Below are 121896 nucleotides of genomic sequence, written 5' to 3'. Positions count from 1 at the left end.
TCATGAATAAATTAATAAAATCTTTTAAAAAAATCTTTACATTTGTGTTATTTCACTTAAACAGCCCTCTCTCAGTTGTATGATATTCAGAACACAGAAAATTGGATCTACCTCTTTTTGTGTGACTCCAGAGAGCAAACCAGGACTTAAGATAGAAATGGAAGCTAGGGATCCCTGGGTGGCGCAGCGGTTTGGCGCCTGCCTTCGATCCTGGAGACCCGGGATCAAATCCCATGTTGGGCTGCCTGCATGGAGCCTGCTTCTCCCTCCACCTGTGTCTCTGCCTCTCTCTGTGTGTGACTGTCATAAATGAATTTTTAAGAAAATTAAAAAAAAAGAAATGGAAATTAGAGTGAAGATGTTCTGTTAAAACTGCCAGTTATTTCACTGGCAAACATTTGGGAAAACAAGCAATTATGGCAAAACCATAGGCAAGTTCAGAAAACAAAGGAGAGGATGGCTCTTTTATAGAGTGGGAAGTTGAGACAGCTGCTGTAGACCAAAGGTCCTTTGACATAAACTGGGTGTTCCAAGTGTAGGGGCTTTTCACCGATTGCGTTGTGACGGTCTCTTGTTGGCTGGGGAGGAGAAAAACCATTCTACTTCCTACTGGGATAATAATGTAGTAGCTAAACCAGTATCCACTTGCAAGGTACATCTTTTCCTGTTGGGTCTCAGTGGAGCAGTGTGAGAGCTCCCCCTGCTGGCCTCTCCCCTCCATTCTAAACAGTTTCCTCTTGTAAAACCTCTCAGCTCAATAATGGAAAATCTTTCCATGGGCTAGGACTCTTCCACCAAAAAGTGGGTTATTAAAAAAAAAAGTGGGTTTTTGTGGTAGGCACCCTCTGTAGTCTACCCATAGCCACTCTTCCTTGCAACACTCCCCTTTTCCTGCTAATAAAACTTGGATTTGTTCAAGAAGTTAATGGAGGGCCCACATTGGAGAGCAGGCTTTTCCCCAAACCACAAGAGTGAATTAGGATTGGTGTAAAGAAGTCATGGTGTTCTCTTACCCTATGGTCGCTAAGTGGTCTAAATCTGGGCTGGTAATCTAGTTTTGACTAATGACACAGGGGATGGTGAGGCTTTATTCCCTGAGTGAAAAGACAAGGCTTCAGGAAGGCCTTTCCCCCTTTCCCTTTCATTCAGAAAACTCAGAATTGTTGGAGGGACTGCAGCCCTTATGTGGCCAGTAGGCTAGAAGCATAAAAACCAGACTCAACATGCTAAGGATGGCAGAACACGAAGAGTAAACGTGTTTAGGGTCCTTAGAGCATTGTTGAAACAACACTAGGCAGTTACTTACCTCTAGATTACTTGTGTGAAAAACATTAAACTCCATATTTAAGTACAGTTAACTGTATTGTCTATCACTGACAACCAAATGCATTTTTACTTAATTTGGTTGTGTTCAAGGAGAGAGACTTCTCTGTCTTTGGTGGGAGCTAGGGGACCAATTTGCCACAAAATAAGGATGTTGAAGAGAACATTTTTGTCTTGGGGACAAATTTGGGAAGGGGACAAATTGTTATTAGGAACAATCTTACATAGGGGCGCCCAGGTGGCTCAGTGGTTGAACATTGATCCTGGGGTTCTGGGGCCGAATCCTGAGTCAGGCTCCCTGCTCAGTGGGGAGCCTACTTCTCCCTCTCCCTCTGCCCCTGCCCGGCTTGTGTGCTCTCTCATTCCCTCTCTCTCTCTCAACTAAATAAATAAAATCTCAAAAAAAAAAAAAAAAAAAGACTAGTTTTCAAACTGGGGTAATTAGCCCCCTGTGGGTACACATGAAGGTTTTCCAAAAAGTACATAGTCCAGACAGCATTTTTTAAAAAAAAATTTTTATTCAAAAATTTGAAACCTGTACATAAAATAGTTCAACGTACCTATGTACTCAGCTTCAAACTGGCCCTTTTTTTGTTTCATCTTTATATCCATGGCTTCCCACCCTCCTATATCAACATTGCTTTTTTATTGAGACAAGGATACAGAGATGACTCTCAACAACTCCTCCCATCCCTGTACTCCTATGCTGCTTCTCCCATGAGGCGAAATAAAATGTCCTACAATTAGATTGTAATGATGGTTGCGCAGCTTTGTGAATATACTAAATGCCACCGAAGTGTGCACTTTAAATGGGTCACTTGTTTTATATGTGACATACATATCTCAATGAAGTTTTTTTTAAAAAGTAGAGAAAGAAAATTTATCTAAAAGAAAAAAAAAAAGTGGGATCTTATTCCCAACCCAGTTGAATGGGCAACAGAAGTGACACTATGTGACTTCTGGGCATTTCCCTTAATAGGCTTCAGGGCCTGAGCCACCCCAACTACCCTGCTGGAGAAAGAGGGCCAGGCAGAACCCAGCTGTTCATTTCAGCCTCCCCAGGTGAGATGAATGAAGCCATTTTGGTAACTCCAGCTCCTGTTGGGCTGCGCTAGCCAACGCCACGGGGTGCAGAGACCAGCTGTCCCTGCCAAGCCCAACTATCAAGTCTTGGGGTGGTGGAGGACAGACAGTGCCAAATCTCCAGTAGAGGCGGACTATTTGCTTCTTCTCATCTCCGCCAGCAGGGCCTTCATGGACCTCCCAGTGACTCAGACCTTGAGGCAGGCACACAAGGCCCTTCACCTCACAGCTCTTTGCTCCCTGGCTTGGCATCTTCCACGGCTGTATTTATTTACTCTAGGCATGCTGGCTTTCCTTGACAGACCAAACACCCATTCAACGGGGCCTTCGGGGTTAACCTCTGCTCTTCCCCCAGGAGTCCACAGAACCACTCCTTCACCTCCTTTCCATCTGCACTCAAAGGTCACCTGCTTAGGGACACCTTCCTCCTTACCTAGCTAGTCTATCAAAAATGACCACTTCCTTATTCCCCCTGCCTCCGGCTTTGATTTTCCTGTGTCGTTTAGCACTGCCTAACGTAGTCTTTAATTTTACTAATGTACCTCACTTATTTTGTCTTTTCTGCAAGCACTTAAGCTACACGAGGCATTTTTTATTTTTTATTTATTTTTTTAAATTTATTTATTTTATTTATTTATTTTATTTATTTTTTATTTTTTTTACACGAGGCATTTAAAAAAAAAAAACATTTTATTTACTTGAGCGAAAGAAAGAGAGAGCAGAAGCAGGGGGGGGAGGGTGGAGGCAGAGGGAGAAGCCGACTCCGCTGAGCAGGGAGCCCGGGGCGGGGCCCATCCCAGGACCCCGGGATCGTGACCTGAGCCGAGCCGAAGGCTGGGCCACCGGGGTTCCCCGTGCATGAGGGATTTTTGTGTGACTTGATTACCTGCTCTAGCTCCAGGGTCTAGAAAACAGCTTGGCCCATGTTAGGCAATTTCACAAATTATCCGTACAAAGAACGGTCCCCTAGTCGCAGTGGATTTCCTTGACCACGCTGTGTTAAGCAGAAATCTATTCCCTGTTCCCTGCCTTTTCTTCAAGATACACCACTACTTGGTATGTACTTGCTACCGTCCTTCCCCCCACTGCAAGGAAAGGTCCTCTAACAACCGGGTAGCAGGGATTTGTTGAAAGAATTCATTTCTGGAACGAATGGATGGACGCTGGGCTCGGAAGGCGCTGAGCCGCCTCCGGGCGGGGCGCGTCTCGGGCTTCGGGCGGGCGTGCACCCCCTTCCGAGGAGGAGCCGGAGAGCGCGGGCTGGATTTCGGCGGCGCCCCTTTAAACCAGCCCGGGACGCGGGCCTGCAGCGCTGGTCGCCGCTTCTGCGGGGCCTGGCATCGCCGGTTTAAGGCGCGTCTCGCTCGGCCGGGCGATTTCCGGGGCGGTGTCATTGCCCAGTTAAGAGCGGAGCGCCCCGCCTCCCGGGGGCGGAGCCTGGAGGGAGCTTTAAGGGGCGGGCCGGCGGCCGGCCGGGGTCCTTGGGAGGATTAGCGCCGGGTGGGCGTGCGCCTCAGGCCGCCATTTCTCGGCGTCCGCCGAGGAGCCGCCCCCTCCCCGGGCTCGCCCGCGACCCGAGCGCCCGCGCCGCCGGCTCTCCGCGCTTCGGTCGCCAGCCCAGGTGAGCGCGAGGCCCAGCGGCCCCGGCTGCACTGCCCACACCGGGTCGGCCCACGCCCCGTTTCGCCTCAGCGCCCCGGGGACCCGTCCTGGTTCGCGCCGGGGCTCGGCTCTCGCGGCCTCGCTCCGGGCGCCGCGGCCCCCGCCGGCCAAATATTAAACCTGCCGGGAGGGGAGGGGCGGCGGCGGCCAATGGGGCCGGGCGGCTGAGCTTCGGGCGGTCCCGGCGGCGCGGCGGGAGCGGGGGCGGGGGCGGGGGCCGGGGCCGAGGCGGGTTAATGTGTGCCGGCCCGACCCCGACCCCGACCCCGGCCCCGGCCCCGACCCGACCCCGGCCCCGGCCCCTGCCCAGTCGCGGCGCTGGCTGCCTCCGGGGCGGCCGAGGGTCGCCCTTCTCAACAGGTCTCGCCTTAGAGCGGCTGGCGACGGGCATGTGGTGGCTCAAGGGGAAAAGCCCACCGTGACTTGGTGTCAGCGTCTTAGAAACGCGGAGGGGCCCCGGGGCTCGGTTCGCGCGGGACCGGGACCTGAGCGGCTTGGACGCTGTGGGAGGCAGGTGTGTTCCCAGCCGTGGCGGGACCCCAGGACCTCCCCGCCCCTCCCCCGCCCCCTCCCCCTCCCCCGCGGCGCCGGCGTGTTAGGGTGGGTGCTCGGGTGGGTGACAGTCATCGTGCCCGTCTCTGGCTTTGTGGGGCAGAGTCTCTTGAATTTTAGCTAAGGGCGAGAAGACCCAAGGCTTTGAAACTGTTTGACAACATTTTATTATTTATTTATTTATTTATTTATTAAAAAGATTTTATTTATTTATTCATGAGAGACACAGAGAGAGAGAGGCAGAGACACAGGCAGAGGGAGAAGCAGGCTCCATGTGGAGAGCCTGACATGGGACTCGATCCCGGGATGCCAGGATCATGCCCTGGGCTGAAGGCAGTGCTAAACCGCTGAGCCACCCGGACTGCCCAACCCTGGCTATCTTAAGTCTTAAATGACAGTATCTTTTTTAAAATTTAGATTTCCTTTGTTATTGTCGATGTCAAACATTTTTTTATACATATTTCATTGCATATCATCTTTTAGAACTTGTTTCTTCATACCTTGCCCATTGTTTTCTGTTGCATTACTTAATGGTGATAGTTCTTTATTAAACTACATATTAGTCCTTTAAAAAATTTTAAAAGCTCTTCACCCTAATATATTGTTTCCTTCTAGTACTTTATCATTTCTTTAATTTTAAATTCTTAGTCCATCTGAAATTTATTTTCATGTAAGTTGCTTTTATATTTTGTAAAAAGTTGTTTCTGGCATTGGGTTCAAAATACATAGTTCCGCATCTTAAAAGAAGCTTTATTTTTCCTTAGCAGGTTAATTCTACTTGCATGATGAATTTTTATTTTCAAGGTGTAAGATAAGGTGAGAGTCAGAAAACTTGTTTTATAGTTCATTTGCTTCCTAGGACTCACACGGTTGTAGTGCATTTTGAGTGTTTTTTTTTTTTTTTTTTTTCTTAGAAAAACTTTTATTTTGGAAAGATTCAACTTAGAAGTAGTCAGAAGAGTATAATGAATCCCCATGTACCCATCATGTCCAACAGTGGCCAGTTATCTGGGCAATTTGTTTAGTTTCTATTCCCACTAAACTCTCTCTTTTGTATTACTTTGGTGCAAATACTAGATACTGCATCATTTATCTATAAATATTTTAGTGCGTATCTTTAAAAAAATAAGGATTTTTTGGAAACATATCTTTAATACTACTATTATATCTAAAAGAAAAATGGCAGTAATTCCTTGATTATCATAAACAATCCAGTCAGTGTTCAAATGTGTGCTTGTATGTCCTTAGGAAGTTCAAATGACAATTGTCATGGCTTTGCTAGTTTACCTGATTACATAGGGATATGCATACTTGTAAATATAGCAACTGAATTTTTCATATGTTGGTATTATTCCTGTATTTCAGCTTTTATTTTCATGTTTATAAATGCATCTAGTTTACATTTTATCTTTTTGTTTTGTTTTGTTTTGTTTTGAGAGGAAGAGAGAGAGACAGAGATAGAACATGAGTTGGGGGCAGCCTGGGTGGCTCAGCGGTTTAGTGCCACCTTCAGCCCAGGGCCTGATCCTGGAGACCCCGGATCAAGTCGCACATTGGGCTCCCTGCATGGAGCCTTCTTCTCCCTCTGCCTGTGTCTCTGCCTCTCTCTCTCTGTGTCTCTCATGAATAAATAGATAAAATCTTTAAAAAAAAAACAACAAAAACATGAGTGGGGTGAGAGAGGGAGAGAGAGACTCCTAGGCAGGTTCCATGCCCACAGAGCAGATGTGGGGCTGGATCTCACAATCTCTAGATCATGACCTGAGCCAAAATCAAGAGTGGGAAGCTTAACCGACTGAGACACTTAGGTACCTCACAAATGCATTTAAAATATCAACTGGCATCAAATGCCTTAATGAAAGTGATGAGCATGGATTTGACAACTGTTTACGAAAAGATATGACCTTGGAATCTGATTGTGATGAACAGCTACTTATTACTGTGGCATTTAATCAGCCTGTTAAGCTTTATTCAATGAAATTTCAAGGGCCTAATAATGGTCAGGGTCCTAAATATGTAAAAATTTTTATCAATCTACCCCGAACTATGGATTTTGAAGAAGCAGAAAGAAGTGAACCAACTCAAGCTCTGGAACTAACAGAGGATGATATTAAAGAAGATGGCATTGTCCCACTTCGTTATGTTAAGTTTCAGAATGTTAACAGTGTAACTATATTTGTTCAGTCCAATCAAGGTGAAGAAGAAACAACAAGAATTTCATATTTTACTTTTATTGGTACTCCAGTCCAGGCAACCAATATGAATGACTTCAAACGAGTAGTTGGCAAAAAATGAGAAAGCCACTAAGGTACAAAAGACACTGGAAGACCATAATGCAATCAGATCTACAGCTCCTGGATAATTGCTTGATTCTCATCAGAGACTGTCAATATTCCATTCATTGCCATTACCAATAAATCATTGCTTTTGTTCGGGGAAAAAAAAAAGACTTATACATTATATGTGCAACAACAAATGTGTGACTTTAAAAGTATATATATTTCTTTATTTTAGAGAGAGAGAGAGAGAGAGACAGCATGAATAAGAGGACAGAGGGAGAGAGAGGGAAGGAGAGAATCCCAAGCAGACTCTGAGTGAGTGCAGAGCCTGAAGCAGGGCTTGATCCCAGGACCTCAAGATCATGACCCGAGCTGAAACCAATAAGTTGGGCTGAAACCAATAAGTTGGCTGCTCAACCAGCTGCACCACCCAGATGTCCTTACAAATGTGTGATTTTAAAATTTTTATATTTTGAAATAGTTTTGGACTTTTGTGGGAAGTTACAATACTAGAGTTCCCATATACCTTGCACCTAGTTTCCCCCAATGATAACATCAACCACCTTAAAAAAAAGTTTATTTGAATTAGGATCTAAGGTAGGTGCGTTGTGATTGATGGATATGTATTTTAAGTCTGTTTTATTTTTTAAAATTTTGAAAAAGATTTTATTTATTCATGAGAGGCACAGAGAGAGGCAGAGACCTTGGCAGAGGGAGAAGCAGGCTCTTTATGGGGAGCGTGATGCGGGACTTGATCCCAGAACCCTGCAAGCATGACCTGAGCCAAAGGTAGATGCTCAGCCTCTAGGCCACCCAGATCCCCCTTAAAGTCCTTTAATCTGTAGTTTTCTTTGCATCTTTTTTCCCCTTGCAGTTTGTTGAATAAGCTGAAGTAAGTTTTAAAAAAATAAATTCATCGTGTATGTTTTGTGCTAGTATTTTCATTCAGACTCTTTTTAGCTGTGATCTTTGGTAATTTCTTATCTCTCAAGTACAGGTTTTACATTAATGGTTCTGTGACGTAGAGGGACCAAGATTTGTAATCAGAAAAATCAGAGTTTGAGCCCCTGTCTTCGTTATTTACTACATAATGGACTTGGCCAATGGTTTCATTTATTGAATCCTTAAGTTTACTCATTAAAATAAGAATATTTTGGGGAGGTTTTCTGAGGAGCAAGTAAGATTATTTCCTAATCATTTGTTGTACTTGAGGATGAACTGTTCTGGGTGTCTGGCTGGCTATTCAAAAAAGGAATTGTATCTTCAGGAGCTTACGATAAATGAGAAAGACATGTAAATAAATAAAAATTTTTAAAAAAGATTTTATGTATTTATTCATGAGAGAGAGGGGCAGAAACATAGGCAGAGGGAGAAGGAGGCTCCTTGCAGGGAGCCCGATGCAGGACTCCATCCCCGGACCTGGGATCACGCCCTGAGCCAAAGGCAGACGCTTGCCTGCCGAGCCACCCAGGTGTTCCTAAATAAATAAATTCTGATTAGTTAAATAGTAAAAGATTTTCAGGTTTCAGTGGAAGTGTGATGATGGGAGCGACTAACTCTTTGGGTTATCAGAGAACATTTCTTGGGGGAGATATAGGTAGAGTTGAGTTAAAAATAGGGAGTCTCTGACACATGTTTCCACATGTGGGATAACAAGTACCTCTCTTAGGCAGCTGAAATGAAAATAGGTAGCAAAGTACAAATTAAGTAATGTTTAAAGGGAAACTTGAAGAGAAAGAGACTGCAGCCAGATGTTATATATGAGTGCTTTGTAAACTGAAAAGCTATCTAAAATTGTATTTTCTTGGGATTTAGGTAGATGAACATAAATGACAGGTCTCATGACTTTGCCAATTTACTCAATTTTATAGGAATATCCATACTTGTAATATCCACATGTGTGATATGTATATGATAATCTTCAATTTATAAGCACTTATTTTTTAATGTGCTGGTGTTTATTTTTATTTATTTATATTTATTTTTAAATTAGCTTTTATTTTAATCAGGTTTATAAATCTGTCTAGTCGAGTCATCTAATCTGAAGACTTTTTGAAAAATAGCACATTACTAAGTTCTGTTCTCTGAAGACACTTTCACATTTTAAGTAACATGCTTTTATTGTCACTTCTTAATTTTTGGTTTCGGGAATTAGTTGAATTCCAACAAGATTTTTATTTATTTATTCATGACAGAGAGAGAGCGAGAGAGGCAGAGACACAGGCAGAGGGAGAAGCAGGCTCCATGTAGGGAGTCTGACGTGGGACTCGATCCCGGGTCTCCAGGATCACACCCGGGGCTGAAGGCTGCACTAAACCACTGGGCCACTGGGGCTGCCCTATATACCTCCTTTTATAGTTACTTTATAATTATGCTTAAAGTATTTAGTTTTATAGTATTATGAATATTTAATTAGCTAAGTCATGTAGTATACTGTGATTACTTTCCCTTTTCTGCTCAACTATTTGTTTTCTCTGGAATTAATAACTGTCTTTAATTTTTCTCACTTATTTGCATAAATTAAACTTTTTATGGTGTTACCATTTTGTGTTTGCTATATTTTTAAAATTACTAAACCTGTTTTAATTATTTTGCTTAACCATAACATTCTTAATAAAGACAAAAGAAGTGGCTTTAAAATAATTTAATGTTATAAAGAATTGATTCTATTAAATAGCAATTTAAAATCATTAAGTAATAGAATATTTGATAAAAACGTAATAGTTGAATTGTATTTTAGCTGAAATAGGTGATTATTTATTTATTTTTTAAGATTTTATTTTTAAGTAATCTCTACACCCAATGTGAGGCTTGAACTACAATGCTGAGATCAAGAGTCGCATGCTTTACCCACTGAACCAGCCAGGCACCCCTGGTTTTGAATTTTTTTATGATTGCTCAGAAAAGAAATAGAACTTCTTAAGATTGTTATGATCATCAAAGGAAATATTAGTGTGTGGATTGTTTCCTAACATTTGGAGAGATAATATAGCAATTGTACATACAATTCATTGACCTAGAAGACCTAATAAGCTTCATAAATGTTCTTTGTCTCCTATCAGCTGCTGCTGCTGCCTTTTTTTTTTTTTAAAGATTTTATTTATTTATCCATGAAAGACAGAGAGAGGCAGAGACACAGGCAGAGGGAGACCATGCAGGGAGCCCAATGACCTGGGTCTCCAGGACCACGCCCCGGGCTGAAGGCGGCGCTAAACCGCTGAGCCACCCAGGTTGCCCTCCTATCAGCTTCCTAATAAGATAGACCAGTAGGTATAGAAATGCTGTAAGTCATAGCTCTATCTTATATAAAAGTCTTCAAAAACTTTGAATTAAAGTAGCTAGTTTTAATTTTTTCAAATTTCCTTGATCAGGAAATTTTTTAATAGTATGTCCATAACGCCCATAGGATTTTACTAAATCCTATTTTGTCTGCACATTGTGGGGAGTCTGCTGATACTCTTTTCTCTGTTTTACAGTGAGAAAAATGCTGAGCTTCTTCCGTAGAACACTTGGGCGTCGGTCAATGCGTAAACATGCTGAGAAGGAACGACTCCGAGAAGCTCAACGAGCTGCCACACACATTCCTGCAGCTGGAGACTCTAAGTCTATCATCACATGTCGGGTTTCTCTTTTGGATGGTACTGATGTTAGTGTGGACTTGCCGGTATGTAGGTCCTGCTGACCTTTTGCAGATTTTATGTGAGACCGCTTTCATTTGAACTTTCTACTGGTAACTTCTGGGAAAATTAGGTAATACGGGTTAGTATGGATCAGGCACCTTAGTTGAGGTACATGGATCAGGTAACCTTAGATACCCAATAGGATTGTATTTCTCTGGGATTAGTGGAAGTTACCTAAAATATTTAGATGATAGGGCAGTGTGTTCTTATGATCACAATATGTAGGGTACTCTACTGGATTTCTTTTTTTTTTTATTATTTATGCATAGAGACACAGATAGAGAGAGAGAGAGAGGCAGAGACACAGGCAGAGGGAGAAGCAGGCTCCACGCAACAAGCCTGATGTGGGACTCGATCCCAGGTCTCCAGGATCACACCCTGGGCTGCAGGCGGCGCTAAACCGCTGCGCCACCGGGGCTGCCCTCTACTGGATTTCTCACAATCCTTGTTGAGCAGTTATTAAAGCAATAAGAATCTTTGGGAATGATAATGATATATGTATACTACAAGACTTTTAATTCTGCTTTTTTGTAATTTTCAAAACACTTCTCACTTTCTTCAAAACAAATACTTCTTCAACAGTTTACTGTGCTTGCAGAAAATTTATTAAAATGAAGTAAAAAGGACTTCATACTCCTCAGCTCTGTTTATCCCTTTGCTCCTAAAGTAGCTTCCAGGGGTAGTTTTTTATACATGGTAATCTTTATATCAAGACAGGATGTTGTGATTTTATTAAAATTTTTGGTGGTCTCTTTTTGCAGTTATGAATGTATAATTCTAGCTAACAATGTGAAACAATCTGATATATTTGAAAGGAGTTAACTTACGACTTTTTGAGGGGCAAGGAAGGTAGCTATATGGTTTGTGGGAGTTGCATTTCTTTCTTAGTTCTTTACTAATACCAAATGGCTTTGTTCTGCATCAAAAAATATATGTAATGGGGCATCTGGGTAGTTCAGTTGGTTAAGCCTCTGACCCTTGGTTTCCTCTCAGGTCATGATCCTCTGGGTTGTGGAATCTAGCTCTGCATTGTGCTTAGTGCAGGGGATCTGCTTGAGATTTTGTCCCCCTTCCTTTCCCTTCCCCTCTACTCCTCTCCCTGAGCATACAGTCAAGTGCGCGCAAGCTCGCTCTCTCTCTCAAATAAATAAAATCTTTTTTAAAAAAAGATTTATGAGGATCCCTGGGTGGCGCAGCAGTTTGGCGCCTGCTTCTGACCCAGGGCACGATCCTGGAGACCTGGGATCGAATCCCATGTCGGGCTCCCGGTGCATGGAGCCTGCTTCTCCCTCTGCCTATGTCTCTGCCTCTCTCTCTCTCTCTCTGTGTGACTATCATAAATTAAAAAAAAAAAAAAAAAAAAGATTTATGTAACTAATCTATAAAATGTGTGATTTGATGTGTCATTGGATGTTCACAGTCTTCCCTCCCTACACATTCTTTTTAATATATACCTACATACCCAAATTGCAGTAAGAAAGGTCTTTGTGCAAGGTGGTAGCCTAAATGCTACTATAGTATACAGTTGAATAAACTCTGGAAACCTTTAAGTCACAGAGTGAGAGATTAAGGAATTAGATCGTTTATTTAAATGAATATTCTGATTAATTGAATAATTTAGAAGGTACTAGATGTGTACCTTACACATTTTAAAAATAATGGAATGTGATAAAATTAAACGTAGGATTTCGTGAAGTATTTTGAAGTCATCATCATGGGTATGTATTTATCATCTTTTAAAGATTTTATTTATTCACAAAAGACACAGAGAGGGAACAGAAACATAGGCAGAGGCAGAAGCAGGCTTCATGTAGGGAGCCTGATGTGGGACTTAATCCCGAAACTCCAGGATGACACCCTGGGCCGAAGGCAGACGCTCAACTGCTGAGTCACCCAGGTGTCCCCCAATATATGGTACTTTTTATGGAGTTTTCATATTCATTTCTTTCCTGATAAATATCTTAAGAGTTTTGTGTACTATTCCATTAAAATATCATTAGATAAGTGATAAAAAGCTTGAGATTGCTGTGTAAGAGACTGGAAAGAAGTTTCTTATTACCTAATGTTTAAAGTATGAAGTCTCGAGGTTGTTGATGGAGAGGCTGATACTAGGAAAGTAGAGTTGGTAAAGGAACTTTTTAAAAAGGCAGTGTAGTGTGGAGGAGAAATAGCACGAGGTTTTAAAGTAGTGGAACAAATGGCTAGTGACTAGTATAGAATGGTTTCCTGTGCTTGGTAGGCTCTGTAGGGTGGAGTTGATTCTCATATAGACAATTGCAGTGAAAAAGCCAAGAGGTTTAAATTTGACTCTTTGTGGAACTAGAACAATTGCCTTTTCAGCTCTGCAGGTGAAATCCTAGAGTTAGTAAACTAATTCTAGATGCTCACATGGATATAAAATGGGCATTGGCCTGCCAGCTAAACTGTTTACTAGAAGAAAAAAATAGATCAGAGGAATATTAATTTCTAAAAAGAAAGTTCTCTTTTTTTGATGTAGCTTCTCAACCACTCTGGTATGATTCCAAAAGAGGATTTAGAATTGATTTTGGAAATTGGATGAAGCACATACTCATTTCCCAGTAGGATTAAGGTCATTAGTGATCATAGCAAGCCATTGTGGAACTGAGATGATTTTCTCAGACAATATTTAAGTGATTATCAGTGATTAAATAGAGTAATTTAAATCTCTGGACTTCAAATTAAAATATACCAGTAGTAACGGTCATTTTCTTCTTTCTGACTTTCTTTCAAACTGGGGAAGTGGTGTAAGTACCTTCTACTTGTGGCCCCCCACCCCCTTTTAAAAAAACTAAATACAGTGAGAATGCCTAATGCCTTTCAGTGAATGATAAAAGCATCAGGTAGAAATTTCTAACTATCTCATTTTTAATTTTCTCTTTGGAAATGTCACAGTAAAGTTCTTTGGTTTTTGAGCTTAGTATTGTTTAGTAAATACTAAATCTGGTGTCTTTTATTATTTTTCTATCTCCCAAGTTTTACGTTAATAAAAAGTGTTTGATTAATCAATTGGTGTTAATTTTAAAAATCTGCTTTGCTGATGTAGACACTGAAGGCTCTAAATTATATAGTCCATGTGTAGTTATACTTTTAGATAAATAACATTTATAGCTATCCTGTGTTTATGAAGACTTAACATTGTTAAGTTGGCAGGGCAGCCCTAGGGGCACCTGGGTGGCTCAGTGGTTGAGCGTCTGTCTTCAGCTCAGGTCATGATTCCAGGGTCCTGGGATCAAGTCCCGCATTGGGCTCCCTGCAGAGGAGCCTGCTTCTCCCTCTGCCTATGTCTCTAATGAATAAATAAATAAAATCTTAAAAAGGATGACAGGATACCCCAAATCAACCTATAGATTCAGCATAATCCCCACTAGAATACCAGTTGATTTAGTTTTAGAAATTGACAAGCTAATTTTAAAATTCATATGGAATTACAAGGGACTCAAAATAGCCAAAACAATACTGAAAAGGAGCAAAGTAGTAGGATTCACATTTCCTAGTGTCTTTTTTTTTAAATAATTTTAAGTTTTTTCCATTCTTTTTTTTTTTTTTTTAAAGATTTTATTTATTTATTCAGGAGAGAGACACACACACACAGAGATTGTCAGAGACACAGGCAGAGGGAGAAGCAGGCCCCATGCAGGGAGCCTAACGTTGGACTTGATCCCGGGACTCCAGGATCACACCCTGGGCCAAAGGCAGCACTAAACCACTGAGCCATCCAAGGATTCCCCCAACTTTATTCCATTATTTAAGGCCTTTCTGATTTAAAAATTTTTTAAATTATTTTTATTTTATTTAATTAATTTATTTTTAAAAAATATTTTATTTATTTATTCGTGAGAGACACAGAGAGAGGCAGAGACACACAGAAGGAGAAGCAGGCTCCATGCAGGGAGCCCAGTATGGTCGATCCCAGGTCTCCAGGATGCTGCCCTGAGCTGAAGGTGGTGCTAAACCGCTGAGCCTCCTAGGCTGCCCTCTGATTTTTTTTAAAGATTTTATTTTTCTGTTTGACAGAGAGTGCTCACACAAGCAGGAGGAGTAGCAGGCAGATGGAGAGGGAGAAGCAGGCCCCTCATAGAGCAGGGAGCCCAATATGGAGTCCGATCCCGGAACCCTGGGATCATGACCTGAGGCAAAGACAGACGGTTAACCAACTGCGCCACTCTGGCACCCCAGAAAATTAACCTTTTTATTTTTTTTTTTAATTAACCATTTTAAAATGCACCTGGCTGGTTTGAGGAGTGTGTGACTGTTGATCTCAGGGTCATGAGTTTGAGACCCTTGTTGGGTGTAGAGATTACTTAAATAAATAAAACTTTTTAAAAAGTGCATTGGTGTTTTGCACAACACAATCACTGTATTGTGCAATCATCACCTCTATTTAGTTTTAAGATATTTTTGGCATCCTAAATGGAAACTCTAACTCCCATCAGACACTGGTAACTGCTAGTTGGCTTTCTTTCTCTATGAATTTGCCTGTTTTGAATGCTTTATATAAATGGAGTATTATCCAATCTGTGACCTTTCTTTCACTTAGCCTAATGTTTTTGGGGTTCATCCATACTATGACATTTATCAATACTTCATTCCTTTTTATGTTGAATAATGTTCCATTGTGTGATAATTCATAATTTGTTTATCCACTCACCAGTTGATGGACATTTGGGTTATGTCCACCTGTTAGCATCTGTGGATAGTGCTGCTATGAATATTCATTTACAAGTGTTTTTTGGAATACAGGTTTTTAATTCTTTGGGGTATGATACCTAGGAGTGGAATTGCTGGGTCATATGATAATTCTATGTTTAATTTTTTGTGGAACTGGCAAACTGTTTTTTTTATTTATTTATTTATTTATTTATTTATTTATTTATTTATTTATTTATTTTCCTTTTTTAAAATTGTAGTTGTCCTAGTGGGTGTGAAGTGATACCTCATTTGTAGTTTTGATTTGTAGTTTCCTAATGATTACCGATGAGCATCTTTTTATATGTATACTTGCCATTTGCACATCTTTGGGAAAATGTCTATTCAGTACTTACTAATTTTGTTTTTTAAGATTTATTTATTTATTCATTCATTCATTCATTCATGAGAGTCACAGAGAGAGAGAGGCAGAGACACAGGCAGAGGGAGAAGCAGGCTCCATGCAGGGAGCCTGACGTGGGACTCGATCCCGGGTCTTCAGGATCACACCCTGGGCTAAAGGCGGTGCTAAACCGCTGAGCCACCGAGGCTGTCCTTGCTAACTAATTTTAATTTAAAAAAAAAAATGTAGTGTTCTTATCTGATTTTATTTTATTTTTATTTTTTAAATTTTTGTTTATTTATGATAGTCACCCAGAGAGAGAGAGAGAGGCAGAGACATAGGCAGAGGGAAAGCAGGCTTCATGCAGCGAGCCTGACATGGGATTCGACCCCGGGTCTCCAGGATCGCGCCCTGGGCCAAAGGCAGGCGCCAAACCACTGCGCCACCCAGGGATCCCTCTTATCTGGTTTAAAATTTTTTTTTTAATTTTAAAATTTTAATTGAAGTATACTTGACATACAGTATTAGTTTAGGTGTACAACACAATGATTGGACAATTACATATACATTATGAAATGCTCACCATGATAAATAGTTAACCATTTGACCAAAGTTATTATAATATTATTGATCATAATCCCTATGCTGTACTTTTCATCACTGTGACTTATTTATTTTATAATTGGAAGTTTGTACCTCTTAATCCCCTTCATCTATTTGGCCCATCTTCCCACCTCCCTCCCCTCTGGCAATTATCAGTTTATTCTCTGTATTCATGAATCTGTTTGTTTTTTTTGTATATTTTCATTTGTTCGATTCTGATATAAGTGAAATCACATGGTATTTTTCTTTCTCTGACTGCTTTTACTTAGTTTAACACCTTTTAGATCTATCCATGTTGTTGCAGATGGCAAGATTTCATTCTTCTTTTTATGACTGAGTAATATTCCATTGTATATATACCCCATTTTCTATATTGATTCATCTGTCGGTGGGCCCTTATGTTTTCATATTTTGGCTATTGTAAACAATGCTGCAATAAACGGGCACATGTATCTTTTTGAATTAGTGTTTTGTTTTCCTTGTGTAAATAGCAGTGAAATTATTGGATCATATCATACTTCTGTTTTTAATTTTTTGGGGAACCTTCCTATTGTTTTCCATAGTGACTGCATCGATTTAAATTTCTGCCAACAGTCCATGAAGGTTCCCTTTTCTCCACATCCTCAGTAGAACTTATTTCTTTTTTTTTTTTTTTTTTTTTTTTTTTTTTTAATTTAATTTTTTAAAATTTTTTAAAGGCAGGCGCTAAACCGCTGCGCCACCCAGGGATCCCTAGAACTTATTTCTTGTCTTTTTGATCCTAGCCATTCTGATTGGTGTGAGGTGATACCTCACTGTGGTTTTTGGTTTACGTTTCCCCGGTGATGAGTAATGTTGAGCATCTTTTTACATGTTGTTGGCCATCTGTATGTCTTTTTTGTTAAAAATGTATAGTCAGGTCCTCTCCCCATTTTTTAATCAAATGATTTAAATTATTTGTTTTTAGAGTATTTAGTTGTATGAGTTCTTTATTTTGGATTTTAACCTCTTATTGGATATATCATTGTAAATACTTTTTCCCATTCAGTTGATTGCTCTTCATTTTGTTCATGATTTCCTTCATTGTGTAAAAGCTTTTTAGTTTGATGTAGTTCTAATAGTTTATTTTTGCTTTGTTTCCCTTGCCTGAGGAGACTTATCTGGAAAAGTATTGCTAGGGCCAGGGTCCTTGAGATTACTGCTTGTATTTTCCTTTGGGAGACTTATCTGGAAAAGTATTGCTAGGGCCAGGGTCCTTGAGATTACTGCTTGTATTTTCCTTTGGGAGTTTTACAGTTTTAGGTCTTAGAGTAAGGTTTTTAATCCACGTTGAGTTGACTTTTGTATATGGTGCAAGATACTGGCCCAGTTTCATTTTTTTGTATGTAGCTGTCCAGTTTTCCAATGTCATTTATTGAAGAGACTGTCTTTTCCCTGGTGTATACTTTTGCTTCCTTTATTGTAGATTAATTGGCCATGTAAGGAGTGAATTTGTTTCTGTGCCCTCTATCCTGTGCCATTGATCTGTGTGTCTGTTTTTGTGCCAGTACTATGCTGTTTTTATTAACATAGCTTTGTAGTATAGTTTGAAATCTGGGATTGTGAGATCTCCAGCTTTGTTCTTCCTCAAGAAGCTTTGGTTATGGTAAATTGATTTGTGACAAGGGTGGCGGAGCCATTCAGTGGGGGGGAAATAGGCTTTTCCACAAGTAGTGCTAGGACAAGTGGATAGCCATATTCAAAAGAATGAGTAGGAACTTTAGCTCATGCCATGTACAAAAATTAACTCAAAATGGATCAAAGACCTAAACATGAGAGCTAGAAGTATAAAACTCTTTGAACAGAAAATAGAGATAAATCTTTATGACCTTGGATTTGGCACAGTTTTTAGATATGATACCAAAAACGTGAATAACAAAATAAGAAAAAATAAATTGGACTTTTATCAAAATTAAAAACTTTTGTGTCTCAAAGGCCATTATCAAGAAAGTGAGAATGTTCTCACACATAATGGGAAAGACTATTTGCATATTATGTATTTGATAAGTACTTATGACTAGAATATATAAAGAATTGTTGCAACACAATAATAAAAAGAACCCAATTTAAAAATGGGCAAAGGATCTGAATAGACACTTCTCCACATAAGATATACAAATGGTTAAGTACATGAGAAGATGCTTGCCATAATTAGTCATCAGAGAAATGCAAATTAAAACTGCAGTGAGATACTACATATCAACTAGGAAGGTTAAAATAAAAATGTCAGATAATACTAAGTATTGGTGAGAATGTGGAGAAATCTGAACCCTCTTATACTTTTTGGCAGGAATATAAAGTTGTGCAGCTGCTTTGGAATATAGCCTGGTAGTTCCTCAAGTGATTGAACATAGTTATTATCATTTGACCCAGCAATTCAACTTTTAGGTATATATCCAAGAGAATTGAAGACATGTTTAGACAAAAACTTGTGCACAGGTAGTCATAACAGTGTTATTTTTACTATCCTAAAGATAGAAAACCCTAGCTATTTGTCAAAAGGTGAATGTATAAACAACATGTGTTATATCCATATAATGGGATATTTGGCCATGAAGGAAATGGAGTACTGATACATACTACATGGGTGTATTTTGACAACATTGTGCTAGGTGAAAGAAGCCAGTCACAAAAGGCCACATATTATATGATGATTCCATTCATATGAAAGACCAGAATAAAGAAGTCTATAGGACAAAAGAGATTAGTGGTTTATGGTTGCTAAGGGCAGATAGGTAGGGACTGAAGGGGTGGTGGGAATGGTGCTTGAGGCAATAGCTAAAAGACACAAGGCTTCTTTTTGAGAGGCAATAGCTAAAAGACACGAGGCTTCTTTTTGAGGTACGAAGATGTTCTGAAATTATGATGGTTGTGCATATCTGTGAATATACCTTTGAATTTTGTACTTTTAATAGGTGAAAGATACAGTATGTGAACTATATCTCAAAGCTGTTTATTTATTTATTTTTTTTTAAATTTTTATTTATTTATGATAGTCACACAGAGAGAGAGAGAGAGAGAGAGAGGGAGAGGCAGAGCCACAGGCAGAGGGAGAAGCAGGCTCCATGCACCGGGAGCCCGACGTGGGATTCGATCCCGGGTCTCCAGGATCAGGCCCTGGGCCAAAGGCAGGCGCCAAACCGCTGCGCCACCCAGGGATCCCTCAAAGCTGTTTAAAAAAATTCATGGATTTTTGCCATTTAAGTCCATTTAAGATTTAGTCCATTTAAGATTTGTTAGTACTCAAGAGACATGATTTAGAGTTGGTTTCCTTGATTGATCATAGGGAAAAAAATCTGGAGATTGTATAGTAGCAAAACACAAGATGATGGGGTTATAGAGTAATAGTGGCATGGAGACTGCAGAAGGAATGCTTAGTACATGGATATGGTGGAGGGAGGAAATGAATATTAGACCTGAGTAAAATACAGTTCATTTGTGGTGGAGGGTGGTGATATTGATTGTGTGGAAGATCATAAGAGCATAGTCAGCCGTCATTGGGAGAGGAGTAAAAAGAATGAAGTGGAGAAAGGAGCTTCAGTGGAATGATGTGATCAGAAGCCAGATTTAGAGGATTTAAAGGAATTATTGGGACAAACTTACATTTTTTTTTAAACTTACATTTTATACTCCCTTGTTCCTAGTAGGTGCTTAATATTATTTAATTGGTAGGGAAGTGCATGAAGGGAAATTGAATAATTGCCATGAGATTTGGTAGTAAAAAAGGAAGAACATAATAGCAGCTGGAGAATGGCTGGATAGGGGAGTTCTGAGTTTGTTAAATGAATAGGAAAAATGTTTCTCGGCAATTGGTTTTATCTATACAGGTAGAGATTATAGGATGAACATTCTAGAAAGGACTACCATCTTATGCTGGGAAAGATGGAAGGCTGATGAAAAGGTAATATCTTGATGGTCTTAATCTTCAGAAAATAGGATGTGAAGTGAAGACCAGGTTTGAAAGAGGTGATGACCTGGAATAATTTGGTAGGGGAAAGAGAAAGAAGAATATAAGCAGCAAGTGAGAGTTTAGATGCAGCTGAAAAATGAATTTGTAGTGAAGTTGGGGGTGGGTAAAACAGATGAAGGGATCAAGAGGTACAGACTTCTAATTATAAAGTAAATAAGTTAGGGTGATTAAAAAGTAGAGCATAGGGAATGTAGTCAGTAATACTGAAATAATTTTATATGGCGACAGATAACCACACTTATTGTGGTTTATATAAATGTACTTTATATAATTGTTGAATCACTATGTTTTACCCTGGAAATTAATGTGATATCGTATGTCAACTATACTTCAATACAATTTTTCTTTAAAATGCAAAGGACTTGGATACTTCTACAAAGAATATACAAATGCTCAATAAGCACATGAAAGTATGTTCAACATTACTAGACATTAAGGAAGTGGAAATCAAAATCACATGAGATGCCCTTTCACATGCATTAGGATGGTTGGATCAAACAAAACAAAGCAAAACAACCCCAGAAAATAACAGATATTGTGGAAGATGTGGAGAAATTGGAACCTTATGCATTGCTGGTGGGAATGCAGAATGGTGCAGCTACCGTGGAAAACAATTGGGCAGTTTCTCAAAAGTTAAACATAGAATTATCATATTCTACTCCTAAGTATATACCCAAAAGAATTGAAAGCAGAGACTCAGATACTTGTATGCCATGGTTCATAGCAGTATTCACAATAGCCAAAAAATTAAAACAACCCAAATATTTATTAGCAGATGGATGGATAAACATGGTAGATACATACAATGGAATATTACTCAGTTTCAAAAAGGAATGACATTTTGGGGCCTGCTACAGCATGGATGAACTTTGAAAACATGCTAAGTGAAATAAGCCAGGGACAAAAGGACATACATTGTATGATTCTACTTACATAATTTATGTAGAAGACGCAAATTCACAAGCCACAGAAAGTAGGAGAGAGGTTACTAAGAATTGAGGGAAAGGAGTGTGAAGAATGGTTGTGTAATGAATACAGAGTTTCTGATTGGTAGGATGAAAAGTTCTGGAAATGAATAGTGGTGATGGTTGTACACATTGAGAATATATTTAATAGCATTGAATTGTATGTGTTAAAATGGTAAAATTTATGTTATGTTAAAAAAAAGGAGAAATGGGGGCAGATGAAAATAAGTGGGGTCAATATACTGGAAATTCCCATGTAGTTGGAGAACCTAAGCATTGAGAAAAATTTTATGAACAAGTTAGAGACAAGGCTGTGATAAGAAGTTGAGGGTATCTAATTATTGATCCCAGAGGTGACATTCCAGGTAAAATCTCAGTGTAACGTGTAACCCTTAGGGAGTTGGAGCTTGGAAGACAGCAAAATTCAAATTCTAGCCTGTCATTTTTTAGTTATGCAATTTTATCATATTACTAAAGCTCTGAACTTTTTTCTATGTTATTGTTAAGTGGACAAATAAGCCATAATCATCAGAGTAATTGTGAGTATTAAATGAATGTATGTTTAAGAAAAAGAAGTACCAGCACTTAGGTAGGAAATTTAAAATGAAAAAAATAGAGGAAGAATACTTGAGGAAATATATTGTTTTCCCAGAATTGAAAGGAGATGAAAGATCACAGATTTTTTAAAAAGGCCCAGTAGAATACCAAATACGGTTAAGGAAGAAAACCACACCTAGACATATTACATTGAAATTTAAAACTATCAGAGATAAAAAAGTCTAAAAGCTTACCAAGAGAATTAATAACATTATTAAGGACCAGAATTCAAATTGTCATCATACTTTTCAACAGTAACATAAGCAGCAAGAAGATAGTGTAATACATTTTGAATACTGAAGGGAGTACTGAAAGAAAAGAACTTTGAATCTTGCATTTTATAAGGAGAAAATTGTCATTCGAGTGTTGTAGCATGGTTAAAATATTCCCAAACATAGAGGACCTTTAAAGATTAGCTATACAAAGTCCCACATGGGGATCATTTCTGTAGGAAGAACTCAAATGAGTGGAGAAACAAACCTAGCAGATGCTACTAGATGTATGTGATGTATACATGTAAGAGTGTAAAGAATGATCAGAATACCAAAATAAAGATTGTTGTCTTAAAAAAAATAGCCACATCCAGAGAAAAGAATTAAGAGAGAATATGTTCATAAAATGAGGATTGAATGGAGGGGAAATCATGAGAATGCGGGCGTGGTAAAGTTCTTCTCTTGGTAAAGGGATATATGGATAGCATTTTTATATATCAAAAAGAAAGGTTGTAAAAAGTACAGGAGGGGTGCTTGGGTGACTCAGTCAATTAAGCCTCTGCCTTTGACTCTGGTCATGATCCCAGGGTCCTGGGATCTAAGGGCCCTCCACCCCCCGCCCCTGGCATTGGGCTCCCTATTTGGTGGGGAGCCTGCTTTTCCTTGTGCCTTTGCCTGCAGCTCCCCCTGCTTGTGTTTTCTTTCTCTCTCTGTCAAGTAAGATCTTAAAAAGTGCAGGAAAAGCAAAAATACAAGTTGAAATAAAGATATCCATTAAAAGGCAGAGAGTGATGATTCAGTAAAAAAATAAGTGTAAATATACATATTTTACAAGAACTGCCTTGAATCACAATTTAAAAGAGGAGGGGCATGGATAGGGTGTGTATGAAAATTGTTGAAAACTGAGATCCTAGCAATGCTTTTGCTTATGTGGGTTGTATCTGTTGATAGTTACCTTATTAGAAATCAAAGAAAAATTAAAAATATATTTATCAGTTAATTTTAAAACAGCAATAATCTACCCCTTTTAAGTTATAAAGAAGTAACATACATGTATTTTTTCAAAAAGATCCATTTTTTTGAGAGAGAGCAAACAAGCATGAAGGGTGTGAGGGGCAGAGGGAAGGGGAGAAGCAGACTCCCTGCTGAGCGGGAAGCCTAATGTGGGGCTCAATCTCAGGACCCTGAGATCATGACCTGAGCCAAAGTCAGATGCTTAACCCATGAGCCACCCAGGCGCCCCAATGACATACAAGTATTTTTGTGAAAAACATTTGTTTAAGGGATGCCTGGATGGCTCAGCAACTGAGCATCTGCCTTCAGCTCAGGGTGTGATCCCAAAGTCCCAGGATCAAGTCCCACATTGGGCTCTCTGCTTGGAGCCTGCTTCTCCCTCTGCCTATGTCTCTGCCTCTCTCTCTCTATCTGTCATGAATAAATAAATAAAATCTTAAAAAAAAAAAAAACATCTGTTTTATTAAACAACAAAAGAATTCAGTGAGAAGAGTAGCATTGTCTTATGCACTTTTGCCTATCTCTTTAATGTCTGGTCTGAGAGAACATACTTAAGTTTACTCTATTGCAATATGTTGTTTAGATTGAGTTACATGAGGAGAATCCTAGGACCTTGTGGATCTTTTGAAAGTATCTGGGATAACCCTTGGGTCCTGAGACCACACGTTGAGAACTGCTTTTTCCAAACAATTTTCTTTATTACTGACCCTTCCCTCCACATTTGGTGTCTTCTGCATTGATGATGATATTTTTTCATTGTCCCATATTTCCTCCCACCTTCCATTTTTGTTTTTACTATTGCCTACCTTATATTCTTTTCTAGTTTAAGACTGATCTCCAAGTTTTCACTGATGATTCTAGTCTATGACTATCTTATCTCTAAAATCTGTTGGCAAGTGTATTGTTCCACATGATTCATGCTTCAGTTTCTAAATTTTCTTGTGTGTTTTCTCTTTCCAGTTACATTATGAAGCTCTGTTGAAGTAGGGACTCTAAAAATTGACAAGATGAAATAAGAGTTTCTCCTTATTTAGTACAAGATAATATTTGTTGGTTAATAAGAGGTAACACTTTCCATGAAAGTGCATATAGGGATCCCTGGGTGGCGCAGCAGTTTAGCACCTGCCTTTGGCCCAGGGCACGATCCTGGAGACCCGGGATCAAGTCCCACGTCAGGCTCCCGGTGCATGGAGCCTGCTTCTCCCTCTGCCTGTGTGTCTGCCTCTCTCTCTCTCACTGTGTGCCTATCATAAATAAATAAAAAAAATTAAAAAAAAAGTGCATATGGATCACAAATTCTCTTTGGTTTTAAGTAGTCTATTGGAAAATTCTAATATCTTACACATTACCTGATATATGGTAGTATTTTTGGTATTGCAAGTAATTTTTTTAAGTAGATCTTATGAAGATTTATTTATTTAAGAGAGAGCCAGGAGAGGGGCAAAGGGAGAGAATCTCAAATAGACTCTCCACTGAATGTGGAGTCCAATGTGGGGCTCGATCTCAGAACTCTAAGATCATGACTTAAGCTGAAATCAGGAGTCAGGGACGCCTGAGTGGCTCAGCAGTTAAGTGTCTGCCTTCGACTCAGGGTGTGATCTTGGAGTTCTGGGATCGAGTCCCACGTTGGGCTCCCTGCATGGAGCCCCCTTCTCCCTCTGCCTGTGTCTCTGCCTCTCTCTCTCTCATGAATAAATAGTCTTTAAAAAAAAAAAAAAATGAAATCGAGTCACACTTAACTGACTGAATCACCTAGGTGCCCCTAGATCTTGTATAACTAAAACCATCTTCATTTTAAGCTTATTGATCTTGTGAGTCATTTGTGTGTGTGTGTTTGTGTGTGTTTTTAGTCATTTGTTGATTAATTTATTTTCTTACCTTTCAGAAAAAAGCCAAAGGACAAGAGCTCTTTGATCAGATAATGTACCACTTGGACCTTATTGAAAGTGACTATTTTGGATTGAGATTTATGGATTCTGCACAAGTAGCAGTGAGTAGCTGTTTTCTGGAGGTCCCAATGTGGGAGTACAGATGGAAAATTTCAGATGATGTGCTAAGTGTACAAGGCTACATATTCTTACAGCATTCTCTTTTTTTTTTTTTTTTTTTGGTGATTTTCTTATTATGGTCTGAAGCTGTGACCACTTCAAAATAACCTAAAGTGCTTGTTAAAAAAACTTGAGTCCTGGCCCTAGCCCATCTTACTAGAGCATGATCTTTGCAGATGAGGCTAGGAAATCTGTCTTTTTAATAATCACTGGATTGGTTGTTGGGCATACTAAAGTTTGAGAATCACTGTGTAATGGAAAGGGTGCTAAAATGGGAGTTTTGTGGGTTCTTGGGTAAGTGATAAAAGTTACTAACTTGCAGATTAAGGTGAATAGTTATCTTCAACATCCCTTCCTGATCTGTGATTCAATAAATGTTGATGATGTGTATTTTTTTTAAAGATTTTATTTATTTATCTGTGAGAGACACACACAGAGAGAGGCAGAGACACAGGCAGAGGGAGAAGCAGGCTCCCCAAAGGGAGCCCGATGTGGGACTCGATCCCAGGACCCTGGGATCGCGACCTGAGCCAAAGGCAGACGCCCAACCACTGAGCCACCCAGGCGCCCCGATGATGTGTATTTTTGATGAGAGAACAGCATATGTCTTAGGGTAGGAAATTGGAGGCTTTACAAAGATCTGAGTACTATATACTAGGATTTGACTGGAGGATTTTTGAGAGAAAGTAGTAGATAATAAGATTGGAAGGAGGATTAGTGGCCATATCATCCAAATTGAATACCAAAAGTATTAAAAAATGGGCAATATATATTCTCTAATAATTGGAATTAGGGGTTTTTCAAGCAGGGAAGTTATATTTTGCTTCAGAAAGTATTGTGTAGGGTTATTTGGAATGGGCAGAGATTGAAGTCAGAAGGAATCACTGCAAACACTGGGGGATAAAAGAAACATTAAGGCCGTAATAGGATATTCACAGTAGCAGGGAGGGAGAAGGAATAGAGATAAGGATATCAAGACATTAAGCTTTGAATTCTGGAAGTCTGTGATGGAGGAGTGTATGTGTTTAGTGACACATTAATTGTAATATTTAGGACTCACAGGAATAATATATAAGAATTCTCAGGTTCTTTTTGGAGTGAGATGTTAATTCATTCATTCAAAAATAAACATACAGATCAATGGAATAGGATAGAAAGTCCAGAGACAAAACCATAATTATATGTTTTTTGACAAAGGAGGCAAGAATATGCAATGGGAAAAAGTCTCTTCAACAAATGGTGTTGGGAAAACTGGACAGCTACATGCAAAAGAATGAAACTGGATCACTTTCTTAAACCATACACAAAAATAAACTCAAAATAGATTAAAGACCTAAATGTGAGACCTGAAACCATAAAAATCCTAGAAGAGAGTACAGGCAGTAGTTTTTCTGATAATAGCCAGAGCAACATTTTTCTAGATAGGTTTCCACAAGCAGAGGAAATAAAAGCAAATATAAACTGTAGGGACTGCATGAAAATAAAAAGCTTCTACATTGCAAAGGAAATAATCAACAAAACTAAATTGCATCCTATTGAATGGGAGAATATATTTGCAAATGACATATCTGATAAAAAGCATAATTTCCAAAATATATAAAAAACTTATACTAATTCAACACCCCCAAAATTTTGAATAATCCCATTTAAAAATGGGCAGAAGATACAGATAGACATTTTTGCAAAGAAGACCTCCAAATGACCAACAAACATATGAAAAGATGCTCATCATCACTTACTAGAGAAGTGCAAATCAAAACTATAATGAGATATCACCTCACACCTGTCAGAATGGCTAAAGTCAAAAACACAAGAAACAAGTGTTGATGAGGGTGTGGAGAAAAAGGAACACTTGTGCACTGCTGGTTGGGATGCACACTGGTGCAGCCATTGTGGAAAATAATTCAGAGATTCCTCAAAAAAATTAAAATAGAACTACCCTACAATCTAGTAAATGCACTACTGGGTATTTACCCATAGAATACAAAAACACTAATTCAGAGGATATATACACCTTTGTGTTTATTGCAGCATTATTTACAAGAGTCAAATTATGGAGACCAAGTGTTCATCAATAGATGAATGGCTAAAGAAGAGATGGTATATTTATCCAATGGAATATTATTCAACTGTAATAAAGAATGATATTTTGCCATTTGCAACAGTATGTTTGGAGCTATAACAGTATGTTTGGAAGTATAATGTTAAACGAAGTAAGTCTGAGAAAGACAGATACTATACTATATGATCTCACTCATATGAGCAAAGGGGGAAAAAAAGGAGACAAACTTATAGACTCTTAATTATAGAGAACAAACTGATGGTTACTACAGGGGTGGTGGGTGGACAAAATAGGTGATAGGTATTAATGAATACATTTACCAAAACATGCACTAAGTAATATATAGAATTGTTGAATCACTATATTTTATACCTGAAACTAATATAACACTGTATGTTAAGTATCCTGTAATTAAAATAAAAAACTTTAAAAAATGATCAAGGAATTACATGTCACATTTCAATCTTGAATATTCGATCTTGTAAATGTAAAATTAATTTGTTAAAGCTTAATGTATTGGTTATTTAAGGTCAGTCCAAAATATGTATGATTGGAATTATCCATTTACTTTTCTTCCTGTGAGTATGTAAAATCTCAGTTTGCTGTTGTTTACTTTTGCTTATACTAGCTCATTTTTTTAATACCAGCTCATTTTATATTCATGTACGCATTTAATTTTGTAGTTGAAATAATGTCATATTGACAGAAAAGTTGCAAGAACAGTGTAAATAACTTTTTGTGGAACCATTTGAGAAAGAGTTACAGATGTTTTCTCACCCTGAATTATTTAGTGTATGTTTCCTACAAGCATATTCTGCATAATTGAGTATAGCCATCAGAACCAGAAAGCTGACATTGTAACATTACCGCCTCTAGTCCTGAGACTCCCATGTTTTGCCAGTTGTCTGTATAGTGCCCTTTATAGCCAACCTAGTTCAGAATCACGTTTTACTTTCAGTTATCAAATTTCTTTAGTTGCCTTCATCTTAGAATACTGTGGTTCCTCAGTTTTTCCTTGACTTTTATACTTTTGAAGATATAGGCCAGTTACTTTATAGGCTGTCCCTCAGTTTGGATTTGTCTGATGTTTTCTCAGGAAGTAGGTTATTAGATACTTTGGCAGGAAAATAAGCGAAGTGATGCTGTGTTCTTCTCATTTTACCTAGTGACATTTAATTTCATTTTGTCCCATTACCAGTGATATTAATTTTGAATCTTTTTTTTTTTTTTTTTTTTGAGACAGGATGGAGAGGGGTAGAGTGGGGAGAGAGAGAATGAATGAATTTTAAGGAGGCTCCACACCCAGTGTGGAGCATTGCAGTGTGGAGTTTGATCTCACAACCCTGAAATCATATCCTGAACCCAAATCAAGAGTTGGATGCTTAACTGACTGAGCCACCCAAGTACCCTGATATTAACTTTGGTCCCTTGGTTAAAGTGTTATCTACCAGGCCTTTCCATTATATTCTTTTTCTCTTTCTAATTAATAAGTTTTTAAAAATTTATTTTATTTTTTTGTGGGCAGTTACTTTGAGACTTTATCAGACTTACTGTTTATTTATGAGCTAATGGATTCCTGTTTTATCCATTGTGTTATAATTTGTTACTGTCTTTTGATGCTCGAAGTTTCCCAAGTTTGGCCAATGAAAGCTGCTTCAAGATGTCTTCTGTGTTCTTGATACATGCACCCATCATTCTTTGGGTATCTTACTTTCTGGCCCAAGAGTGTGTTCCATATTCATATTGTATTTCCTTGTTCCAGCCCTGGAATTAGCCAGTTTTCCAATTGGCTTTGTGGTCAGATTTAGAGAATATATGTTCATGTTTATTTTTGTCTATCTATATAAATTGACACTACGACTTCACACCCGTAGCTCCCAATTCCAGTCCAATGCTACAGAGCTTACTATAGTTTTTTCCTCTCCCATATTTATAGTTTTCTTCTACAGAATCCAAGCTTTGATTCTCATCAATATGTTTATCAGAGTGATCACTTACTTTGGATGGAATCAGTCTCTAACCTCTCCCTGAACAGATTCTGGCATTGCCCAGACTGCCTTCTTACTTCTGGAATGAATTATTTGGGAAGAGGAAGCTTCTTATGAGCCAATTATCTTATAAATACAGAATAATATGTAAAGTACTTCTTTGGAGATAGGGTTGAAGAGTTATCTCCCTAGAGGCATGGTTTAGAGTGGGAGGATTAGAAGAGAGAAGGCATGCTTGAGGAAAACAAAGTTGGTTTTAATTAAGGTGATCAGTCTTTTGCCTAAAGTAGGCCACTTTTTAAAAAATTGAGATATAATTTATAAATCATAAAATTTACCAGTGGTTTTTTATATATTCAGTGTTATGCAGCTATCACCACTATCTAATTCCAGAACATTTTAATAACTTGCAAAAGAAACCATGTTCACATTGCCAGTCACTCTCCATTACCCCCGTCCCACAGCCCCTTACAAACACTAATCTTTCTATTTGTATGGATGTGCCTATTTTGAAAATTCTGTGTAAATGGAATCATGTGATATATATAGCCTTTTGAGTCTGGAAACATGCTTAGCATAATATTTTCAGGGTTTATATTGTAGCATCTCTGTACTTGATGTTTAATGGCTAAATAATATTCCATTGAATGGATATACCACATTTTGTTCATTCATCGATGGACATTTGGGTTCATTCATTTTGGCTGTTAGGAATAGTGCTATCAGTATTTGTTTACAAGTTTTTGCATGAATATAATTTTCAATTCTCTTGGGTATGTGTCTAGGAGTGGATTTGCTGGGTCTTAAGGTAACTCTAAGAACTATCAAACTGTTTTCCATAGTGACTATACCATTCCACATTCCTCCCAGCAATGTGTGAGGGTTCTAATTTTGCCATATCCTTACGAACACAATATTCATTTTTGATTCTAGCTGTCTTAGTTGTATGAAGTGGTCTCATGTGGTTTTGATTTAAACTTCCTTAAAGACTAGTAATCTTGAATATCTTCTCATGTGCTAATTGGGTGTTCATATATCTTTTTTTGAGAAATTATTCAAATCCTTTGCCCATTTTATGTATGTGTATTTGTTTATTTAAAGACTTATTTATTTGACAGAGAGCATGTGCACACATAGGGAAGGGGAGGGAAAAAGAATCTTAAGCCAACTCTGCACTGAGCATGGATCCCAATGCAGGATCTCAAGAGTCTGAGATCACAACCTGAGCTGAAACCAATAGCTGGATGCTTAACTGACTGCCACCCAGGCACGCCTACAGTGTTATATTAGTTTCACTTGTGCAATATAGTGATTCATCAGCTCTATATATTATTCAGTGTTGATGTATTTTCATTTTTATTTTTTAAGTAAGTTCTATGCCCAGTGTGGGCTTGAACTCAAGACCCTGAGATCAAGAGTCCACATGCTCCATCAAGTGAGCCAACTAGGCACCCCCTAATCTTGCATGCCTTTCATTTTTCTTTTCTTTTTCTTTTTTTTTTTTTTTTTGCCTAAGTGCCCTGGCTAGAACCGGAAAGTGTTCAGTATTTCACCATTAAGTATGTTATGTGTGGGATTTTTATAGGTGCCCTTTATCACTTTAAGGAAGCTCTCTTTTATTTCTGTTTTATTGAGTGTGTTTTTTTTTTTTTTTATGATAAAAGGGTGTTGGGTTTTTTAACAAAACGCAACACCTTTTTTCTGCATCTATTGAGAAGATCATATGGTTTATCTCTTATATTCTGTTAATATGGTGTATTATGTTGATAGTTTTTTTCTTTGTTAATATGTTGAACTAACTTTGGTTTTCTGGATAAATCCCACTTGGTCATGGTGTATAATCCCCTTGTATGTTGCTTGATTTGCTTTGCTAGTATTTTGGGTTCTTAAAAATTTTTTTTAAAATATATATTTAAAAATACTTTATTTCAATTTATTTCATTTCAATTTGCCAGCATATAACAACCAGTGCTCACTTCATCATTTGCCCTCCTTAGTGCCTATCTCCCAGTTACCCCATTCCCCCACCCACCACAAACCCTTTGTTTGTTTCCCAGTTAGGACTCTCATGGTTTGTCTTCCTCTCTAATTTTCCCCCACTCAGTTTCCCTTAATAGTCTCTTTTACTATTTCTTACATTCCACATATGAGTGAAACCATATGATAATTATCTTTCTCAAAACCATATGAAATTGACTTACTGCACTCAGCATAGTACCTTCCAGTTCTATCCATGTTGAAGTAAATAATAGATATTCATCCTTTCTGATGGCTGAGTAGTATTTCATTGTGTGTGTATGTATATATAAATGTATATATGTGTGTGTGTGTACACACACACCACATTTTCTTTATCCATTCATCTGTTGAAGGGCATCATGGCTCCTTACACACAGCTTGGCTATTTATGGACATTGCTGCTATGAACATTGGGGTGTGGGTGTCCCCATCGTTTCACTACATCTGTATCTTTGGGGTAAATACCCAATAGTGCAATTGCTGGGTCATAGGGTAGCTCTTTTTTTAACTTCTTGAGGAGCCTCCACACTGTTTTCCAGAGTGGCTGCACCAGTTTGCATTCCCACCAGCAGTGCAAGAAGGTTCCCTTTTCTCCACATCCATGCCAACATTTGTTTTCTTTCTTGTTAATTTTAGCCATTCTCACTGGTGTAAATCATTGTTTTGTTTTGTTTTTTTTAAAGATTTTATTTATTTATTCATGAAAGACACAGAGGAGAGAGAGAGGCAGAGACACAGGCAGAAGAAGAAGCAGGCTCCATGCAGGGAGCCTGATGTGGGACTCGATCCGGGGTCTCCAGGATCACACCCCAGGCCGCAGGCGGCGCTAAACCACTGCGCCACTGGGGCTGCCCAATCATTGTGGTTTTGATTTGTATTTCCCTGATGGCAGGTGACATAGAACATTTTTTCATGTGCTTGCTGGCTATATGTAGGTCTTATTTGGAGAAATGTCTGTTCATGTCTTCTGCCCATTTCATGACTGGATTGTTTGTTTCTTGGGTATGGAGTTTGGTAAGTTTTTTATAGATCTTGGATACTAGCCCTTTATCTGATAGGTCATTTGCAAATGTCTTCTCCCATTCTGTAGGTTGTCTTTTAGTTTTGTTTACTGTTTCCTTTGCTGTGCAGAAGCTTTTAATCTTGATGAAGTCCCAAAAGTTCATTTTTGCTTTTGTTTCCTTTGCCTTCATAGATGTGTCTTGCAAGAAGTTGCTATGGCCAAGTTCAAAAACGTTGCCTGTGTTCTCATCTAAGATTGTGATGGATTCTTGTCTCACATTTAGGTCTTTCAACCATTTTGAGTTTATCTTTGTGTATGGTGTAAGAGAATGTCTAGTTTCATTCTTCTGCATGTGGCTGTCCAGTTTTCCCAGCACCATTTATTGAAGAGACTGTCTTTTTTCCAGTGGATATTCTTTCCTGCCTTGTCGAAGATGAGTTGACCATGGAGTTGAGGGTCTGTTTCTGGGTTCTCTATTCTGTTCCATTGATCTATGTGTCTGTTTTTATGCTAGTGCCATGCTGTCTTGATGATGACAGCTTTGTAATACAGCTTGAAGTCAGGCATTGTGATGCCCCCAGATTTGATTTTCTTTTTCAACATTTCTCTGGCTATTTATGGTCTTTTCTGGTTCCATAAGGTTTTAGGATTATTTCTCCCAACTCTGAAGAAAGTCTGTTTTGATAGGGATTGCATTGAATGTGTAAATTGCTCTGAGTAGCATAGACATTTTCACAACATTCATTCTTCTAGTCCATGAGCATGGAATGTGTTTCCATCTCTTTGTGTCTTCCTCAATTTCTTTCAGAAGTGTTCTGTAGTTTTTAGGGTATAGATCCTTTACCTCTTAGGTTAGGTTTATTCCTAGGTATCTTATGTTTTTGGGTGCAATTGTAAATGGGATTGATTCCTTAATTTCTCTTTCTTCAGTCTCATTGTTAGTGTATAGCATGCCACTGATTTCTGGGCATTGATTTTGTATCCTGCCATATTGCTGAAATGAGTTCTGACAATTTGGGGGTGGAGTCTTTAGGTTTTCTATATACAGTATCATGTCATCTGCGAAGAGTGAAAGTTTGACTTCTTCTTTGCCAATTTGAATGCCTTTTATTTCTTTTTGTTGTTGGATTGCTAAGGTTAGGACTTCTGGTTACTATGTTGAACAAAAGTGATGAGAGTGGACATCCCTGTTGTGTTCCTGATCTTAGGGGAAAGGCTCTTAGTGTTTCCCCATTGAGAATGATACTCGCTGTGGGCTTTTCATAGATGGCTATATGATATTGAGAAATGTTCCCCCCATCCCTACACTTTGAAGAGTTTTAATCAGGAATGGATGCTGTATTTTGTCAATGCTTTCTGTGCATCTATTGAGAGGATCATATGGTTCTGGTCTTTTCTTTTATTGATGTGATTGAGCATGTTGTTTTTACAAATGTTGAACCACCCGTACATCCCAGCGGTAACTCCTGCTTGGTCATGTTGAATAATCCTCCTGATGTACTATTGGATCCTATTGGCTAGTATCTTGGTGAGAATTTTTGCATCCATGTTCATCAGGGATATTGGTCTGTAATTCCCCTTTTTGGTGGGGGGTCTTTGTCTGGTTTTGGGATCAAGATAATGCTGGCCTCATAGAACAAGTTCAAAAGATTTCCTTCCATTTCTATCCTTTGAAACAGCTTCAGTAGAATAGGTATTATTTCTTTTAGCCCTGGACTTTTATTTCTTGGGAGGTTTTTGATGATTGCTTCAATTTCCTCACTGGTTATTAGCCTGTTCAGGTTTTCTACTTCTTCCTGTTTCAGTTTTGGTAATTTGTAGGTTTCCAGAAATGTATCCATTTTTTCCAGATTGCCTAATTTGTTGGCATATAGTTACTTATATTATGTTTTTAAAATCGTTTGGTTTTCCTTGGTATTGATTGTGATCTCTCTTTTGTTTGTGATTTTATTAATTTGAGTCTTTTTTTTTTTTTTTTTTTTTTTTTTTTTTTTTAGTAAGTCTGGCTAGGGGTTTATCTCTCTTATTCTTTCAAAGAACCAGCTTCTGGTTTCGTTGATCTGTTCTACAGTTCTTCTGGTGATCTCTATTTCATTGAGTTCTGCTTCTAATCTTTATTATCTCTTTTGTACTTGTTTTAGGCTTTCTTTGCTGTTCTTTCTCTAGTTCCTTTAGATGTAAGGTTAGCTTGAGTATTTGAGATTTTTCCAATTTTTAAGGGAGGCTTGTATTGAGATGTATTTCCTTCATAGAACACCGTTGCTGTATCTGAAAGATTTTGAACAGTTGTACTTTCATTTTCGTTAGTTTCTATGAATCTTTTTAATCAATTTCTCTAATTTCCTGGTTGACCCATTCATCTTTTAATAGGTTGCTCTTTAACCTCCATGTGTTTGAATTTCTTCAAATTTCTTCTTGTGAATGAGTTCTAGTTTCAAAGCATTGTGGTCTGAAAATATGCAGGGGACAATCCCAGTCTTTTAGTATTGGTTGAGACCAGAGTTGTGAATCAGTATGTGGGCTGTTCTGGAGAGAGTTCCATGTTCACTTGAGAACAATGTGTATTCAGTTGCATTAGGATGGAAGGTTCTGTATATATCTGTGAAATCCATTTTTTTTTTTTTTTTTTTAGCAGATAAAGGTTTGTTTTATTGAGTAACTGATCTGATTAATGCTGAGGCCACTATGTACAGACAAGAGAGAGGGAGTTTTATTTCTTGGTCTCTTCCTCCTTGGACAGAGTCTTGATGATTTCCTCCTCCTTGGCCTGGAGCCGCTCTTCACGGCGCTTGCGGGCCTCCTTGGTCTTAGATCTGTGGGCCTCAGCCTGGTCAGCCAGAAGCTTCTTGCGAGCCTTGTCTGCCTTCAGCTTGTGGATGTGTTCTATGAGAATCTGCTTGTTCTTAAACACGTTACCCTTCACTTTCAGGTACAGGCTATGATACATGTGGCGGTCAATCTTCTTAGATTCACGGTATCTTCTGAGCACCCTGTGTAGAATTCTCATCCTCCTCATCCACGTTACCTTCTCAGTCATTTGAGCATTGGCAGTACCTTTTCTCTTACCAATGCCCATATGCCTGCCCTTCCGGTGGGCCAGATTGTTTTTCTGGCACCGAGCTCGGGAATGGACAGTCACAGTGTTCCGGATTATCAGCCTATCTTTGATCAGTTTTCATATCTGCTGACGGGAGTTTGCATTGGCGATTTCATTGGTCTCATTGGGGTCCAACCAGACCTTCTTTTTGCCACAGCAGAGGACACTGGAGGCAAGCCTCTTCTGAAGCCTGAGCATATCTTAAGTAGTCTGAGGCCCGAGGCCTGGATGAGACCTGTCCTATGTCACATGGAAGCAGAGCTCTGTCTGATCCCGGGCGCCCAATGAGTAAGGGGGCCACAACCTAGTCCCTGCCGCGGCCCTTCTACTGTCTCGGCAAGTTGCTTGCAACCCACATGGGGTGCGGGGCCCACCCTTCCGTGGCCTAGTGTTCTCGGGAAGCCCTCCCCCCTGCTGAGGCTCGGGCCTAGTGCGCTCTGGCCAGCCCCAAGCTCTGGGACCGGCTGCTTCAGGGCTGCCTCCACTTCATCTCTCCCACCCGGGACCATGGGAGCAAACCCCACCGCCCACCGGCACTTTGGATCAACCTTCTGTGAAATACATTTGATCTAGTGTGTCATTCAAGGCCCCTGTTTCTTTGGCGATCTTCTGCTTAGAAAATATGTCTTTTGCTGAGAGTGCTATGTTGAAGTCTCCTGTTAATGTATTATTATCTATGTATCTCTTTAATTATTAATTGATATAATTGGCTGCTCCCACATTAGGGGGATAAATATGCATAATTGTTGGGTCTTGTTGGATAGAAACTTTAAGTATGATATCGTGTCCCTCTTCATCTCTCATTACAATCTTTGGTTTAAAATCTAACTTATCAAAAAAAAATAAATAAATAAAATCTAACTTATCTGATATGTGCATTGCTACCCCAGCTTTCTTTTGAGGACTATTTGAATGGGAAATTGTTCTCCACCCCCTCATTTTCAGTCTGGAGATGTCCTTAGGTCTAAAATAAATGAGTCTTGGGATCCCTGGGTGGCGCAGCAGTTTAGCACTTGCCTTTGGCCCAGGGCGCGATCCTGGAGACTCAGGATCGAATCCCACGTCGAGCTCCCAGTGCATGGAGCCTGCTTCTCCCTCTGCCTATGTCTCTGCCTCTCTCTCTCTCTCTCTCTCTGTGACTATCATAAATAAATAAAAATTAAAAAAAATAAAATAAATGAGTCTCTTATAGACAACATATAGGTGGGTCTTGCTTTTTTATCCATTCTGATAACCCTGTGTCTTTTGATTGGATCATTTAGCCCATTCACGTTCAGAGTAACTACTGAAAGATATGAATTTAGTGTCCTGGTATTATTTGTACAGTCCCTGTTTCTTTGGGCTCCCTCTTCACTTACAGGGTCCCCCTTAATATTTCTTGCAGAGCCGGTTTGCTGGTCACATATTTTTAAATTTTATTTCTATCATGGAAGCTCTTTATCCTTCCTTCTATTCTGAATAACAGCCTTGCTGGATAAAGTATTGGCTGCATGTTTTTCTCATTTAGTACCCTGAATGTATCACGCCAGCTGTTTCTGGTCTGCCAGGTCTCTGTGGAGAGGTCTCTCTTAATCTAATATTTCTCCCCATAGAAGTTAGAAGTCTCTTGTCTTGAGCTGCTTTTAGGATTTTCTCTTTAGATCTGAAATTTGCAAGCTTCACTATTATATGTTGGTGTGTTAATCTGTTTTTGATGTTTTTTGGGGGGTGGGAGTCTCTCTGTCTCTTGGATATAAATTCCCATTTCTTTCCCCAGATTAGGGAAGTTCTCAGCTATGATTTGTTCAAACATACTTTCTGGTCCTCTCTCTCTCTCCCTCTCTCTCTCTTTCTTTCTCTCTCTCTCACACCCTCTGGAATCCCAAAAAGACGAATATTATTCTTTTTCAAACTATCACTTATTTCCTGGAGCTTCTCCTCATGGGCTCTTGTTTTTCTTTTTTTCCCTCAGCTTCCTTCCTTCCGTCAACTTGTCTTCTGTATCACTCTTCTGCCTCATTAGCCCTAGCAGTTAGAGCATCCAGTTTAGACTGCATCTCAGTTAAAGTATTTTTAATTTTGGTGTGATGAGATCTCAATTCTGCAGTAAGAGAATCTCTAGAGTCTTCTATGCTTTATTCAAAAGCCACCAGTATTTTTATAATTGTACTCCTGAATTATATCTCTGACATGTTACTTAAGTCCATATCCATGAGATCTGTGGAAGAGAGTGTTACCTCTGGCTCTTTCTTTTGTGGTGAATTCTTCTAGTCATTTTGCCCAGTGCAGAATGGCTGTATGAGTGAGCAGAGTCAAAAGTATCAACGACAACCTAAGTAAAATATGCCCTAGACAATTCTGAAGAGATCAGGGACCAGAAAATAAAAAGGAAAAAAAGGCCACAAAAGTGAAAAACAGATTTTAAAAAATAGGAAAAGTTTTTTTAAGAGGGGGTGGGAAGAGGTGGTGGGCAAGAGAGAATACAGTCTCACAGAGTGGACCAAGAGGGTGATCCTCTTAGTTCAGAGTGTATTTTGTTCTTTGTGTTAGAAGGTGCTAAATTCCAAATTTATATAAACCAGCAAAACTTATATAGAGAAATAACAGCAACAATAAAAACAAGAAGACAAAAGAGGGCAGAATGGGAAGGAAGAGAGAATATAATCTCACAGAGTGGACCAACATGACGCTCCACTTGGCTCTGAGTGTATTTTGGTCTCTGTGTTAGAGGGTTCTAAATTCCAAAATTATAAAACAAGACAACTCCCCCCAAGCTCCCCTTAACTTACATGTTTACAAAAATTAAATTGAGTATGTTGGAAAGAAGCCCAAAATGAAGAATGTATCTATGAGATGTAAAAATATGAATGTAAAAAAAGGAAAAAATTTAAAAGTGAAGAGCTGATAAAATATTGTAGTTAAGGCAGGAAAAAAGAAAGAATATTGGAATTTTTTTTTTTTTTTTTTTTAATTCATGATAGTCACAGAGAGAGAGAGAGAGAGGCAGAGACACAGGCAGAGAGAGAAGCAGGCTCCATGCAGGGAGCCCGATGTGGGATTCGATCCCGGGTCTCCAGGATCACGCCCTGGGCCAAAGGCTGGCGCCAAACTGCTGTGCCACCCAGGGATCCCTATTGGAAATTTTTAACCTGAAAGATAAATGAATTGTATGGGAAAAAAACGTCATTCTATACACTATTTTTCCCTTAGTCCTGGATTTTTCCAGTTCTACTTGATTAATAAATTGGCTGTTCCCCTGTTCTTCTAGCAGTTCTTCTGGGAGGGGCCTGCTGCCCTGATTCTGAGGTGTCTCTGTCTGGGCAGAGATGTCCCACCCCTTGCCGGTGGTTGAGCTCAGTGTGAAGCTGTTTTTCCTGTGAGGCCTTTGTTCCTTGGAGGCCACACCTCTCCCAGGTGAAAGGAGGAAAAAAAAACCGTCAGCGACCAGATCTCCAGCCCAGAGCCAACAGCTCCCCACATGTACCAAACTGCAGTCTCTCAGTGCACTGGCCCAGATCCTCCTGGGGACAGGTGTGGGGGCACTGATTCGTATGATTTGAAGGCTGCCTGGCAGCGGGGAGAGCTTTTGCCCTCTTGTACACTCCCCGGCTCTGCACATCCTGGAGGGAACAGAGGATGTCCCGCTTCTGTCTGCTGCTGCCTGGCCCTGGACTGTACCCCGGGCCTGCCTCTCCCAGATGCCCCAGGCAGGTTGCTGCATTCCAGTCCTTTACTGGGACCTAGGATGGCATCCATCCGACCGTCGTTTGCCGTCTGTGGCACAACTTGAGCTTTCTCCTAGGGACCCCTATTATTCTCTGTCTCCAGGAATATTGAGACTTTACCGCCCTTCCTGGGATTCTGCCGTTTTACCACTGAACACTTCAGGCAGGGAGGACTCTCTCAGGAGCAGATTTCTAAACATCCAGGTTGTGCACTGTGCCACTTTCTTGCAGCCAGTTTACAAAGGCTCCCCACCCCCCATTTATCTTTCGATATATCCCCTCCATTTCTTTTCTCCACACCCCTGCCTTGTAAGAAGTGATCGCTTTTCTCTCCATAGTGTTCCAGCTGTTCTCTCTACATCTCAGATTGAATTCATAGGTGTTAAGGATGGTTTGAAAGTTAACTAGGTTAGTAGGGGGAACAGATTAAACGAGGAACCCCTACTCTTCCACCATCTTGTCTCTGGTTAGTATTTTGTTAAAGATTTTGGTGTCTGTATTTATAAGGAATAGTGGTCTATAGTTTTGTGAGGTTTTTTTCTTGTGATATTTTTGTCTGGTTTGGTAGGAACAGTACAGGCTTCAAAGGATGAGTTGGGAAGTCTTCTCTCCTATATTTTGGAAGGTCTTGTGAAGAAGGGTTAGTGTGAATTTTTCTTTCAGCATTTGGTAGAATTCACCAGTGGAGCTCTCTTGCTCCTGGGCTTTTTTATTGGTCAGAAGGTTTTTGATTATTGAGTCCGTCTCTTTACTTGTTACAGATGTGTTCAGATTTGCTGTTTATTTCTTGAGACCATTTTTAAACCAAGCCACTTTAGAGACCCAGGGTGTGCTTACTGGATGAGGGTTGGGATAGTAAGTGTAAGTCAGTATTGTTCTGGCATACTAGGATTTATGGTTGCTCTTGTTTTTGTTGACTGGTGAATAGTACCCTATCCTCTGTTTTCAAATCTAAACTTAATTTAGTGTCCTTTTATATAGTTCAATGAAGATCTTAAACCTTAAATTGTAATGGTAAAATCTAAGGATGCTTTCTGTGGAAAAATGTTCATATATATAATATTCTGTGTATATACATAGATAACTAAGTCATTCCTTAATGAGATTTTAAAAAATTATTTATTTACTTGAGACAGAAAGAGAGCACAAGTGGGGAGGAAGATCAGAAGGAGAGGGAGAAACAGACTGCCCACTGAGCATGGAGTTCGATGTGGGGCTTGATTCCAGGACCTTGAGATCGTGTCCTGAGTCACCCAGGTGCCCCAATTAAGTTATTCCTGAATCTCATCTGTAGACTCTTGTTTAGTAACCCTTCTTTCAGAAATAACCTGTAGCTTAAGGGGAATCTGGTGATGGTATTAATTTGCATGTGTTTTCTTAAAGTCTTTATGATAATTAGTGTTTTTGAAAATTTATAATTTTTTCTGTACTATTGGTGAAACTGTTTAAATCTTATCACTACACAATTTTTTTTTTTTTTTTAAGATTTTATTTACTCATGAGAGAGACAGAGAGGCAGAGACATAGGCAGAGGGAGAAGCAGGCTCTGGGTGGGGAGCCGATGTGTTACTTGATCCCAGGACCCTGAGATCATGACCTGAGCCAAAGGCAGACATTCAACCACTGAGCCACTCAGGTCCCCCAAGTGCACAAATTTTTATGGTACTATTTCTAGATGAAGAATTTAGGGAACTACTTTTTGTCATAAAAATAACAGGATATGTACAGAGTTGCCTTAGGACAGCAGAACTCCCAGTATTGTTTTTAAAAGATGATTTTGTGTAGTTCTCTTGTTTAATAGAACTTGCCAGTGTGGAAGGAATATCATATCTTGAGCCAAACAAGAAAGAATTCTTTTGATACCAAGTGTATTTAGGTTGGTACAATAAGACTTGGCAAAATAGTTGAGGAATTAACTATAATAATTTCCTAGAAAACATATATGATTTATTTTGGAGGAATAATTTTGAGTCTTAAAATCAAATTTCTATTGGGATCAAACAGAAAAACAAAAGAAGGGGAAAAAAGTTGGAGTACATCTTAAAAGACATAGGGTTATGTACTTCCAAGAAGAACTATAGTTTTTTTTTTTTTTCTGAATGTTGCTGCATATTTGATAGGTTTTCATTTCCCATTTTTAATAGAGATAGTTACAGAGCAATACAGCATAATGATAAATTGGGGCCCACATGTAACAGGCTGTTGATGATCAATAAATAGTGGTAGAGGAATTTTGGTGAAATGGGGAGCATATCACTTTTCTATTTAAAAAGGGGCTGGTACTACCTAGCTCCAGTCATTTGTTTCCAAATAACATTGCTGGATTTATCTTTAGGTATTTCAAGAGAAGCTGGTTGGATTTGTAGGTTAAATCTTCCATTTAAAAATTTTATTTTAAAATGTAGTTTGGTTGATGAAAAAGAACTAAATAAGTGGAGAGATCACGTATATGGATTAGAAAAAAGTTTCATGTAATTTGTATCAAAATTCCAACAAAATCTTTTATAGACAGTAGACAACATTTTAAAAAGATTTATATGGAAAGGCAAGGAACTGAATATCTAAAAACAGTTTTGAAAAAGGAATAAAGTGGGAGCAATCGCTCTGCCCATCGTCAAAACTTAAAATTACTGTAGTCAAGACTCTGTGGTATTAGCACAGATACTTAGATTAGTAGAAGACAGGAACCCAAAAATGGTCCTTAGAGGTATGACCAACTTAGTCTTTTTAAGATTTTATTTATTTGAGAGAGAAAGCACAAGCAGGGGGAGTTGCAGAGGGAAAGGGAGAAACAGGCTCCTTGCTGAGGGAAGTCCCAGAACACTAGGTTCAGTCCCAGGATGCTGGGATCATGATCTGAGCCGAAGGCAGACACTTAACCAACTGAGCCACCCAGGCACCCTGACCAACTTATTTTTGTAAATGCCAAAGTAATTCAGTGGAAGAAGGATAGTCTCATAATGAATGGTGCTGGATCAAATGGATATCAGGCAAAAAAAAAAAAAAAAAAAAAAAAAAAAATCAGCCTTGACTTAAACCTTATATTAGTACAATAATTAACTCAAAATAAATAATGAACATAAATATAGACTACAAGATAACAAAACTTAGAGATAAATACACAGGAAATCTTTGGGACCTAAGGATTGAAGAAGTTACTGATGTGACACCAAAAAACACGATTCAGGGGTACCTGGGTGGCTCAGTGGTTGAGTGTCTGCCTTTGGCTCGTCGTGATCCTGGGGTCCTGTGACTGAGTCCCACATCAGCTTCCCACAAGGAGTCTGCTTCTCCCTCTGCCTATGTCCCTGCCTCTCTTTCTGTGTCTTTTATGAATAAATAAGTGGAATATTAAAAAAAAAACACAATCCATTAAAAAAATATTGATAAAATGGACTTTAACAAGATTAAGACCCTCTTTTTTTTTTTTTTTTTAAAGATTTAAAATTTATTTTAGAGCACGAACTGGGGGAGGAGAGAGGGATAAGCAGACTCAGCGTTGAGCACAGAGTCTGAGCTGGGACTGGATCCTAGGATCCCTAGATTTTGACCTGAGCTGAAACCACCCAACCGACTATGCCAGCCTGGTGACCCAAAATTAAGACCTTCTGTTCTGAGAAAGACTCAGTTAAGATGATAAAAAGCCAAGTTACACACTGGGAGAAAATACTTACCATGTATGTGACAAGGAACTCAATCTAGCATATATAGAGAACTCCTAAACTCAACAGTTAGAAAACAGAAGACATGAGTCATTTCACCAAAAAGGATATACAAATGGCAGATAAACACATGAAAAGGTGTTAACCATCACTAGATATCAGGGAAATTCAGATTAAGACCTTGATGAGAGGGCAGCCCGGATGGCTCAGTGGTTAACGTTGCCTTCAGTCCAGGGCATGATCCTGGAGACCCGGGATTGAGTCCCATGTCAGGCTTCCTGCATGGAGCCTGCTTCTCCCTCTGCCTGTGTTTCTGCCTCTTTCTCTCTCTGTGTCTCTCATGAGTAAATAAATAAAATCTTAAAAAAAAAAAAAAAGACCTTGATGAGACATCATCATTAGGTATGTGTTAGAACAGCTAAAATAAAAAATAATGACAACTCCAAATGCTGCTGAGGATGTGGAGAAACTGAATCTCTTATGTAGTGGTATTGAGAATATAAAAATGGTATGGCCATTATAGAAAATAATTTGGCAACTTCCTAAAATACATTTACCATATGATTCCGCATTTGCACGCATGGCCATTTATCCCAGAGAAATGAAAATTTATTTCCTCACAAAAACCTGTGTATGATTACTTGTACTATATTTGTAATAGCAAAAAAATTTGAAAAAAAAAACAAAAGACCAGTAGTTGATGATTAAATCAACTGTGAACACTATTCAACATTAGAAAAGAAAAATCTATTGATTCTGTGGATACTCACAAGTTGGATGGACTTCAAGGGCATTATGCTGAGTAAAAAAAAAAATTTCTAAAGGTCACATACTGTAAAATTCCATTTATATGATATTCTTGAAAAGGCAAAATTATGGAGATCACATTAATGGTTGTCATGGTTTAAGGAAATTAGAGAGGAGGTAAGTGTATATACTATATATTACATTTGCTATAAAGGAATGATGTGAACATTTTTTGTGTGATAATAGAATGTTTCTGTATAGTGATAGCGGTGTTAGTTACAGGAGTGTAAACTTGTAATAAATAATATAGAACATTGCATCAAGTTCAGTTTCCTGATTTTATAATACTGTATTGTAGTTATGGAAGATGTAAGCATTGAGGGAAGATGGGGATGGGTACACAGGACTTCTCACTATTATCATTGCAACTTCTTGTGAATATTTCATAATAAATTTTTTTTAAAGAATAAGAAAAATATAGTCTGGGCCAAACAAAATAAGTCTCAGGGCCAAGATTTAACCCTCTGGCCTATGTTAGTGACCTCTGTTTGGTGAAGTTTTTCAAGCTTTCCTATTTAGAGCTAAGAATTTTAACTGGTCCATCAAGTCTTTTTTTGTTGTTGCTTTGTTCTTTATTTATTTTGGTGGGGGAGAGGCAGAGGGCAAGGGAGAGAATCTTATTTAAGCAGATTCTGTGCTGAGTATAGAGCCCGGGTCTGGGCTCAATCTCATGATCCTGAGATCATGGACCTGAGCCAGAACCAAGAGTCACTCAACTGCCTGATCCACCCAGGTGCCCCTGGTCCATTAACTTTTTAGAGAAAACGAATTACCTAGATTGTAGACACTTTGACATGTTTCAGGAAAGGGAAACAAAGGTAGCATTTCCTTGTTACTTGGAAAAGAAAGAAAATGAAGTCTTAACAGGTCAGTAGTCATTTTTTATCTTTTTAAAAAAATTTATTTGATAGCTTGTATTGGTTCTATATATATTCTTTAAACTTCTCTTGTTCTGTGTAAAATTCCTAAGTAAATTGTCACAGAGTATTCAGCCTATTAAAAGTATAAGTAATACATTATGATCAGATGGAGTTTATTCTCAGGAATGTAAGGAAGATTCAGTATCAGTTGATTTAATTTGTCATATATAGTTTTTCATGCCATTGTTTCCTGCCTTTGTTTTTAAGAGGATTGTACTTTCTTGCTTCAGTTGATACCAGGTTTGCCTGTGTGACTTGCCTTTAGCAGTGGAATCTGAGTTGATGTGTGTGCCAATTCTAAACAGTTTAACCCTTCATTTATGCTGTTATTGCTTTCGCATATACTTAAGTGAAACTACATTCAAAAAAGATTGAAACTGAAATCTTTACTACAAAGAAAATAAAGTAACTTGATTAGTTGAAGTTCATGGCATTTAAGACAGCAGTCAATGGAAAGGAGATGAAGATGTTAGATCCAAAGCTGAGGGCTAGGAAACACCTAACTGTCTAGTTTAACACAGAATAAATGTGGTGTAGGTGCACACTGGAGGCTGCAATAGTCAATTCCCTTGATAGCAAATCCAAACTCCCTGAATGCTGAAGAGGCAATTCTTGTTCTAGTTTTAAAATTCAACTATTTCAGGTACTGTAGGCATAATGTGTGAGATGTGTTTGTCTTGCTGACCTTTACTTATCTGAGGCTGTGCAGATAATACCTTAGTCTAGAATTCTTAACAAGTGGTTTTATTAGTGGCCTGTCAAGTCCCTTCTTTCTAGCCCCAGAATATTTTGAATAAACCTAATGGACTTTGGCCTGTATGGAATTGACCTTCTTTTTGTCTGTGTAGTTTTATCCAAGCTTTAGAAGGTGTACTTTTTTCCATTTCTAGGTGCTGAGTGAATGTGTGGCATGGCCTGTATAGGTGGCACTTGTAGAAAATGTGGCGATTACTTAGTGGCTCTCCTCTCTTTGTACAGATACTTGATTTCATGAACAATGACAACAATAACAACAACCACCCTGGGTTAATAGAAGAATTATAGAAGCATTTCTATTAGGATGATAATTTGCCTATTATTACCAGCGCTATTTAATTTCATAATAGAAGTGCCAGCAAATACAGTTACAGAAATTGGGAAGGCTGGAAAAGTGACTGTGGGCAGATGATTGGATTGTACATTAACTAAGAACACAAACGATAGAATTCAATAAAGTAATGGGGAGTGAAAAATATATAGAAATAAATAACGTGTATGTTAAATATGTGCATATTGTAACACATACATAGGCACACCTATATTTGTTAAATAAGAGGAACTGTAAAAAGTGTATTTCCAAAATAGATTACATGTTCTGTCTCTGAAGAGTGAATATAAAACCTGCCTCACTCACCTACATTTCCACTATGAATTTAACTTTTAAGAATTTAAGCATATTAATTAATACACAGAACGGCACAGTGGGAACTCTATTTTAATGGCTTATGTAAGTCTTCATTTGAAATGTCTTATAACAGGACTGTTAACACCAAGAAAATAATCACCCAGGAAGAATTTATAATGAATCTAGACTAATTGAAGTGTTTTCAGTTAGATACAGCAATGCACTGTATTGGTTCTCCATTTTATAGCATAGGTTTTTTTTTTCTTTTTTTTAACATTTGTTAATTGTTTAAAATTTTCTTTAAAACAAATTTAGAGCATAAGCCTCTACTCTTCAAAGGAGGTATATTTTTGGCAGATGGAATTGTTTTGAAAGATGATTAACATTTCTCTGTTTTAAACTCTGCTCTTTGAGCAGAAGTAGTAGGGCATTTATTTAGTAAAGCTGTGTAGGCAGTTAGAAGTCCGGAAGCATTTATTTGAAGGGCTGTTTACAGATTGTTTCGGTTATGTACTGGGATGAAGGTGTGTGTGCATGTTAGTGTTTTGAAAGCTGCCTAGGTGATTCTTTGATTTAGTATGTCTAGTGTGTTTGTGATTACGAATTTATATTTTAAAACACACACAAGTAAATAATTGTTCTTTCATGCCCAGTTCAATAGGATGGAAAGAAATGTGGCTTCCCACATCCTTTGATGTCTAAGTTTATCAACCACACTTTAAAATTAGGAAATTAAGAGGGGAGTTTGTTTCCTTTTTAAGGTATGATGAGGAAAGAGAACTGTATTAATTTTATACTAAGCATCCAAGAATCTGTATTCTCTCACCTTTATCTTCTAATGTAATTTAAATTCAACTCCTAAAGACCATGATTGAAGGAAAATCCTTTCAGTGCCTGTCTCTGAACTCTGAATTTTCCAGTCCCTGGGCTTGGAATGTGGAGGAGATGAAAGAAAACAGACTTGAGAATATGCAAACATGAACTCAGACCTTCTCCAGAAGAACGTCACCCAGAACTCCCTAGCTCCTAAATTTCACTTTAAAATGTGCTTGACTCATTATCTGAGTTTGGATCATCTTAAGGCAGTTCAGATATTAGAAGCTGTTGCTATATGCAGGTAAAGAACAGACTAAAATGCCTGCTTGGAAGAAAACTCTGATCTTTTATCTCACTGGGATGATTTTATGTTTGATGTGATTCTCAAAATAGTAGGGTACAAGTTAAAAAGACTAGCCCTCACATGTTCTTGCACAGGGAAAAGTTTAAGTTATAACTATGTAAGAAAGATTGTTTTTGAAATAGTATGTATTCTCTCTTATATTAATGTTTCCTTTATATTTCTCAGTTTATCTGTCAAAATTTATAGTTAGCCTATTGATGTTCAGTCCATTGTTAATGTTCTCTAGGCTTTACCAGTACATACACACACACAGTTTTTTTTTTCCTCCTCCGTTTGAAGAAACTCTGGAAGGAGTCAGAAACCAGTAATGTCTTGTCAGGGGGTGCATGTGGTGATAGAAATTGGGAATATGAGGGGGTGGCCTTTTGGTGGGAGTAGAGGGACTGTTGACCATATTCCTTTTGATACCATCCCCAAATTAAACCATATGAATATATTATTTATATAAAATAAGGAATCCATGAGTATATTAAATAATACTTGCTTATTGTAGAGCAAGTTGAAGATAGAGGAAAGCACGAAGAAGAAAAATTATCACAGCAGTATGCACCACCCTGAGAGAACATTTGTTACTGTTTTGTTGTAGATCGTCTCAGTCCAAAAGAAAAACATGTTTTTATATACAAATTTGTATATTTTGATAAGACAGTATTTTATACCCTGCTTTTTAAAATTCAGCAATATATTATAAATAATTTTCCAGATCCTTAAATATCTGCTTCCCTTGTTTTTAGTTGCTGCATGGTAGTCTATCCTACCTTATTTAACCAGTTCACTGTTGTTGCGTATGTATATTGTCGTAACTTTCACATAATTCCTTGTAAGTCTGTACCATCCATAATTATTTCTAGATGTAGAATTGCTGAGTCAAAGACAATTATTATTATTTTTAAAAAAGATTTTATTTGACAGAGATAGAAACAAATGGGAGTGGTAGAGGGAAAAACTAGCTTCCCCAGTGACCAGGGATCCTGATGTGGGGCTTGATCCCAAGACCTTTGGGATCATGACCTGAGCTGAAGGCAGCCACTTAGCTGACTGAGCTATCCAGGCACCCCCAAAGACAATTATTTTTAAGGCTTTGTTAAATTGCTTCCTGGAAGGGTTGTGCTCATTTGCACTCATATGGTGTAGATGTCTCCCTAACCATAGGCTCGTAAAACTGCCCAGGCGACCAACCTGTTAATTCCTTGCAGTAGAGTAGTTAAAACCTGAAGATAGAGAACTCCTAGATTCATGTTGTGGGAAGAAGACAATCTGGGGTATAAAAACTAATTTTATCTTATATGCAATATGTGGTTGGCATCAGGCTATAGTAGGTATTAGCATAACTAAGTTTGGGATTTTGGGACAGTGAGTTGCTGGCATTGGCCATGAAATGGACTTTTTGCTGTACTATATTATATATATATATATATATATTTAAATTTTTATTTACGATAGTCAGAGAGAGAGAGAGAGAGAGAGAGAGAGAGAGGCAGAGACATAGGCACGGAGAAGCAGGCTCCATACACCGGGAGCCCGACGTGGGATTCGATCCCGGGTCTCCAGGATCACACCCTGGGCCAAAGGCAGGCGCTAAACCGCTGTGCCACCCAGGGATCCCAACTTTTTGCTGTACTAGATTGAAATCTTTTCTGCTAATAGATTGAATTGTGTTTCTACTGGCTAGCCTAGGATTCTATTGGAGGGATGTGTAAAACTGAACAGTTACTGGATTGAAATAGGCTTAAAAGTCAATGTCTAGCCAAATTTATTAAAAGAGAAGAGATGGCTGGAGCTCCTGGCTAGCTCAGTCAGGGGATTGTGAGTTTGAGTACCATGTTAGGTACAGAGATTACTTAAAAATAAAATCTTAAAAAAAAAAAAAAAAAAAAAAAAAGATGAGAGATGGCTGACTAAATGGCTTACACACTCAGAATCCAGAGAAAATATTGCATAGTATTTAATTGCCTTTTGAAATGTTTACTGAGCATCTTATTTCAACATGCAGAGGTATTTTGCTCCACACTGGTAGTTTTGTGAATTTCACTTTTTGGATCTTGGGGGAGAATGGAGAGAAGAGGCTAGGCAAATAATTGGCAAGAAAAGCAAATGGTTACAAGGCTATTAACAATGCAGCCTTGTTTATCTGCTGATTGCCTATCTGGATTTCTGAAACTGGATTCTTTAGCTCTGTGAACTAGTTAGCACAAGAACACTTATTTCGTTTTTAGGGTGCTTGGAATTGTAAGCATGCTGGAGAGAACACAATCATGTATATCTTAGTTGGGTGAGTGTATCCTGTCACTGTTAGGACTTGGTGTTGTAAAGGGATTAATAGTGATGAGAAGTGAGCTGGGAATGGTTTATCTGTGGAAGTCTCTGGAATTGTGTCTTAAGTCTGTTTGTGTTACAGACATTTCATAGTGGAGAGGTTACAAAAATCAAAAGGCTATTAGTTTTGAAACCAGAAGTCAGCTAGTCACAGTGTTAACATTTTTCATTTGTAAAGCCCAGGAGCAAAGACTGATTCATTTAATAGGTGGGGCCTTAGTTATGAGATAGATCTAATTTTATTGTATAGGCTCTTTCAAAGTACTACTTGTGAGTAGTATCTGTTTTGTAAACTTTTTTTAATACACAGGTATTTATTTATTTATTTAAGATTTTATTTATTTATTCATGAGAGACACACAGAGACAGAGAGCGCACGCGCCAGCCAGAGACACAGGCACCCCACCAGGTGCCCTAGTAAATCTTAACATTTTTATTACAAGAGTGAACCAGGCACTGGAATATGAGAATACTTTCTTTTTTCTAATTTTAACAGTTTTTGAAATAATCATTTTTTTTGGGAAATAGAAAAACTAAGGGCAGGATTTAAAATACCACCCTTGGGATCCCTGGGTGGCGCAGCGGTTTGGCACCTGCCTTTGGCCCAGGGCGCGATCCTGGAGACCCGGGATCGAATCCCACGTTGGGCTCCCGGTGCATGGAGCCTGCTTCTCCCTCTGCCTGTGTCTCTGCCTCTCTCTCTCTCTCTCTCTCTGTGAGACTATCATAAATAGATAAAAATTTAAAAAATAAAAATAAAAAATAAAACTAATTACTAGGAACTTGAAATGACAAGTGAATATGCTGTAATAGTATAAAGTTGAGAAAAAAAAAAAAGGTTAAAAAAAAAATAAAATAAAATACCACCCTTGTTACTGTGAGGGAGCAGAAGAAATGTTTTAAGAGGTCATTTATCTGGGTGTTGCCTGGATGGCTCAGTTGGTTGAGTGACTGACTCGATTTTAGCCCAGATCATGATCTCAGGATCCTGGGATTGAGCCCTAAATTGGGCTCTGCGCTCAACGTGAAGTTTGCTTGTCCCTCTCTCTGCTCCTCACACCTCCTGCTCTTGCTCTCTCCCTCTCTCTTAAATAAATAAAATATTTTTTAAAAATTAGTCCTATATCTGGTTTTAGGTCATTTTTTGCTTGTGTGTCGTAAGCTTGCTGTAGATGTTGGCAGATAATCCTCCACCCATTTTCATTCATTCTTTTTTCTCTTGTGAAATATTTCCTTCTAGTTATCACAGAAGCATAATGAAAATTAACTTTTATTAATGATAATGTTGAGTTGTATCATTTGCTTAACATCTGATTTTTGTTTTTGTTTTCAGCACTGGTTAGATGGTACAAAGAGCATCAAAAAGCAAGTAAAAAGTAAGTGTTGGAAATACTGTGAACAAAAAGTAAAATTCAGTTATATGTAATTATATATTAGAAACTGATTCCTAATAAAGAGATCATGTTTCAGATGTATTTCTTAGCATCTCTGCTTTCTAAAGATAATTTCAATTTGATACACTGACCCACCTCCTAAATTATATGGGGTTAGTAGTAATCTAGAGTCAGGTACTTTACAGTTTATTTCCCATAGAAAGGTTTGTAACTTGCAAAAGAGATTGAGTTCTCATGAGGTGTTTAACTTTTAATAATTTCATACATTGGAATTTTCCTGTTTGGCATCTGCCCTGCTTTATAAAATATTTTGAGACTTTAAAGTTGTAGCTTTTAGAAATTAAGAATAATGAAGTGAAACAATTCACATAAAATGTATCATTCCTAACAAATCAGGGGAAGATACCAATGTCCAGTTTGCCATCCCACTTGTCATTTGTTTTAAGAGGTTTCAGAGCACCTCAACTTTTGGCTTTACAAGATAATGTAAAGCCACCGAGAATTTAGAAGTTAGTGAATGAAGTAAGTGAAATGAATTGGAAAGTGTGGGGGAATTTGCTATGAACAGTTAATAACCTAGGCATTAGTACCCAAGAAATACAGCTTGGCAGGTTTTTTTTAGGGCTGTTAGATTACATAGTTAAGCTTGTATTAGATTACATAGTTAAGACTTGTGTTTGATGCATTTGGCCCCAAACTGTTAGGATTCATCTAGAGCAATCTATTCTTGGGAGGACAGCTGATTCTAATAGTACTGTATGATGGTTGGTACATTTAAAGAAATCTACTGATTGATCTTTTTTGTGTTAGCCTATCAGGCTTTAATTAGGTCATACAATATTTTGGTATGTAAAATATTGCCACAATAACTTGTCTTCTGTCCCCACTTGAGTAGATTTTTTCATAAATTTACTGACTGAAAATTCTTGCTATTTGAATGAATAGTTCCTTAAAAACTTAACATTATTTTTTGTTTTTGTTTTTTAATGACAGTTGGTTCACCCTATTGTCTGCATCTTCGAGTTAAATTTTATTCTTCAGAACCAAATAATCTTCGGGAAGAGCTAACCCGGTAAGACTATTCTCTATAGACCTGTACAGGCTAAACCTAGCTAAAAATGTTGGAAGGTTGCCTTTATAATTCTTTCCAGCTTGTACATCACTAATGAAATGAATCTCTTGCTTTTGATTGTAAGACCTCAGACAATAGAATTTCATTTGGAACAGTGTTTTTAAGTGTAGGATTTTTTTTTTTTTCCTTTGGTCAATTTCAAAATAAAGAGTTGGTTCCATAGCGTTCTCTAAAGGTAACTAGTGAGTTCTTTTTTTTTTTTTTTTTTAAAGAATAATTGTCAACTTAGGGATTTTAAACAGGACTGGTGTGTTTGTATTGGCATGTCACAGTTATTGATGTTCAAAATGATCTATCTTTGGCCACTGGGAGTTTATTCAGATTGGCTCCTGACTTTCTTTACCTATTGAAATGCCATTGACTGATGAAAAATATTAGATCCTGATTTGGTTTGAATAGTCTTAAATAAACTTTAAGTAGGTTATATACAGTTATTTTTATTTTATTTTATTTTTTTAATTTTATTTTGTCCTGCCTCCTTCTCATTTATTCACTCACTCTATATGGTAAATCCCTGATTCATACACACATACTATTTATTAAGTAAAAACTGAGTTGTTGAGTCCTTTTAGAAAGATTTCCTCTTGAATACTCTGCCATGAGATTATTGTTAATCTCCATAGTTACATACATGTCTGTATCCTTTCACATTGAGGTGGCTTGTATTGTAAGATTAATGTTAAATTGGATCACAGAGTTCAGTCTCAATAATTTGCTTAAAACCTGTAACCTTAAGGGTTGGACTGTACTCTGTGGCCACCTATTCCTTGCTGTTATCTTATGGATATGCTACCATCCTCCTGATGCTTATTGTCCCCATTTTTTCACTTTTTTTTTTTAATTATACAGATTCTGTTGTGGGTAAAATTGTATATTTAAGAATGTTTCTTCTCAAATTAGAAGGGTACGATTATTTTTCAAAGTAGATTTTTCTGTTTAGTTAAATGCGTGCCTTTTATTTTTCTTAGGTATTTATTTGTTCTTCAGTTAAAACAAGATATTCTCAGTGGAAAGTGAGTATTAGTTATTTAAGGTAAACCACATATTAAATAGTTGAAAATTATTTTGAAAAATAAATTCATAGTAATTATGAAAAAGAAATGGTCAACGTAAAGTATATTATTTCCACTTATTTTAAAATGAAGCTTGTGAAGTTGACTTGTCTAACAAATTTGTGTTTTGGTCTTAGATTAGAGTGTCCCTTTGATACAGCAGTTCAGTTGGCAGCTTATAATCTGCAAGGTAAGCAATTCTTATGTTGACTGTTAAGAAAAAAGCAATTCTTTTTTGTTAAGAATTTCAAAAGATTCAAAGTGATGTGCAAGAAAAGTAACACCACTGTTGTGGAAACTTGTATCAATATCCAACCCTATTACTTTCACTTGTTTTTAGAACATTGCCTTCTTTTCTTTCCCTTTCATTATGTTTGCTCCCTTTCCATCTGTATACCTTGTTTTCAAACTAGAATTGTAGTTGACTTGATAAGTATAATGGGACCTTCTGCTTTTTTTTTTTCCTTGAAAAAAAATGCAGGGCTATAGGAGTAAATTTTTGTAATAGCCACAAAAGTTTTGCTTTCTTTAGTTTTATTCATAAAAATGAATCCATGAAAGAAATACTTCGAGCGTATTTAAAAGTTCCTGAAGGTTATTTTAACAATAAAAAAGTATTTTCTAGGATATGAGATTAATGAAAAACTCACTGTTTTTATGTCTTGTTATATTGACCAAATACTGTTAAGCTTATTTTTTCTGAAAAAATTGACATAAAAAGAGGAAGAAAGAAAACTATAAATTAAGAAAATTATAATTTCGGACTTCATTCACAAAACAGAAGTAAATATTATATCGCAGTATTTGTATATACTAGAATACAAATAAAATTTAATGATTAAGAAGGCATTTATACTTTTTTTTTAAAGATTTTATTACTTATCATGACAGACACAGGGAGAGAGGCAGAGAGAGCAGGCTTGCCATGGGGAGCGTGGTGTAGGACTTGATCCTGGGACACTGAGACCATGACCTGAGCCAAAGGCAGACAGACACTCAACCACTGAGCCACCCAGGCACCCTTATACTTTTTTTTTTTTTTTGATGATTACATATTTATCCCTAGTCCCTCTAGGATCAGTATTTATTTGCAATTATATGGATAATAATAAGACAAAATTTTTATGTTTTTTGGTAAATCTAATATTTCTGCTTATTTCATGCTTCCCCTATTTAAGAAAGCATATTTTCCTAGTGATAGAGGGATTGGCACCCAGAAGAAATTTCTGATTTTATTTATTTATCAGAGAGGGAGAACACAAGTGGGAGGGAGAAACAGGCTCCCTGGTGAGCAGAGAGCCCAGTGTGAGGCTCAAGCCCAGGACCCATGCATCACTACCTGAACCAAAGGTAGACACTTAACCAACTGAGCCACCCAGGCAACCCTGTACTTCAAAAAATGAAAAATTAAAAAAATTCATAGTAATTATGAAAAAGAAATGGTCAACGTAAAGTAGGTATTATTTCCACTTATCTTAAAATGAAGCTTGTGAAGTTGACTTTCAAATTTTCAAAATTTCAATGTAAATTATCTACCTGCCTCCATCTACTATCCTAGTCTGTCTACATTAAAATTTATTTTTGCATCTGCAGAAAGTCAGATACTAGCTTGGAAATGCTATGCTTCTAGCATTGTAATAATCAGAAGAATATAACTGCATGCATCCTGAAAGCACACTTTTTTTTTTTACATCTTATTCCTATGTGAGATTGATTAATTCTAAACTTTGAAAAGCTGTCTTTTTCAATGTATGTGTTCTACTTATGGCCTCATATGTTCTTTCTGTGTCTCATTGTGTAAGTTTCATGACAGCCAAGGTATGTGCTTCCTGAAAATGTGATTTTTATATATTTTTGTGTATTTACCAAAGCACTATTCAAGGTAGTGCTTACTAAAAACTTACTGTTTGATTCATGCATTGTGGCTCATTTTGTTATCTCTTAACTCTACTTATTACATTTTTTCCTAAGTAAAAGCTTTTTCCTACTTTCTTTTTCACCCATGGCACTATTATTTACATGATTCCTTCACATTTCATGTCATATCTTGTGTATCTCTTTGTCTCATATATAATAGTTTGGCAAAACTAAGTCTTAAGGTCCTTAAGAATAAATTTGCTGAAGTACTACTCCCGTCTACATAAAATGAGTTCTTTGTTTCACATTTATGATTTTATATTTTATCAGAATAGTTTGTTACTAATTTTTTTCATACTTCTGATTCAGTTTTTTCCTTTCCATTTTAGTATATATCCCAAACAACTTGGGTAAGCCCATTTGGTTTGGTGCTTCTTAAAGTAATCTAGAGGGCATGTTAATAAATGTTTTCCAGAGTTGTTGAGAAAATAGATGACAGTATATCTGTAACATATCTAAGGGTGTAGAATCAATGTTCAATAAATAATGAGTTACTATCATTTTTATTATTATCTCAAGATCTATATATGTCTTCCTACACAGCTGGATTTTTTAATAAGAATGGAAGTTTTTAAATTTTTAAATGAGTAAAATATTCTTTTAAGGAAAATTGTCTGAAGTATAGAAAATTAGAATTCCCTTCCCTGATCCCCCAAACCCTCAGTTCAGAGGTAAGTAACCACAGATGAGTACATAAATGTTTGTACATTGTCGAGGGTTTTTCCTACTGTCTCCTTTCCCCAAATATTTTTTACTTATTTTTCTGTCAGTTATTTCTTTAGGATTAACAATTTACAATTCCAGGACAGAGACTATATCCTTTTTTTTTTTTTTTTTTAAGATTTTATTTATTTGAGAGAGAAAGAGAGTGCAAATAGGGGGAGTAGCAGAGGGAGAGGGACTTGTAGACTCCGTGCTGAGCATGGAGCCCAACCTGGGGCTTGATCCCCTGACCCTGAGATCATGACCTTGACTGAAATCAAGAGTCAAGTGCTTAACCAACTGCGCTACCCAGGCACCTCAAGACTGTATCTTTTAGTGGTGTATGATGTCATGTTCTCTGCACATTAGATTTTTTTTTTTTTTTAAGAGCATGTGCACGAAATGGGGATGTGAAGGAGCAGAGGGAGAGGGAGCGAGAGAATATTAGGCAGGCTCCATGCTCAGTGGGGAGCCTGATGCGGGGCTTAATCTCATGATCATGAGATCATGACCTGAGCTGAAATCAAGAGTTGGATTCTTGGGATCCCTGGGTGGCTCAGCGGTTTAGCGCCTGCCTTTGGCCCAGGGTGCGATCCTGGAGACCCGGGATCGAATCCCATGTCGGGCTCCTGGTGCATGGAGCTTGCTTCTTCTTCTGCCTCTCTCTCTCTGTGTGACTATCATAAAAAAAAAAAAAAAAAAAAAGAGTTGGATTCTTAACCAACTGAGCCACTCAGGGGCCCCTCTGCATATTAGATTCTTAATAGATGCCTGCTAATTGTTTTTTTAAAGGTTGCTAAATATTTTTTGTTTATTTGTCATAAGGTCAAAATGTATTTCTCTAAGGAAGTCCAGAAAGAAGTTTTCAAAAGCTAAGCCCTATAATTTATGAAATAAATGAGCAGAAACACATTTATTTGAAAATATACCACCAACCACAAGTATGTGATTGTGTGTATAGATGTTGACAAATTGTTAGTCTAAGCTAGATTTGGTTTTGGGAATGATCTGGGTGTTATGACTTACTGGTAGTTTAAGAAAAGAATTTTTCTAATCCTCTTAAGAGTTTTTATTAATAAAATGAGTATTGAAGAATGATTCAGCAGGGAATAAACTGCTTAACAAAATATAACTTTGTGGAATTTATGTTTATAGCTGAACTTGGTGACTATGATCTTGCTGAGCATAGTCCTGAACTTGTATCTGAGTTCAGGTTCGTGCCCATTCAGACTGAAGAGATGGAGCTGGCTATTTTTGAGAAATGGAAGGAGTACAGGTACTTGACATTTGATCACACTTTTCTGGCCAGAGTGATTTTGTATTTGTTTTCTATTTCTGTTCTTGGTATAAAATTTATATTATTATTTTGAACATTATTATTTTTAAAATTTCAGAGGTCAAACACCAGCACAAGCTGAAACCAATTACCTGAATAAAGCCAAATGGTTAGAAATGTATGGGGTTGATATGCATGTAGTCAAGGTAAGCACTATGTTGTGATGCTTATTAAAAAGTTTATTTCTTTGAGATTCAAGATAACTATGGCATTTTCCAGTATGAGGGAGTGCATTGACTTGGCATAATATAGTACTGGGTACTTTGGATGTGTTGTAAACGTTGAGATTAAATACGAGAATCTCACATAAAGACTCATTATGAGAAAGAAGAGAAACAACCAAAATCTCCTAAAAGGTATATCTGTGCTTTTAAGGTGTTACTGTTATATTTTTTTAGATTTTTAAGCTACTTTTTATTATTTCACTTCATGTTCGTATCATCTTGTATCACTTAAGCTGAGTAGGCTATTTAAAAATTAAAATAATTTAGGAAGTTGAAAATGTATAGCTTGAGAGCACTTTGATAAGCAGTAATACAGTTTGTATAGTGATTTATTTCTAGTTTATTTTTTTAAAGATCTTATTTATTCATTCATGAGAGACACTGAGAGAGAGGCAGAGATATAGGCAGAAGGAGAAGCCGGCTCCCTGTGGGGAGCCTGACACAAGGACTCCCTGAGCTGAAGGCAGATGCTCAACTGCTGAACCACCCAGGCATCCCTATTTCTAGTTTAAGTAGCTAAATTTTTCCAAAAAGAAAGTCTTCTTAAAAATTTGTAATTTAAGTGGTAAATAGAATATGGGCAGAATCCATAAGAGCTTTCTTTTTAGTGGAAGTATACCTATGTATTTTCAGTGATCATAATACTTTAAGGTGTTAGTGTAAAGTAAATGCATGAATTTTCCTGAGACTGTTGTATTGGATATTCTGATTGTTGAAAACACTTTGCATATTAATATTAGCCTGTATATAGTTAATATAATTCAATGTGAAAATAAACTATTGTGTGAAAATGTGAAATCTGTTTTATGTAAATAAAGATAACCCATTTTGTTCTCTTTAAATTAGGCTAGAGATGGGAATGACTATAGCTTGGGACTAACTCCGACAGGAGTCCTTGTTTTTGAAGGAGAGACCAAAATTGGCTTATTTTTTTGGTAAGCAGAGTTAATGTTACAGATACTTACTTTTTTTTTTTTTTAATGAGTAAAAATCGTTTCTGTCAAGTTAATACATAAAACAGATTTTGAAAATCAAATAATTCTGAAAAAACTGTAAATGTTTCCCCTTACCCATCTTTAGTCCTACCTCTCAGAGGTAAATTTTAAAACTCTTCCATTTTTTCCTTCAGTTTCAAGGTGTCAGAATATATCTCTTGATATATTTTATATTTCTACATGTATTAAATATTCACATGGGCACTCTGCGATCATGTAGTTACATCACTGTTTTAATTTTTATTTCTTATTTTATTCATTTATTTTTTTTTACATGACTGTTTTTAGTACTTCTTGTTCCACAGACAGTCTCATTACTCCCTACTCCCTGGTATGTAAAAGGAAGATAATTTGCCCCTCCTTTTAAGTTATGCTTCTCTTATTAGATCCCAAATTCTTTTTTTTTTTAATATTTTATTTATTTATTTCAGAGAGAGAGAGAGAGAGACAGAGATAGAACATGAGCAGGGAAGAGGGGGAGAAGCAGACTCCCCATTGAGCAGAATGCTGCCCAACTTGGGACTCAATCCCAGGATCCTGGGATCATGACCCGAGCTGAAGGCAGACTAAACTGATTGAAGCCACTCAGACGCCCATAGGTTCCAACTTCTGTCATTCATATTTTTAAATTATATTTGTATTTTATAACAAGGATAGATTTTACTTGTATTTTGTAGCCATATTTAAGTTCTTTACATCTTGTCTGGTTTGTTCTAAAAACTGAGAATTAAGAAATAAGAAATAGTGGTCATATTGTTATCCTTTGTCAGAACTGGTATAGAGCTTCATAGTGTACTGGTGTTACATTCAGGAGCCAAAGATGGGCCCCTGGGTTGTGTACTTCTTTGCAGCACGCCAGGATTGTTAGCTCAAAGCCCACCAACATGAAATTCAAATTCCTGTACGCCCAATTAATTTACTTATAGCCCGATAGGTATATTTTTAATGACTTAGAGCCTGCCTGGTTTACATGTCCCACTGTAAATTGTACCCGACATCTGCTCTTCACAGAGAAGACAAATCCTGTAGCTCTAAGAGACCCAGAACCACTACTGCCCTTCAGAGTTCTCTGACCCAGAGACTCCCTACTTGCTGCTGAAGCCATTGAGTAGACACTTAAGTCTTCTCTCTGATCCCCCTCTCTCCTATAAGTTCCTTTGCCCTTTCCCCCTTCTTTGGTGGTAGCTTTGTGCAGTCACCTCTGGAAGGTCAAGGACTGTCTTTCCCATGCAACCTTGTCCAAACGCCTCTCAGTAAAGTTTGTTGCACAATACTGCTATCTCATGATCCTGTCTTTCTTTTGATCAGCCAGGAAATCCTTGAGATCACAAGGGGGATTACATTTTTTTCTTTTGCCTATATAGGTTTTTGTTTTTTCTGAGGTTCTTGGCTCCCCTTCCTCCCTTCTTGTAGCCTTTGAATTACCTGCCTTTGTCATATCCTTAAATTCTTTCAAATCCTCAGGGTTGCATTAAATGATTCTTCTGTTCCAACTGGAACTGTCTGCTCTCCTAGCTACTCTGCAGTTTTTATCTATTTTCTCAGCTAGGATCCTATGTTTCTTCCTGTATTTTCCTTTCTTTCTTTTGTTTATTCTGATATATATACTCAAGTAACTGCCTAAGAGAAGCATGGTGTAGGAGGTAAATTTTTTGAATCCTTGGATGCCTTAAAATGGATTAGTCTTTTATACTTTCTTGATAATTGGGCTGAGATTAGAATTTTAGTTTGAAAATTATTTTCCCTCAAAAAGTTGATTATATTTCATTTATTTTTGAATCCAGGTGTGTCTGCTAGGGACTTTCTGAGAGACTTCAGTGGAACATTTTCATAATTGTCCTTTGATAGGTGAAGGAGCTCTGGGCTATTTATTTACCCAGTCCTTGAGTGTTAATTCTCTGAGACTTCCAGCTTGCCCCGAGGGCAGATGGAACATAATTCATGGCCAGAGAATGCTGTAGGCAGAGAGATAAAGCATCTTTTGTACCACCTTTTAAGGTTATGGTCCCAGGGCGCGATCCTGGAGACCCGGATCGAGTCCCACGTCGGGCTCCCGGTGCATGGAGCCTGCTTCTCCCTCTGCCTATGTCTCTGCCTCTCTCTCTCTCTCTCTGTGTGACTATCATAAATAAATGAAAAAAAAAAAATTATTGTGAGAATCAATTGACTTAATACACGTAAAACACTTATAAGAGTACCTGACACTTAATAGGCATTATGTAAGTATTTGTTATACGTAAGTAAGTGCTAGTTCTTCCTCTCCTCCTCCACGTATTATACTTATTTTTGTACAATTCTTGTAAACAAGTTATGTCTTAAAATTACATTTTTTATATAAGTTATATTGAAAATTAGAATGAGAGTTGTGTGTTTTGACATTCACAGTTGATAAAAGTACAGAGTTCACATGTGGTCGGTTGTTGAGGATTTCAGTACAAGTAGGGGATAGAGTTGGAAAAGGGCCCATAAAGTGAGATTTAAAAAATCTTTTTTTTTTTTTTTTTTTAGATTAAAGGTGTACTTCCTCAAACCAAAATTGATATAGAGAATAGAGTTCAAGATTTTTTCCTTTTATTATGCCTTTTAAAAAAGCTGTATAGTTAGTCTTTCCTGTATCCTATGCTGCTGCTTTACACTAGGCATAGAGACTCTCTTGTACCATAGCTGGGAGCCTATAAAATATATATACGGATTTCCTTATTTTCTTAACATTTTTACTGTCTGATATATGTGCAGCATTGGTTTGTTACAGATACTGCTTTTGAAATTTTTTTCTGTTATCCTAAATATTTTTAGATTGGAGGCTTTGTTGATGGGCAGTGCCATGGCAGAGTTATGTTTACCCTCTTAGCTGTTTTCATTTTAGCAGTTAGATGATTAATGTGCTAGAAGTAACAACAAACATTTCCTTTTAATTTAGAGGACATTTATTTTAAATCTGATTTTTATTCTGATATTGTTATATTGTTATAGGCCCAAGATAACCAGATTGGATTTTAAGAAGAATAAATTAACTCTGGTGGTTGTAGAAGATGATGTTCAGGTAGGAACTTTGCATTACTTATTCTAACAATGATGATGTTGTGTGGTAACTCAAGTCTAATATTCTTTAAGAAAGCCTTTCTTTCTTTCTTTTTTTTTTTTTTAAGATTTTATTTATTTATTCATGAGAGACACAGAGGGAGGCAGAGACACAGACAGAGGAGAAGCAGGCTCTGTGCAGGGAGCCCAACGTGGGACTCGATCCTGGGACTTCAGGATCACACCTTGGGCCGAAGGCAGGCGCTAAACCGCTGAGCCATCTGGGCTGCCTTAAGAAAACCTTCTAAATTAAGCATTATTTTTTTTTTTTTTTCAGTTAACTCTAGTTCCTAATTGATACACACAATATGGATGTATCTCAATGCATTATGCTAGGTGAAAGAAGCCAGACTCAGAAGATTGACTTGTATGGTTTCCTTTATGTGACCATCTGGGAAGGGCAGGCCTATAGTAATAGAACAGATCACTAATTGTTTGAGATTAGGGAGAATGAGGAGGCTTGCCTACAGAAGGAACAGCACACAAGATTTGGGGGCACAAGATTCTGTAACCTGATTTTGGTGGTAGTTGCTAGACTCCATGCATTTGTCAAAACTTATGGAATCATGAATAAATTTAAAAAGTAACTTTATTGCATGCAAAGAAATAAATTGAAAAACATATACATATAGATAGATATAGATAAAAGCAAGTTGGGCAATGTTCAAAAGACTCGTATGCACAAGGATGTGTGAGAGGGACTACTTAGCAGAGAACCTAAAAGAAGGTTCTGAAAATTAGATGAAAATTAAATACATTTTCTAAGTTTCAAGTTTTATTTCGGAGATACATGCAAAAGATTGCCTTATCACATAGCTTAGAAGAAAATCATATAGACAATGGGGCATTTAAAAAAGAAATCTAGGGACGCCTGGGTGTCTCAGTGGTTGAGCACCTGCCACTGGCTCCGGGCTTGATCTGCGGTCTTAGGATCAAGTCCCACATCAGGCTCACTGCCTGGAGCATGCTTCTCCCTCAGCCTACATCTCTGCCTTTCTCTCTCTCTGTCTTTCATGAATAAATAAATAAAATCTTAAAAAAAATAAATAAAAAGAAATCTATTAATGATACACAGGATGATCATTGTATCATCAATAAATGCATTGATAATGACTTGAAGCAGATTTTGCATCTAAAAACTTATTTTACAAATATTTTCCTTTTTATGTAAACGCATATGTGATTCAGTGATATTTATATCTAACCCTAAAGGCAGTTCTTAAAGAAGAATAAAATATAATTCTATCTGATAAGGAAATATGGTCATAATTTAATTGATGACACTTGTTCTTATTTAGGCCATAAGAATTGTGTATCTTACAATCAATGTCATTTTATTTATTTATTTATTTATTTATTTTTTAAAATTTATGATAGTCACACACAGAGAGAGAGAGAGAGAGAGGCAGAGACATAGGCAGAGGGAGAAGCAGGCTCCATGCACCGGGAGCCCGACATGGGATTCGATCCCGGGTCTCCAGGATCGTGCCCTGGGCCAAAGGCAGGCGCCAAACCGCTGCGCCACCCAGGGATCCCAATCAATGTCATTTTAAATTTGATCTTACATAGTATTAGCTTCTTAGATATCTTTTTGAAGGTATTTTATATACACACACAAGCAAATGTGTATCAGTTCTTTTTAATGCAGAATTTACCATGCGTTTAGACTGTTCTGTACTAATCCTTTTTAAACTTTATGTGATAACTTTTGGAATCTTTCATATAACTATATAGAATGCTTCTTTGTTTTGTCTTTTTAATATTTTATTTATTTTTTTGAGCAAAAGAGATCACAAGCAGGAGGGAGGGGTAGAGTGAGAAAAAAACTCCTCACTGAGTAGGGAGCCCAGTGTGGGACTTGACTGGGATCATGACCTGAGCAGAAGGCAGATGCTTAACCGACTGAGTCATCTAGGCACCCAAATAATTCTTTGTTCTTATTTAAAAAAAAAACAAACAAACTAGGGACACCTGGGTGGCTCAGCGGTTGAGCGCCTGCCTTTGGCTCGGGTCGTGATCCCACAGTACTAAGATTGAGTACTACATTGGGCTTCCTGCGTTGGAGCCTGCTTCTCCCTCTGCATCTGTCTGTCTGTCTCTCTCAGTGTCTCTCATGAAAAAAAAGTAAATAAAATCTTTAAAAAACAAAAACAAAAACAAACTAAACTGCATAGTATTCTGAATGGATATACCCTAATTTATTTAATAAATTCACAGTCAACATTTTTTCACTATATATGCATGAGCTTGCACATTGGCAAGTATTTGTAGGATAATTTCCTAGAGGTGGATTTCCTGGTTCACATGTGCATTTGTCCTGACAGATCCTACCAAGGATCAAACCTCTTTCCTCAGAGGGAGTTGTCATATTTTTATCTGAAAGGTGAAAAATGGAATTTCATTGTAGGTTCGATTTTTATTTCTGTTATTATGAGTGATATTGAACATCTTTTCATAAATTTGATTTTTTTGTAGTTCCTTTTCTCTAAATTATGCATACATATCCTTTGCCCATTTTGTCATTTGGCCTTTTTTTCTTACTGATTTTGCCCTTTATCATAGAAACTGTAAATATTTTATCTAATAGTTTGTTTTTTAATATTACATATCGTGATTTCTTTAAACGTTTTTAAATAGGCAAATTTATCATTCTTCCATGGCTTATAGAAGGGTTTTTTCTACTTTGAGATTGTACGTTTTCCCATGTTTTTTCTGTCTATTTATTGTTGGTAAGTTTTGTTGAAGTGTAACACACATTCAGATAAGTGCAAAAACAAGTGTGCAGCTTGTTGGATTTTCATAAACACCTGTATGACCAGCACCCAGATGGAGAAATAAGTAGAACTCTGCCAGAGTTACATGCTCTCTTCTGTGCCTGCCAGCAGGTACAGGCCTCCAGGGATAATAACTGTTCTCCTGACTTTAACACCATGTTGATTTTTGTTGATATTTTGAACTTTATCTAAATGAAACATGACTGATTGTTCCCTTTGTGTCTTCAGTCCTCTTGTAGCTGGTTGTTAAAAGTTGGCTCATACTTACTGTTACATAGTATTCCATTTTTTATATAGACCACACTTATTTATCCATCCTTCTGTTGATGGACATTTGAGTTATTAGTTAGGATATGCACATGTTTGGCTTTTGTGGATACTGCCAAACTATTTTCAGAAGTGTTTATACAAATTTACATTCTCACCTGCAATATAAGAGAGTTCCATTTGTTGTTTTTTGCTGTTCGGTATTCTTTTTCATTTTATTCATCCTGATAGTAGAATGATTTTGTGGTTTTCATGTGCATTATTTAGCACTTATTTGTTTAGCACTCATATATTTATTGAATATTTGGATATTCTCTTTTTTGAAGTGCCTGTTAAGTCTTTTGCTCATTTTTCTATGGTCATATGCTTTTTTTTGTCATTGAAGTTCTTTATGTATCTGAACATCAGTTCATGGATATATATAGGTGTTGCAAGTATCTTCTCCATGACTTGCATTTTGACTCCTTTAATTGTATGTTTTGGATAGAATGTTTCAATTTTAATGTAATAGAATTCATAAATTTTTTGTGGTCAGTACTTTCTAAGTCTTAAAATTTAAGAACCTTTGCCTATGTCAAAATCATGAAGAAACAACATAGAGTTCATATAATATTTTTAAATGACAAAATATCTAAAAAAATAAAATAAATAAAATGACAAAATAGTTTAACTTATAAAATATTCAAAGTACACTGGAAAATACAAAAAATCATAAACATGATATCCTTTTCACTCATTTAGATTAACATTTTTGGCATTGCTGCTTCAGAATTATCTCTTAGAAATAGGTAAATTAATAACACTGTATTCAGTACAGCTAAAGTCTAACCCTCTAGTTGGCCCCTTTCTTCCTGGTAGCTGGCCATCATTCTTGGAGGGTATCATTTTCTTTTTTTTTTTAGGGTATCATTTTCATACTTTGTTTTTACAAATATAGAAACATCATAATACATGGTGGGATTGTTTAAAAAATTTATATAAATAATATATGTGTATATATATATTTTACAGTCTACTTATTTTATCTAAACAGGTATAGCCATATAGCCAGTTTATTCATTTTAAACTGTATATTCTGTATTATTCTGTAATATGAATAAACAGTAGTACATTTATTCATCTTCTATTTTTCTTTTTGTAGAGTTTTAAAAGATGTTATTTACTTGATAATTTTTCTTGTTTTGGTTATTTAGGGTTTTATGCCAATTTTTACTATTCTAAATGAGATTGTGAAGAAAATCTTTGGGTATAAATTTTGGTGTTAAGAAAATATTTTTCCTTAGATGATAAAGCTTAGTTGTTACAACCAGGCACTGGAGCACAAATAGGTTCAAATTCTGGTTTTCTCTGTGACCTTGGGCTTTATTTCTTGAGCTTCAGTTTCCTTATCTGTGAAATGAAGCTAATGATAGTATTTACTCACTGAGTTAATCCATGTGAAATGCTTAGAAAAGTGCCTATGAATGTTAATTATCATTAGATTCCTGAGATTATGGTTACTGTGATGAAGAATGTACACACTTTGAAGTCTGTTGATATATATTGCCAGATCTTGTATGATCCTTTATATATTTATCCCAAAGTATGGCAAATGAAACCTCAGTTGAGGTTTTTCTGAGAAATGAGATCATATCAGCAGAGTGGACCCTTTTAGGGATAGTTTTACATTGGCTATGAAAGTGAACAGCCTGATTTCAACTCTTGCCTTTTTTTTTTTTTTTTTTTTTTTTTTTAGATTTTATTTATTTATTCATGAGAGACACAGAAAGGCAGAGACATAGGCAGAGGGAGAAGCAGGCTCTCTATGGGGAGCCTGATACAGGACTTGATCCCAGGACCCTGGGATCATGCCCTGAGCCGAAAGCAGATGCTCAGTCACTGAGCCACCCAGGTGCCCCCAACTCTTACTTTTTTGTGTAGGTAGCTACAGAATGTCTGAGTTTAAGGGAGCAAACTGGATGCTTTATTATTTGTTAGTATTGCTGTGGTTGTATTTGTAGGTGAGTAACAAGGAACAGAACTGTTTGACCTAATAATTACCTCTTTTTACAACCTTTTCTTTTTCAGGGAAAAGAGCAGGAGCATACATTTGTCTTTAGACTGGATCACCCAAAAGCATGCAAACATTTATGGAAATGTGCTGTGGAACATCATGCATTCTTTCGCCTTCGAGGTCCGGTCCAAAAGAGTTCTCATCGATCAGGATTTATTCGACTAGGATCACGATTTAGATATAGGTGAATATCAATAGCTACTTGCTATATCTTTCATTCTTTCATAAAGCCAAAAAGTTTAGGCTAATTTCTCATTTTACAGATTTAGAAACCAAGGCATAGAGAAACAAAGTGGTTTGCCAGTGTTTTCCACTGGCCAAAATAAAAGACAAAGTGGTATTGTTATTGGCTGTAATTTCCTGAATAGACAGGAAAGCATTATACTGATATAATCATAATTGATTTTATATCCCTCTTAACATTTACTTTCTATATTAATTAACCCACAATTTAAAATCATGTAATAAGAGTCTTAAGGGAGTCTCCATGCAGTAGCTGAATGCCATATAGAAAAAGGGTATTTATTGTGCACTGAGAAGGAAATTAATTTGGGTAACATTTCTTGTCCTTTATAAACCTGAAGTTAATTTAATTTTATAGACTCTGTGTCTTTGTCCTAGGTTAGAAATGTTTTAGTTTACTTGAGAATAGATTATTGATTATGAGTTTTCAGCACACCCTGAGAGTCAGTATGATTTAAAAAATGAATGGATAATATTGTGGCAAGTTGATTGTGTGGGATTCACGTAAGTTCTATTCTACTTTGATTAAAAGTGAGGGGGCAGCCCTGGTGGCTCAGCAGTTTAGTGCCACCTTCAGCCCAGGGTGTGGTCCTGGAGACCCGGGATTGAGTCCCACATCAGGCTCCCTGCATGGAATGGAGCCTGCTTCTCCCTCTGCCTGTGTCTCTGCCTCTCTCTCTCTCTCTCTCTCTCTCTCTCTCTCATAAATAAATAAAATCTTAAAAAAAAAAAAAAATGTGTGGTAGTATTTTCTTAAGAGAATTCCAATGGAAGTCAAAGAGAATGGGAAAATAGTTTTCAATATTTCTGGAAAATTACTCTCTGAAAAGTGTATCACAATTAGAAAAAAAATAACAAAATCTTTAGTTAATTGCAAACTTTATATGAGGTGAGTGAATGGAGAGAGGAAAGGAGTTGCGTAAGAGTATAGATATTCCAAAGTTATTCAGTATGTTCTTAGGCACATGCATGCTTATGAAAAAAAAAATACAATTTGCATGTTGTGTAATTTCACACCAGCCTAAAATGTAGAACAACAATGTAAAGAGAGACATCAAGGCTGTCAGTGTAATTCCTTCAGGATGAAGCTCAGGATGGTTCTTTTAAGGGCAGACTTAACATAGACTTTCTCTCATGGGTATCTGATTACTGTAGGCCTTAAATTCTCTTCTTCCTATTAAAATGCCTCATTTATTTTAGTGGGAAAACTGAGTATCAGACCACAAAAACCAATAAAGCAAGAAGATCAACATCCTTCGAAAGAAGACCCAGCAAACGATACTCTCGAAGAACTCTACAAATGAAAGGTGAGATGCAGCCCTGTTTCAGAAGACTGTTCCTTCCTTGACAGTCCATCATGTGCTGGTATTGTTTGCTTGAAAGGAATGAACCTTAAGTTTATTCCAGTCAACTGAAGTACCCTTATTTATTAACTTTGGTTTTGATAGAATCAGTGTAAGAAAAAAGGAAAAATTGCCTATATTGTTGCTGAGATTAAATTTTATGTTAATCCTAATTCAGGTACTATTTTGAGTTTGTGTTTAGTTTTTGTTCGTATTTGTTTTACTTCTGTTGAGTAACACTTTCCCTTCTCTTTTTGACGGCTGGTGATTTCATTAATCATAATCTCTCAAATGCTATGAGGAACTTCAAAAAAAATCATTGGTATATGATGAATAAATTTTGAGTAAAGATTATTTCATACAGTATTATATTAAGATACTTTTAAATGGTCTTTAAATTTAAGCATCAATATATATTTAAGTATATTTATGTAATATAAAACATGATTTACTTGAAAAACCAAAAGTTGTGTTTGGTTTTGAATCTGAGTTTGTATTAAAATACAGATTGAATTTTAAGTATGTTCAGTTAGGGTCATCCCAATTGTTTAGAAACACCTGTGCTAACCTGATATTTGGCATAAAAAACTGATTTTATATTCATCATTTTTGTTTAGTCTGACTGTAAATTAAATAATATATAGCTATTAATGAAACCATTTTAGTTCGTGATTGAAATTCCTGAGTTACCTCTTGTTTTCCACTGACAGTGATTTATTATCACTTACTTCACTCTAGGAGCCTTGCAGGTAGTTCTTGTTTAAAAGAAAATGTTTATTTTACATCTTTATTTTAAACATGGGAAGAATTGACATTATTGATTTTAATTATGTGAATCCTTGAACATTTTGTGAAATGACAGTTTTTAAATCTGTAATTGGGAAATATGCCTTTAAAAAGCTGTCCAGATTTATTTTTATGAGTAATGAAGCAGTTTACCATGTAAGTGGAGACTAATGGGACATTTCCTTTTTTTTCTGTCAGCAAGTACAGCAAAACCTGAAGAACTCAGGTGAGTAATTTCTTACAACTTAGGAACAGAATGTTTTAGAATTTATGTCATTAATTAAATATTTGTTGAAGACCTATCAACATGTGAAGTTGTCCCGAGCATTGGGACAAGAATATGCATATGATCCCATATAAAACTGACACAAAGAAAAATAAAGCAGTTTAAAGAAATAGAGATAGGAGTGGGGATGGATGTTTATTTATTTATTTATGAGAATGACATTTGTTATTGGAGTGGGGATGGATGTTTATTTATTTATAATGAGAACGACATATATTTGTTATTGGCTTGTTACTGAGAATATAAAGATGAATAAATTAGAGTTCTTAAAAGTAGCTCAAAAAACAAAGATTTATTTGCAGATAAGCAATTAATTTTGTTTCTGGGATAATCTCCACTTTTCATGGTGTATAATTCTTAATGTCATATGTTGATAGATTTAGTAATTGGTAGCATTTTGTTGTGGATTTGTATTTGTATATTTATCAAAGATACTGGTCTGTAGTTTTCCCGTAATTCTTCATCTGATTTTGGTTTCGGGGTAATTCTGGCTTCACGGCATGAGTTGAAAAATGTTTCTTTCCTGTTTTGGGGGGAAGAATTTATAAAAGAATTCTTTAAATGTATAGTAGAATTCACCATTATAAAGGCCATCTTGCCTGGACATTCTCTTTGTGTGAAGTTTTAAAATTCAAAATTTAATCTATTGGTACAGACGCATTCAGATTTTATTTTTTGTTTTGACTCAGTTTAGAAGTTTTTCTGGAATTTGTCCATTTCATCTAAGTTATCTAATTGGTGGCGTACAGTTGTTCATGTTTGTTCCCTTTTTTTATTTCTGTAAGGTTTGTAGTGCTGTTTCCTCATTCATAATTTTAGTGATTTGAGGGGTTTTTCCCCTTGGTCAGTTGAGGTAATTGCCTCAGTTTGCCTATTTTGTGAGCCTTTTCAAAGAATCAGCTTTTGGTTTCATTGATGTTTGTTCTGTTTTTCAAGTTTATTATTTTTCCCTCTGATATAGTCTTTCTTTTTTTATTTTTAATTTTTTAAGTTTTAAGTAGGCTCCACACTGATGACCCCAAGATTAAGAGTTGCATGCTCTACCCACTGAGCCAGCTAGATGCCTCTGATATATTATTTCATTTCATTTTTAAAAAATAATAAATTATTCATGAGAGAGGCAGGGACACACACAGGCAGAGGGAGAAGTAGGCTCCCTGAGGGGAGCCTGATGGGGGACCTCAATCCTGGGATTCCAGGATCACACTCTATGCTGAAGGCAGACCCTCAACCACTGAGCCACCCAGGCATCCCTATTATTTCATTTCTTATACTTGCTTTAGGTTTAGTTTGCTTTTCTTTTTCTAGTGTCTTAATATAGGAAATTAGGTTATTAGAGATCTTTATTCCTTTTTTTTCCCCTAAATTATTTGAGAGAGAGTGTGTGTTATAGTGGATGTGCAGAGTAGGAGGGAGAGGGACAAACAGAAGTCCTGCTTTTGATAACCCAATTAATTTTAATAACACATACTACAATGTATAGTTTCATATAAAGCTTCTCAGCTATTGGTATGTGTCAGTCCCTGGACTATCTGTTAAAGTATCAGATTCAAGGCATACTTGCAAATCTAGTTAACTCTTGAATTTGTCTGTTCTTGTATGGCAGGTGTATGGGTAGAACTTCTTCAAAAGGAGAAATCGTTTGATTTGGGGTGCTGCGGGTAGTCAGCCTCTCTTTAAGAGGCCCTATTTTTTCCCTTCCCACTTAGAAAGGCATTAGAGTCCATTTGTGATTGGTGATTCACCATAAAAGCACTCTGCTTTTTGAATAAGGACTCTCCTGAAGTTTCAGTAGGCTGTTAAAAGTAAATGAGAGGAAGTGAGTGATTCTTTCTACTGTAAGTTTTTAATTAGGTAAAAAACAAAGTTTTCTACTTTTCCTGAGTAGTACACTTTTACTTTCATTGTAGCTATTTATAAGCTATACCTTTAAGAAAAAAGATGGAGAGATGTTAGAGGTATTCAGTACTTTTTAAACTATTTTGTTGTTTAATGGATTATGTCTTGCTTACTTGAAAGGGAAGCTGGGACAGAATATTAGAGCTTAAAATAAGGAAGATGACCTGGTGAATTTACCAGAAATATAAACAAAGTATTCCAGCAATAATATGTAGTTGAAAAATTAAGATTTTTATTTGTAAAGATTTTTTTTTTTTTTATTCATTCATGAGAGACACACAGAGAGAGAGGCAGAGACACAGGCAGAGGGAGAAGCAGGCTCCATGCAGGGAGCCCGACATAGGACTCAATCCCAGGTCTCCAGGATCATGCCCCGGGCTGAAGGCGCGCTAAACCGCTGAGCCACCCAGGCTGCCCAAGATTTTTATTTGTGATAATTTGTCCTTTAAAAATTTTTTAAGGGGTACCTGGGTGGCTCAGTTGGTTAAGCATCTGCCTTCGGCTCAGGTTATGATATCAGGGGCCTGGGATGTAGTCCCACTTTGGGCTCCCTGCTCATCTCATCTGGGAGTCTGCTTTTCCCTCTTCTGCCCCTCTCCACTGCTCATGCTCGCTCTTTTTCTCGCTCTCTGTCTCAAATAAAATCTTTAAAAAAAAAAAATTTTTTTTTTTGGTAATACACATTCCTACCAAAAACTTAAGTATCTTGACTATGTAGTCTCTTTCCTAGAATTAAGATTAATTTAACTTTAATAACTAAATTTTATTATCCTTGCTTGAATAATACTTTGGCTCTGGAAAACACACCAGAAATGGGATATTTAAGCAATGATACTTTATTGTTATTTTTTATAATGAATTTTTAGATCTGAAATGTAGAGGGGGACCCAGCCCTTCTGAAGGTTATTTACCACTCTTCATAACACTGTTGAGAACCTAAGTTTGGACTGGCATGAATGCCCTTTCATTCTTGCCCTTGTAGTTCTGTTTGCATGAACAGTTTTGCTCCAGTGAACCATGGAAAGCAGTACTGTTTGAAAAAGCACAGCTATTTGACCTAAAAAGCCTCTTGACCTTGTACTGTGCCTATTTGATTAACAGGTTTTTAAATTGGCTGATGTCAGTGGTTTTCCTTATACTGTTTTATCTCCTAATCCCCATGAGTCTTGACTAATATAAAGTATCCTAAGAAGAGGTGACATTTGAAAGGATAGATCACATTTCAGTGATTAGTACTTTTGTACAGGCTTAGCTGACAGAATCTTGAAGACGGAAATGAGAGGAAAAGAAGGAATGGCAGATTAAATGAATATAGAGATTGTAAGAGCAAAAGGGGTCAGTTATTGCATGTGGTCCTTTGAAAGGGGTAAGCTTGGATTAAGTCCGTAATGAGAAATATTCATTCCTACTTGGGTGTTATTGGAAGTGAAAGAATACGTGTGTAATTATGAGAAAATACTGCTTACTACATTTCAAATTATTTGAAAACAGGCCTATGATTTGATTAAGATCACTTATAAGCACTTTTTTTCATGTTGTTATTCATCTTTTGTTTATCATTTGCTGGAGTTCTTCTCAGTTAAAGGAAAAGCTTCAGGAGTGCCCAGATGGCTCAGTTAAGCATCTGCCTTTGGCTCGGGTCATGATCCCAGGGTCCTGGGATTGAGCCCCATGTTGGGGGTGGGGGATCCCTGCTTGGTGGGGAATCTGCTTCTCCCTCTCACTCTCCTTTCAGGCTCTCCTTCTCCCCTTCAAATGAATACATAAAACTTAAAAAAAATAAAGGAAAAGCTTCAGAGAGTAACCATGGGGATCATCCAGTCAAGCAGTTTGGATGAGATTTCATAATATCTAGGATTATGAGTTACTTAAACCACCATAATGTGTTCTGGGAGCAGCGACAGTCAAAAGGAAACCGTTTCATGCAAATGAAGAACCTAAGGTTTAGAGAACAGAACTAATGGTAGTGGCACAGCTTGGATTTGAACCTGGGAAATGGTAGTAGTGCAAGTTTTGGTGACTCAACTTGTAGTTGTAGGTAATAAAAAATAAGATGTTTTTAAAATGGGTTCACTTCTCATCACCTAGCCTTTAGCAAGGCCTCTTCATTCTTGAATTCTTTCTTAATTGGTTGTCTTTTATCAGATTGTTTTTGTTTTGCTCTCCCCTCTCAGAGAAAGGCTCTTGGATATTATATTCAGAGTTTGGTTTGAGAAGCTTTACTCATTTCCTTTTTTTTTTTTTTTTTTTTGAGATTTTATTTATTAGAGCATGAGCACAAGTACAGGGGATGGGGAGCAGAGGGAGAAGCAGACTCCACGGAGCAGGGAGCCCAATGTGGGGCTCGATCCTGGGGCCCTGAGTTCATGACTAGAGCTGAAGGCAAATACTAACTGACTGAGCCACCCAGGCACTCCTGACCATTTCCTTTCACTAGAAAAACATCTTGACTGGGTATAATATTCTTGAGTATTGCTATGAAAAGGTCTGTGCCAGCCAGGTATTGGCAGTGATTTCCTTTTAATCTCTATGGGTTACCTAAGTATTCTTTCCTTATCCTTGAAAGTCAGTAATTTAATAATAAGAGCTTAAATGCACTTAATTCCCAGTCTCCTTTTCCTGGAATATAGTGCTCTCATTAAGTCTGTGGATAATTTTTTCACTTTCAAGGAATTTGTGTGTTTGTGTGTGTGTGTATGTGTATAAAAAACTTTGAATATATTTTCAGTTACCTAAGTTGAATTATTTACCTCAGGGTACAAGGATGCTTATGTTAGAAGGTCTGAAGGCAGTAAACTCTTTTTCCCCTTTGTTCAGTAATATGTCACTGTTGAGTTATTTCATTGAATGTTCTCTTTTTCAGCTGTTCTGAGATTTGTTTTTGTTTTGTTTATTTTTTAAAGATTTGATTTATTTTTATTTTATTTTTTTTGAGAGAGAGAGCACAAGCAAGGGGAATGGCAGGCAGAGGGCAGAAGGAGGAGCAGGGAACCTGATGTGGGGCTCCATCCTAGGACCCTGGGATCATGACCTCAGCCGAAGCAGATGCTTAACCCACTGAGCCATTCAGGCGCCCTAAATATTTTGTTTTAGATTGAGTTTTTTAAAGTGCTTTTTTGTGGGGAAGTGATGGAGGAGGGAAATGAATATAGCTTAAACTAAAAGTTTTAAAACATATTTATAAATCTCTTGGAGTGGAAAGAGGTTTCTAATTTTAAGTTTATATTAAGGCCTTTTGAATTATCAACTGCTGGGCTGTTGATGACTGGAAAATCTTTAGAGTGTAGGAATATACAAAAGAAGTGACACAGGTAAGTTTATGTGGATATTTGTGCTTAAAGCCTTGAATTTAAGATATCATTTGTGCTGCTCTTTATTTTGCCATCTTTGACAGATACTGTTCAATAAATAAACAAGATTAGTAGTGAACTACACATTTAAAGCACAATTAAAATATAAGTATATGGAAATTTTAAATGAGCAGATTATAGTAAAAACAATGTTTTAAAAACAAATGTTTTCTGAGCATCTTTAATTTTTAGTTTTAGGTACTAATAGTAATTTTTTCTTTACTTGCAACAAAACAATGCCTTTAAAAATAAAGGTACTTTCATTACTGTATGTATAGTCTTACAATATGAAACCCTAGAATTTTATATATGGTTTTTTAATACATGTTTTTCCCCATTACAGTGTTCACAATAATGTTTCAACTCAGAGTAATGGATCCCAACAGGTGAGATGATACTAAACTTGTAAACCCTAGAATACTAGTTAATTATGACAGATAATGGTATAACTTTGGGAAGGTTTTGTCTGTTTTCTTTTTTTATCTGTAAAGTGGCTAAATAAATGAAACCCTCTGTTATTATCTGAGATGCTGTAAATCGAACAGGTACCCTATAGGACATTTTCTGTTCCTGTAAATTCTATAAAATAAGGAATATCTTAATATTTAGTTAAATTATTATCTATCTCTGAGGTAGTACACAACATGCGAGCATTTGTTTGCACTATGTTTGTAGATAGTAATCCATTTTAATATTCCGTTTATTGGCGACAAAGTCATGTATGTGGGCAAAAATGGATGATTTTTATAATTTTATCCACAGGCTTGGAGTGTGAGATCAACTCTGCCTGTGATTCCTTCTGTTCCCTCTGGTCCTGTGCTGGCAGAGATAGAGAGTCTTCCAAGGAATCCTGGATCAAACCAGTATGACAGGAAATGGTTTGTTAACTCCTTTAAACCAGAATAAAATCTTGCTTAATGGTATTCTAAATTCTCCACCATAATCTTAGAATACTTTAAATATGATTGAAAACAAATTATTCATATTTGTAGGCTGAACAGAAACATACCGTTGAACAGTCATACTGAGATTGGGAAAATAAGGGATATGTATAAGAAGGGAATGTAGTTATTAATTGAAGAACATCAGACCTCTCTCCTTATTTTGGTTAGCGTGATTAGAAGTGGTGGGTGGTTCTCTGTTGAATAGGACTTCAGTGCTAGTCAGTAGAACCTTTTTCCAGATCAGTAAGGAAAATATGTTTGTTACATGTTATTCCACACAACATAATGCTAGTACTTTGGATGTATTTTTTCATTAAAGACTGAAGAAAAGCCAAAAGGGAAAGATGATTATAATCTAATCAAACAAAGCATTAAAACGCTTCATTTTGGGAGATGGAGAGAGAATCTGATGACAGAGAAGATACTTTATTTGTTGAGATTTCCAGGATCTATTTTACATTGTGTAGTTAGTACACAAATATGAATACTTTGTGGCTTATTGGAGTGTAATCAATAGTGTTCATCATTTCCGAAATAATGTATGTGGTTTGGAGGGCTCCTCGGGAATTACTTGATTGAGTGGTCACGTTGCAAATCTGTGAAATGAACTTTGATAATTTATAGGATTTTTCTCTTTTTCTCTTGCTCTTAGTTTGTTTAGTACCTGAAATCTAATGAATTTCTGTGGTGATCTCAAGGTTTTGGTCAGCTTTCTGAGCAGCCAGTTCTTCCTTCATGGTGGTGGGTCAACAGTGGTTGGTGATTATTTTCAGTCTTTGCTATGTAATTGTTTTTCACTGTTATTTTGGCTTAACTAACTTGCAAGGTGCTTTGCTCTCTATCGTTGGGCATATTTTTACTTCAGTTCCAAATAACTTGATTAGTTTCTAAGATTGAGGGAATTTTTTTTTTTCCTTTTTTCTGTCTGTTTTTTTCTTTTACTTATACCAGCGTATGGTGGGGGTGCTTTGTGTGTGTGTGTGTGCATGTGGGCACACACTTAAAGTATGAACAATGAGGCTTCTAAATATCAAATTTTAGTCTTTATTTTTTTTTAAGCCATTAAGGAGTTTCTTCAATTTCTTACTGAAAACACAGCTCCAGTAAGTAGCTATGTTTTATGGCCTTGGTATTACCAAGTCCTGTTGGCAAGGAAACCAAGACTTCAACTATAAAAGAATTCCCTTAATACATGCTTACTTTTTATATTAATACAGAATGAGAGTCTGGGGGGTGGGAGAGGTTGCATACTATATTATGACACTAAATCTTTATTGAGATTTCTGATTTTAATGGGCATGTATTCAAATCTATTTAATTTGATTTATTAGGCAGTACTTAGTTCCTTTGGCACAACCTTTAGAAAGAGTACTGAATCTGAGAATATTGAATTTTAAGGAAAATGAAAAATTTGGAGCTCTGTGTCCTTCCCTTATGTACTTGTGCTGAGACCTCCTTTGCTGAAATGGAGTAAAATGGTGATCCTGAAAACTTAATGAGCCTCAGTGTATATGTATGTCAGCAGTGGCATGGAACTGAATATAGAACTGATCTATCTTGGAGCTAATGAATTCCCCAGCTTGAATTTAAAGTGCATTCTATATTTCACTTGTTTCTGCATGCTTTTATTGTTATTAATGCTTTTAAATGAATATAAAACAGTCCTCCTTTAGAAAGTGATAAGTTAAACTGAATAATATATGGGAAATTTTGCATATATTGAGGAGAACATAAACCTAACTGAATTTCCTAAAGTTTCAGAGACTGCATACAGAGGTCATGAATTTTATGGGATAGATATGATAAATAAATTGTATACCCTTTGAAGAAGAAATGATGATTTTATTGTAAAAAAGCATTCAAGTTTGTTCTGAAAAATCCTTTTAGTTAATTTCAGTTTTCTTAAGGAAAAAGAAGTTTGAAGATTCATGTTTTAGTTGGGTTAGAAAAAAAATACTGTATTTAAAAATTTATCCTTAGACATCTTATATAATTGGGATGGGTTTTTTTTTTTTTTTAACTTGTAATTATCTTAAATATGTGCTTCCCTTTTTGCTGTGTTGCAAAACCTTGATTTTCTGAACCGTGACAAATGTTTTCTTTCTACTGGAGGACTCTTAATGATTTCTAACCAGGAACTGCTTGTATGCATGCTTCACTCTTAGTTCTGTAGGCCTATTCTATAGCACTGTGTAAGAAAAGGGTTTCTTAATATACTTACTAAAATGTACCTTAGAGAGGCTTACAATCTCATCACATTATCTGTACCTGTTGAATTTCATTCTGAAGTCCTATGAACTTTGATTATAGAAGGGACAGTGATTCTCCACTGTGTTAATTGGAAACATTCACGTAAAATTAAATGGCCTCTGAAGTACTTGTTTTTTTTTATTATTATTTATTTATTTTTTTTAATACTCTTTCTGAATTCTGTTTCCTGGATTTCAGTTTTGTGAAATCACTTAATTTGGAGAATAATTTTCATAGTTGTCATTTTCTATATGTGCCTTTGTCCGTAATGTAGAAGTATCCTTTTAAATATTTGAATTAAGTAGATTACAAATATTTTTTCCTTCTCATTAAACTTCAACATTTCTAGCTTTGATTTTGATACCAACATCAGGGACAGATAGAGTGTTTTGCTCTCTGTGAAATTTCCTCTTTATATAATTCACTTAACTGACTCTGATTACTTACTCGTATTTCCATATTGAGTTTTTCCACTACGTGTAACTTTGTGGATTCTAACCGCCACCCTACTGCCTTATTTTTGAATGTCATTGCATGGAATAAATGTCAGTAACTACTCATATCAGTGGTGCATGCTAGTCACAGTGCCTTACTCCTTTATTACCTCTTACACATCCATTTTCTCCTATTCCTGTTGACTAACTGTGCTCCCCTCCCACTCCCCAACCATCCAGGGTCTCTGCTGCCAGTGACTGCTGTCAACGTGGTGGAAACCAGTGGAACACAAGGGCCTTGTCCCCACCCCAGCCTGCACATAGAAACTACACTGACTTTGTCCATGAGCACAATGTGAAGAATACAGGAGTCCATCATGATGTTCATTTTCCCGGCCATGCAGCCATGACTGAGATATGAGTGTTAAGCCCATTAGACACTGGGACTCTTTGTCATGCAAGTTGATGGTATACATTTTCTATACATAGAGGATTGATCACATTAGGAGAATTTGGGAGAAATTACTTTATATTGAGTCACTAGTTGCGTAGTATTGTTTGTAATTCTGTGAAAGGGAAAAGAATGTGAAGAAAGCTGTATGCCATCAATGATAATCACACATGCTTTTGTATTGAAAGGGTATGTATATATCATTGTGATTTTGGAAAGGTTTTTCATGATTTTAACATGGTAATACATCACTCAGAAGATGTCTCAGGAGAAGGTTTGTGTTTGTGTAAAAGCTATCTGTTATCCTCCCACACCATGCCATCCAAATAGATTGAGGTTAAAAGAATCAGATACACTAATCACACACTGAGAAGGAAGCATATCCAGGCACAATGTATCAACCTTTGGTGATACTTTGATAAAACTGCTTTTCTATGCATTTTTAATACTTCTACAATGACCCCATGCCTTAATTTCAGTTAAGTGCCTAAGATTCTATAATTGTAATTAATGTAATTTTTAGTTAAAAGCACTATTACTTTTTGACAAACCAGCATTTTATTTTACCAAAAGATCTAGAAATCACATTAATAATGTGATTCATATAGAGAGATAAATCTGAATGATTACTTTTACTTGATTAACTAGTTAAGTAGTGGTTAACTAAATTTAGTTACATTACTACTGAATGGTTGTACAAAATGGAAAATGTATTTACTTTTGTCTTTTCATTTTTATCTTTTCTTTTGCATCTTATGCATCTGATAGATTTCCCAGGTTTTCAGCAGCCTCATAATCTGGCCTTGTACAACCTTTAACATTTCTAAAGCCCAAACCATACCACTTTCAAATGGATTAGATATATTACTATTTTGGTTCCTTTATGAACTTTGAATGTAATTATCCAAGCTCTTTGATTTAATTCCCAGAGACAGATTACCTGGAAAAAGTACATTTCTCATATCATGGGAACTGATATAAGGGAAGTATTTCTTTTGCCTTTCTTTAGTTTTTAGAAATTTTTAACAGTTTGAAAACCATAAAACTATGTGATTTGAAGATACTTTATGGTCTGAGAATTCATAATATGTAAAGATAATGAAGCTTTATTATAAACAACCTAACTTAGACCATCCTATTTACCTCCAAGGTTTACCTATTTACCTCCAAGGTTGGTCTCTGCTAGGTACAAGTTTCAGAGGGCTTTATTCCTAGACTGTTGTTTGCAAATAGAATACAACTTATCAATAGAAAAAAAGTTAGCAAAATTAAATAAGATCTAGGAATGAAATTTATAGGCAGGTTTCAATCTGATTTTATCACAATCATTTTAAGGAGACAGAAGCTCAAAATATTCTTTATCATATCCTATAAATATCAACAGGTTCATATCTTAAATAATCCACCTCCCTCTATCATCATAAAGCATGCTTAAAAATGGCCACTGATGTATGTCCTTCATAGTTGTTTTAGTCTTTACATAGCTCAGATTATAATTGTCAGGCATTGTTGATGGTAATTTTTTTCTTTAAAACAGGGAATTTGAATCATAACCTTTTAGCACAGAAATTCTGGTTAGTGTCATATAGGAAAATTTTTCATGGGTGTGAATATATGACTAAAAACCTACTATTTCTATAGTAGACGCCAAAGAAGTATATTAATAAAGCTTTTTAGGTCTTTTAGAAAGATGCCAAAATTTGACTTTTCGTACTTTAAAAGTAATCTTGAAATCTGAAGGTTAGACTACTGAACAATGCCTTATATATATCCTAGCAGAATCTTAACTTTGGGAAATAGAGAAGGATTGTAATAGAAGACTAGTATCTTCAGTTTGCATTGAAAGTGGTCCATTTCTATACTAGAATTTGAGTTAATCAGTATAGTTACATTTAAGTGATAGAAGAATCACATCATTGTTATTCTCTCTTTGAAAACCTTGTTATATTATGGTTCATTTGTAAAGTCTGATGATAGAAACTGGGTGGAGGGATGATAGGGAGAGAAGGCAGTGCAGGGGATGGGGGAAATAAAGGGCTAAGACTGTGTGGTAGTAGAATTAAATTTGTCTATTTTATATAAGTTCCTGTATGATCTAGGATTTTGTATCAAATATTGTTAATATTCTTGCTGCTGATGTTTTTAAGATACACGTTTTCAGAGTTATGAAGAATTTGCAGGTAGTTCATCCTAAATTAAATAACTTGTCACTAACTTATTTATAGTCTGCATTTTATTATGCCTAAAGGGTCATTGGTCATAGATTAGGGAAATAATATCCTTCAGAGTACTTTATTTGGTCACTATCCTTTTGATCAGAAGGAGCCAATAGTACAGAACTCCAGGACCATGTGATTCAACTTTAGTGCTTTGGTTTATTTTATATAATGTAATTAATTTTAACCTCTTGAATTAGGTTGGTTATGTTTCAGCTCTAATTTTATAGGCAGAGAAACTTACAGAAACATAACAAAACTAGTGATCTTTATACCTTCATACATGAAAATAAACATGCTCTTATGTTGATTATTTCTTTTGTTTTTTGATTATTTCTGTTGATGGTAAAACTACTTCAAAGGCAAAACTGTCTCTAAGTATAGTCTAACTGTTTTGACCTTGATAGAGTAATGATAGATATACTTTTAAGTGGTTTTACAGAGAAAAGCAAACTTTATTTATCCTGTTGCATATGTCTATATTTTAAAAAGCAACTAGTATACAGACATTCTAATATTGTAATATCCTCAGAATAATTCAAATCTTTTTTTAGGAAGACTTTTAAAATTAAAGTGCTGACCCAGGAAATGTTATCACTTATAACAACCTTTGGGTGAATCTTCATTGTTAAAATTGTCCAGCATGTAAAAGATGCCATGTCAGCATGTCAAAATATAAAATTGAAGTGTCTTCTGAATCAAGGACAGGCAGGCAGCTTGTTTCATGGGGTAAAACAATGAACTGGGCCTTAATTATGGTAGTTTCTCTTATTTTCTAGATTTTTGTGTATTTACTTGGTTGTTATGTTAATAATTATTTTGATCAGTAGTCTTGCTTTATCACTTTTATGTATCCTGATGTCATGCATTTCATCTTTCCATCTTGCCAAAACAGGAACATAGATGAAGGGGGTAGTGGAAAGGAATGGAGGATTACAATGTCTTGGGGTTGAGGAGGAAGAAGAATATTGTGATGACTGGCCTCACAGGAATGAGAAGACTAATCCTCAACTTTGATCCTTTACTATGTATTCACAGATGTAAACTGAAAAAGTTAGGAGATGGTTTGTCCATATTAGTGCAAGCATGTACTGATGGTGGGAACTCATTTGAACCATAGTACTTCAGCTCTTTTGGTTGGGACATATGCTTCATTTCTAAACCATAGTTCATTGCTTGAAAGGCCATTATTTTGTGTGTACTACACTTTGAATATTGGATCTGAAAATAGTAATATTAAGTTGCATTAATTTATTTTATATTCTTGGTAGGGCTTGTCATATTGCTTTGCAAAAATAAAATCCTCTCGTGCCAATAACAGTTAATCTCTTTACCACCACATACTTCCTTCCTATATTTTAACATAAATTACATCACATCATTAATTATACCTGGCTTTCAGAATTGTCAGTGCTTCCATGTGAGATGCTTTTACATGAGGGATAGAATTTGAAGATACTTCTGGGATGGGGAAACCTCTGTGTTTCTTTCTCTCTTTCTCTTGTCTGTCTCTGTGTGTGCCTTTCTTTGTATGCTTTTGTCTCAGTATAAAATGTGATTTGTGGGGCAGCCCGTGTGGCTCAGCGGTTTAGTGCCGTCTTCAGTCCAGGGCCTGATCCTGGAGACCTGGGATCGAGTCCCACGTAAGGCTCCCTGCATGGAGCCTGCTTCTCCCTCTGCCTGTGTCTCTGTCTCTGTCTCTCTCTCTCTCTTTCTCTTTCTGTGTCTCTCATGAATAAGTAAATAAAATCTTTAAAAAAAAATAAAATGTGATTTTGTCAGATCTTTCTGGTTATCATAAATCGTATAATATTTTTTCTCAGCTCCCCCCCCCCTTTTCCCCAGTTTTATACTTTTATTTGTGACAATCAGCGATTAGTCCTCATCCACATTAACTGTCTGTAGATTTTTGAAAATGGGGGAAGGTACTTCAGTAACCAATATATAGAGCTTGTTTGGTGAATCTTCATCCTCATTGTGTGTTTTAGACGACTGCACCCAGATACCGTATGGAACATTCCTTATTCCTTTGGCCCAGACAGCTTTGCTGAGCCTGGTGTCCGTGTACTACACATCTGGAGTTCCTATCTCCTTCATGGCAAATTTCCACATCTTTTTGAGTGCCTGAGGGGCACACTTCTTGAAATCCACTCCATGGATGCGCTTGTGAATGTCCGTGTATTCTCTGCTCACTACCCTGTTGATGCCAGAATGGCCCTTCTCATTCACCCTTATTTGTAGCGCCATTCTGCCAGGCTCTGGTTGGAAAACTCCGGTCCTAAAAAAAAAAAAAAAAAAAAAAGGAAAACTCCGGTCCTTTTTTTTGAAGAACATAGAATTTTCTCATCTTCTGTTCATGTAAATTATCTTTTTTACTTTAGCCACGTGAAATCATTGTGAGAATTTTGTTTTGCACACTTGACATTAACTTTGGTGATAGAAAATCTAGGGCATGATGCATGTCACTTTCACTGGAATATGTGTTATATAACTTCATTTCTTCAATTCTTGCTGCTGTGTAGTATAGTACATTTTAGCTGCTTTGAGCATTTGAGGTTGGTGGGGGAATAGCCTTCTTGGAGAATTAGCAAAGAGAAGAGAAAATTTCAAAAGAAATTAGTGAAAGGAAAAAATTTTCTGTGACTTTTTTAATGATACATTTTTATTTTTATGTTGAAGCAGAAAAACAAGTGTTCCTGTTTTTCCTGAAGGAATTGTTCTCACAATTTTTTATTATTCAATAATTACCTCAGCTTTTGTGTTCTTAACAACAGTCTGTGGCCTTAATTCTAGGTGATGGTGCTCGAGTAAACTTTTACATTTTGTTCCTGACAACTGGCCAACATTTTGTTTATATTGGCATGGAAAAGAGATATCTGAGTTGGAGAACAACATTCTCCAGGAGCGTGACTGAAGACTCCCTTAGTGGTGTAATAAACCTATCCCTCCTCTTAAAAACAGGTTTAACAGCTGCAGATCTTACTTTTCTTGAAGGAATTCTCGTTTGTTTTGTTTTTAAGTAATTTTAATAAAGAAGAAATGAGCTATACTCAGTGTATGGTTAGTAAGGTTTGTGAGAAGTTGCAGACTATTTTTTTTTAAAGATTTTATTTTTATTTATTCATGACAGACACAGAGAGAGGGGGAGAGAGAGAGAGAGAGGCAGAGACACAGGCAGAGGGAGAAGTAGGCTCCATGCAGGGAGCCTGACGTGGGACTCTATCCCCGTCTCCAGGATCACACCCTGGGCCGAAGGCAGTGCCACACTGCTGGGCCACGGGGGCAGCCCTTTCAGACTCTTGAATACAGGTCTGGCCTATTGACTAATGACTGGTTATTGTTGATATTAAGTAAAAAAATGTTTTCAATTATTAGGGGTAGATGGAGTAAAAGAAAAGAATGAAAGGTAAGACATGGTAATAGGAAGACAATTGATGGTCTGATTTGTCTTGTTAAACTGGTTAGAGCAGTATCCAGAGAAATTATGGAAAACATCCTAGGATGTAAAATACCTCTAGAATATGTACCATTAAAAAAAAAAAAGAATATGTACCATTATGTAGAAGAATTTTCTATAATAAAGCTATGTTTTGTAGCCCAGCTATTAGCTTCAGGGATTATTTAATTATAACCTCTTCTAGGAGTTCAGGGATAAGAACTACATTTAACCCCTTATATGAATTCTTTCTGGGAATGCCAACATCAAAACCTTTGGGAGGAAGTCTTTAGAAAGACTTGGGGAGATTTGAGTGCTTTAGAATGTCCCCATTACCACTTTAAGTTTAGCTTAACAGGTATGCTGGAGCAATAACCGTGAAAAAAGTGTGTAGCATGGAAAAGCATTGAAGATCAGTGCTGAGGAGTTTAGATTTGGTAACGAGGCCTGGGGCAATCATTGCAAATTTTTAAGTTAAAGATTGGAGAAGCTTGTTTTGATATCTCCTTTTTTTAAAAAAAAATCACCTCATTACTTGTTGAATACCTACCAGAGCACCTCCTTATTCTCACTTCCTTATACACAGACATTTATAATTACTTCTTTGGGCATACCCTCAAATGTTTTGACCCTTCTCCTGTTGTACATATCTAGTTAAATCCTGGATTCAATCTTGGTTAAATCCAACTCTGTCTACTATAGGTGTAGATGGACAATGTGAAATGCAACATCATTGAATGGTCTCACTTTAAATTTTGGCCACTGAGCTCTAGTAGGACTTTAGTCCTGCCTGAAATCCTATCACATTTCCTTAATCTATTCATCTCACATGATGCTGGTAGTAATTTCTTTCAAAAGTCTGACACTTCTCACTCCTCATTATCCATTAATGACCTTGCTTCCTGTCTTTTTTTTTTTTTTTTTTAAATCATCGGTTTGGTGAATGTAATTTGGGTTGGAAAGATTTAGCACAACTTCACCTCACCATCCACAACTCCTTTTTTTTTCTTTTTTAATTTTTATTTATTTATGATAGTCACACAGAGAGAGAGAGAGGCAGAGACACAGGCAGAGGGAGAAGCAGGCTCCATGCACCGAGAGCCCGACGTAGGATTCGATCCCGGGTCTCCAGGATCGCGCCCTGGGCCAAAGGCAGGCGCCAAACCGCTGCGCCACCCAGGGATCCCTTTGCTTCCTGTCTTATTGAGAAAATAAGCAACCAGAAGAGATCTGTATATTCCCACTATATCTTCTCAATGAACTTATCTCTGTTTGGTCTTATATACTCTGCTTTTCCTGCTGTCTTCTAGGTGAACTATCCATTGTCTTATTTAAAGCCTACTTCACGGGCAGCCTCCGTGGCGCAGCGGTTTAGCGCCGCCTGCAGCCCAGGGCGTGATCCTGGAGACCCGGGATCGAGTCCCACATCGGGCTCCCTGCATGGTGCCTGCTGCTCCCTCTGCCTGTGTCGCTGCCTCTCTCTCTAGCTGTGTCTCTATGAATAAATAAATAAAAAATCTTAAAAAAAAAAAAAAAGCCTACTTCACTTGTCTACTAGATCTTGACTCCTAGCTACCCAGTAGATCATTTCAGCAACGCTCCCTTGTGCTAGCATCATTTTTCCTCTCTACTGGAATATTCTCATCAGCACAGAAACAGCCTATAATATCTAACATCACTAAAAAAGAATCTCCCTCAAATCTACTTCCCTTTTTGGCTCATTTCCTTGTTCCACTTACACCAAACTCCTGCCATGAAGGAATTGTCTATACTGTCTCCTCTACTCATTCTATTTTGAACCCATTCTAATCAGACTTTGCCAACAAGCTGCTGTGTATGATTATGCAGGTTATGTACTGCACAAGAGTGCCACATTCAAGAGGACAATGATCACATATTTGTGACTGGTATTCCAGCAGGTGGCACTAAATTTCTTGTTCTCATGAAAGTGTAATATAGGAGTTTTTTAAGAGTTGGAAGTGTCTTCAGGAGGGGCATTGCTTAAATCCACATAAAGATTCTGCATGGTCTCGTAGTGTTATGCTACCACTCCATCAAAATAGCTTTTGTTCACAAATGACCGCATTTCTTTATTTTTTTAATATTTTATTTATTTATTCATGAAAGAGAGACAGAAGCAGAAGGAGAAGCAGACTGCATGCAAGGAGTCTGATGGCGGGACTTGATCCTGGGATTCCAGGATCATGCCCTGGGCTGAAGGCAGGTGCTAAACCACTGAGCCACCCAGGGATCCATGACCGCATTTCTAATCCTACATCATTCTGAAAGTTAGCTTTCAAAACAGTTCATTTCCTTTATTAAATGCTTCCTTCACTTAGCTTAGGGATATTACTCTCTCTGGTCTTCAGTCTCACTAGCCATCATTTTTAGACCCTTTTGTAGTTTCTCCTTATCTCCCTAGCCCCTTAAAGATTATCTTAGGACCTTTTCTGTAGTAACTCATTTCCTTGGTAATCTCAACTAGTGGTAAGATTTTAGATGCCATTTATACATGGTAAGATTTTATTTTATATCCTCAGCCTGGACTGCTTTGTTTCCAGACTTAATATCCAATTGTCTGTATGACATCACTACTTAGAGATCTGATATAGACATGTGGTATTTTTCTGTGATTAGATTGAGGCCATGCGTTTTGGGGGAAGACACCACAGAGGTGTTATTGGGACATCTCAAATTTAATATGTTCAAATCGAACTCCTTGTTCAGTTTCTGTTATCTCTGCTGTTTTTCCTCATTCAGTAATTGGCAGTTCTATTTTTCCTGTTGATAGGCCAACATGTCTCAGGTTCCACTCCAGAACTACTGAATCAGAGATTCTGGAGATGAGGCCTGATAATCCATTTTAATATGCTCTCACGGATATTCTGATGCATAGTAAAGTTTGAGAAGCATTGGTTTAGGTCATAGTCTCTAATAATTATCTTGACTCTTTTATCTCTAGACGTCTGTAAGTTCTATCAGTTCTTCAAATAGATCCAGAATCGGGGTGCCTGGGTGGCTCAGTTGGTTAAGTGTCTGCCTTCAGCTCAGGTTATAATCCCTTTGTTGTGGGGTCGAGTCCTGCATCTGGGCTCCCTGCTTAGTGAGAAGTCGGCTTCTACTTTTCTTTCCTCCTCTACCCCTTGCCCTTCTCGTGTGTGCTCTCACTAATCACCCATCACCTCCCTTGTGGTATCCATCAGTTTGTTCTCTATAATGAAGAGTCTGTTTCTTGGTTTGTCTCTCTTTTATCCCTTCTGCTTGTTTGTTTTGTTTCTTAAATTCAACATACGATGCAATGATGTAGTATTTGTCTTTCTCTGACTTATTTTGCTTAGCATTATTCTCTGTAGTTCCAACCATGTTGTTGCAAATGGCAAGATTTCATTCTTTTACGGCTAAATAGTTTTCCATTCTGTGTGTATATATATATATATATATATATATATATATATATATATATATATATATATATATATAAAATCACATCTCCTTATCCATTCATCAGTTGATGGACATTTGGGCTGCTTCCATATCTTGGCTATTGTAAATAATGCTGCTACATCTCTTTGAATTAGTATTTTTGGATTCTTTTGGTAAATAGTAGTGTGATTGCTGCATTGTAGGGTAGTTCTATTTTTAACTTTTTGAAGGACCTCCATATTCTCCACAGCGGCTGCACTACTGGGCAACATTTGCATTCCTACTAACGGTGCACAAATGTTCCTTTTTCTCCACATCCTTACCAATACTTGTGATTTTAGCCATTCTGACATGTGAGGTGATATGTCATTGTAGTTTTGATTTGAATTTCCCTGGTGGTAAGTGATGATGAACATCTTTTCATGTGTTTGTTGGCTATCTGTATGTCTTCTTTGGAGAAATACCTGTTCATGTCTTCTCATTTTTTAACTGGATTATTCAGGTTTTTGGGTGTTGAGTTAGTGTAAGTTCTTTATATATTTTGGATATTAACTCTTTATCAGGTATGTCATTTGCAAATATCTTCTCCCATTCCGTAGATTGCCTTTTAGTTTTGTTGATTGTTTTCTTTGCTGTGCAGAAGCTTTTTATTTTATAGCACCAATAGTTTTTGTCTTTGTATTCCTTGCTTTACGAGACATCTAGAAAAAAGTTGCTGTGGCCAGTGTCTAAGAGGTGCTGCCTCTGTTCTTTTCTAGAGTTTTTTATGCTTTCAGGTCTCACATTTAAGTCTTTAATCCATTTTGAATTTATTTTTGTGCGTGGTGTAAGAAGGTGGTCCAAATTCTTTCTTTTGTGTGTCACTGTCCGATTTTCCCAACACCATTTGCTTAAAGGACTGTCCTTTTCTTATTGCATGTTCTTTCCCTGCTTTGTCGATGATTAATTGACCATGTAGTTGCGGGTTTATTTCTGGGTTTTCTATTCTGTTCCATTAGCTATGTGTCTATTTTTGTGTCAATACCGCATTGTGTTGATTGCTACGACTTTATAATATAACTTGAAGTGCTACCTGTTTCAGTGTACTGTCATACTTTATTTCCTACCTGGTCTTCTAGCCATTGCCCTTGGTCCTCTACTGTCTCATATTCCCTTTGGCAGCCATGGTGATTGTAACTTAGATCATGTCATTCCTCTGCTCAGGTGTTCCAGAGGCCCTCCTCTCACACAGACTAAAACCCCAATTCCTGGTATTGACAAAAACATGATTTTTCCTACACTTTGTCATCTGTCAGGCTTGACCTTGTTTGCTGATTCCAAAGACTTGCTCAAATATACCAGGTGTGTTCCCTCTCAGGATCTTTGTATTTTTACCTCTACATAAATATTCTTCCCTTGAATCTCTTCTGGTTCATTCTCACATTTTTAAGTTTCTTATCAGAGAAACTTTTCTCACCTCTCTGTAAAATAATCATGCCCCCACCCCTCATCATCCTTATCCCCCTTACCCTGCTTCATTTTTTTCTCACATCACTTCATTTTATATGTTTGTCATCTCTGGTAGTTGTCAACAGAATGTAAGCTTCATCAAAAGAGAACATTTATTTTTACTTCTCTTTCCCCAGAGCATTGCCTGGCTCAGCATTCAAGTATTAGTTGATCAAAGGAATGAACAAATACCAAGTACCTCTTGTCAGATTTGGTGATGCAGAGGTAGTCAAAATGCTGTCCCTGGCTTCAAGAAATTTACATTCAAATTGTGGAGACAGTTTTATAAATAACTGATACAAGTGCTAAGTCCTTGACAAGCATGGTCATGGAAGAGTAAAAAGTTGAAGTTAAGAAGGCTTGCTGAGATTTGTATCAGATTTTGAAGGATACTTAATAGTGATGGATGAATTAATCATTATGGACTAAGAGAGCTGTAGCAGAAGAAAATTTTAACTGTAACAGAGTCAAAGAAATAGCCAAGGGAATCATTCCTGGGTAATGAGTTTGAGTAATGAGTACAGAATTCATGTGGAGCCATAGTAATAATGATAGCTAAAACATTTGAGTACGTCTGTGCCTGACATTGTTCTGGAGGTATAACAGTAAATATTTACTCCAGCAAAACAATTATTCCTGATAGGACTCTGTAGGTACTTAGGCTAGTGAAGAAATAGAAGCATGGTAAGTGTATAGCTTCTCCAGAATTACTTTGCTGAGCCTTAAAGTCAACTTGGTCCTAGAACCCAGAATGATACCCACTGTACCAACTCCATTCATTGTAAAGTTTGATAGGACCTAGGTTGTAGAGTAAAGGAGAGTAAAAAGGAGCATAATAACTTTCAAAAAAGGCAGTGCAAAGAATGAATGTCAATTGGTGGAAGACTAGGTAAATAACGTATGCTGCATCTATGCTCTGTAATTGGTAAAGAATGAGGAATATTCTCCATGTGCTTGGTTATTGAGCAAGTCAATAATACATTGTTGAGTTATAAAAGCAAGTGGAATGTCTGAGGTATGTTTACATTTTTGTAAAAATCATCAACCTGTGTAATATATTTTAAGTGCACAGAAAGTGAACCTGGAAAAATAAATTGAATTTTGAGACAGTGGCAATAGGGAGACATTGTTTTTGTTTTGTTTTTTAACTAGCATCTACTATAAATATGTAAGAATAAGTTAAAATGATCCAAAATATAGTGGGAAACAAGACAGACTGCCTTAGGTAAGTGTCCATGAAAAAGAAGATGGATAGAAGAGATCATATCCTTACATATTCTTTCATACATTTTTGAGAAATGGATGTGTGCTAGGACATTGCCAAAAGCAACAGACTGAAAAAAATGTAATGTCTAACTACATTTTAAAAAACTTTTGTGTATACAACTCATTGGTTTTTAGTATATTCACAAAGGTTTACAACCATCACCAGTATAATTCCAGAAAATTTTAATTATCCCCCACAGAAACCCTTTACCCATTAGCACCTACTTCCTGTTCTCCTCTCTCCACCAAGTCCTGGCAAACACTGATCTGTCTCCATTAATTTTCTCATTCTGGAAATGTCCCATAAATAGAATCATATAATATGTGATGTTTCTCCTCTGACTTCTTTCACTTAGCCTAGTGTTTTATCCATGTTGGACTGCCTGGTTAGCTTAGTAGAGAATGTGACTTTGTTGTTGTTAGGATTGTTTTTTTTTTTTTTTAACATTTTATGTATTTATTTATTCATGAGAGAGAGAGAGAGGCAGAGACATAAGTAGAGGGAGAAGCAGGCTCCCTGCAAGGATTCTGATGTGGGATTCAATTCTAGGACCCTAGGATCACAGACTGAGCCAAAGGCAGACACCCAACCACTGAGCCACTCAGGTGCCCCAAGCATGTGACTCTTCATCCAGGGTCATGAGTTCAAGCCCCACATTGGGCATAGAGCTTACTTAAACTTAAAAAAAAAAAAAAATGTTATCCGTTTTATAGCATTTATAAGTATTTGACTTCTTTTAATGGTTTAATATATTACCTTGTATAATACATAATCTTTGTCCATCAGTTCATACTTTTTGGCTACTGTCAGTACTGCTCTAGGCATTCAGGTACAGGGCTTTTTTTGTTTTTTATGAACATGTGTTTTCAGTTCTTTTGGATATATTGATCGGAGTGGAATTGCTGGGTCATATGGTAACTACTTTTAACATCTTGAAGAATGTTAAAATTGTTTTCCAAAGTGGCTGCGCCATTTTACATTTTCACCAGCAACTTTGTTACCTTTTTCATCATAGTCATCCTGGTTGTTTTGAAGGTGGTAGCACATTGTGGCATTGAGTTGCATTTTCACAGGGCTATTGATGTTCTGGACTATTAATGTTAGGTATTTTTTTTAATATGCATATTGCCAGTTTGTATATCTTTTGGAGAAATGTCTATTCACATCCTTTGCCCATTTTCAAAATTGCCATTTTCAAAATTATTTATCAGTAGCATCTGAAATTGTCTTCTTTCTATATGTACTCCTTTTTCTCTGGAGGCATGTCAGTTTAGTCTTTTCATAGAACAACATTTTACTTTAATTTTGTGGCACATTATATGTTTATCCCTACCTATGTGAGGCAGATTATGTAGAATGAAAACAAGGCACAGTGACAGCTTTCTTTTTTTTTTTTTTTTTTTTGAGATTTTTATTTATTCATTCATAGACACAGAGAGAGAGGCAGAGGGAGAAGCAGGCTCCATGCAGGGAGCCCGACGTGGGACTCGATCCTGGGTCTCCAGGATCACACCCCAGGCTGCAGGCGGCACCAAACCGCTGTGCCACCGGGGCTGCCCACAGTGACAGCTCTTATACCAGAATGATTACTTATTTCTCTGTTTTAGAGAGATAAGCTAAAGAGATTAAGTAGACTATATTTAATGTTTTGTGATTCAAATCTTTATGAAATGGGGTGCTCAGGGTTGAATTATTTGCATTTAGAAATTACATTTTTTAAAATTATAATTCTCTCTTTTGAGTTTTGCTTACTTGTAGATTATAATCCTTTATCTGTTTGCAAGTTTCAGTGGGGCAGTTAAATAAATCTTTCTGGGTGAAGGCATAACAAGAATCTTCCATTTAAATGACATGTATTTTCCTAGAGAAGAAAAGAGTGGGTGCAGTAAGTTTATTTAAGCAGTTATTGAGAGCATAGTGTGCCAGGTTGGTTCATTGGTGTTTCATTTTCTATTGCTGTGTAACAAATACTAAAAAATACAGAGATAAATCCCAAAGTGACTTTTGTGAACCTCTCATTAGGAGAGGTATTTTATCAGATGTTACCTACAAAAATTCAGTAACAGCAGCACACAAGAATGTGGCATAAATGACCTTCAGATACATCATAGCTTGTTCTAAAATTCAAGGGTGTGATAGTGAGCAAGGACATAATTGTTCACCCTTGAGAATTTATAACTTAAATGTATTGGTCACAGCTTTGTTGGAAGATGAGTTTTAATGAATCTTACTAATTTTTTGGCTTTGTTTTGAGATAGAAAGTAGTTGGAAGAGAAACCCTTTCTGGTATCTTTCACAGTAGTTGTTCTTTTAATATTTCTCTTGTACACATTCTGTGCTCACCCTTTCTTGCATGTACTCTTCCCCACTCCCCCAACTCCCTCTTTTCCCCTATCTTCCCACCTTTTTTAGTTTGGAAAGAAATATATTGAGAGTTAGAGGGAATGAATGGAATAGGTTGTTTTTGTGTGTCTCCTGACCTGATGATAGTGTTTTTACACTAAAAAGTTACTGCTCTCCCTTTTTATCCCCAATACTAAGCCTTTAAAGTTGTCGAGATTTAGGGATGCCTGGGTGGCTTAGTGGTTGAGCATCTGCCTCTGGTTCAGGGCATGATCCTACATTCCACGAGTCCCCATATATCCTTGCATGGAACCTGCTTCTCCCTCTGCTTGTGTCTCAGCCTCTCTTTCTGTGTCTCTCATGAATAAATAAATAAAATATTAAAAAAATAAAGTTGTCGAGATTTCATTAGGATTTTCATCATACTTAAATGGTAGACTCCCTATTGGGTACATGTCAAAATTAGTAACTCAGTGATTTAATGACTGGATGTTAAGGATCTACTGTGTACAGGCACTGCCTAACATTCTGGAAATGCAGTAGTGACCAGGACATAAGTTCCTATTCTCATGACATATATTCTAGTAATGGAGGCTGGTAATAAATACATAGATACAGATGCCGTGATTTCAAATAGTAATAGATGCTGTGAAGAAAATAAGGTAATGTCATAGTAAGCGACTTCAGTGTGAGGGATAGGCCTTTGAAGAGATACCTAAGTTGAGGTAAGAGTGGTGTAAGGAGTCAGCCATTACAAAGAAAGAGGCTATTTCAGGCAGACATAACAGCTAATATAGAGGCCTTTAGTTTGATTTTGAGGAGTAGAAAAGAAAACCAGTGTGAATGGAGCTTGATTAAGAAGAGGCTGTATGAGAAATGTTCTGAGGGTGCTAGGGAGGAATCTAGTCATGGAGGGTCCTATATGCCAGAGGAAAGAATGGATTTTATTCCAAGTGAGTTTGTGGTGGATTTTAGGTGAGAGAGGGATGAGCAATAACATTCTCTAATATGTCCCCAAGGCAGTTACCACATTCAGGGAGTCCAATATAGTATACTACTATTATCTACTATATGCTATCCATATTCAAGTTTCCTGATTGTCCTAACACTGTGTTTTATAACAACTGCTTTGATCCAGTTCAGAACTACACATTAACATTTAGTTTCGTTAGTGTCTTTATCTACAGCAGTTCCTCAGCCTCTGTACCTGTCATAACATTTGCATTCTTAAATAGTACGTTTATTGTTTCATAGACTATCCCTAATTTTAATTTAATCGGTTGTTTTTTCATGACTGAATTCATTTTAGGCACTTCTGTCAAGAAAAATGTGATATAATCTATACAGAAATGATTTATCCATGGCATATCACATCAGAGGGTATTTGATGTTGCTTTGTCCATTACTGATTACTTGGTTTAGGTATTGTTTATCAGATTTTTTCCACTATACTGTCTTTTTTGTAATTAAAAAATTATCGAAAACTTTGTGTAAATATTCTGTCTCCCAGCAAACTTTCATCTAATGGTGAAATTTGGTTACTATGATTGTTGCAAAATCGTGATTTGCTATCATTCTATACTAATCAGTTGATTAGTTGGTATTCTACAAAAAGAACTTTTTCTTATCTATTTATACATGGATTCATGGATTCTTTCAGTGTGTTATGTAGTTCATGACTATTTTTATTCCTGTGATTTGTATTTCCCTCATGCTAAGTGATATAGAGCATTTTTTCATGTGTCTATTGTCCATTTGTATGTTTATTTTGAAGAAATGTCTGTTTATGTCTTCTGCCCATTTCATGATTGGATTATTTGTTCTTTTGGTGTTGAATTTGATACTTTCTTTATAGATTTTAGATACCAGCCTTTTATCTGATAAGATTTGCAAATATCTTTTCCCATTCTGTCATTTGTCTTTTGGTTTTGCTGTTTCCTTTGCTGTGCAAAAGTTTTTTATCTTGATGAAGTCCCAGTAGTTCATTTTTGCTTTTGTTTTCTTTGCCTTTGGAGACATGTCTAACAAGAAGTTGCTGCAGTTGAGGTCACAAAGATTGCTGCCTGTGTATTCCTGTAGGATTTTGATGGATTCTTGTCTTACGTTTAGATCTTTCATTCATTTTGAGTCTATTTTTGTGTTTGGTGTGAAAATGGTCCAGTTTCATTCTTCTGCATTTGGTTGTCCAATTTTCCCAACAACATTTGTTGAAGAGACTGTCTTTTTTCCATTGGATACTCTTTCCTGGATATTCTTTGTTGAAGATTAGTTGACCATAGAGTTGAGGGTCCATTTCTGGGTTCTTTATTCTGTTCCATGGATTTGTGTGTGTTTTTGTACCACTATCAATACTGTCTTGATGATTACAACTTTGTAATAGAGCTTGAAATCTGGAATTGTGATGCCACCAGTTTTGGTTTTCTTCTCCAACATTCCTTTGGCTATTTGAGTCTTTTCTCGTTTCATACATTTTAATTTTTCTAGATGTTGCCAGATTTCCCTTCATTGGAGATGAAGTGTTTCATTTTTTCCCCCTTACAGCTCTATTGAGATGCATTTGATATATAGTGAAGTATCAAAATACTTGGTAAGTTTTGGCATGGATACACCTGTGATATCAACACCATAATCAAGATTAATGGTGGATATGTTCAGTGTAGTTTTTATTTAAATTCCTCTTATGAGTGTGTGTTTGTATGTTTAAGAGCCTTTTTTTCCCCCTGTGAATTGATGTCTTATTTGTAGTGTCCCCTCCTCCCTTTTCAAGCAGCGCTCTTCACTTTATTTATTTTTATTTTTTAAGGATTTTATTTATTTATCCATGAGAGACACAGAGGCAGAGACATAGAGGGAGAAGCAGGCTCCTCGCAAGGAGCCCAGTGTGGGACTAGATCCCTGGACCAGGATCACGCCCTGAGTAGAAGGCAGACGCTCAACCACTGAGCCACCCAGGCATCCCTTTTCTCTTTATTTTTAAGAAGTTTTTAATGTATATTAGGGATATTAACTATAATATCAGTAGCTTACATAATATTGTAACATCAGTAATGTATCTGTGTAATATCAGTAATCTCAGATCCACTTAGAACTATATTGGTATAAGGTATGAATAATGAATCTAAGTTTGTTTACAGATGATTTTCCTTTTTTTTTTTTATAAGATTTTATTTATATATTCATAAGAGACACAGAGAGGGAGATAGAGGCAGAGACACAGGCAGAGGGAGAAGTAGGCTCCATGCAGGGAGCCCGATGCAGGACTCGATCCCAGGTCTTCAGGACCAGGCCCTGGGCTGAAGGCAGTGCTAAACTGTTGAGCCACCTGGGCTGCCCACAGATGGTTTTCCCATTACGTAAACATTACTTTTTTAAAAATTCTGCTGGAACAACCAGATAGTCATATAGAAAAGAATGAAATTGGACCCCCTACCTTACAACATGTAAAAAAAAAAAAAAAAAGAACTCCAAATGGATCACAGATCTAAAATTAATAGCTAGTGCTGTAGATGTCTTAGAGGAGAATACAGGAGGTAAATCTTTGTGGATTCAGCAATAGTTTTTTAGATATGACACCAAACACCTGTGACAGAAGAAAAAATGAATAGGAATTCATCAAACATTAAAACTTACGTGTTTCCAAGGATACTGTCAAAGTGAAAAGACAACCCATGAAATTGGAGAAAATATTTATTTATATACAAGTTTTCTTGAGTTCCTTGGAGTGACTTAGTTTTTTCCTAGGCTTTCCCTACTCCAAAATTGGGTTTTAGCTTTCTACAGTCTTCCTAATCAATGATCACTTGTTCATCTATTCTACTACCTTCAAACTTCATCCCCCCCTTTTTTTTTGTTTCTTATGAGTGAGTGTGGTTTTGTGTCTTTATGTTGTCACTGTAGAGTGATTTTATGAGAAATCTAATGACTTCCTCTTTTTTTTTCCTACATGCTTTGTAGCGTTTTGTTTGTGAGTTCAGCTCGCCTTGTTTTCTTTCCTTTCCTTACCCTTTCTAGTAAGGCTAGAAAGGTTTTTTTGCTCTACTCTGTGGAGTGTCATTTTGAGAATGAATGGATATCCTATTCCGTGACAGTCTTTTTTTTTTTTTAAGATTTTATTTATTTATTCATGAGACAGAGAGAGAGAGAGAGAGAGGCAGAGACACAGGCAGAGGGAGAAGCAGGCTTCCCGCAAGGTGCCTGATATGGGACTCAATCCCAGATCCCTGGATTACACCCTGAGCTGAAGGCAGATGCTCAACTGCTGAGCCACCCAGGCATCCCTGTAACAGTCTTTATACCCAGTAATTTTAGCATCTGTTGATAATTTTTGCCTGAATCAATTATTGTTACTTTGGTATTTACAGTATGGTGGTTTTCTAATTTCATCATTCTTTCTAAGAATAGGAGTTTGCATACTCCTGTAAAAGAGAATTTTTCCTCTTCCGCTCACCTGTAAAAGAAATAATTTGTTATTAATCGATACACAGATTTTTTTTTAATGTATTATCCATTCCTGTTACTCGTTTTGATGTGTGACTTGTTTCAAATTTGGCCTCTGGAAGTCTCTGCATTCTTGCTGTGCCAAACTATAGAAATGTACCTTTTCCAACTGCTTGGTCTTTTTTCTCTGTGTTTTTAAGGTTGGCTCCAGTCAACTCATTGAGTTTAGACTTCTCCATGCTGAGGGAGGCATTGCCCTGCATGGGAAATATATTTACATATGCTCCCAAACTTACAGATTCATATAGCATATATCTCTCTGTGCTCCCTGATGTAGTCTTAGAAGTTTCTGATGTTCAGCAGTCCCCCACCACAAAGTAAGATACCATTCTCCCCTTTCACAGGTTCTTTTGTAGTCTCCATTTATTTGATGTGATTTTTGTAGTGCCTTACTCTCCTGGGGAGAAGAGGAGAAAAGTTAGAGTGCACTTGCGTCCTTTGAATTTTCTTGCATAATGTTTTTATGTTATTTGTCTTTTATGATCTCAACAACGGTATTCTCAGGTTCTTTTTCAGTAAGTCCTGCTCAGATTTTTAGAATGTAAGATGTATTAATTTGCTAGGACTGTTGTTACAAACTGGGTGACAACCAGAAATTTTGTCTCACAGTTCTAGAGGCTAGAAGTCCAAGAGATCAAGGCATAGAGAGGATTGCTTGCTTCTGAGAGCTATGAGAAACAAATTGTTCCATGTCTAGCTTCTGGTGGTTTCCTGACAGTCTTTGGATTGCGGAAGCACCATCTGACCTCTGCCTTCATCTTCATTTGGTGCTCACCTCGTGTATCTATCTGTGTCCAAGTTTCTTTCTCCCTTTTGTAAGGACATTAGTCATATTTAATTAAGTATCTTCCCTACTCTCTGGTGTGATCTCATCCCAACTTAACTAATTACATCTGCAGTCATCCCGTTTCCAAATAAGATCACATTCTGAGGTGCTGGGTGTTAGGACTTCAACGTAAGAATTTGGCGAGGGGCACATATAATGTGGGTACTTTTTAATCACTGTTCTTCAGTTGAGACAATTGCACATTCTTGTATATATGGGCTTCTATTTAATTTCAGATGAATGAAGGTTTTTTTTCCTTAGTTTTATATATTACGGACTGAATATTTGTATCCCCCAAAGTCTGTGTGTTGAGAATTAACCCCCAGTGTGATGGTGTTTGGAGGTTGAGGCCTTTGGGAGATGTAAGGTCATGAAGGGGAAGCCCTCATGAATGGGATTAGTGCCTTATAAGAAAGACTCCAGAGAGATCCCTCATGCACTCCTTGTATGAGGATACACTGAGAAAAAAAAAAAAGATCTCTGAACTAGAAAGTCAACCTTCACCAGACACCAAATTTGCCTGTGCCTGTTCTTGGATTTCCCAGCTATTAGAACTGTGAGAAAAAAAAAAAAGAACTGTGAGAAATAAATTTCTGTTGATAAGCCACAAAGTCTCTGGTATTTATGTTATAGAACCCTGAATGGACTAAGCACATAGTATATAGTTAAAAAAAAAAAAAAAAAAAACTTGCCATGTGTCATTTTGGAACCACAGGAGATGAACTCCCAATTATCACCTCCTTTTGTCTAAAAATATTGCTATCCACATCCTTAAATATTTATTTATTTTTAAAGATTTTATTTATTTGAGAGAGAATGCATGCATATGAGTTGGGGGAAGGGCAAAGAAAGAGGAGGAGAATCTCAAGCAGACTTCACACTAAGTGCAGAGCCTGAGGTGTGGGTTGATCTCATGACCCCGAGATAATGACCCGAACCAAAACCAAGAATCAGATGCGTAACTGGCTAAACCACCCAGGTGCCCCCACACCTTTAAAAATTTATGATGAAAATTGCAAAATTATATAAAGTATAGAAATATATAATAAATAACACTTATCAACCAGCTTCAACAGATTCTAAAATTCCAATATTTTTGCTGCTTTTCTTCCTGTTACCACGTCTACTTTTGATGTTATTAAAAAGAAACGAGACACTGGTTCACTCTTAGGGAAGATAACAATTGGAACAGTGGGAAAGGCTTGAAAATGAGCTAATGAGATGGTTTTACACTAATAGATTTTTATAGTTTTAGTGTTAAAGATGAAAAATGCTTGAAATGCCTTACTCCAGTGGTTTCAAATCAGTTTTAGCCAAGAAATGTTTTGAATTAAATTTACCTGGAATTCTGGGCAGCTCCGGTGGCGCAGTGGCTTAGCGCCGCCTGCAGCCCAGGGTGCGATCTTGGAGACCCGGGATCGAGTCCCGCATCGGGCTTCCTGCATGGAGCCTGTTTCTCTCTCTGCCTGTGTCTCTGCCTCTCTTTCACTCTCTTTGAATAAATAAATAAATCTTAAAAAAAAAAAATAAATAAATAAATTTACCTGGAATTCTAAATAAATGTCCATAAGAAAATCACTGTGAGGAGATTAAAACACACTACTGTTTCCTTACCCATAGATAAGTCACATGTGTCTGTGGGATCCTTTGGGCTCTATAGAACACATTTTGAAAACCAAGGTAAAGTGATTTGTCCAAAGTTGTATGTGTAGGTGGTTGCAGAGATAGGACTGGGACACAGATCTCTTGTACAGAAATTCTTTGTTCTAACTACCTCTTTTAATAGTTATCAAAAGAATTTTTGCTTACTTGGATCCCAAAGACACAAGTTTTTTTTTTTTTTTTTAAAGATTTATTTCTTCATGAGAGACACAGAGAGGCAGAGACATAGAAGCAGACGCAAGTTATATAAATGAAACATGACCTTTATTCTTCTAGAAAAAAACATGAAACCTTCTAAACAATGGCAGTTCTTTTGCTTTGCTCTAACTCAGTATTCGATCAACAAAATGATCTAAGCTTTGAGCTTTCCCACAGCAGACGAATTGGGTTGAGAGTCTCTGGTTCTTTAAAAACAATACATTTAGGATACTTTTGATTTCTAAATGGGATTTTCTTCATTTTAGTTTCTTACTGTTCATTGCTAGTGAACAGATACACAGTTGATTTTTATATATTGATCTTGCATCTTCCAACTTTGCCAAACTAGTTTCTAGTTTCTCAATTCTGAGTTTAGCTAAGGTTTCTTTTTAATTTTATTGAATCATTTTTATATATTATAAAATTCATTTATCGTAAGTATACAATTCCATGATTTTTAGAAATGTATGGAATCGTACAATCCTTACCACAATCCAGTTTTAGAATGTTTTCATCATCCCAAAAAATTCCCTTGTTCTGGTTTACACTTAAGTAATGCTCCTACCCTTCTGCTCCCTCAGGCAACCACTGATCTGCTTCCAGTTTCTATAATTGCCTTTTCTAGATTTCATATAAATGGAATTCTACAATATGCAGAGGTGTATGTCTGGCTTCTTTCACCTAACATTATGTGTTTTGTGTTATTTTTTTTTTAAGAATACTGTTTTTGTTTTTATTATTTTTAGGGAGGGTGGAAGGGGCAGAGGTAGAGGAAGAGAGAAACTTACGCAGGCTCCATGCCAGCATAGAGCCCACCATGGGACTCCATCTCACAACTCTGACCTGAGATGAAATTAAGAGCTGGATGCTTAACCACCTGAGCTACCGAGGTGCACCTAACAATGTTTTTGAGGTTCATCCATGGATCCTAACCTCTTTTAATTGTCCAGTAATAATCCATTGTATGGATATACACATTTTGTCCATTCACCAGTTGGTGGAAATTTGGATTGTTTCCATGTTTGGGCTACTGTGAATAATGTTATGAACATTCCTGTATATATGTCTTTGTGTGGACATAGGGATCATTGCTCTTGGATAAATTCATAGGAGGAAAACTGCTGGATTACATGATAAATTTACATTTTAACTTTTCGAAGAATTGGCAAACTGTTTTCCAGAGTGGAAATGCATGAGGGTTCCATTGCTTCCACATCCTAACACTTGTTGTTTTGTCTTTTTGATTATAGCCACTATAATGAGAGGATGGTGGTGTCTTATTGTCATTTTGATTTGCATTTTCCTGAGTGCTGGTGATATTGAGAATCTTTTCATGTGGTTATCAGCTAGTTATATATTGTCTCTGGAGAAATGTCTCTTCAATGTTTTGACCATTTTTATAGGAGTTATTTGTCTTTTTAAGAGTTCTTTGTACATTTTGGATTCTCATCCCTTATCAGATACATGATTTGCAGCAATTTTCTAGTCTATGCCTTCTCTTCACTTCCATATCATTTTTTAATGTTTTTATTTATTTTACAGAGAGAGAGAGTGTGTGTGTGAGAGCAGGGGGAGGGGCAAAGGGAGAGGGAGAAAGAGAATCTGAAGCAGACTCCCTGCTGAGTACACAGCTAGCTCCATGTGGGGCTGTATCTTATGACCCTGAGATCATGACCTGAGTTGAAACCAAGAGACAGATGCTCAACCAACCGAGCCACCCAGGTGCCTCTCATGTCTTTTGAAACTCAAACATTTTACTGTGATAAAGGCCAGCTTATAAGGTTTTACGTTTATGGATTGTACCTTTGGTGTCATGTGCTAAGAACATTTTGCTATCCCGGAGTTAGAGATCTTTTTCCCCTGTGTTTTATTCAGATATTTGCAGTTTTAGCTCTTACTGCTTAGGTCTGTTATCCATTTTTTTTTATTTTATTTTATTTATTTATTTTTTATTTATTTTTAATTTTTATTTATTTACTTATGGTAGTCACAGAAAGAGAGAGAGAGGCAGAGACACAGGCAGAGGGAGAAGCAGGCTCCATGCACCGGGAGCCCGATATGGGATTCGATCCCGGGTCTCCAGGATCGCGCCCTGGGCCAAAGGCAGGCGCCAAACCGCTGCGCCACCCAGGGATCCCTATCCATTTTGATTTAATATTTATGTATGGTGTGTGTGTGTGTGTGTGTAATATATGCATATTTATACCAATGATATATATATGGAGCCCCATCCCCCAGGAGGCCTGATCTGGAGCCCCGCCCCCCAGAGGCCTGACCTGGAGCCCAGCCCCCCCAAAATATATGATATACATATATATGTATATTTTTCTAAAAGATATTTCTGTAAAAAATACATATGTGTGTATATATATATATAATATATATATAATTGTCTTGGTACCATTTTTTTGAAAAGATTATTCTTTCTTTCTTTATTTATTTTTTAATTTATTTTTTATTGGTGTTCAATTTACCAACATACAGAATAACCCCCAGTGCCCGTCACCCATTCACTCCCACCCCCCGCCCTCCTCCCTTTCTACCACCCCTAGTTCGTTTCCCAGAGTTAGCAGTCTTTACGTTCTGTCTCCCTTTCTGATATTTCCCACACATTTCTTCTCCCTTCCCTCTTATTCCCTTTCACTATTATTTATATTCCCCAAATGAATGAGAATATATAATGTTTGTCCTTCTCCGACTGACTTACTCCACTCAGCATAATACCCTCCAGTTTCATCCACATTGAAGCAAATGGTGGGTATTTGTCATTTCTAATAGCTGAGTAATATTCCATTGTATACATAAACCACATCTTCTTTATCCACTCATCTTTCGATGGACACCGAGGCTCCTTCCACAGTTTGGCTATTGTGGCCATTGCTGCTATGAACATCGGGCTGCAGGTGTCCCAGCGTTTCATTGCATCTGTATCTTTGGGGTAAATCCCCAACAGTGCAATTGCTGGGTCGTAGGGCAGGTATATTTTTAACTCTTTGAGGAACCTCCACACAGTTTTCCAGAGTGGCTGCACCAGTTCACATTCCCACCAACAGTGTAAGAGGGTTCCCTTTTCTCCGCATCCTCTCCAACATTTGTTGTTTCCTGCCTTGTTAATTTTCCCCATTCTCACTGGTGTGAGGTGGTATCTCATTGTGGTTTTGATTTGTATTTCCCTGATGGCAAGTGATGCAGAGCATTTTCTCATATGCATGTTGGCCATGTCTATGTCTTCCTCTGTGAGATTTCTGTTCATGTCTTTTGCCCATTTCATGATTGGATTGTTGAAAAGATTATTCTTTTCTCCATTGATTTGTGTTGGCAAAAATGAACCATAAATATAAGAAATTCTGAACCTCTGTTCTGTTAATTTACATGTTTGTCTTTGTATTGGTACCCCACTGTCTTGGTTACTGCAACTTATAGTAAGTTTTGAAATCAGATGATGTATATCCTCCAACTCTTGTTACTTTTTCTTTCTTTTTTTTTTTTTTTTTTATGATAGTCACACACAGAGAGAGAGAGAGAGGCAGAGACATAGGCAGAGGGAGAAGCAGGCTCCATGCACCGGGAGCCTGATGTGGGATTCGATCCCGAGTCTCCAGGATCGTGCCCTGGGCCAAAGGCAGGCGCTAAACCACTGTGCCACCCAGGGATCCCTCTTGTTACTTTTTCAAAATGGTTTTAGCTGTTCTCGCTTTTTTGAATTTCTATATAAATTTTAGGATTGAGTTGTCAATTTCTACCAAAAAAAAGCCTGCTGGAAATTAGATCATGAATGCATTAAGTTTGTAGATCGTTTGGAAAGAATTGCCATCCTGACAATATTAAGTGTTTTGATCCATGAACATGAAATGTCTTTTATTTAGATCACAATTAATTAATTATAGTTTTAAGTGTACAAGTCCTGTCCAATTTATTAAGTTTATTCCTAAGTTTTTATTCTGTATGATATTTTGAATGGAATTGTTTTAATTTCAATTTCAATTTCCTATTGTTCATTGCTTAGTATATAGATATACTTGATTTTTGTATGTTGATCTTGTATCTTGGAACTTTGCTGAACTTAGTTATTACTTTCTTGGATTCTGTCATCTGCATGTAAAAACCTTTTTCTTTTTACCTCTTCCTTCCCAGTCTGGGTACCTTTGATATACTTTTCTATTCTTTTCCTTTTTTTTTTTTTTTTTTCTTACGGCATCAGAACCTTTAATACAGGGTTGCCTGGGTGGCTCAGTCTGTTAAGTGTCTGCCTGCAGCTCAGGTCATGATCCCAGGGTCCTGGGATTGAGCTCCGCATTGGGCTCCATCCTTGTCAGAGAGCCTGCTTCTTCTTCCTCTGCCTGCTGCTTCCTCTGCTTGTGTGCATGCTCTCTCTCTCTCTCTCTCTCTGTCAAATGAATAAATAAAATCTTAAAAAAAAAAAAAAACACCTCTAGTACAGTGTTGAATAGAAGTGGGAACAGTGGACATCCTTCTCTTGTTTCTGTCTTACAGAAGAAAGCATTCAGTCATTCATCATTAAATGTGGTCTTAGCTGTTGGTATTTTGTAAATGCCCTCATCAGATTAAGAATGTTTTTTATGTATTCCTAGTTTGTTAAGAGTTTTTACCCTGAATGGTATGGAATTTGTCCAATGCATATTCTGCCTCTATTGAGATGATCATGTTGTTTTCTTCTGCTAATATGATATATTATCTTAATTGGTTTTGGAATGTTAAACTTTGCATTTCTTTGGTAGATCCCACTTGGTCATGGTGGCCTGTCTTTTGTATTTATTAATTTCTTGTTATGTCTTATTAAGGTAGTAATGGCCTCCTAGAATGAGTCAGGGAATTTTGCCTCTTTTAATAGTTTGTTAAAGATTGGCATTATTTTTTCTTTTAAATATTTGATAGAATTTGCCAGGGAAGTCATTTGGGCCTGACTTTTTCTTTGTGAGATTTTTAATTACTAATTCAGTTTCTTATACGTGTCTATTCAGATTTTGTCTGTCTTCTGGAATAAGCTTTGGTAGTTTGTACCTTTCAAGGAGTTTTTCCATATCATCTAAGTTGTTGAATTTATTGGCATAAAGTTGCTAATGTTCCCTTATTTTATTTAAAAAAAATTTTTTTTTTAAATTTTTAAATTTTATTTATTTATTCATGAGAGACACACACAGAGAGAGAGGCAGAGGGAGAAGCAGACTCCATGCAGGGAGCCTGACGCAGGACTCGATCCAGGGTCTCCAGGATCACACCCCGGGCTGCAGGCAGTGCTAAACCGCTGCACCACCAGGGCTGCCCTATTTTTTTAAATTTTTATAAAATATTTTATTTATTTGACAGAGAGATCACAAGCATAGGGAGAGGCAGAGGCAGAGGCAGGCTCTCCACTGAGCAGGGAGCTTGATGTGGGGCTCAATCCAGGACACTAGGATCATGCATGACCTGAACTGAAGGCAGATGTCCAGTTGACTGAGCCACCCAGGTGCCCCCATTTATTTATTTTAAAGTATAGTCTGTGGCCAACATCGGGCTTGAAACTATGACGGCAAGATTAAGACTATGACTGAGCCAGCCAGCTGCCTCTCTTATACCATTTTAATATATGTAGGATCTGTAGTGATGTCACCCTTCTCATTCCTGATATTGGTAAATATGTATTCTTTTTTCCTTATCAGTTTAGCTAGAGGTTATCAATTATGTTGAGCTTCTCAAAGGCTAGCTCTTGTTTTAACCCATTTACTCTATTGTTTTCTCTTTTTGAACTTCATTATTATCTGCCCTCCTCTTCCTTTGCATTTAATTTGCCCTTCTCTTTGTAGTTTATCAAAGTATAAGCTTAGGTCACTGATGCGAGAAATTTTTTTAAAGATTTTATTTATTTATTTATTTGACAGGGAGGGAGAGAGCACACAGGAAAAGGGGGAGTAGGGATCCCTGGGTGGCGCAGCGGTTTGGCGCCTGCCTTTGGCCCAGGGCGCGATCCTGGAGACCCGGGATCGAATCCCACATCGGGCTCCCGGTGCATGGAGCCTGCTTCTCCCTCTGCCTGTGTCTCTGCCTCTCTCTCTTTCTCTCTCTGTGACTATCATAAATAAATAAAGATTTAAAAAAAATTTAAAAAAAAAAAAGGGGAGTAGCACACAGAGGGAGAGGGAAAATCAGGCTCCCTGGTCCACCGGTCCCCCAGATGTGGGACTTGATCCCAGGACCCCAAGATCACAACCCCAGCCAGAGGCAGATATTTAACCAACTGAGCCACCAAGACACCCTCTTCTATTAGAGGAATCACTTTAGTGGCATCCTACAAATTTGAATGTTATCCTTTCGTTTTCATTTAGTTCAAAGTAATGTTTTTTTAGTGCAAATCTTTTGTTCATGAATTCTTTTGTATTTTGACTTTTTTATTGCTTTATTAAGATATAATTCACATAGCATTCACCATTTAAAGCATACATTCCTTGTTTTTAATACATTTGTAGGATTGTGCAGCCTTTATTACAGTTATATTTTAGGACATTTTTGTCCCCCTTGAAGAAACCCTATGCCCTTTAACAGTTGTTTTGATCAATTCCTACTCACTCATTTATAGGGGAGGGATCTTCTGTCCTAAATACTACAGAATAGCTGAACATACAATACCCAACACTAGATAGATGAGATGGACAGTAATTTGTTAGTCCCATATACTCCTAGCTCAAGGGAGGGGAAAGCCTCACAACATATACAGGGTCATATGAGTGTTCTACTTGGAGCAAAGTGAACAAGCATGAGTTGTGGGAGGCAGGCTCTGTAGTAATAGGATGAGAATAAAGTCACCCCTGCTTCCCACCAGAAGATGTGATTGCTTGTTTGAATAATCTCATGGGCTGGCAAGAAAGTAAAACTCATTAAGTTAAGAATCAGGAATAATGTGGTTGGTATAGTTAGATGGGGAACTTTTTTTTTAAGATTTTATTTTTAAGTAATCTCTATACCCAGTGTGGGGCTTGAACTCAAACCTCAGGATTAAGAATGGCATGCCCTAGTGAGTGAGCTAGCCAGGTGCCCTGGGATCTTTTCTACTGGCTCGTGGGTGGGGGTGCGTATCTGGTTAACACTTGATTAGGCATTTGGTGCCCTGTGAGGCCCAAGGTATCAAGGCAGCACTTAGTATTGAATCTTAATTTCCATAGTTTACACCACAGCAGTCAAGTCTGCCCTATGCCCTGACTCCTCCTCCAGCCCTTGGCAACCACAAATCTTTCTGTCTTTATGAACTTGCCTGTTCTGGACATGTCATATAAATGGACTCCTAGGCAGTCTTTTGTGTCTGGCTTTTCCCTCTTCACATCATATTTTCAAGGATCATCTGTGTTGTAGCACATGTCATCAGTACCTCACACCTTTTTATTGCTGATTAGTATTCCATTCTGGGGTTATACCACCTTTTTTTTTTAAAAAAAGATTTTATTCACTTATTCATGATAGACAGAGAGAGAGGCAGAGACACAAGCAGAGGGAGAAGTAGGCTCCATGCAGAGAGCCCAACGCGGGACTCCATCCTGGGACTCTAGGACCGTGCCCCGGGCCAAAGGCAGGCGCCAAACCGCACCACCCAGGGATCCCAGCCACCTTTTTTTTTAATCCATGCCGCAGTTGATGGGCATTTTTTTTTAATCCATGCCGCAGTTGATGGGCATATGGGCGCAGTTGCTTCCATTTTTTGGCTGTTAATGAATAATGCTGTGAACATTTATGTACACATTTTTTTGTGGATGTATGCCTTTTGTTTTCCTTTGATGTATGCCTAACTTTTCCTTTGTTTTTTAAATAAGCTTTTTTTTTTCCTGGTTATAAAATTTGGGTTGATACTTTTTTTCTTTCTGCAATTTCAAGATGTACCCCCTTCTCTCTAGTTTGCGTTATTGCTGATGAGAAATCTGCTGTCATCTATCTTTATTCCTTTGAATATATAATGTCTTAGGCTGCTTTTAAGATTTTCTTTTTATCATTGGTTTTAAGCAGTTTGATTATGATGTGCTTTGGTGTAGTTTTCTTCATATTGCTTGTGTTTAGGGTTTGTTGAGATTCTTGGATATACGGGTTTATGGTTTTCATCAAATTTAGAAAAACTTCAGCCATTATTTCTTTAAAAATTTGTTTGGTCTCATTGCCACTTTGGGACTTCAGTTATTCATACAATACACTGCTTGAAGATGCTGATATCTTTTCATTTTGGGGGGATTCTTTTTTCTCTGTGGTGTTTTATTTTGTATAGTTTCTATTGCTGTGCTTTCAAATTCAGCACCTTTTCTAATGTCAAATCTGCTGTCAATCCCATTTAATGTATTTTTCATCTCCGTTATCTCAAGAAGTTTGATTTGAGTCTTTTATATTTTCTGTGTCTCTGTTTAACTTTGTGAACATATGGAATATAGTTATAACTGTTTTAATGTCTTTCTCTGTTAATTCTAACATTAGTTTCTATTAATTGATTATTCTCTTAAATATTTAAGAGCTTTTTTCTCCCTCTTTGCATTTCTGGTAATCTTTCAGTGGATACCTAAAATTTGCTTTGTTGGATGCTAGATAATTTTATATTCCTTTAAATCTTGAGGTTTGTTTTAGGATATAGTTGTTACTTTGGAAACAGTTTGATCCTTTCAGATCTTACTTTCATGATATCTTAGGTGAGTGTGTTGTCATGCTCAGTCTAGGTTAATTATTCTCCACTACTGAGGCAAGACCTTTCTCAATATTCAGTGCCTTGTGAATTATGTGTTTTTACAGTCTGTGTGTGGAAACAGGCACTGTGACCCACTGTGAGTACTATTAGTTCTTTCCTCAGTCACACAGGGAGAAGAAATCCTGTTGGATGGCTCTTTCCCCAGCCTCAGGGAGTTTCCTCACACATATTCTCTGATCATTGCTCTGCAGATCCTCAAGATTTTCTCCTTGAAGTGCTGCTCTCTCCCTTCTGGTACTCTGTCCCATAAACTCTAGCTGCCTTAACACATTTTAGACTCTCAGCTAAGGGAGTCCTCCATGTTCTGCTTCATTTCACCTTCTCTGCACCACTTGCATGGAAATTCTCTTGAGGCTACCATAGGGCTTACCTTTTTTTGTGTCCTGAATCTCTTGTGTTATCTGATGTCTAAATATCTTGAAAATAGTTTCTTTTTTAACCCCCATAGGTTATTTAAGCGGGGAGGGATGCTAAATCTAGTCCCTTTTTGCACCATTTTTTGCTGGAAAAGAAGTCTGCTCAAGGGTTTGACATATGACTAAACCAGTTGGGATGTGAACTCTTACACAGATTTTTTTTAACAGATATTTTTGTTAGTTTTTAAATTCATGATAAATTTCTTGGTCTAAGTTAGTTTTCTTTCACCCTTACAGCTTGCCTCTGAATATTGATTTGCTAGATAGCCCAGACTTACTGGAAACAACCATTGATGATGTAATTGGGGCACCTGACACTCTGGAAATAGCCCAAGCGCCAGATGAAGTTAACATAATCACCAGGCAAACTGGATTGGAGGGAACTAAAGAGGAATGCGGGAGTAAGTATAGATGTTCTATATAACATCAAGGACAAGTTTTTATTTTACATCCCTTTAAAATGAGCTATTTAAATATGTTACTTCAAGCATATTTTATGCAATAGTTGAATTTTAAAATTTAATGGAGAATAGTTATGCTTCCTTTTTGGCTTGAGTGTCCATTGAAATAGTTAAGATCATATAATTGGGACAATTAAACATTTGTATCATTTATAAGTCATTAAACATTTACAGATTTTCAAACTTACTTTTTACTTTGAGTGAAAATTAAGAGAAAGAAAAATGTTTCCATAAAGATTTTCTGTATTACAGGATTTAATAAATGTTTGGGTATTCCATTAGCTCCTAGAAAGTATTTTGTTATCAATGAGGACTGTTGTTGCCCTGACCCGCAAACATAAATAATCCAGGAGGTGTGCTGCTTTTCTTAACTTTTTAAAAAGTTAAAAAGGAACAATAAATTGAAAATATCTATGTATTTGTGAATTTGGTTTGATATTGAAGTATAAACTACCTTTAGACAGGAGCTTTCTATTAAATATCAGTGTAATGTGTGTTCATTTAAAAGCAACTCATATTTATATGACTCTTCCAATTTTGATTTCTATCACTAACGTCGGACACCACCTTTAAACAGCTCATAGGGAACTGCCAGTGAATATGTGGTTGTCTGAAGAGCATAGAATACAGCAACAGTATGTAATAATTTAGAATAGAAAATGTTAATGGAAAGTTATTCAGTGCTTCTAGTTAATGGAACATGCTAAAGTACTACTGGTAACTAGTTTTAAAAATTTGTCCCTTTGTCCCTTAAGTAAGCATTACAAATACAAAGTGAAGCAAATGTTTTTAGCCATAAGCAGGACTAGCTTAACACAGAATATTTCCAGGGTTAAAATAAAAGTAGTCTTCCTATTGTAGAGTTGGCAATATTGATTTTATATATACATTCCATTTTGTATCCATTATATGAATTCCAAAAAAAATTTTTTCTTCTCTTTTAGTGCTGCCACAGCATAGTGTTAGCAAACAGCATTTATTTAGTATATACTTTCCAGGAGATGGTTTTGGTTTTGGAGAACATGGTAGAATGAACTAGGAAAATGCCTAGGAAAGGAACAAATAAGATGTATAATAATGCTCCAAATATGTATAATAACTCTCCAAGCTTGATGTATCAAAGAATTTATTGTGCTTTATTGGTGAATCTTGGATCAGGAACTTCAAAGAGTAGAGAAGCATTAGAATCCGTATATAGGAGACTTTTAAAAATCTTTCTGCCATATATCAGAAATAGATACCTAACACTGAGTGAGCCCCCTCATTACAGAAGGTACTTAATTGGCAATAATTGCACCCTGGAAAAATGTCATTGGCTATGAAACTGCCACTGTGCAAAGCTTACAGAAGGTACTCAAAGCAGAGCTTAAATACGACATTGAAGTTGTGGCAGAAAAAATTATTGTGTAGTGTGGAGGTTTCATTAATTAAACTTACTCCAGTTCAGGTTTATAATATTTGTTCAAAGTCATTCAGTGAAAATAGTGTGTTTTGATATTAAGAATTAAGGCCTTACAATATGTTAGCAAGTTGAATTTAAAATCTTAAAAAAAAAAGAACATCTTATAATCCTGGTGTCCAATTTATTATGTATTTTCTTCTGGCTGTAATGTCAAAATCCTGATTCACATAGGTAAGAAGTTAAAATATAAAAAACAGGTTATCCTATTTTTTAAAGATGTTCCTCAGCCAAACAGTAGTAGCATAAAAAGCTTTATTTCAACCAGAAAACCCCCCAAAACCTAAGTTTTGGGGTATTAATTTTTGGGGTATTAATTTATAAGCATAAGCTAAAGTATTTGTGGTCTCAACATCATCATGTAAAATTTAGTATTGCATAATTTGAAGCATTGCCAGGAGATGGCAATTAAGTATGTAAATGAGGGCTCCTGGGTGGCTCAGTCAGTTAAGTATCTGACTCTTGATTTTGGCTCAGGTCATGATCTCACCTGAGATGGAGCTCCACACTGAGCAAGGAGTCTACTTAACAATCTCTCTCTACCCCTCTCCTTTTCCTTCTTAAAAAAAGTATGTAAATTAGTATGGAAAATTTTGTGAAGATCAGTGTTGAATTCATGATTCTCAGTTTTGTACATTAAAATTACGTGTAAAATTTTAAAAACTACCAGTACCAGAAAACTATATCTGAAAGTTCTGTTATCATGGTTCTAGGATCAGCTGTGGGAATCAGTATGCCTTAAAGGCTCCACATCTGATTGTAATGTGTAGCCAAGACAGTGATTTGCTGAGTTAATTAATGGACACTTTTATAAGATCTCTTTGACCAGGAGAAAGTGATTTCATCATTTTTCCCTCCTTTCTCCTGGATTAACTAGAAATTACTAGGCATTCAACAGCTTTTTTTTTGTCAAGTGACAGTGTAAAAATTTAACCAAATTCATCCCTGCAAAATAAGATTATTAGTGGTTAATTTTTTAAAGATTTTATTTATTTATTTGAGGGAGAGAGAACAAATGGGGGGGGAGGACAGATGGAGTGGGAGAAGTAACCTCTCAGTGAGCAGGGAGCCAGCCGTGGGGCTTGATCCCAGGACCCCAGGATAGTGACCTGAGCATGCTTGAGCATGCTGAGCAAAGACACACGCTTAACCTACTGAGCTACCTAGGCACCCCTGGAAGGGTTAATTTAAATAGAATTCATTTAAAGCTGAATTGTGCTTAATATATTATCCTTTCTTTCAATGGTTAGAGAAATTTATTTGTAATATGTTTTTCAGCTAGGCAAAACATAATAAAGACAAAGGGCTTGTCCTGTATCACATCTTGTGCTATCAATATGTACTCAGTTGAATCAATGAATGAATAAATATATGTCCTTCATCTGTTTGCTCCACAGAAGTGTAGTTTTAGGCAGAGTATAGTCAATGCCAAGGAAATAAAGTGGCAAAGTACTGAGGTTTGGAAGGAGGAGCTTGCATTGTGGTAATGGAAGGATCATGTCACAGGTGTTCTCTGCCTTTTCTTCTTATCTTTTGGCTTGTAAGCCTACTTAATCACACATGCTATTGAGATTCCATATCTAGTGGCTTTCTACAAGTGGTATAGATACAAGGCAATATTCTTACAATTTAGGTTAACTCTTAAATAATAGTTACCTAGTTGTAGAAAGAAAATATATTTATCCTGTGGTCATATGGATTATTCCATTTAATTGTTGGTAACGTGTTGGGAAAAAACCTTAAGTGTATACCTTCACACAGCTCTGACAGCCTGCCTAAGAGGCCATGTTGCCATTTTTTCTCAGCATTAAAAGATGCCTCACAGAAGCTCAAACACCTTGAGATGGAAAGTAGTCCATTGCCATCCCCTCGTCCCAACATTGATGTCAACATCAACAACCAGGTATTCAGAGTTCTCCTTCGTATATCTGCACATCTCCAGATCTCCTAGAAATCTCTGCCTTCCAACGCTGATACTTTCTCTTTTCTTTTGCTGGGGAATGTGTGTGTGCCGACCTCTTACAGACCTATTTCAAAAGCACAATTTGTGGATGTTCAGGAGGAAAGGAAGAAACTTGGGCAGTGATAAGAACTGTAAGGTCATCTCCTAAGTGTTTTTAAACATGCATGCAAAGTGTTGTAGCTGCTTTAAACTTGTCATTTTGATTCAGCCTGTCCTTAATTCTGTTCAGTGGGTCTTGATGTAGGTGAAGGTGACAGCCTTTTGAAATTACAGAAGGATTTGAGGCACTTGGGTGGCTCAGTCATTTGAGCATCTGACTGTTGATTTCAGCTCAGGTCCTGAAATCAAGAGTTCTGGGATCAAGCCCTGAGTCAGGGTCTGAGCTAAGTAGGGAGGCTGGTTGGGATTCTCTCTCCTCTCAGTCTCTCCCCACTCCCCACGTGCATACTCTCTCTTTCTCTCAAGTAAATTAAAATCAATTATAGAAGGATTTGTTAAAAAGGGAGCTGCTGTGTCATATAAATAGGGAAAAGAATGGAACTTGAGATACTTCAACTTCATCCTTCATAACTTTCACCACTCTGTGTCCTTGGAGTTTTAGGTGTGGCATGGGGGGTGCATACTGATTTAACCAATTAAACTTCAGTTAATTGTTTGAGTGTAATTTAAATTTTTTCTTAAATGACTTATAGGAATAAAGTAAATCAAATAAGATAAAAATAATTCATTGTATCTACTACTAGATGTCCCTACTGAATGGAAGAATAAATTTTAGATAATGATCTAGAGAGACCCTTTTTTCTCTATACATAGACCATAGGTAACAAGGATCTTTTTTTTTTTCTTTTTTTTTTTTTTTTTGGTAACAAGGATCTTTTGAATGAATTTTGTTTTGATTTTAAAGAGGGAAAAGGGACCAGCTGATTTGCAGTGCTGTTTCATATATTGGCTAACTAACTGGAATTTCTTCAGAGGCTAGTACGATCTAGAGAGTGATTTTCTTCTTTCTTGTCATTGTTTAAGCTATTCTTTGAATCCAGATTTTTTTTTTGTTTTCTTTTTCTAATATGTTTTTGCTTAGAAATGTCTTTTAGAAGCTGACTAAATTCCAGAAAGACTCATTTTCTTGATCCCTTAGTAATTTTCCGTTATATTTGTGTGTTTGCTTTCATATTGTCAGTTGTTTTACTATCTCTGTAGGTAGCGGAACGCAGGGTCGGAGACAGAAAAGTTAATTGAAAGCTTTAGATGAAAGCTATAGATTGCTAGCAGTTGATTAGAGAAAAATTTAATGGAGGACTGGAATAATCCTGAAGGAGAATGATGACTGGTGAATCTTGGTGGGTGTAGGGTTGGGGGAAGAGAAGTGATTGTTACACTGGAAGGGAGTTCATGGAAATCCACTGAACAGCTATGTGTTTCTTTAGTAAAATTCCCTGCATATCTCGTTATAACTGAGCCTCCAAAGCAAAGTATCCATTAAATTACTCTTGAAGCCTTGAAAAAAGAAGAGGAGTGTGGGTTCAGGATAGGAAAGGGAGAGTAAGAATGGGTTAAGTAAAGGATAATGTGCTGTCAAGGAACATTCTGGGGTTCACATAAGTAGGAAAAATAATAGCTAATACCTAGTAAGAACTTACTCAATGGCAAGCAGGAATAACAAGAAAGAATTCAGTGTTGTACTAAAAACTAAGATATTGGACTACTTATGTCTTTGCAACTGAAGTGTTGTATAAAAGTTGATTCATGTTTTATTTATATGACACATTTTTAATCCAGTCTGATTTCTCTACCTCTACCATCAGTAGTTCATGTTTGCTTAGGAAATGCAAATTAATCTTAATAATCAACTTTCCTAACTAAAGTAATCTTAGGATGAAAAACCTGTAAATAAAATACATTGTTCTAAAACAAAGTATAAGTTTTGGATGATTAGCTCCAAGAATTTGTGTAACTGAGAAGGTCTAAGCCATGTTAGGCTTAGACTAGCACTCCTTGCAGCAGAGTTGACTTTAAACTCATTTCTTGAGAACCCATTTTAAAGAGATCTTATACCATGTGAGACCTGCATTATCCAGGATTGATGCAATAACTTGACATTCCAATACACTTTATTCATTTCTACAAACATGTTTATTGTTTACTCTTTGTAAGATAAACTAATGAAATATTTTGTGGAATCCACCGAAGAATGACAAGGTCTTGGCTGTCAAGAAACTTAGATCTGTCCCATCAAGCCCCATAGAGATATTGCAAGTGGTTTTCTCCAGTGACCCTTCCTATGACATATTTCCTATGATAGTAGAATTTTCAGATGAAAACAGCCAGGAAGTAATAGTTTTTTGAAAGGCAAAATCAGGATCCATAAAGATGGACAGGCTGGAATGATGGACTGGATTTAAGAACATGTATTTTAAGTCAGACACAAATATAGGATTAGGATAAAGAGGTAGAATATAACACAAGCATGTGTAAAAAAATGTTTTGAGAATATATAAATGTGTTTGAAGTGTGACTGTCAGCTATATTGTATTAACTGAAAGGGTTTAAAAAGGAAGATCCAGGGACACCTGGGTGGCTTAGCCGGTTAAGTGTCTGCCTTGGGCCCAGGTCGTGATCCTGGGGTCCTGGAATTGAGCCCCAGTTGATTTCCCTGCTCAGCGGGGAGTCTGCTTCTCCCTCTGCCCCTTCCCCGCTCATGTGTGTGTGCATGCACGTGCTCTCTCTCAAATGAATAAAAATCTTTTTAAAAAATAAAAAGGAAGATCCAAACATATTATAGTCATTTCTGAGTACCAGTCTTCAAAAATGATTTAGGAAACTAAAGCAGTTTGAGAAGAGAAAGAACTTTATGGTTGAAGGCTCTTGAAGCTGTTGTAACTAAGGATTAGTAATCCCAGGAGATAGCATTTTAGGTATCTGAAGAGGTATTATGTGAAAGAGGAATTAATATAACCTGTTTTTTTAACAGCCTCAGAGAAGAGATAAGGTCACTGAGTATGTTAGAGGTGTGCAGATTTCACCTTGATAGAAGAGTTTCCTGGGGCACCTGGCTGGCTCAGTTGGAGAGCGTTTGACTCTCGATCTTGGGGTGGTGAGTTTGAGCCCTACATTGGGTGTAGACATTACTTAAAAGTAAAATCTTAAAAAAAAAAAAAAAAAGGCATTTTGTAACAGTAATTTCCAAATTGCATGGGATTCCCAAGAAAGCATGTTCTCCAGCATGGGCAGTTCCTCAGGTAGAACTGGGGGAGGGGGCGGGGTGTATACCAATTAACCACATTTTGGAGTCTTTTTTTTTTTTGGTAAAGATTTTATTTATTCATGAGAGACAGAGAGCGAGAAAGAGAGAGAGAGAGAGAGAGAGAGAGAGGCAGAGACACAGGCAGAGAGAGAAGCAGGCTCCATGCAGGGAGCCTGAGTTGGGACTTGATCCCAGGTCTCCAGGATCATGCCCTGGGCTGAACTTGATGCTAAACCGCTGAGCCACCCAGGCTGCCCCATTTTGGAGTCTTGATGGTTGGAGAAGCTGATTATTCCTTCCAATCTTGAAATGCTGTGACTAAATGTCATTGTGGGAATTCTTCCCTCTTTTGGTATCTCCTCCTTTTGGAAACACAGTCACAGTTTCTGTGCTTGACCTATGTGTTTGAAATCTTTTAGGGCCTATGCTGTATCAAGATCTATAGATTTTTCAAATTACCTTCATCCTCTTAATTACCTGAGGCAATTCCAAGATTTTTTTTTAATCTCCAAATTTCATTTTAGGGAATTATTTTTTTCTTCTTCTTCAATCAGTAGTTCAAAAAAATACTATTTAAAGCATGGCTGGGATGCATGGCTGGCTTAGTTGGTGGAGCATGCAACTCTTGATCTTAGAGTTGTGAGTTTGAGCCCCATGTTGAGTGTAGAGATTACTTTTAAGTAAAGATTTTAATCTTTACAAAAATGCTTAAAGTAACAAAAGTTAAACTGCATTTATTAGTGGGTGCAGGTGGCATGGCCTTTAACAACTAGTCTCTTTAGGGTAAACAATTAAAAATAAGATATGGTGATTGTGTTCTCTTGACTAGAAGTTGGCAGGCTATTTCAGTGAAGGGTCAGATAATAAATATTTTAGTCTTGCCAACCATACAATCTGTTAGGACTACTCAACTCTTGCATTGTAGCATAAAAGCAACCATATAGGAATGAGCATGACTGTGTTCCAGTAAACTATATACAAAAATAGGTGGTGGGTTAGATTTGGTTTGTGGATTATACTTTGCTGACCCCTTCTCTTGATAGTTAGGAATTGAACTACCACATGATTTGCTACCACATGATTTGCTTGTATCCAGACTTATACCCTTTTAGGGTATAACTAAGATGTATCTCCAAAACAAAACTTGGCACATTGATTAAAACAGAGCAAAAAAAAAAAGTTTATTCTAAGCATTGCAATCTGCAAGCCAGAGATCTCAAGGCTGCAGGAGCAATGAGTTCTGAATTGCTCACAGACTATAAGTAAGGGTTTTTTGTTTGTTTTTGTTTTTCTAAAGATTTTTATTTATCCATTCATGAGAGAGACAGAGAGAGAAGCAGAGACATTAGGCAGCGGGAGAAGCAGGCTCCCTGTGGGGAGCCTGATGTGGGACTCTATCTGGGGACCCCCAGGGTCAGGCCCTGAGCCAAAGGCAGATGCTCAACTGCTGAGTCACCCAGGCATCCTACAGACTAAGGGTTTTTTATGGCACAAATATGAAAGTTTTTTTGTTTTTTTTTTTCTTCCCAACTGATTCGTTGCTTTGGCGGTCCTCTGTCTTATTTGGATCAGGGTAGTTAAGTCAGGGAAACAAGTAAGTCCAGAGGTGGTGTGAACAGATTTGGCATTTAGAGGTTGTCCGGTGTTCTCTCCTGGTTTCTGAGAACTATAAATTCTTGTAAGGTTTCTTTTGTGCACCCACCTTGACTGTCTCCATATTTATCCTTGACATAAGTGACTCCATTTTAGTTGCTTCTACAAGTAACTTTTTTTATGTTTGCCCCCAAGTTGGACACAGAAGGTATGGTAATAGTTTTAACTTCCTTTAGGAAATGGAAGCAGTTTTCAGACCTTGGCTGTACAAAGGCCATATTTCTCCAGGGATCAATGAGCTGTTATGTATCATGTAATGAGTAAATAGAAATTATACTTTTTATGAATACAAAGCCAAATATTTCCTATTTGGCAATACTAGGAACCTCTTGAGTTCTTGGCTGAGATCCCTGTCACCAAAGACTGATTAACAAGAGAAAAACAAGTTTAATTAACATATATATAGTTAATGTAATATAAGGGAAACACCAAGGGAAAAATGAGTAACTTTCAGAGTGAGCTTAGAATTCCTGCTTAAATACCATCTTCAGCTAGACTCAAAAGAAAGATGTAGGGGGAAAAAAAAAAAAAAAAGATGTAGGGGAGGCCAGTTATGGGGAGATTACTTGGTAAACCTGATAAACAAGAGTAAAGTTGTTATGCAGATTTAAATACTTGCTTCTCATTGAGAAGGGTCTGAAGTATTCAGGGATTAACCTTCATCCTTCCAGGTAGAGGGGAGGAGGGGCACCTTTGAATTTATTTTTTGCTTTAAGGCAAATGGGGGGTGTGGTGGTGTGGAGCAGAGAACTTTTATCTCTGCTTCTTGTCAGTTAAACTCAAAATAATTTTTATCCCACGCCTGGGTGGCTCAGGGGTTGAGCATCTGCCTTCTGCTCAGGGTGAGATCCTGCAGTCCCAGAATCGAGTCCCACATCGGGCTCCGTGCATGGAGCCTGCTTCTCCCTCTGCCTCTGTCTCTGCCTCTTTCTCTCTTGTCTGTCATAAATAAATAAAATCGTAAAAAAAAATTAAAAAAAAATTTTTTTTGTGCCAAAGCGGCATATTTTGGGGGCAAATATTCTGCTACCCTTGATTATTTCAGCTTGAAGAATAGTTACTAAAGATACTAATATTGTTGGGGCAGGTTGCAGGTTTTTAAAAAATAATTTTTATTTTTATTATTTTTAAAAGATTATTTATTTATTCATGAGAGACAGAGAGAGAGAGAGGCAGAGGCAGAGACATAGGCAGAGCTGAGCCACTGGGGCTTGCCCATATATTCAATTTAAAAAAAGAGGAGGGCAGCCTGGGTCGCTCAGCAGTTTAGCACCGCCTTCAGCCCAGGGCCTGATCCTGGAGACCTGGGATCAGTCGAGTCCCACGTCGGGCTCCCTGCATGGAGCCTGCTTCTCCCTCTGCCTGTGTCTCTGCCTTTCTCTCTCTCTCTCTCTGTGTCTCTCATGAATAAATAAATAAAATCTTTAAAAAATAAATAAATAAATTGAAGTATAGTTGACATCAAATTTTACATTGGTTTCAAATGTGCAACATAGAGATTCTACAATTGCATGCATTGTGAAATGCTCACCGTAAGTGTAGTTATTGTCTGTCACAGTACAAAGTTATTACAGTATTTGACTGTGTTTACTATGCTAAGATATCCTTGTTTTTAAAGGTAAATAATATTCCATATATACATGTACACTCGCCACATTTAATACATCATCCTTTGATGGATGTTTAAGTAGCCTAATACTTTCACTGCCTAATATTGCAGTGAACATGGGAGGGCAGATAGCTATTCAAAATAGTAATTTTGTTTCCTTTGGACATATACCCAAAAGTGGAGTTGCTGGATCATACCGTATAAACTAGCCATGATTGAAAGAGGACCTAGGGACTTCCTGCAATTAGTACGAATCATTCTGAAGGCAAGGCAGTCCTAGGCATAAATAGAGTTTAGTACAAAGCAGTGATTCTCAGACTTCTTTCCATATTAAAATCACTAGGGAAGCTCCTTCCTCATTCAGATGTTAGGGTACCACCCAGAGGCAGGTGTGTGAAAATCACACTGAGAAACACCAAATAAGAATAAGCACGTTAATTAAGTCCTCCAAATCTGAAAGAATGGTGTAGTGTGTAGTCCCATACATGCCAGCTCCCTGTTCTACAGAACAGAAGCTGCTCTAAGACTAAGAAAACGTTTAGAGTGAGTTTGTTGTTTAGACCAGCCTTAAATACCAAGCACAGTAATAATAATTGTTTTTGTTGTTATTCATTTTAAGTATCAGTTATAATGCAGATAATTTAAACTTACTTTTTTTTTTTATTTATGATAGTCACAGAGAGAGAGAGAGAGAGAGGCAGAGACACAGGCAGAGGGAGAAGCAGGCTCCATGCACCGGGAGCCCGATGTGGGATTCGATCCCGGGTCTCCAGGATCGCGCCTGGGCCAAAGGCAGGTGCCAAACCGCTGCGCCACCCAGGGATCCCTTACTTTTTTTTAAGTAGGCTCCATGCCCTAGACCCCAAATGTGGGGCTTGAACTCACAACCCTGAGATCAAGACCTGAGCTGAAGTCAAGAGCCAGACACTTAACCAGTTGAACCATCTAGGCACCCCTAGACTAACTTTTTTTTTTTAGACTAATTTTTTAATTTGCTTTGTTCCATTTATTTATTTTCATAATGATTTATTTAGTTTTCATTATGACCTTCACTGACTAGGTCTTTATTCTGTGCTTTATTCTGTTATTTTCATAGTCTGTACCTGAGAGTGACTGTTTGTGGCTATATAACATAACCCTAAACAAAATCATCTACCTGGTGACAGCACCAGAATTGTAGGGATTATTATCCTGTGTATGGCCTAATCTAAAATCCAGTTAAATGACAGCAAACAGCACATGTTCTCCCTGTGTGCTTTAATTCAGGCATTTATCCTGGATCATGTAGTCATTCAGTTGCTTTAAAGACAGGAAATTGGGCTATATGATTTCTATAAATCCCTGCCAATTCATGTATCATGTTTGTGATTATTGCACCTTACTTTGAAGCCTCCTGTGGGAGGTGACTATTCTTGGAATAGGATAGGACTACTTAAGATATGTGATTTCCTGGTTGTCTGAATATGAACTTTCATTAGCCCCTTTCTATTTCCATACAATTATAGCCCATCAGAATTGCTTACAGTATATTTTTAATATCTAGGAGGAGGTGATGAAGTTGACTGAGAAATGTCTTAATAATGCCATTGAGAGCCCAGGAGTAAATGCCAGGAGAGTTCCTCCTGACTTGAAGAGTAACATTTTGAAGGCTCAAGTAGAAGCAGTGCACAAGGTAAGCTGTCTTTAATGGGGATAGTCCTGATGAAGGAAAAAGAACAAGAGACTTCAGGCTGAGAGACCTGAAAACACATAAAGTACATGAGTGTTAAAGAAGAGTGATCTACTTAGTGATTGGAGATAGAGAATATCACCCAGACACGTGTTCAAGATGCCTTCCTGAGTCTAAGTACAAGCTAGATTAACAGGCAGTCATGGGATAAAAAGTTGAGAGTGAAGACCTTCGAGGGCCTAAGAAGTTTTTGGTTTGTTTTAAAGCCACATTCCTATAGAGCATAAGAAGTTGTGTGTTTTTTTCTTTTTAAGTCAAATTCCTATAGAAGTGAGTCCCTAATCTTTGCCACTTTTATAGCCAGAAAATCTAATGATTTTTAGGTTCCTATCAACACTAAGTCTGTGGTTTTAGGTCTTTCTTTACCAGTCTGCTATTCCCCACCAACCATCTGCCCTCAGTTTGGCACAGTTGTGTGTCACGAGAGAGAGAGTTGCAAGATAAGGGAGTTGGCTGTGACATTGTGAAGGATGCATTGGGAAGGAACCAGCCCCCATGAAGTTTATGGCATCCATGTTCTCAAAGTCAGTTTGTCCTTGTGCTCCCTAACTTTCATTCTTCAACTCCAGACTGAAATCAGGACAGAAGCCCATCTGACCAAATCATGTTATCAACTAGAATTTCAGAATATCCTGTTGTTGAGAAGGTACACTTGCCATATCCTGTCCCAAGGCAAAAGCCTTGAAGAGAACCTGACAAGACTTGTGGAATATTGTTCATGCTTTAGTTATCTATCCTTTCCCCCCAGTATAAACATAAAGCATAATATTTGCCTATAAATATAAAATATGGGGGACCCGAGTGGCTCAGTGGTTGAGCCTCTGCCTTTGGCTCAGGTTGTGATCCTTGAAATCCTGGGATCGGGTCCCATATCAGGTTCCTTGCAGGGAGCCTGCTTCTCCCTCTGCCTATGTCTCTCATGAATAAATAAATAAATTTTTTTTTAAAAAAGGTAAATATAAAATATGACAGCGCAGACTCTGGAATCAGACATCTTGAGTTTGAATCACATTTCTAGTCTACCGCATACTAGTGTTGTGACTTAGCAAGTTAGTTTCTTTGAGCCTCAGTTTAATTATGTTTAAGAAAGGATATTGGTGGTACCTACCTTAAGGATAAGATAATAAATGTAAAAGACATGAAGCAGTGAGTGCCTGGCACATAAAGAACATCTACTTAAGC

General features: G+C 37.1%; 1 protein-coding gene and 2 pseudogenes across 1 annotated transcript; 2 read left to right on the top strand and 1 right to left on the bottom strand.

Moving 5' to 3' along the window:
• Window positions 1–3900: 3900 nt before the first annotated feature.
• EPB41L5 (erythrocyte membrane protein band 4.1 like 5) lies at window positions 3901–78690 on the top strand. The gene is given in 17 exon segments (NM_001002952.1): window positions 3901–4027; window positions 10376–10563; window positions 24894–24998; window positions 50532–50574; window positions 51586–51664; window positions 52693–52737; window positions 52914–52966; window positions 56551–56671; window positions 56790–56877; window positions 57802–57890; window positions 60924–60993; window positions 66140–66309; window positions 67569–67675; window positions 68696–68723; window positions 74376–74418; window positions 74795–74910; window positions 77901–78690. Coding segments are annotated over 16 exon segments (1518 nt in total). The 5' UTR covers window positions 3901–4027; window positions 10376–10383; the 3' UTR covers window positions 78082–78690.
• LOC102151709 lies at window positions 6412–7055 on the top strand (annotated as a pseudogene).
• Window positions 34746–35423, bottom strand: LOC100683127 (annotated as a pseudogene).
• Window positions 78691–121896: the final 43206 nt, after the last annotated feature.

This window comes from Canis lupus, chromosome 19 (genome assembly GCF_011100685.1).
Source record: "Canis lupus familiaris isolate Mischka breed German Shepherd chromosome 19, alternate assembly UU_Cfam_GSD_1.0, whole genome shotgun sequence".
Lineage (NCBI taxonomy): Eukaryota > Metazoa > Chordata > Mammalia > Carnivora > Canidae > Canis > Canis lupus.
This window is presented reverse-complemented; position numbering and strand designations above follow the sequence as displayed.